The following is a 144,179-nucleotide window of genomic DNA, read 5'->3' as shown; positions in this document are numbered from 1 at the left end:
CACGCTGAACTCTGCATTGTGGGGGCACAGCACAGTGTTTATTGCATTGAAGGGGGCATAGCACAGTGTTCATTGCATTGAAGGGGGCATAGCACAGTGTTCATTGCATTGAAGGGGGCACAGCACCAATGTTCATTGAATTGAAGGGGGCACGCACGCTGAACTCTGTATTGAAGGGGGCATGTACACTGGTCTCTGCATTGAAAGGGGGCATGTACGCTGGTCACTGCATTGAAAGGGGGCATATACCATCTCCTGTACCATGACCTGTGACATGCCTATACCATCACCTGTGCCATGCCTATACCATCACCTGTGCCATGCCTGTACCATCACCTATGCCATGCCTATACCATCACCTGTGCCATGCCTGTACCATGACTTCAAAGTCACGCAATTTTTTACTGCGTTTTTTGACGCGAAGCAATACCTATTACATTTTTCTTTTTGCGCCCCCCCAAAAATTTTGAGCACCAGCCGCCACTGAAATTAATTTGCATTTTATTGAGCGAAATAAGTATTTAGCAATAGTAGCCTTGTGGTGAGGCTACCTATAGCACTTGCTGGTATGTATACAACCTTAGCAAAGATCTTATGCAAAAAATATATATGTAGTATGTATGTGGAAAAATTTATGACCAATGAAAGCCGTAAGTGCAACCTTTAGGGCTTGTGCATTGTAAACAATATAATGACTATTTCACACCATAAAATGCATCTAATTCATTAACTGGAAAGTAAATAATAATATAAATAATATAACATCTATATAAATTCCATACAATAGTGAATTAATAAATATTTACAATAGTGGTATTTAGCCACTTAAGCCCCGGAGGATTTGGCTGCTCAAAGACCAGGGCCTATTTTGCGATTCGGCACTGCGTGACTTTAATGGACAATTGCGCGGTCATGCGACGCTGTACCCAAATGAAATTGAGGTCCTTTTTTTCCCACAAACAGAGCTTTCTTTTGGTGGTATTTGATCACCTGTGCAATTTTTACTTTTTGCGCTATAAACAAAATAAGAGCGACAATTTTGAAAAAATAACAATATTTTTCACATTTTTATATGAAATTCCTCAAAAACAAAATGTAAAAATCGAAATTTTTTAACATTTTAGGCCAATTTGTTTTCTGCTACATATTTTTGGTGAAAAAAATCACAATAAGCGTATTTTGATTGGTTTGCGCAAAACTTATTGCGTTTACTAACTAAGGGAAAGATTTATGTCATTTTTATTGTTTTTTTTTTAACTAGTAATGGCGGTGATCTGCGATATTTCTTTTTTTTTTGCGGGACTGCGACATTGCGGCGGACAGATCAGACCCTTGACTGACATTTTTGACACTTTTGGGGGTACCAGTGACATTACTACAGTAATCAGTGCTATACATATGCACTGTTACTGTAAAAATTACACTGGCAGGGAAGGGGTTAACTTTATTAGACATCCAGGGGTTAAGTGTGTCCCTAGGGGCGTGCTTCTAACTGTAAAGGGGCGTGGCTTTTGATGTAACTACAGAGACATACGATCCTACATAGCAGGATCGTATGATCTCTGCTGTTACACCAGGGAGAATGACAGGCGGCTTTGTTTACATTAGCCGCCTGCCTTTCTCCCTCTCCAACGGGAGATCGCGAGTGACCGGTGGACATCGGAGCCGCCGGTCACTCGAGATGGGAAGGCAGTGAATGAGCGGGGTCATGGTTTTGGAATAGGATGTCTAATAAGCTAGAAAAGGGCCCGTCCCACTACTCTAAGAAAAAGGACATGACCTGACATTTGCCAAAATAGATTTTCTAATATGTTTGGGATTGGTTGAACCACTAGCCATACGGTACATGATTATGAAATTCGAGTATCATCACATGCAATTATCACATAGTGTATTTATAGCCTTATATACTGTGTCCTTATGGCTCAGGTGCAGAAGGTGATACACATCTCAATGACAAAGCAGCAACACAATCACTAATGAGGTGACAGATAGTTTTTTGTGTATCAATCAACATTAGGGTTAATTATACTACTGTCGTTGGGTAAAATGAAAAGTATGAAGTCAAACATGAAAAACTGGCTTTTACTGATGAAACACTAGCACAGTATCTTCACAATGGAATTCCTGAAGTGTCACCTGCCTGCTGGTAAGTCAGCTTTGTGTTATTGGTTTGACAGTACTGTCCTCTTTAAATATGGCCTTATTTATTTCTTATTCTTAAGTGCAGTGGACCATAGCAACTAAACAAAATCAACTTTATTTGGACTGGACCTCTGCAGAGTGAAATCTGGCTGCTATGGGTTATTTCACTTACAAATGAACACTTTAAAGCGGAGTTCCAACCTCAAAAATGACTTTGGGCCATCTGCTTGCTGACATTAACCTGAAAAATAAATGGATAGTCCCGATTTTTTTTTTCGTTTACTTACCTTGTTTTTGAAGAAAGTATACTTACCTTCCTTCTACTTCCTCCCTCTGTTGCCACGGCATCACTTCCTGCTTGCGATGACTCCTGGGAGCTGAAATTTTTTTTCTAACTTGGACGAAGTGGAGATTGTGATGTTACCGTTCTATCTGATCCAATTAGAGAATCTTTGCATTTTTTGAGAAAATTCATAATGTTTCCTGAATGGTGCCCGTGCCGAGTGGGTGACCTCCTGTGTTCATAACGCAGCCACCCAAGACAGGACCCAGGGGCAGGGCCATCTTTACCGAATGGGCATGCTGGGCAGTTGCCCGGGGACCCCACCTACCCAGTGACCCAGCCCCAGCCAAGCATTAGTCCCAATTCCTGTGTGCATCCCGCTGCCAAACTTAGCAGGTGGCAAGCGCCTGTCGGCCCTGTGCTACTGTCAGGCCACTTGGGCCATGGAGGGGGAGCTCAAAACTGCAGGAATGCCTGTCTGCCTGTCTGAACAGGCACACACAGGACAGTCGAGTCTGACTACCGTCCGTGTGTGTGTTCCCCGGACCCAGCCGCCCAACTTGGGAGCTGTCATTAGCCTGGCACTGCTGTACCAATAAATATAGCCTTATCGATAATTTGCATTTTTATTCTCATGTGTGATTGTGTAGGCAGGGCCCCAGTGCACTGCATTGCCCTGGGGCCTATAATGCTCTTAAGATGCCACTGCCCAGGGGTAGTGAAGATCACTGTTGTAGCAGTAACTACTACAGTGATTTCCAGCTTCTAGAGGGATTCCACAGGTATGCTACATACATACTTCCATTGGGCAAAGCTAGTCCAATGTAACTGGTAAAAAACTGCCATACCTGAAATTCAGCTTCAAGTCTAAAGCTGGCCCTAGTTAGATTGAATCTCAGCCAGTCTCATCTAAACTGGCTGAAATTCAATACGTCTATGGGCAGGCTAGTTGATCAACTTGGGGTACAACTAGCCTGTTGGATGTTTTACTTACAATTACTGTGTGTTCTGCCGGCCAGGAAGGCTCCCTGCACAACCCCGCCCCTCCTGCAAACAGAACACAGTAGCGCTGCAGGAGGCATTGACTATGTTGATGAGGGAAGCAAGCGATTTTCTTTCCTTCCACTAGGTGGAAGAAAAGAAAATCCGATAATTAATGGCCTGCCTAATTCTTGCCAAAACATTTTTTAACCGCTTGCTGACTGCCGCACGACTATTTACTGCGGTGGTCAGCCCATCACGTTGCTAGCCTGTGAGGGTCTAGGGAGCGAGCGTGCTGCCGGAGGCGCGCTCCTGCTCCCGCGCAGTCACGGACCCCCCCCGCGCGTGTGACCGGCGGACCCGATGTCTGCCGGTCACTCGCGATCGTCCGTTAGAGCAGGAGAAAGGCAGGCGGCTAATGTAAACAAGCCGCCTGTCATTCTCCCCTGTGTATGAATAGTGATCATACGGTTCTACTATGTAGGACCGTTGATCACTGTTCCTACACCTCAAGCCACAGCCAATCACAGTTAGAATCACGCCCCTAGGGACACACATAACCCCTCCCTCTCAAAAAAAAGTTAACCCCTTCACTGCCAGTGTCATTTTACAGTAACAGTGCATATGTATAGCACTGATTACTGTAGTAATGTCACTGGTAACCCCAAAAGTGTCAAAAATGTCAGTCAAGAGTCCGATCTGTCCGCCATTATGCGTTAAAAAAAACCCAACAAAAATGACAAAAATCTTTCCCTTTGTTAGTAAACGCGATAACTTTTGCGCAAACCAATCAAAATATGCTTTTTGCGATTTTTTTTTTTTACCAAACATATGTAGCAAAAAACAAATTGAACGAAATTGTTAAAAAATTTTGATTTTTAAATTTTTTTGGGGGGAATTTCATATAAAAAAAATTGAAAAATATTGTTATTTTTGCAAAATTGACGTTCTTTTTTTTGTTTATAGCGCATGATAAAAAAATCGCACAGGTGATCAAATACCACCAAAAAAAAGCTCTGTTTGTGGGAAAAAAAGGACGTCAAATTCGTTTAGGTACAGCGTTGCACGACCGCGCAATTTTCTGTTAAATTCACGCAGTGCAGAATCGCAAAATAGGCCCTGGTCAGGAAGGGGGTAAAATCTTCCGGGGCTTAAGTGGTTAAGCTTTAAGATAGTGATCCACCGATATCGTTTTTTCCTTGCCGTTACCGATATTTTGCCGATCGCATATCGGTATCGGCCGATATTGGCTGATACTTTCACACATGTAAAAATTACCCAAAAAAACACAAATTTCGACACAAATCTCTTAACAAACATGTTCATCTTTATTTATTAACATTTTTAACATTAAGTGCTTGTTCTTCACACCTTAACTGCATAAAAACTGATAGGAAAACTTAAAATGCAAGAGTTGGACATTAGCATTTCACATCATCTGATGGTGTATTAATGTATAATAAAGTGCTGCAGTAGTGGACTGCTGCAGTAGTGGACTGTAATTCACTACTGCAGTGCAGTCACTGCAAAACTGCTAGGAAAAAAAATAGGCAACAACAACAGCTACACAATAAAATACACATCACACACTGCACTACTGCTATAAAAAGAGCAAGGCAACAGCTACACATGTCACAGTGGATTGGACTGGAGTCAGTGGAGGACTATCCTGCACTGCAGTATGGCACTAACTGCAACTACTGCAGTCAGTGCAGTACTGCTAGAAGAAAAGTAAGGCAAGTAGGCAACACATACACATGTCACAGTGGATTGGACTGGACTGGACTCTGAGTCAGTGGAGGACTATCTGCACTGCAGTATGGCACTCACTGCAACTATTGCAGTCAGTGCAATACTGCTAGAAGAAAAGCAAGGCAACAGCTACACAGTGGATTGGACTGTGTGTACTACTGCTGCAGTAGGGCACTCACTCATTGGATTCATTTTAAATCACTACTGCAGTAGTGATTTAAAATTATTGCAGCAGTGAGTGGAGTTCTACTGCAGCAGTACTCCACTGGCACTGACTCCAATCCACTGTCTATGTCTATTTTTTTTTCTATCACTCTGGCACTGACTGCAGCGCAGCGCAGTCAGTGCAAAACTGTTAGAAAAAATAGATAGACACAAGCTAGACAGTGGATTGGACAGACACTACTATAGACTAGCTACTCTTTCAAATCAATACTCCCAGTTAAGTAGAACAATATTATAGTGCAGAAAGCATAACATTTTAGCATGTTCACCAGTTAAACGGCTTCTTTTCTTTTCATAAATTGCTGCCACTTCACTAAAAACACGCTCACTTGGTACTGAGGAAGGAGGAGCAGAAAGATATCTTCTAACATGAGAAGCAAGTCTTTTGTAGCGTGCCTCATTTTCTTTCCACCACTGAAGAGGATCACTTATTCCGTCAACTACCGGTTCCTTCAAATAGAGATGAAGTTCATCATCCAGGCTCATTATTGCCGATTCTGATGAATCCTCTTCATGAGGCCCCAATAAAACGCTGAACATTGCATCTATTTGACCACGATTAATTTTCTCTTCTGTCCCTTGTCTTTTGGGACATTTTTCTCCTGCATCCTGCTCTTCCACATCAGAATCCTTCTCTTCTTGTCCTTGACTTTTCTTTTCGTCAGGAGGAACCTCTTGCACCTTCTGTTGAATATCTTCTGTCAGCCATTGCTTTGCCTTGGCCAATACATCATCAGAAGAGAAAGGATGGTTCTTGTATCGAGGATCCAAAAGACATGAAAGCACAACAGTTTTATTCTCCTCATGCTTCTCAAACCTTTTGGTGAGGTTGTCCCTCATGGCCTGCTTACATGCTTTGATGCCACGTGTTTGGGTCCTTCATTCTGTTGAAGAAGCATCTTCAGGACTCTCACACATGGGATCACAAAGGAAAGAGATGAGTCGTAACACTTCCTCAATGGGTACGAGCGTCTCTATAATGTTGCCTACTATGTCCCACTGATCTGCAGTAGGCAAGAATGTCCTCCACGTCCATATTCACCAGAATATATAGTTAAAGCTTTCTTCTGCTCCTGCATCCTCTGTAACATGTGTAGCGTTGAGTTCCATCTTGTTGGAACAGCCTGTATCAGGTTGTTTTTGGGTAGGCCAAGGTCTTCCTGAATGCACCCCAGTCACTGCTTGGCAAGAATAGAATGGTGGAAATGGTCTGCGCACTTTTTCAGCATGCTAATAATGTCCAGCAAAGCTTTCTGGTGTGACAGTAGAAAGTGCAAAAGAAGTTGCCCCGGCGCTACCTCTAAGTGACACCTTTGTCACTTAAAATATATGTGCCATAGTGTGAGTGATTGGGAAAACAGTGAGTAAAAATAAATATAAATAAATAGTGCACATATAAAATTAAATAATCCTTTTGTGAACAAGGATATTTCTTTGTGACCACTGTGAGAAGGTGCTCGTGTGCAGGTTGCAAATAAATAAATAGGTTGAAAAGATGAAATTTTTTTATTCCAATCAATAAATAGATTAAATGAATCCAGAGCAATAAATAAACAAATTAATCAATTCAGTGCAATAAAAAACAAATGAATAGTGCCACTGGATAGTGTGCCAGTGTGAAATTATAATATTGCTTGTAGAAGGTGCCAGTGAGGCAAGTGAAAGGAAGAAATTCCCACTGTGAGAGAAAACAGTGAATGAAGGTTGCATACACTAGCGTGGCCGCTAGATGTCGCAACTACAATACGACCTGTTTGGTAGTATTTGCTGGATTAGGTGAGCACAATCATGAGGGTTCCTTCTCCACGGCGAACAAGTATTGCCAGTTGATGTCATGTAACATAAGAAAAAGGGGACCCCATTTGTGCAGTAAAATAAACGGCAATTGGAAAGAATATAGACACACTCACGGTGTAGGCTGATAGCGATCAGTTGCGGTCTCCCGGGAAGCTTCCGCGTTCCACGGTCAGATGCTGTTGAAACCGGAAGTGACGTATGACGCAATGGACCCGCCTTACGCGTTTCGTCAGAGGACGTCTGCTGAGGCGGCGTCACCATAGCGCACTCCCGGTTCTTAAATAGCCCGCCCATTTTCATAGCGACCAATCGGCTGGGGCCGCCGCCATATTGGTGCTCGCTATATGATGCCTAACGGAGGCCATCTTTTTCCTCCCTGTTTTGTCGGCTAATAACATTTAAGAGCGGTTACTATTTTCATCATTTCACATCAGCCTCACCGATAGCAAAGAACAAAAACAAAAAGCACCAAAAAAACTTTATTTACTTGTCAATAAAGTAGCTAAAAAGAGTTAAAAAGGTAAAGAAAAATTAAAATTTAAAAAATAAAATTTAAAAAACGTCTTGCTCCAAAAGGAAAAAGAAAGGGAAAAAAAGGGGATAAAAAACTTCTTGTTTTGGAAGGTGGGAAAGGCTTCCATTGTAAGTGTATATAGGCATTCTTCCACTATGAGCAGACTTTTTAGTTATTTGCGGTTAATTACAAAAAATGCAGAAAAAATGCCAAAAAATTATAAAAAAAATAATAATATAAAAAATTTACACCGTACTGTCGTGTGGATACACTGAAGATTTTAAAGCCTTTCCATTGTATAAAATAGAGGAAAGGAAGATAAGCCCATAGGCAATAAATATAATGCATAAAAAGATTTTTTTCTTTCTGATGTTGGATGAGAAGGCTTCTATGAAGAAATATGATTTTTGGAAAAAAAGGTGTATTTCTTTTGAAATTTGAGAGGAAAAAAGTATTAATACATAATAGACGTCATATCTGATGTTGGATGAGAACGTTCAAAGGTTTAATTTTTTTATTTTTAACAGGAGATATTAATAAAATGATAAAAAATATTAAAAAATTAAAAATATATATATGTAAAAGAGGAGGTTTTTCTTGGGACACCATAATATATAAATTATATATAGATAGAATATTAATCATGTAAAATTGTGCGAAAAATATGTGTAAAAATTAAAAAATTAATTAATTTATTTTTTGAGTATAAAATGGAGGAGATTTTTGGGAACTGTGATTATCGTGCCATGAATAAATTATATATAAAAGATATATAAAAAGGAGGATATATAAACCATGGAAAAGCCACATAAAAAACTTTGTAAGAGCTTATAGATTTATGTAATTATGTTGGAAGGATGGGTAGGGACCAGTTATAAGTGGTAAAAATTATTTAACACCGTTTAAACATTAGGGAACGCCTAAAAAAAGTTAAAAGTACACTGGAAGAGATACATTAAAAAATTCACTAGAAAAATATATATTAAAATATTAAAAAATATATATAAAATGCACCAAAAAATATATATATATATAAAAATGCACCAAAAAAAAGGAGAGAGAAGAGAGGTGGTACCGTGGGTTAAACGTCTGTAATAAAACAATTCAAATCTATGTCGGCGTTTAAGCCATCGGGTCGCAGTGATTTCATTAAAAATATCCACTTTGTTTCGTTTTTTGAAATCATTCTCTTTTTGTTTCCTCCTCTCCAGTCCCCTTTGATTTTGTCTATTCCGCAAAAAGTTAAGCCGGAGGGGTCTTTTGAGTGCACTTCTTTAAAATGTCGAGAGAGACTGTGCTTGTCAAAGCCCTTTTTTATATTTTTTATATGCTCCCTAATTCTAACGAACAGGGGTCTCGTGGTTCTACCAATATATTGGAGCCGACACGGACACTCGACAACATATGTCACATGTGTACTGGTGCATGTTATAGTCTCTTTTATTTTATATTCCACGCCAGTGACATTGGATCGGAATTCTTTAGTTCTCCTAGGTTGATTTCTGTTATTCCTACAGGGCAAGCATTTTTGGCATCTAAAAAAGCCATTAATACTAGTAGGGAGTGATATAGTTTTGGGTGGATTTATCACATTGTGCACCACCTTATCCTTTAATGTAGGTGCTCTTCTGTAAATAAAGGACGGTTGGTTAGGTAAAATTTTATTTAAGGTTCTATCAGCTTTGAGAATAGGCCAATGCTTTTTTATGATCCCTTCAAGTTGTTTATGTTGCCGACTGAAACCAGTAATAAAAGCAAATTCATGCTTGTTATGTTTTTCTTTTCTTTTGTTTTCTCTTATAAGGTCCTCCCTTTTCTCATTCCTTACCAACTTCTTCAAATGTTCCAAATCTTTCTTTTTATAGCCTTTTTCAATAAATCTTTGAATAAGTATATCGGCTTGTATGTCATAGTCCTGCAAGTTGCTGCAATTTCTCCTGATTCTTAGAAGTTGTCCCTTCGGGATGTTCCCCAACCACTGGGGATGGTGACAGCTCCTGATTGGGATATACCCATTCTTGTCAGTCTTTTTGAAAAAAGTTTTGCTTGCCAGTTTTCCATCATGTTTGAATAATTCCAGATCTAAATATGCCACTCTGGTGTGACAGACCATCATTTACCACCAGTTGGAGGGTGTGTGCCATGCAACTGAGGTCTGACACTTCAGCAAGTCTCATACCTTTAACCATGTTCGCTCCACTGTCTCGCAGCACAAGCATCACTCGGTCTTTGCTGATTCCCCATTCTTCTAGCATGCCTAGAAACATTTCTTTAATGTACTCCCCAGTGTGGGATCCTTGCATCACTTTTGTATTCAACACCAAATGCCTTCTTGTCCATCCGCTGTCAAAGTAGTGGCATGTAAGACTCATTAGTGATTCTGTTTGTCCTGACCAGCAGTCCATCGTGAATGAGAGTTGCCAGCACTCTCTGGTTTCAGCATAGTCTTAACTTTGTCAATGACCTTTTAGTGAATCTTTTGCAGCGTTTCAGTTTGATAAAACTTGTCACTCTTCAGTGTGTATCTTGGCTCAACTATGGACATCAACCGCTTAAATCCAGAGTCAGACACTATTGTAAATGGCTGGTTATCAGTCACCGTCATCTCTGTGATTACTCTGTCCAGCAGTTGTGATCTTCCATCAGATTTTTGCCACCTGGTTTTTTTCTGAAACATATCTGTTATTGATGCCTGGGATAGGGATAATTCACCTTGTGATTCATTTTGTTTTTTCTGTCCTGCATGATACAATTCAAGATAATGAACTCTTAGATGGGCCCAAAGATTAGACGTATTTTTGGTTTTGCACAGTGCTACTGATTTTCCTGGCGATGGAGAAGAGAAATACTCCCAGACCACACTTTTAATTTTTCTATCTTCATTCATCTCCATTGAAACAAGAAAGAGTCACTCAAGAGTCAGACACTAATATTGGCTTACACAAAATGGCTGGCTGGCACCCTGTTGTGGTGGGTGGGTGGCTGTCTGGTTGGCAGGCACCGTGTGGTGGGTGGGTGGCTGGCTGGCACCCTGTTGTGGCTGGCACCCTGTTGTGGTGGGTGGCTGTCTGGCTGGCACCCTGTGGTGGCTGGCACCCTGTTGTGGGTGGCTGTAAGGCTGGCAGGCACCGTGTGCTGGGTGGGTGGATGGCTGGCACCCTCTGGTGGATGGCACCCTGTTGTGGTGGGTGGCTGTCTGGCTGGCAGGCACTGTGTGGTGGGTGGGTGGCTGGATGGCACCCTGTGGTGGCTGGCACCCTGTTGTGGTGGGTGGCTGTCTGGCTGGCAGGCACTGTGTGCTGGGTGGGTGGCTGGCTGGCACCCTGTGGTGGCTGGCACCCTGTTGTGGTGGGTGGCTGTCTGGCTGGCAGGCACTGTGTGGTGGGTGGCTGGCTGGCACCCTGTGGTGGCTGACACCCTGTTGTGGTGGGTGGCTGTCTGGCTGGCAGGCACCGTGTGCTGGGTGGGTGGCTGGCTGGCACCCTTTGGTGGTGGGTGGCTGTCTGGCTGGCACCCTGTTGTGGGTGGCTGTCTGGCTGGCAGACACCGTGTGCTGGGTGGGTGGCTGGCTGGCACCCTGTTGTGGTGGATGGCTGTCTGGCTGGCAGGCACTGTGTGGTGGGTGGCTGTCTGGCTGGCACCCTGTTGTGGGTGGCTGTCTGGCTGGCTGGCACCGTGTGCTGGGTGGGTGGCTGGCTGGCACCCTGTGGTGGCTGGCACCCTGTTGTGGTGGGTGGCTGTCTGGCTGGCAGGCACTGTGCGGTGGGTGGGTCGCTGGCTGGCACCCTGTGGTGGCTGGCACCCTGTTGTGGTGGGTGGCTGTCTGGCTGGCAGGTACCGTGTGCTGGGTGGGTGGCTGGCTGGCACCCTGTGGTGGCTGGCACCCTGTTGTGGTGGGTGGCTGTCTGGCTGGCAGGCACTGTGCGGTGGGTGGGTCGCTGGCTGGCACCCTGTGGTGGCTGGCACCCTGTTGTGGTGGGTGGCTGTCTGGCTGGCAGGTACCGTGTGCTGGGTGGGTGGCTGGCTGGCACCCTGTGGTGGCTGGCACCCTGTTGTGGTGGGTGGCCGGCCCGGCTGGCTGGCACCCTGTGGTGGCTGTCTGGCTGGCACCCTGTGTGGTGGCTGGCCTGGCACATACAGGCCCAGGGTCTGTGGCTGGAGAGCTGGTACAGTCAGGAGTCAGACGGAGGAGGACTCAGGCAGGGCCTGTGGCTGGCTGGTTGGACTGTGTGGGACTGGGTTGCTGGCTGGCACCGGGCAGCTGTGGGTGGGTACATGGCCGCGGCGGCTGTGTTACAGAACAGAGAGATACAGAACATGTGTCAGAGTGTTTGGTCACTGTTATCATTTATCACAGAACAGATAGAATACAGAACGTGTGTCAGACTGTTGGTCACTGGCACTGCACTCACTAGATGTAGCAGAATTCTTCTTGTCTCGACTCTCCCGACTGACCATACAGACTCCAGTGTGGCAGCGGCCGGTAAGCCACTGTAGGAGGCAGAGGGAGGTGCGCGGAGGTGCGTGGCACAACATACGCGATGACGTCACAAAAATATCGGCAATATCGGTAAATCAAAAGTCGATTCGGATTTATCGGGGAAAGTCCATATCGGTCCTCGATATATCGGCTATGCTGATAATTTAAATAGAGTGGAGAGAATGAAAACATTTTCCTGCTTTTAAATCTTGTTTTATTCCCATTGCAGAACTCTTCTATTTGATTGTAAACTTATTTGATTATAAAGGATTTTTTAAATAAACTATTGTTTCTTTTTGATTGTAAACGATTTGAGTATTTAAAAAAAATGTTTTTTTTAAAAATGGATAGAACATTTTCCCTGTACCTTTCAGTTGAGGATTGTTTTTGGAAGTTTTTTGATATTTTTGCTATATGGTTGTACTTCTATTTGGGAAAGATGTATACTGTGCGAAGTCTTTCTTGTTTTCTTCAATAAACTTTATTTCTGATTTAAAAAAAAAAAAATGGATAGAGCAGGAAATTGCTGAATTTTTATTTTTTTCTGATTCTCTATTCAAGAATTTTTCCCTCACTTGCTAGCCCAGTGACAAAAGTTTCACCTGACAGGAAGTATACAGTAATAACATATGAAGGTGACTTTTACATGTAGGGTTATTCAGAATAGGTAATGGATGGTTCTAAAAAAACTCTTACATCCAAAATAGTATCACAGTGTTGTGAAACACTTTCAAATTATGCAAATTTGCATTTTTACTCCAGTTGCCAAGAAGAAATTCAATAGGTTTGGCAGCCTCTGTTTAAAGTAAATCTAAAGCCCAAGCTACTTTTTCATTTTGGGTTGCCATCTGGCTTGTACAGATACAAAGCATGGGTGATGGGAGGTTATTTCCCTTTTCTACGCAAAATTTCGGGCAGTGGAACTGCCATTTTGTTTGTATTAGATAGGGTGGGTAGGGTTAGAACCCATGCCAGGCTTTAATTGGTATCATCTTTTTTTCCCCTTAAAACTACCTTGACAGTTACCTGAAAAATCCAGCTGGCTGATCCATGCAATAGAAAAGCTATTATATCCCCCTCTCCAGAAGCCCTTTTCTCCTACCTTCCTTCTGAGCATGTGCAGCAGCTTCAATCAGACACTTCAGAATTCAGCACTTCCGGGAGTGTCGAATGCCTGTGTCCATTCTATATCCTTAAATCTTAAGCCCATTTTGCAAAAGTATAAGCATAAATGCACCAGTTGGTGTAAGCTGCCTTTATCTGTGACAGGGAGGGCCAATCTTATTAACCACTTTACAACCGGAGGATTTTGCTGTCTTCCGTCCAGGCCACTTTTTGCGATTCGGCGCTGTGCGACTTCAACTGACAATTGCGCGGTCGTGCGACGCCATACCCAAACGAAATTTACGTCCTTTTTTTCCCACAAACAGAGCTTTCTTTTGGTGGTATTTGATCACCTGTGCGATTTTTACTTTTTGCGCTATAAACAAAAAAAGAGCGTTTATTTTGAAAAAATAACAATATTTTTCACATTTTTTTATATGAAATTCCCCCCAAAAAAGATGTAAAAACCAATTTTTTTAAAAGTTTTTGGCCAATTTGTTTTATGCTACATATGTTTGGTAAAAAAAATCGCAATAAGCGTATTTTGATTGGTTTGCGCAAAAGTTATTGCGTTTACTAACAAAGGGAAAGATTTCTGTCATTTTTGGTGTTTTTTTTTAACGCGTAATGGCGGCGATCTGCGATTTTTTTTGCGGGACTGCGACATTGCGGCGGACAGACCGGACCCCTGACTGACATTTTTGACACTTTTGGGGGTACCAGTGACATTACTGCAGTAATCAGTGCTGTATATATGCACTGTTACTGTAAAAATGACACTGGCAGGGAAGGGGTTAATTTTATTGGAGAGGGAGGGGTTAATGTATGCCTGGTGCTTACTGACGTGTAGGGGGGGAGGTGACTATGTGATTAATGGACAGATCGGATGTCCAGCTATGCTGAACAGTCCGATCTGTCACTCCCTGTCACTATGGAGATCCGCCCGCTGTGTTTACACACAGCGGGCGGATCTCCAGACTCGATCCCCGACGATCGGGTAAGAGCAGCGGCGATCGCCGCTGCTCCTCCCCTGGCCCGACTCCCGCTGTGAATGAAAACAGCGGGAGCGAGCCTCCGGCGGCGCGCAAGCGCCGCCCAGAAGGGGAGGAGTCCAGTCACGTTAATACTACGTGACTGGACGGGAACGAGCCACTCTGCCGCAGTAGTATTACTGTGAGCGGTAGTAGAGTGGTTAAAAAGGTTTGGGCTCCTCAATTGCTGTACGTCCTTCATAATACCCCACTATTGGTTTGATCGCAAAGATTCCCAATATCGAGCATTACTATGGAAAAATGGGTTGGCACATATTAAATTATCTACTCTGCAATACCCTAAGGACCAGGGCGCAATGGCTGTTCCACACTCTTTCGCATGCTTTTTGGCCGCCCAGTTACAACACCTAAAAGTGTGGAAATTACCAGTTGTAGCTAATCCCTCCAGGACCGTGCTGATTTATTTCCTAGTGGAGTACTGTGCAATGTACCAAACAGAAATTGGTTTCCCGAAGATCTCATTGGACTGTCCTATGGTGCAGCTGCTTTTAAAACTTTGGGCAGAAGAGGAGAATAGGTGTAGTGAGCTTTCTAGAATGTACTCCTATTTGGTGTAATAGATCTTACTCTGAATTAGGAAAACTTCTAAACTATTCTGTATGGATGGCTGCTGGAGTTGAATATCTTTCACAACTATTTGTTGGCTCAGAACTGAAATCTTTTGACCAATTGCTAACAGAGTTCCCCTTACTGCACAATCAATATATTCCATGAATTTGCAATTGTGTCACGCAGGGCAGACAATCCGTTCTCCGCCTAGGTGAATCAGAATTCCTTAGCTCTGTATTCTTTACTTTGGATAAAAAAAAAGGAATCATTTCCTGCATATATGCTTGCTTACTAACCTATATACAAGCCCCAGATTTTCTACCCTGTAGGGAAAAATAGGAGTCAGATATCAGCCCCATAGATGGGGATAGCTGGGAACAAATATTTTCGGTTGGTCCACTGGTGTCAGTCTCAGCGGTTCAGAAACTGTTGCACTTGTTCATTCTCCATCATACGTACAGAACTCCTATACAGCTGTATAAGTGGGGTAGGATGGACTCCCCTTTATGTCCAAAATGCCAATTGCATCAAGGCAATCTGATTCACATGGAAATGCCCTAAACTGGTACGATACTGGCAGGAAGTGATCAGGACTATTAATCATAAATATTAACTACAACTACATTAGAGCCCGATCACTTGGCGGCTTGGAGGAAGAGTTATATTGTACATATACGGCTTTAATCTGGCTATTTTATTTAGCCAGAAAGCTGATAGCACAATACTGACTTTCTCCCCAAGCCCCCACAAATTATTAATAAACAAATTATTAAAATAAGATACAAGTTAATAAAATACTTATCCAAGAGAAAAACACATAACATAGAAATGCATCCAAAATCTGGCAGGAGTGGCTAGAGTCCCCTGGGGTGGCTCCACCAAAACTTGTTCTTATCAGATTACTCCAAATGTAAAAGAAAAGGCAGATGTGAACTTCTGCCTAATTTTGGCTTCCCAATTTACATTTGTAAGTTAGTTTCCTTATTTCACTAGGTGAAAAAGCAAAATGGTAGCTTTAAAAGCACAATTGCTTTTCTCCTGCCCTGAGCAAATAAACCGGCAGTGCTCCTGTCGTGTTACAAGGCCATCACTGAACCTTAAAAAAAGCAAATATATATATTTTTTTAAATCAGAAACAAATTTTATTGAATAAAACAAGAATTCACAGGCTTCACAAAATATACTCTCTTGAAAAGAGAGAATAGACAATCAAACGTAATAGGTAAAGCATTCCCAGAAGAGCACATCCCCAGCAAAATACATCCATTTACCCGGTCATGGTCCCAGGGCACAACATACAGTTCCCCTCCCACCCCCACACCAAAAAAGTAGGGCATTACTGCAACAATCGGTCCAGGATCAGGTCCGCGGGGGCCAGGCCCGGTTGTGCCAGAAACCCACCCCATATTTTTAAATTTCTCATCGGTACACCTCTATGTTGATATATCATGCGTTCACGCAGAGTAGCTCCCATGGCGTGCACCCACATCTCCAACATGGGAGGGGTACGGGGACGTCCAGTGCTGCAAAATTAGCTTCCGGGCCTGAAACAAAGCCCTAGACAGTGCCAAGAAGGCAGGGCTTCGGGTGTACCGGTACAGACAGTAAGAATGCAGCATTAACAGTCCGGACCACCGCCGTCCAATACCTGTGAAGCTTGGGGCAGCGCCACAGGAGGTGAATGAGGTCCCCACAATCCCTACTGCACCTGGTGCACAAGGAGTCCGTCCTGAGACCCATCCTATGAAGTCGGAGGGGGGTGCGGTGCACCCTGAGGAGTATGTATAGTTGCGAGATCCGTTTACGCTTAGAGAGCAATTGCGCACCGACTCCAGTGCCTCGTCCCACTGATCGTCACTAAGATCCCCAACATCCGTCTCCCAGTGAGTTTTAGCGGGGCTAGGAAATTTTTCCAAATATTCGTTCAGTAGCATGGAGTAGCATTCAGAAATAAACAATTTAGTCGAGTCATAGCATCTCATCATAGCGAAGACCGGAGTCGGGGACAGTTCTGGGCGCAACAAGAAAGGCTGAGCCCATACTGCATGCCTCAACTGTATATAAGAAAATAACATGCCCGGGGGCAAATTATATCTAGCACTGAGCTGATCAAAATCCAGCAAGCGTCCACGGCTAAACACCTGTTTAAGGTGAGTAACTCTCTGCACCTTCCACCGAGCCGCACATTGCAGTTTAGCCAACTCTGGATATGTTAAATTATCCCAGAGCAGGCTATAGTCAGTAAAGCCAGTAACCCCTTGTAGCTGCTTCACCTTAGCCCAGATTTTGTGTATTAATCTATAAGTGGGAAATAACCTGTTGGACTTCAGAAATAGCTGTGACTCCAATGCCCCAGGCACACTATTCGCAGCAACCTCAGGAAGCATAACCCCAATCGTAGAATCCCCAGTGTCCCGGTCCCCTACCCGGAGGGCCCTTAATAAGTGCTGCAACTGCGCCGCCAAATAGTAGATCCAAGGATTAGGAAAGGCAAGTGCTCCCCTGTCCTTGGGCCTATGCAGTTGTTCCAATCTAATTCTGGCGAAGGAGCAGAAGATGGAGTTCACCAGTCGAAATACTTTCAACGGGATAACTACCGGGGTATTATGGAGAAAATACAGGAGTTGGGACATTAAAATCATTTTCACCAAATTAGCCCGTCCAGCCACCCGGAGGGCCACAACTTTGACCAGATGACCACTTTGTCTCTAAATCTTGTCAGAAGTGGGAAGAGATTCAGGCGACAATAATCCGTAATAGTAGCCGAGATAACCACACCGAGGTATTTGAACTGTTGCACCACCTGCACCGGGCAAAAGGCGGACAACTGGGGATCCAGCCCCTGGTCCAGCGGCAACAAAGCCGACTTAGACCAGTTGATGGTAAGCCCCGAGAGGCCTCCAAAATCAGTAATGATACGCATCACCTCTCGAAGAGAGAGTTCCGTGTCTCCCACGAGCAGCAACATTTCATCAGCATACAATAGAATCTTTTCATACAAAGTCCCGTACTGAAAGCATACTACCGAGGCACTGGCCTGGATCCGTGCCGCCAGGGGATCTATGGCTAGGTCGAACAGTAAAGGGGACAAGGGGCAACCCTGCCTAGTCCCCCTCTCCAGGTGAAACGTGCCGAATGCCTGCCCCCCTCCTGTATCACCGCCCGCGGAGCCTGGTAAAGGACACAAACCCACACTATAAACGTGGGACAAAGCCAAATTTCTCCAACACCGCCCAGAGGTACCCCCCCCCCCCCCCACTCCACACTGCCAAAAGCTTTATTAGCGTTGAGGGACAAGAGGGCCCTGGAGCCCACATTGTCCGCCCTAGTCTACATATTAACGTACAATCTGCGAAGATTGACAGCTGTGGATTTATTAGGCATGAACCCCGCTTGGTCGTCGTGAACAATGGTGGTGACCTCCAGGTTCAGGCGACGAACAAGAACCTTGGCTAGGATTTTAACGTCAGATTGTAATAGAGAAATCGGTCTATAAGAGCTTGGGTCCAATGGGGGTTTATCTGGCTTCAGAAGCAAAATGATACTGGCCCCAGACATAGATGAAGGCCGACGACCGCAGCGAAGAGCTTCATTGAAGACCCGCAGCAGTCGTGGCAGTAATGTGTCAGGGAAGGTCTGATATACTTCCATAGGTAGCCCGTCGTCTCTTGGGGCCTTAAAGGTAGGAAAAGAGCTAGCCGCCTCCTGTAGCTCCTCCAGGGTAATGGGAGCATCCAATTTGGCCCTATGCGTGGCTGACAGAGCGGGGAGATCAACCCCCTGCAGGTACTCCAGCTCCGAAGCGCCATAGGTCGCCCTGGAGGAGTATAGCTGGGTATAAAAGCGAACCAACTCCGCCATAATGAGCTCTGGGGAATTAACTAAGCTGCCCGAGGGCAGTCGAAGGGCCCCTATGGCAGGAGCCACAGGGTGTACATTAAAAAGTTTCACCAGGAGACGGCCAGTCTGCTCCCCCTCTTCATAGAAGGTAACTTTGGAAAAGAACCGATTGCGTTCCGCCCTGGACGCAATAAAGCTGGTTAACGCATCCTGAGCCGACAGCCACGCTGCCCTAGACGCCTCAGTGGGCTGGCCAACATACTCCTCCTCAAGGTCTCTCACATGTGCAGTCAGATGAGCCTCCCACTCTCTAGTAGATGATTTAACCTTGTTGATGGTATCAATAAACACCCCTCGTAGATAGCACTTAAACGCATCTCATTGCAGTAGAATATTAGGGTACATCTCATTATCTAGAAAGAAGTGGGACATGGCCCTAGGTAAGTTGCTATCAGGGGGAAAAAGTTTCAACCAGTATGCATTTAGACGCCAAGGTGCCTTGGGCAAAGATGATTTAGGTCTCAACTCAAGCCAACATACCAGAGGGGAGTGGTCAGATACACCCTGAGGGGCATATAGAATTTTAGATACCGTTTTTAGGGATAAGGGAGTACCCACACACAGATCTATGCGGGACAGAGGCCCATGCGTCTTGGAGTAACAAGAAAACTGTGTCTCAGCAGGATGCCGGATCCGCCACACGTTCACCCAGGACATTTCACCCAGAAAACGGGCCAACGGGTTACCTCAAGCACACAACCCTACACTTGGAGGCGGGTGTCTATCCATGGAAGGATCCAGCACCCTATTGAAGTCCCCCAGAACATATAGCAAAGCATGGGGCTTGTTCAACGTGAATCTCACCAGCTCCCTCAGCACATGAAGTGAGAAGGGAGGCGGGATATACACCATAGCTATGATACAGACACGTGAATACAGGGTGCAATGCAAGAATATATATATATACCTTCCGGGTCACACAGTTTCGACAATTCCTGGTAATCCACAGATCTATGGATCAAAACACACCCCCCACTAGAGAAGGAGGTATGTGTGGAATGGTATATCTGTCGGGCCCAAGCATACCGTACACAGCTGATCGTGTCCGCAGTGAGATGCGTCTCCTGAAGGCCGATAACTGCCGGGTGATAGTTACGCAGGACCATGGCCCTTTTTTGTCTCCCAACCCCCGGACATACCAGAAAACTAAAGGTACACTAGACATATTCCATATTGTGCATAATCTCAGACAGGGTAAGGAAAATAAAAAAGCAACCTGCAGGGGCACAGCAGGACCAAGCACTCTGGAGCACTCGCTTATCAGGAATCAGTCCTCCTCTGGGGGATGCACTTAGCAAAACATGTAGCAAAGCCTGCTTGAAAGAAAAGGGCACAATAACAAGTCCCGGAGTCCGGTCATCCGGGCCAAATAGAAGTTAAGTAAGAGAAAAACAAAACAGTGCCAACGCGGCACAAGAGTCATCCACGATTCAGTCACCTTGTGGGTACACTCCGTCAGGCAACATGCTAGGTGCCACATAGCACATGTAGACATCTCCATCGCAGTTTAAGTAGAGCCATCCAGCCTAAATAGGCCAACGGTAAAGGCCTACGGTAAGGCAAATAAGGTCACCCCCCACAGGAGGGTATACAGGAAAGCAGCCAAAAGTCAATGAGATTCTCAGGGGTCAGCCATCTCATGCTGCCTCACCCTCAGGGACGGTTTGTTGACATTCAGCCATTCCGCAGCTTCACCAGAGGTTTTAAAGAAGTGGGTTTGACCCCTTGCAGTAACCCGCAGGCGGGCAGGGTAAAGCATGGCATAGGGCAATTGCACCCTCTGCAGGCGTTGTTTGACCTCCTAGAACTTAGCTTGTTTCTTTTGTACCTCCGCTGAGAAGTCCGGATAAATAGACACTCGAACCCCATTATACTTGAGTACGGCCTTCTCCCTGGCCAGGCGTAGGGCCTTCTCATGGTCACGATAATGCAGTAAGCGTGCCAACACGGGACGGGGAGCATTGCCAGGGATAGCCCGAGTGGGAGTGCGATGAGCCCGTTCCACAGCAAATAGAGGGGAAAAGGCATCTCCGCCAAAGTTCTCCAGGAGCCAGTTCTCTACGAACTCTGTGGGGTCCCTACCCTCCACCTTCTCAGGAAGCCCTACAATTCTGATATTATTGCACTTGAGACGGTTTTCAATGTCATCAGTTTTGTCCCGAATGGCCCTAGCAAGGGACGAGGTCGCACGGGCCTCTGTAACAATGCAGAGCAAACTATCTTCCACTTCACTGATGCGCCCCCCCCCCCCCCCACCGCTGTAGTGAGTTCTCACATTTTTTGAAGATCATGGCGCAGCAGGGAAAATTCCTCCGTGAGTCCCCCCAGCCTCTCCTTAACTGTGTTGACCGAGGCTGTGCACTGCTGTACCGCTGCCAACATCTGGCCCAGGGTGGGCTGGGGGTCCCCTTCCAACAAGTCCCCCTCAACCCCCAGGTCCATGTCAGCAGGGGGTGCATTTATAACAGGATCAGCATCCAAGCCTGCCTCCATTGGTGGCTCAGCAGAGCCCCCCTCCTCCCCTCCATTATGGGCACATGTCACCTGGGCATAGGTAAGTTTCTGAGCGTAGTATAACATGTCTTTAGTACCCTCCTTGCAAGATTTGCCCGGCTTACCGCCCTGTTCCCTGCCTTTGTCAGCAGCGCGCGGCGTCCCCTTCAGCGTGGAGGCCGTGGCGCCATTTTGGGCCTCCAGGCTGGCACTTTCTTTCTGTTTTTTTTCGGGTCATCATGGCGCGGATCGGGTCGTGGATAGTACCGGGAGGTTCCCCAAGGGAAGAGGAGAAGATCCGTGGTGGGCAGCGGTGAATCGGTTACTGGAGGAAGGATCGTGACAAGGTAAGAAATGGGAGATCCGTGATGCGCGTCCACTCACATGCCCTGCTCGGCCACGCCCCCCCGCAAATGTATTTTTAAAATAAAACAATACGGGTTATTTTTCCCTTAAAGATATCTGCATGACACCTGTCTGCATTACACCTGACGTGTACTAGGATCCTGGTGGCTGGATTCCCAGCAAAGTGCAGCTTTTAATATGCTGATATTAACAAGCATGCTGGATTGATGGGACAATTGTTCTCTAGGGTCTACAGACCTGGTGCCCAATCCTAAGCCCTTTGGCAACTTTTGCGCAGCCCTCTGGGTCCCTGTAGACACTGCTCTGCGTTTCTCTATTGTCATTTTATAGCAGGGATTTCTAGCAAGCTCACGTAATGTGTCTCCAGTCTATGACTGATCATCTTTTGTATGATGTTGGCAGTCTCTTGTATTATGTCTGTAGTCTCTAACCATCTCTTGTATCATGCCCACAGTCTTTCGCCATCTCTTATATCATGACCACAGTTTCTTACCATATCTTTTATCATGTCCCAGTGTCCTGTCATGTCCACATCTTTGATCATCTCTTGTATCATGTCCACAGTCTCTAAACATCTCTTGTATCAAGCCCATAGTTTTTGACTATGTCATGCTGTGTGTCTGTCTCTGAAAATGAATATTCACTTAGTTTTATATGTGACCCTTTTGTGATATCAAGTGATATCAAGAAATTGGCCACAACTGGTATAACAGGCACCTTTAGACTCCCCTGTTAATTTGTCACTCTGTTCTGTATAAAGTAGGAAAGATGTCTTTCATACTGACTTGCAACACACAAAAGTCAAGAACCCCCCACCCTTGATAAATACTTTAATCATAGTAAATTAACCATAGAAATTAAATCCATAAGTCTTCTTATCTCCTATTGGCAGAACAGTTATCCTCCTCTTATATCAAGCCAGGGTAGCAACATCATAAGGAATACAAGCTCCCTATATCCTCATTACCCAATGTCCACCCAGTGATTGAGAAATCGGGAACATTTTTAGATGCAGAGGAAATTCCAGAGAAAGGACTCAATGTTACTCTCTGCTAGTATAATTTACTACACTAGCATGCTGTCTCAGAGATTTTACATTATCCATCGAAAGGTAAGATTTTATTAGAAATATTTGTAAAGTAAGAAATATTTGAGTTATGGATAGGGAATGATTGTGATTGTACACACTGTCCAAGGTCAGGAGATGTTTCATCTCACTACTAGCAAGAACTGTCTCAGTGTTTGTTTTTTCTTTCTCTTAGTATCACCAAAACTTTCCCCCATAACAAAGATCAATAGATGTTCACACTGGGCTAACTAGGTGAACAGATTGTTGGATATGGTAGCCAAAACAAAACCCGCCTTGCCCTCAAGGAAGTCTTTATCCACCTAACAGTGTTGACTGCTAACATTTGCATGGACTTCTGTTATACCCTAGTCTGGAGCCATAGGGATCTAAAATAACGGACTATAGGTGTCCGCTTGCCTCTGGGCTATTATATAGATCTTAGGTCTTTTGGAGACGACTGGACAACACAGACTTTCAGCATAGTTTCGAACCATTGCTCTGGAGGGAAATTCCCTCTTTTGGAGCCAAACCTCTCTGTCTTTCTTTCCTAGTTGTGTAGTACAAGTGCTGTGCTAGTATGAAATGATTCAATATGTAAACCATATGTACCAAAATTTGCATATTTCAACTTCAAAACATTAATTACATTCAGTGCATTATTACAGAAAGTGTCACGTGCATATATTTAAAAAAAACAGAGATAATACAAATAAATAGTAAAAAAAAGTCAGATTATTCAATCCCAGTTATACCAATTGTTGTGAATAGCAACCACTATTATCCATGTGCAAATCACCACAATGTAATTATCCACCACCATGGGGGGAGGGGGGGGGGGTAAATGTGCTTACCAGAGATTGTGGACTCCGTTACAAGCGGTATTGAGAAAGAAGCTGACATAAGCGTATATCATCGGGAGGATGATCCAAAGGCAACTTCCAGGGTCTCCCACCTCAACACTAAGGCTGGGTCACCTCTCTCTTAGTTGCCTTCAATGAACCAAACATCTAAAAAAGACAAAATATTTCCGCATAGTGTAAAATCCCGATAATGCAAATGTATTTAAAAGTACAGAACACTTACATTCAGTTTGCAGGTAAAGTGCTTATTAGTACATCCAATAGGTATAGTAGCAAGAGACATGTAGCATGCAATGGCCGGGATAGGACTCAAACCGATGCGTTTTATCTACTTAGATACCCAGATGATGTCTAAGTGTGTGAAATGCGTCAGATGGAGTCCTATCCTGTCCATTGCGTGCTACATGTCTCTTGCTACTATACCTATTGGATGTATTGATAAGCACTTTAACTGCAAACTAAGTGTGTTCTGTACTTTTAATTACATTTGCATAATCACGGTTTTACACAATGTGGAGGTATTTTGTCTTTTTGGATGTTTGGATTGTTGAATGCAACTAAGAGAGAGGTTATTGGGCCTTAGTGTTGAGGTGTTAGATCCTGGAAGGTGCCTTTGAATCATCCGGCTCGATGATTTACGCTTATGTCAGCCTGTTTGACTCAGTACTGCTGGTAACGAAGTCCACGATCTCTGGTAAGCGCATGTACCCCCTCCCATGGTGGTGGATAATTTCCACCACCACGGATATGATTTTCACATGGATATTCGTGGTTTCTATTCACATCTATTGGAATAACACTGGGATTGAACAATCTGCATTTTGTTCACTATTTATTTGGATTACCACTGTTTTATATTTTTATATGCACGTGACACTTTCTGTAATAATGCACTGGATGCCATTAATGTTTTGTAGTTAAAATATGCACATTTTGGTACATATGGTTTACATATTGAATCATTTTATACTAGCACAGCACTTGTGCTACACATTTTTTTTGCACAATGATTTGTATTTAATTCCGGAGAGTACCAGCACAGTATTCTATTTAAAAACACCAAATGTTTCATACCTCACTAAATATTTTATTCTACCTCCGTATTATTGCATTTTTATATTTTGAAGGGCCAGTATAAAGCAAAAGTAAAGCCTAAATTGCATTATGGGCATATTCAATTATTTTTTTGGATAATAATTCTTCCTGACCTGCATGTAGGCAGGTAGTGGTTAAAGCTGCCCTAGATGGGAAGTCGGGCTTTAATTGTATTTCCCAGGTCTTTCTTTGTGGGTTTCTCCTGGGCCCGGCCCCCCGATCCTGTGTGTTGTAAAAGGGACAGAGGTCTGGACTCTAGTTTGACCTAGGGAGTTCTTGTTGCTTTTCTGTTAGTTCAGTTCCGGATGGTTTGCTTTAGTGGGACCAGTTCTCCGCATTGCCATTAGTATGCCGAGGTCTGAATTCCCACTGCCTAGGAACTTTGCTGGGGCTTGCAGTCCTTCCTGAAGACACCAACCATGGACTCTGTGCAGGTACCCTGGGGCAGCCACAACCCTGAGTTTTGGGACTAGGGATGTCAGGGAAATGTACAGTTTTTTTCTGAACTGTTGTCTGTCATCATGTTATTTATTCAAGTAAAGCTTTAGAAAACTTTACCTTTACCTGATCTGAAGTTACTCAAAGGGTGTAATGCAAGTAACTGATATACGTAGTTGCAGCTTGGATCACTAAGCACATGATACAAAAACTCATGCAGTGTGAAGATGCAAGAAGTACCAAAGGTAACGAAGGGCTCTCTAGCAGCCTCTCATAAGTGTGTACATATGGCAGATGAGATAGCCTCTTGTGGCAAGGGAGATGTAGTCGGCACTCCTTCATCTCCTGTAGCAATTGGTGGAGATCTACCCTGCTGGGGTCTCAACCTGTGCACAGGTACAGAAGAGGAAGAGTTAAGTGAAGTGCACGCATGTAGTCCGCGCTAGATTCACGGCAGGACCCCATATCAGTACTGGGAGTGAAATAGCAGTGATACACTGGACAGGTGGAGAGGGCGAGGGCTCTGCATATCCCTCCTAAATGCACACATACAGTAAAATTAAGAGAGTTTATTAGACAGCAGTCAGTTGTTCAAGTAAAGGTACCCCCCTGTGTAAGGCAGTGACCCTAACCAAAGTGCCTAGCATAGCCCAGAAGAACCCAACCCGGGGTAAGCTTCTCATGTGACCCATGCTTGGCACCCAAGGAGGAGGGGAACATGGAGGGCATGACAAACAATCACAACCCAACCACCCACCTACATTTACACGCATAACTGGGGTTGTGGCATGGGAGAGTCCTCTACCTTCATACTTTGTACTAGATAGAAAAGCTTTTTATTTGCACAAATCTCTTTTCCTCATTAAAAAGTGCATTGACGAAAATATACACTGTACATAAAAAAATATATGAATTTTACTATCCTGAATATTTCTATATATGGATCCTAATAATACATAAACTTGTTTAGACATGTGCAATGTCAACGCGTTTGACGGAACTTGTCCGCTTCTTCAGAACAGAGATGTCTTATTAATAGTAAAGGCTTTATCCACACTTGCTACAAATAGGGCGATTGTCTGTAGGCTGGTTTACCAAACAGATCTGTAAATACATTAAGACTGGGTTCACACTGTTGCGAATTGGATGCAGGTTTCCCCGCATTCAATTTGCATGACAGGAGACTGTGCCTCACTCTCAATGAAGCCAGTTCACACACAGCTCCGTGTTGGCTGTGGAACAGCTTGCAGAAAAGTCCTGCGAGTCTTCTGGTCTGTTTCAGGTCCGAATTCAGTCACAAATTCTGACCTAATTCAGACCTGAAACGGTGCACGGGGACGCACCGGATCCCTGCTACGAGCCCCTCCAAGTTCAGTGTGAACCCAGCCTAAAACAAGGTTACAAAGCAAGTACCTGCTCTATGTGCTGGGCTGACACAGGTACATCATTGATATTTTAATTCTGTGATCAGACACATCAATTCCTGGGGGAATTTGTGAAAGTTCTGAATTGTAATACATACAATTTGTTAATCACATTGATTTTCAATGAACATGAGCTATAACTTCTTGTCTTCTGCATTAAAAAGGAACTGTATGTTTGCAAATATTCATTTTTTTTATGGGGAATTGAGATTTGTGCAAATAGAAAAAAAAAACAAAAAAGGTTTTCTATTTTTGTAAAGACGTATGTGTCAAAAATAGATGTTTTTGCCTGTCTTGGTAAAAAAAAAAAAAGTTGCTTTGCGCATTCTGATTACAAAAAAACCTTCCAGTAAATTAATCCTTGGTGTTGAATTTAATATTTTTTTATTAAATTGTATTTTTATTACAAATTTTAACAAGATACAGGAATAAAATGGTAATAAGCCAATATGTAAACAGTACAACTGATAATGTATCAATATAGCAAGGTAAACTGTTCTACATGAATATAGAAATATAGTATTTATGGAATTGGAATTTTTAAAACTGATTGTTCTTGTTCCCCGCAACAAGGTGTCTGCTCACTGTATAGACATGCACACTTGGAAAACATAAGGATGCATTATTAAAAGCACACATTATTCTGGAAAAAAATTATAATAAATAGTTGCTGATCTGTGAATACAATTACAAAATGTAGCATTCAGAAAGAAGTTTTGTATATGAGCCCAGCCAACTCAAAGGTATGTTCTGTGCTCAATGTCTTTTTGTTCTCAATGTCTTTTTGTTCAACTGCTGTAAGAAATGGTTTTTTGCTTTCCATTTGAAATACATGTAGGTTATCACAGCTGAACTGCAATAGAAAATGCAAGTTGCCTGACTATCCTTCTGGTCCCCTGGCTTTGATTTTTTCCTTGCCCCTGGAGTAGATAAAATATGCAGAACAGGAAAGTCAGGAGTCAGAAACTTGCACTTGTTCAGGCCCAGGGTCACTGGCTTGAAATTTTCAAACTATAAGGTTGATATGACTGCCAGGCACCTTGGATTTTAAGAGAGAGGTCAGTAGTGGCAATGCATCTCCCATGACAGGTTTACATTAAAGCCTTATTCCAGGTAACGATTTTTCAGTTTTATATTAAGCAGGAAAGGTGTATAACCTCTATAGCTGTATGTGTCCCAGAGAGGAAGAATGGAATCACATCACATTATTAAAGAGGAGCTCCAGTCTCCTATGTAAAAAGTAAAAGTCAGCAGCTACAAAAACTGTAGCTGCTGACTTTTAATAAACAGCCACTCACCTGTCCCACCATCTAGCTCTGTGCTCGGCCCAGCTGTTTTCACGTGCCTCTCTTCCTGTCGCCGGCATCTTTACTATGGGCACCCGGCTGCCACAGCTTGTGGCTTTACAGCTGGGAGCCCACTGCGCATGCAGGAGTGGCGCTGCGCACTGTGAATGGTCCAGCAGTCTTTTGGGACCTATGACGTGTCCCAAAAGATTGCAGGAGGGAGGGGGGAAGGAGCGGAGGTGGGAGCGGGTACCCATTTTTGACAGGTACCCGTTCCCATTTCCCATCCTCCCCAAAGGCTCCATTTCACAAGCAGGAGCTGGGGAGGGGGCCTTAAAACTGAACTTCCCCTTTTGGGTGGAGCTCCGCTTTAAGTAGAGTAGGCAGGGTGAAGAACCTCTGTCTGGTCTTTATTGCTGTATGTAGGATAGTTAGGGATATTTTCCCTCACTTCCTGCCCGAGAGTCATACAGACAGGAAGTGATTGGATACTACCTGTTTTGTTTTTATTGCTCTGTGGTTTCCTATCCCAACAATTGACACCCAATTCTTCTTTTTTCGTCTTCTGGTTAAGCGTGTGTGTGTATTTCTTCAATAATGAGCAAAAAAAACCCAGAAATTTAGACCCATATGCAATTTTCCCAAAACTAGATTTTTTTTTTTTATGAAGGCCAGTTCATGAACTGGCCTTTATAAACTGCTAACAGTTCTTAGCTACAGTTGCCTAAAGGCAAAATTTATGCTGGTGAGAATTTGTGATTATTTCTGGCAGAGAAACGAGCCCCAAATAGCTGTGGCTAGATTTGTGCCCTGTACATATTAATGGCTGGAGCTACCACTGGTGGCATGTAACTGCTCATAACGGCTGACAGTTTGCATCCAGGGCCAGTGGTTCCTGCCGCATGCAAACTGGATGGGTATAATCATCCAATCTGTATGCAGGCATAGAACAGAGGGCTGCTGTGGTCAGATGCAGAGTTTAGGGGTATTTAAATATAGCGACCCATTTAACAGAGCTTGATGGTCAGTGGAAAGATATTGTCCCATGATAGCCAGATATATGTGATTTTTCACACTAAAGAGGTTCTTAAAATCTAAAGTAGCCTATGGCGTTGATCTACTAAAGGAGAGTTTACACTATATATTTATGGCCTGTTTCACATGGGCTTCAAGTTGTATAAGAGCAGTGTGAACAGCATGCTTTGACAAAGCATTTGCAGAGCTTTCAGCAAGCTTTATTGAAGCTTTTAAAGTAACATTCAGCTCCAGTTTGTAAATGTTAAGCACAGATCATAATGTGAATGCTGATTGGCACTTTAAACAAGCTCCTAGCAGGGTTCCTCCCCCCTAAAGCTTGCTGAAAGCCTGCCAATGGCTTGCTTAGAGTGGCAATGAACAATCCCATCTGGGATCTGTGTTCAACATTTATAAACTGGAGTTAATTGTACTTTCAATGCTTCAAAAAAGCCTTGAAAATGCTTTGTGAAAGCTTGCTGTTCACACTGCTCTTATACGAGCTGAAGCCCCTATGAAACAGGCCTAAGTTGAAGCTGCATCCAATCACATGCAAGCAGGAATCCTGATTATTAGTTTCCTTCCACATGATAGAGTATGCAATGTGAACAGAGCTTCATTTTACTAAGTGATCTTTCACTTTTCTAGGTAAACATTCTTTAATCCTTTAGTAAATCAACCCCAACTAATTACAGAATGAATCCTCATATTAGCGTTTTACAACACAAGTGACTACTGGTGCTACAAATAAAAATATAGTCTGAGTATTCAGGTACAGTTTCGGAAATGAGGTGCCATATTTTTAGAAATCTGTTGCAATTTCAAATGATGGCATTCTGATAATTTAGGTAAAGCGGACCTTCATTCCTCCTACATTTTCCCTAATATGAATCCTGCCTAGAGAATGATTTAGCCCCCAAGCTCCCACATTCTTCACGTCATGTATCGCAAGCAGGCTTTGGGCCCGCAATCAAAAATGCAAATGCACCATTGCATGGGGCCATCTGTCTTTTCCTGGTTCTTGCAGCCTCCCCTGATGATGTCCTGCGGTACATGTGTATTATCAGGGGTCAACTGCAAAAATCAGGGATTGACAGACGACAACTGATGACATCAGAGAGCAAGGGGGGGGCGGGGGGCGTGGGTTTGGGTAAGAACAGCAGATCACTACAGAACACCACCGGATACGCTGGGTGTGAGAGTATGTTTATTGAGCATAACCTAGCAAACCAGGTAAGAGGGGTTTGTAAAAAGATAAAAAAAAATGAAAAAAACAAACAGGGTGGTGAAGTTCCTCTTTACACTGATTTGTCTAAATTGACACGTAGTCATAGCATTCCTTTTCTAAATTCATCTGCCTTTAGATTTTCTCCATCTTTAAGCTGAATACACACTATACAACTTTTGTTGTCAGATTTCCTTTAGATTTACCTTTTCTATGTAGTGCAAGGGCCTGCCTGAGTGCATACAAATTTAAAGTGTTTAGGTCTGACCTCATATTATATGGTTTTGGTAAGTCTGAAGGAAAAAAATCTAAAGAAAATTGTATAGTGTGTATGGCCCATTACATGCAGACCAAGTTGGGCACCAAAAAGTGACGGGATGGGACAAACTCAAACACTCCTAGGTGTGCTTGAGTTGATGTGGCAACAGTTACTTTTAATAATTTATATAAAATGTAAAATAAATTCATCTTTATGGGGGCCATAAACACTTTGATTTTTAATCAATTTATTTTCTGATCAATCTCTCATGATTGGAATGATTGATCTATGGTCAACAACCCATCTGATTGATATGCCACACATGGAAAGTGGATTTAAAATTGTAAATGACTGATCATTTCTCTATTTCCACCCTGTAATCTAATATTCTGATCTACCAAAATATGATCCTAACAATGAACACTGCATTTCAATGCTTCCAATCTATGCAAATTGTTCAATAATTTTCTGCCTTGGCCGATTGTCTCAGATTAATCAAATTAAATTGTAATGGAGTCTCAAACATTTGGAAGGGAAGTTATGGCTATTCGATTTGTTCCAGGTTCAATATTTGTAACTAAACTGCAGGTTGATTGGATAAAAAAGATTGAAGTGTGCAGGCCACTATTAGAGGTGTTAGTCCTTTATGACCGTACTGGAAATGCTCCTCATCTGGCAGCTACGATAATCCAAAGATTTTTGTACCTTCACAAACCAGAAAAGACAGAATCCCAAATCTGCATATTTGTGTCAGTGGCTGGAAAAGCATTAAGCTGGGTTCACACTTGTGCAAAGACAGACATCACATGTGATTAGCACCGCATTGCTGTGCAGATCACATGCGATGTCTGTGCAATGCGAATTCAGCCATGAAAACTGTATGGCTGAAATCACATTCGCACCAAAATGGTGCAGGACCCTTTTTTTTTTGTCTGCACTGGAATCAGATCGCATGGATTCCTAAACCATTTGTCCATTGACACTGCAATCTGCGAACTGATCTGGGGGTGTCATTAACTTTACACTGACACCCCTAGCAGTTCGCAGATCTTAGTGTGTACCAGTGTGCGATTCAGGTGTAATGCAGAAAACTGGCACTGGATCGCAGGGTTTCCCGCATTGCACCAGTGTGAACCAGGACTTAGAGTCAGGACTTGGAATCAGAAGGGGCGATATCAGCAAGGAGAGATCAGCAATGGCAGCTTATTTGACATGTGAATACAAGATGACATGGTTATAGTCTGTGCCACCCTTGACCACCCTTGACTACAGCATGTAATGGTGGGAAAACATAAATCAATCAATGATAAATAAAAAAAGAGATTTTAAAGTAGTATTAAAACCAAAACTGAAATATATTGCAGCTTACCAATCATTAGATGTGCTGGCTGTTTTTGTTTTCACGTGGTGATCTGACCAGTAATACACCTCCTGTATTAGTGTGCCCCCACTATGGATGAAGAAGCACAGGGGTCACCTTTGGACAGCTGCACTGTCAGTCTGGGGGGGGGGGGGGTGTTAGATGGACTAGCAGATTTAGATACACTAATAAATTGAAGCCAGACTCCAGCTAACACTGTATAAGTAGTTACATCAAAAGTTTTGCTGAGGTTGGGAAAAAGATTTTACATAGATAAATAAAAACTGATATTTGTAAGCACCCCTGTCAGTGGTAAATGGTCTGTCTCAACTCTCTAACTACAGCTGTGGGACAGCTTGTACTGAAAAAAAAACAAATTGACTGGATCATCACATGAAAAAAAAAACAGAAAGCCTAAAAAAAAAAGCTAATGTAGACCTAACATCTAATGATTGGTAAGTTGCAATATAATAAATGTTTGCCTTTTGTTTAATACCACTTTTTAAGTATTAGATCCAGTATTTCAGTGTGACAGTTAGGCAGCTAGCAGTTCCAATAGCAGAGACCAGCATTGGCAAGCTCTTTGACATGAGAATACAAGGTGACTGAAGTATGCACCTCCAGCATGGTCATAGTCTGTGCCACCCTTGATCATTGTCACCCCAGGTCACCATTTAATGGTGGGAAAACATAAATCAATCCAAGAGAAATAATAAAAAAAAAGGAATGTACATGTATTAATTGAATAGGGTGATCAGAAGAGAACAATGGTTCTCTGAGAACATGCATTAAGTGAATAGGGTGATCAGAAGAGAATGGTGGTTCTCTGAGAACATGCATTAAGTTAATAGGGTGATCAGAAGAGAATGGTGGTTCCCTAAGAACATATATTAAGTGAATAGGGTGATCAGAATAGAATAGTGGTTCTCTGAGAACATATATTAAGTGAATAGGGTGATCAGACGAGAATGGTGGTTCTCTGAGAACATATATTAATTGAATAGGGTGATCAGAATAGAATGGTGGTTCTCTGAGAACATGCATTAATTGAATAGGGTGATCAGAAGAGAATGGTGGTTCTCTGAGAACATGTATTAATTGAATAGGGTGATCAGAAGAGAATGGTGGTTCTCTGAGAACATATATTAATTGAATAGGGTGATCTGAATAGAATGGTGGTTCTCTGAGAACATGCATTAATTGAATAGGGTGATCAGAAGAGAATGGTGGTTCTCTGAGAACATATATTAATTGAATAGGGTGATCAGAAGAGAATGGTGGTTCTCTGAGAACATGCATTAACTGAATAGGGTGATCTGAATAGAATGGTGGTTCTCTGAGAACATGCATTAATTGAATAGGGTGATCAGACGAGAATGGTGGTTCTCTGAGAACATATATTAAGTGAATAGGGTGATCAGAAGAGAATTGTGGTTCTCTGAGAACATATATTAAGTGAATAGGATGATCAGAAGAGAATGGTGGTTCTCTGAGAACATATATTAAGTGAATAGGGTGATCAGAAGAGAATGGTGGTTCTCTGAGAACATATATTAAGTGAATAGGATGATCAGAAGAGAATGGTGGTTCTCTGAGAACATATATTAAGTGAATAGGGTGATCAGAAGAGAATGGTGGTTCCCTAAGAACATATATTAATTGAATTGGGTGATCAGAAGAGAATGGTGGTTCTCTGAGAACATATATTAAGTGAATAGGGTGATCAGAAGAGAATGGTGGTTCCCTAAGAACATATATTAATTGAATTGGGTGATCAGAATATAATGGTGATTCTCTGAGAACATATATTAATTGAATAGGATGATCAGAAGAGAATGGTGGTTCTCTGAGAACATGCATTAATTGAATAGGATGATCAGAATAGAATGGTGGTTCTCTGAGAACATGTATTAAGTGAATAGGGTGATCAGAATAGAATGGTGGTTCTCTGAGAACATGTATTAAGTGAATAGGGTGATCAGAATAGAATGGTGGTTCTCTGAGAACATGCATTAATTGAATAGGGTGATCAGAATAGAATGGTGGTTCTCTGAGAACATGCATTAAGTGAATAGGGTGATCAGAAGAGAATGGTGGTTCTCTGAGGTCAGTGCCAGTCTTGCTGAAGACACAAGTCCTTGTCCTTAGAGCAGAAGCCTTCCATGGATCTCCTTGTGATGTGATCCAGAGTTAATATAAGAAGAGTGACAGTCATGATGCCAGCAGGCATGCTGCTATTCACTATAGAAATACTCCTGATGCTATGGCATGGTGGCAGAGAAGCCAAGAGAGCCAGCATTCCAAACCAGGTGCCATGTGATGCCAGATAGAGTACTGATCCCCAGCCATGAGGCTGTGCCCCCAGTAGTAGATGATTGGAGTGCCCAGCTGTGCTGTCCTGCATTGTTAGTGAGTCCCATGCCATCCTCGCCATGCCCGCACAGTCCCGATCACTCTCCAACTTTCTGACAGCTTCTACCCCAAGCACAGTCCTCCCTGCAACGTCTCACCCTTCTACCTGTCCGGCCTGCCCAATCACAGCGCGGCGCGGCGTCCCCGCCCACCCGGAGGGAGAAGCGTCCGGCCAATCGCAGGCACCCGAGCACCTAAACCTCCCTCTCAATCACAGCCAAGCTCAAAAAGCGAGAAAAGCCGACTAAACCCGTTTGTGCGCCCGGGCTCCCCATACCCAGGAGACAGATCTGTCCCAACTAGAAAGTCCAGTTCACCGACATGACACAGGACTACGACAAGTAAGTCTGTCCGCCGGCCGGCTGGGGGAGCGGGGGCCCTCATTTATCAACATCGGGGGGCCCCCCACTCATCAACATGGGGGGATCAGTACACATAGTGCCGGCATAGGAGCCCTGAACCGGGGGAGAGATCGGGACATGGGGAGGGAGGGGGGTCCTAGACTTGTATATGGGCGATCTACCTGCACAGGTGTGTGCCTGTGTATGTATGTATGCGTGTGTGTGTGTGTGTGTGTGTGTATGTATGTATATATATATATATATATATATATATATATATATATATATATATATATATATATATATGTGTGTATATATGTATGTATGTATATATATATATATATATATATATATATATATATATATGTATGTGTATATATATATGTGTGTGTGTGTGTGTGTGTATATATATAATATGTGTGTATGTATAATATGGATACCTCTGCACAGGCATGTATAGATACACATATGCGACCTCTCTGCAGGTGCATCTCCCACTCATCCATACAATATATAGGATATCCCAGCACAGGTGTGTGTGTGTTTGTGTGTGTGTATATATATATATTTAATGCAGGTGCACCTGCTGCATCTCCCATCCAGCTTTAAAAAACAAAGAAAAAAAAAACTTTTTTAAATATAGTGGTTTGGATAATATAAAAATTATTATTATTATTATTATTATTATTATTGATGGATCTAGTTTTAGATCTAATGTTCTACAGGTGAATACACTTTGTTTCTAAGCCTCTATCTCCTATTGTCCTTGGCTCAGTGTTGTGTAATAGGTTGGGTCGCAGTAAGTGTCTGGTGGATCTTCATCCATGATGTAAGGTGGATTGTGGTGGATCCAGCACAGTGAGATCTGTGGAGATGTCATCCTGAAGACTCTTCATGTGACACATGGTGGCAGCTGGTGGTGTTCTCTGTACAGACAAGAAGGATTGGTGGATTTAGTTATTTGGGTTGATGTGGCACAATATTGTATCTAGACCTCTTGCTGGTTATTCGTTTTTGTACTTTTTTTTTATTTTTTTGTGCCGGTCATCACATTTTCACAATTATTCTGATTTGGCACACTGCTACCTTGTATTACACCTTGCTCCTGATCTCCATCAACAAGTGTTTGTATAGAGTTGTAGGTTTCTGTTTTGCAACAATTGTTTCTAAACAAAGTTGGCCAAGTTGGTCTTTTTTTGTTAGATGTGGATGTAGATTTGTGTCTATAGAGATATTGAAGCTGATGGAGTTGAGATTGTTCACACACAAAGCGTAAAAAGGTTCTCTTCAATGATCCAATGTTTATTTAATCTGCACATGACTGGTTGATTGAAGGTGAATGTTCACTTTATTTATTTTTATTTTTTGTGTGAACATTCTCAACTCCTTTAGTAAGTCAGGCTAATTGTGTTTATGGGTAAAGATATAATATATATATATATATATATATATATATATATATATATATATATATATATATATATATATATATATATATATATATATATCGCTTCATTATTGTGTGAATTGTTCATGTATGTGGATCGTTTAATTAAAGTGTGCTTTATATATGTAACATTGAAGAGTGACATCAGAAAGAAGTGGTCCATCCAGGCTGCCCCATTTTTTTTTATTTTTATATATTTTGCCTTTTTGTTACAGTATAGATCAATGTTTGTCACAAGCTTGTGTGAATTTGTGTACTGTTGGCTGACTACCCACCTCTGCTGGAAGTCCATTCCAGGCATCAACTACTACTTTTAGAAAAATATTACTTTCCCAGATTCGTTTTAAACTTTCCTCCTGCTAGTTTGAGGTCATGTCCCCATACTCTTGATTGTGGATTCATATTGAAAATCCTGTCCTCCTGAACCTTATTCACCCCCGGAAAGTATTAGGGTTTAAGTTATGTGCCCCATCCCCTCTTTCATCAAGACTGTATGTGTAGAAAATACTGAGGAATGGGGAGGAAAAAAAAAATATATTATTTATATATATATATATATATATATATATATATATATATATATATATATATATATATATATATATATATATATAATATATATAATTTTTTTTTTTTTGTAGAATATCTTCATTAGGGTTTAGAGGACACTGCTTTAATCACTGTTCACCTTTAAATTTTTATTGATGTATAAAGTCCAATTTCTTTTATATCTCATGCTTTTTCATTAGCTTTCACATAATGGATGAAGAACTCCCAATTACTTGTGTTTTTTTTTTTTTTTTTTTTTTTTTTTTTTTTAATCCATAAAAAAAAAAAAGAGTTTAAGGAAAATCAAGTTTCCTTGTGAAGTCAGCTTCTAAGTTGATGAAAAAAAGGCAGAAACACAGTTGAAGGTAGATGAAACCTGAGCCCTGCAAGGCGTTGGTCATGGTGAAAAGAATTGTAGTTGAACAATTAGTGTCTGCCATCAGTCCTCTGTCCCCCAAATCCTTAGAAACTGATACAAACACAAGCTTGGGAGTTGAAGGGTTCTTTTCAGCGAGAAGCCACCCTCCGCTCTCCTAGTGTCCGAATTCTGTGCGGGCAGAAAAGGGAATTTCCCCCATTCCACCTGTCGTGACCCAGCACAGGCAGATAGGTGTGATTAGACCACAGCTACACCTACTTCATTTATAAAGGATCCGGTCCTCCCAGCTCATCTACTGACTCACTCCTTGGATTGATGTCATTTGAAGGAACTTACATCAAAGCATAAAAAAACACTCAGTCCATCAGTTTTAGTGGCTGTAAAAAGTTTACAGATTCTCAATGGTAGATTGTTTAATTGCAATAAACTTCAGACAACAATGGCAAAACCGTACAGGCACCATGCTTGAGGAAAGGTATAAACACGGTCTATGGAGGAGCATATTTCATCTGTAAAACATCACATGGACATGTAGCAAGACATTGTAGCCTTTTCATGTTGATTGAATAAGGCTGGCCATACATTTATACAATTTTCCTTTAGACTTGTTGCCAAAACCATATAACATGAGGTCGAACCTAAAAACAAACATTTTTAATTTGTATGCAGTCAGGCAGGGCCTTGCACTAGCTAGTGGTAAATTAAAGAAGAAATGTGTAGAATATATTGCCTGCCTAAGGCTGGCCATACATGATACAATTTTCTGTCCAATTTTCTTGAAATTTACCTTCACGTATGTAGTACGAAGGCCTGTCTAATTAGATACAAGTGAAAGTGTTGTTTAGCTTTGACCTCACATTTTGTGGTAGATCTAACAGAAAATTGTGCATCAAAAGTTGCACATGTATGGCCAGCCTTACTTTGCATGGCTAACGATAGAATCCAACTCCCTGTATGTTGCTCTCTGCAAAATAAATAAAATGTCAGAGATTTAGGCTACATTTAAATGGCTGTAACATGGGCGGCAAAATGTAATGAAAATTAGGCGAGGAATAAAAGTTCTTGGGTAAATGATCAGTAAATAGATCTATTTTTTAATGCTTAAAAATTGTCCTGTTCTTTTTCTGGTATACTTGTATAAGCATGTCCTCCGATTCAAATTTTAGGTTATGGATCTGAATGCAGTGCATGTTTAGGCACCTGTGTGAATATCTCCATCAAAAACAATGCAGCTACATTCAGATCCAAAAATTAAAAATGGCTGTAACTGCATTTATTTATTTGTTTTTTTACAGCCGTGTAAATGAGTCCTTATAAATGTGATTTAGAGGCTTTTTATTTGTTCCCACCATTGTTAATTGCTCAGCAATGACCGCATCAACTTTAAAAGTAAGCGTTTATCACTGTCTGATGCCCACACTGACGTCCATGGCACAGGTGTGCTTTAATCTAGACTAAATTTAATAAAATTCATGTGCTTTTTTTTTTTTTTTTATATATCTTTCCTCGGTGCAAAATAACATAGACATTAAACTTATTGAAAAAAATACCAAATTTTATTTTCTCTGAAGTTGACTGTTTCAGAAGGCTTGCTATTCTGGCCACAGTAAAATTATTTTCTGTACCTTTTTATGCATGCACATCCGGGGTGTCTTTAAATCGAGTATGTTTTCTTGTAATGTGATTGGACACCAAGTCACCCGGAGGAAACCCACAAATTGGGGGAGATGGTGTCTGAGCAGAGCTGACCGCCTCCTTAGAACAGTCCTTCTTTTTTTTTTTTTTTTAACCCAGCAGTTTTTTTTATTTAAATTTACACAGCAGTCCTTTAAAAAAAAAAAATATATTGTGTATGTATGTGTGTGTGTGTATATATATATATATATATTATAATGTGTTTTATGTAGATAATTTTCTGCCATTGTTAAACAAGAAAATGTAGGTTAATATCATCTGGTTAACCCAAATAACACATTGCTTTATGAAAAACATTCATTGATTTTATATGTAAACCCTTTTCAGGTGCTGATTAGCACAACAAATTTGCTCATTTAGTATTCGGTAGAGCTGGTCCTTTAAATCTCATAACCCCAGCGTTGTTTGTGGGAAGGGAGTTTCTGGCAAGCCGTAGCCCGAGTCCAGATCTTGAAATGATCGTTCTGTCTTCATGCATGCCTTTTAAGACGGCAGATTACCTCCAAGGCATTTATGCATTGCAACTGACTGTTCTAATAGGAGGGTCTATTGCACAAACACCTGTTGTTCGGGAGCACTTGCAAACTCTTGTTCAGAGACGTCTACAGCAGCAGCGAAGTCTGCTTAGAAAGGTGCTCTGTATTGTGTCTCAGCCTGGGCTATGAGCACTGCTCACAGGTATCATACTATGTCCTGTTCAGAGTGACTAAAGCCCCGTACACACGTACGGATCGTCGTCATACAAACGTTCGTCTTTTCTCCCCGGGATGTCGGTGTCTGTTGAAAAGTGCAAAGACAGCACAAGGACAGCACAAGAATTTTGTCCGCAGACTTCAGCTGACTGCAGAAGTGATGTCATGTAATGGTTAACTTTCCCTGTGTTTTTTATTTTCTGAGCATGCCCAGTCTTGCAAATCTGCGGTCTGTCGGCTGATTTCTGTACTGACAGGCGAACAATCGTCCGTTCTGGTGTCCGCAGACAAAAATTTTTATGTTTGCAAGAAAGACTCTTGTCCGCGGATTGTGTGCAGACAGCTGTCGGAGGCACCATACTAACACGCGTACAATCGGCAGATCTTTCGTCCGCCGACGTTTGTATGACGACGATCCGTGCGTGTGTACGGGGCTTTAGTCATTTCAAAGTGTATGTATAGCTAAAAGTTTTTTTCTTTTTTTTTGGTAAAATAATTTTATTGAAAGCAACAAAAGTTTTAGTACAAAGGAACAAGTAAGAGTGCAAGAGGTGCATACGTATAGAGTACAGTGTAACAAGTGCTAAGGCATGGAAAAGACCATGTTGGGTCATAAGAGGGTAAATGGCAAACCTCAAGGGTAGGATAATCCTCCATAATGCTATACAAAGGTAAGCTGACATTCTAGGTATAAACATATGAACATTTAGGGAGAAGGGGGGGAGATGCAAGGGGAGCATGAGCATTACGCAGGGCTCCCAGTTATGTCCAAGTAATGAGCAGAGGTAGCTATTTGGCACCCCAACGGGGGACAAGAGCACTGGGAAACTGCGGGTTGGGAAGGGCAATGAGATGTACTAAGGGGGATGCCTAGCAAGGAGTTCAAGCAAAAGTAGGGGCTGCAGGGGTAAAATAGGAAGGATCGAGGGTAAAATAGGAAGGATCGAGATGAAAAAGTGGGGAGCGCGCAAGGGGAAAGCACGTAGGAGGGGTGGAAAAAGTAAGAGAAGGGGAAGGAGGGGTAGGATAGGAAGAAAAAGGCGGGGAGTGCGAAGGGACCCCCCGGGGAAAAACCTTTTTTTTTTTTTTAAGAGTAGGAAAGGGTTAAATTCCTGGCAAGGGTGTTATTTTTTTTTTCCCCATCTGTACACCATGGGGGAAATTTCCATTCACTTCCTGTAGCAGGACGTCAGATGAAATCTCATCAAAATGAGGGCAGTTGTCTTTGGAACAGGTGTTCCTAATGGAAGATTTCCCCTTACCTCTTATTTTGGGGACAACTCTAAAAGGATTTCCCCCTCGCTGTTTGCCTTACAATGGTCTCTGGCATAGTTAAGCTGGCTACACATTATACAATTTTCTTGTTCAATTTCCTTTAGCTTTAGATTTACCTTCAACTATGTAGTGCAAGGGCCTGCCTGATTGCATACAAATTGAAAGTGTTTAGGTTTGACCTCCTATAAGATTTACCAAAACCATATAAAGGATAATTGTATAATGTGCAGCCAGCTTTAGATGGGTGAATCTTCCCAATGGGGGGCACAGACCGCAATAAAAATTGACAGAAGGTCCAATCTTTCTCCTCTCTATCCAAAACTGAACAAAAAGATTTTGCCTAGAGGTTTACTTTAAATTACAATTGTACAAATAATACTATTTTATGCAAACCCCTCTTTTATTTTTTTATTTTGTCTATTGTTTAAATGTTGGAGAACTTCTTGAATTTAAAGTAGACCTCCAGACCATCTCCATTTTCTTTATTCTTTTAAGTTAATAATTTATAGTTGTCCCTGGGACTGGAGAAGAGGAGAAATCTCCCAATGGGGACACCCATGGATGACAACTGTCACAGGTGGGGGATTTACTAGAACTTTGGGGAGGTTTGCCCTTCTGTTCATGTTGTCTCTGGGCAAAAGCTGTAGAAAAATCTCCCCAGTGTCTCCCATCTCCTCTTCTCTTTCTGCTCCTTTTTTTTTTTTTTTTATAAGTAGAGTACGTAAAGGCTACAACCTCTGTCAACTTTAAGGCCTGTGCGTACAAAAAATGTGTGTGCGACGAACAATCGGCGGACTATTTGTGTAGTGTTTCGACAGCTGATTCTGACTGTTCAGATGACAAAAACTGAAGGTGCAGGCTAGAAATTGTTTTATTGTAAGCCAACACAACATTCGGTGTTTAGTTTAATTAGTACAGTTATCATCGAAAAAAAAAAAAAAATCAGAGCAAGACTACGCATGCTCGGAAAGAAAAGACTTCATTACAATGCAATTCAACACGTTACATCACTTTCGAAGTTGTATTTTGTTGTACAAGAATTTTCGTAAATTGAGTAACCTATAAGACTTAACATGCATTAAAACTGACGATCATTTGCTGATATTCTCAACTTGTGTACAAGGCCTTATGCTGGCCATACTCTATCCAAAAAAATCGGCCGAAATTTGGACAGTTCGTTCATTTTTCGGCCAGTTAATGGGCACAAATCAGTAATTTGTGATGTTTTTGAGCCAAAAAAACGAAGGACAAGTTTGGAAATTTTCTGCGAAGGAACGGCAAATGTGTTTCTCGTCCGAACTGTTTGCACTAGGTATATGTGAAAAATAACAAAAGATGAATTTACCATTGAGCGATTTATCGGTCATTACATGATGGCACAATCGTTTGCTCTCAGGCCAAGTGTTTGTTTTTCAAAAATGAGTTTGAATGATTTTTCGTATAGTGTATGGTCAGCATTGGAGTTCCATCTGTGTCACCGTTGGAGATTTTCCCTCAAATCCTGTCTTGTGGAATGATTATCAGCAGGACAAGAAGTGTGCGGAAATCTCTCCAAAGCAGTCATGAATAGCAATAACCACCCAATGGGGTTCTAACTCCCCCACTCCATTCAAAGCTTTAAAGAGAGGTTTTGGCTGGACAGACACTTTAACGTACTGTGGTATTAAAACCTCCAGGGATTTTTAGTTAAACTATAGGGCACAATAAAATAAACCTTCCCCAGTAAACTATTTGTTGAAATTCTTACCCAATTCACAACGTTCAATGCTGCTTGCACCTGCTCTCTGTACTGCTTCCCTGAATGTTCAGTAATCACAGGAAAGGGTTAACAGTGGACAGTGCAGTCTGGAGTTGGCCTGTTAGCTTGGGAAAGGTAGGGAGCCGGAGGAGGGAAAGCATTGCCTTCATAGGCTATGGGCTGTGGGTTTCTATTGAAGCACACAGCGTTGGAGGACACGACTCCAGTCTCTGCATCCAAGGGGGACTCGGTAGAATGCTACAAGAGAAAGGAGCCATCCTGAAATGGGAAACCTGGGGCGGCGGTCATGGCACCAGCTTAAGCTGGAGTAAAGGCAAGGATTAAAAGATAAAGTTAAATTCTCAGTAAGTGATGAAATCCGCTGCTGAAAGTGTTTATATAAAAACAGAGTTTAATATTTCAAGGGTTAAAAAAAAAATCACTTTTGGAGACTTTCAGGAAACTATTGGGAGGTACTTAACATTAAATCTTATAAAACGTTAAACAAAGACAGAGGTTCTCGTCATGAAAACTATTTTCACAGGAGCTTGTTACAAAACAAAATTTCATGAAATAAGACCATTTTTACCTATTGGGATTTACATTTTTCCAACCCTTGATATTGAAGTTGGTTCTTTTGGCTTTTAGCCAAGGATATACGTGGGTTAATGGAATACATAATGTCAATGGGTCCCTAGTTATTTTAAAGCAGAACACCAGGCATATATAGAAGATGCAACAACCTGCAGCTCTGTAATCCTCAATATACCACTAATGTATTTCTTAAATACAAGTGTAAGTGCCTGAAGTAATACAAGGAGCCAATCAGTTTGTGCCATCAGAGGTAACAGAGGTGGGCTCATCACTGGACTGCTTCTCCTTTTAATGTGCAGTCAGCCTGAGGCCTGTCCAGGACAACCTGGAATCAGGAGGGGGGTTGAACGATGCTGGCTATCAGACTGAGGACCTCTAGTGGCAAGAAAAATGTACTAAAGGGGAAATCTCTACATCAGCCTTTCTCTACCTTTTCAATATGGAGGCACCCTTAAAATAACTTTCCGGTCTCTGGGAATTCCTGCTAAAAATTATATCCAAAACTCCTTATTCATTAGCGTGATGGTCAGTCGGCAGAATGCTCCTTACACTTGTCATCATTGGGAAGAATTACCGCCTTATTGTAGCACCCTCTTAGGTAGGTGCTAGTAAGAGAGTATAGTTTTTGGCTCTGTCTGCCTATCAGAGGAGCAGCAGGCAAATCTATATTGCTCTCTGCTTATTAGAGAGCAGGATTTTGTTAGTGAGGTCTGCTTGTTGTGCTCAGTATGTGATTCATTATGTCTAGAGAGTGTTTCACACTGGTCCAATAGGGGGGCATGTTGGACAGCGGTGAGGAAACCTGACAAATGGATGCATAGGCTTTGGTACAGTCCTGGTGATTTGCAGGGGCAGGTTGCCTCTGTGCATTCTGGGATACTGTATAAAAGCCAGGAGCACATGTGCTGCAGAGTCCTGGAGGGAGGTTGGCGGCTCCTCTGTAGCAGTGGCACGTGGCCTCAGGAGGTTGTCCTGAGAGCCAGAGGAATGGAGCTGGACTCAGAGGTCAAGGAGAGCTGACTGAGGGGGAGACACTGGAGACCCTAGATAAACAGTATCGTGAGTACAGGGGCCCGTGTCAAGGGGCCTGACCTGAGGGGGGCCACCCCAAGAGTAGGATGGTCAGTGGACTGGTGATTGTAGTTGAGAAAGAGGATACTGAGGAGAGTGTCCTGAAGATAACCTTAGTTAATCAAGTCATCTTAGGAAAGAGACTTAAAGCTAAATCCACCTCAGTGGCAAGGAGGATCAACAGCCTGGCTGTGCCGAGAGATAGAAGTCCTCTCAATATTGTGCATAGTTAATTCGGAGTATGCCACTATTCCCTTCTCCTATCCCTAATTTATAAATAAACACAAAAACAACTACATACCCCTGGACTGATTATTGGACGAGCCAAGAAGGAAGAGAGAGAGATTGTGCATGTCAAGGATGTTAATGGTAACTCAGGGGGACCCCTAAGTGTGACATCTGGCAGTCCTCAACGGGGCAGTGCTACATTAGATGGCTAAAACAGATCATTGGTGTTAGTGGCATATTATCTGAGAGGCAGAAATTGCTCATTGCTCAAGGAGCCCCTGGCAACCTGTTGAGAAACCCTGCTCTAGATTGAACGTAAAGATCGCAGGAAAATATGATTTTTTTTTTTTGTCTACTTTATTATCTTGTTAAGCTTCAGTTCTGTTTTATGCAAACTGTCTACTGCTATATGGTGGCCCCCTATGCCTCTCAATGACCGATGCCAGTATAGATAGATATGCTCCCCCCCCCCCCCCCCTTTTTTTTTCTTCCAGGCCTAATCCAGAATGAAAAGCCAGATAATGTACAAATGAAAAACCCCACCTGTACGGAAAAGCCTCTGTTTATATGACCTTCTAAAAAAAATTTGTGCCAAATGCAGATTTTGGGATGAAGATGAAACTGTTAAGCTTTAGGGCCAATTCGCACTGCATCAAAATCCCAACCGGTTCATGTGAACTGATTGCGGTTTGTATAGTAACACCCCAAGATCAGTTTGCTAAATGCAGCGTGATCTGCAGAATCGGATCCCAAGGGTGTGAACACCCGTGGAATCCGATTCCAGTGCGGACAAAAAAAGGTCCTGCGTGAGTTTGGTCCAAATGCAATGTGATTTTAACCATACAGGTCGTATGGCTGAATTTGCATTACACAGACATCGCATGTGATCTGCACGGCAATGCGGTGCGAACATGCAATGTCTGGCATCGCATTCGTGAACCGGCCCTTACTCAGAGTACCTAGAAAAAATTGCAGATCAGGAGTTGGAGAAAGCAGTTTCCATGTGAAACTTGGCAGTTTCACTTCACGAAGGATTATATGGGTAATATGCACGGTTTATTTTCTTGTATAATGCTGATGTAAATTCAGCGGTGTGTATAAAATTCCCTTCTATTGTGCTACTAAAAACTAAGATTTCAGGAGCAAAATTGCATTACGTCAGAAAAGCCTGGGGTCGTTCCCTGAAAACCAGAACAAACCTTTTTTATTTTTATCGTGGGATCACTTTCTCCAACATGTAAGTTATACCATTAGCTTGTTTAGACAGGAGACAATGGCTATTGGATTGGATTGCCATTGTAGGAATCCTCCACATTATATGCTGGGAAAGTTGAAGTATTCCAGTATATATTCTAGGGATTTCACTGTTTAAAGCTTGAAACATTTAAAGGTACCATCTTGTGCCAGTTTAAGGGTTCTGGCTCTGATTTTTATCATCGGCTATCTTGGTTTCCTGCAAAAGGTCGTGTGATTAAATTTTGGCACACTAGGGCCCATTTAATACTTGTACAGCCGTGCCCAAAAGTTTTGAGAATTACCCAAATAATAATTTTCACAAAGTCTGCTGCTTCAGTGTTTTTAGATCCTTTTTGTCAGATGTATAATTCTAATCATTTCAGTGTCAGCCTTTTATTGACAATTACATTATGTTTATGCAAAGTCAATATTTGCAGTGTTGACCCTTCTTTTTCAAGACCTCTTCAATTCGCCCTGGCATGCTGTCAATCAACTTCTGGGCCTCATCCTGACTGATGGCAGCCCATTCTTGCATATCAATGCTTGGAGTTTGTCAGAATTTTTGTGCGTTTTTTTTTTTTTTTTTTTTTTCCCTCTTGAGGATTGACCACAAGTTCTCAATGGGATTAAGGTCTGGGGAGTTTCCTGGCCATGGACCCAAAATCTCCATGTTTTGTTCGCCAAGCCACTTAGTTATTACTTTTGTCTTATGGCAAGGTGCTCCATCATGCTAGAAAAGGTATTGTTCCTCACCAAACTGTTCTTGGATGGTTGGAAGAACTTTCTTTCGGAGGATGTTTTTGTACCATTCTTCATGTATGTGTTCTTAGGCAAAATTGTGAGTGAGCCCACTCCCTTAGCTGAGAAGCAACCCCACACATGAATGGTCTCAGTATGCTTTACTTTTGGCATGACACAGCACTGATGGTAGTGCTGACCTTTTTTTTTTTTTTTTTTTTTTTTCTCTGGACAAGGTTTTTTTAAGATGCCCTAAACCAGTGACTGGGGTAAAGTCATTTTCTCTGATGAATCCCTTTTCCGATTGTTTAGGGCAGTGATGGCGAACCTTGGCACCCCAGATGTTTTGGAACTACATTTCCCATGATGCTCAACTACACTGCAGAGTGCATGATCATCCATGGGAAATGTAGTTCCAAAACATCTGGGGTGCCAAGGTTCGACATCACTGCCCTAAACAATCGGAAAAGGGATTCATCAGAGAAAATTACTTTACCCCAGTCCTCAGCAGTTCAGTCCCTGTACCTTTTGCAGAATGTCTGTCCCTGATGTTTTTCCTAGAGAAGTGGCTTTTTTGCTACCTTTCTTGACACCAGGCCAACCTCCAAAAGTCTTCTCACTGTGTGTGCAGATACACTAACACCTGCCTGCTGCCATTCCTGAGCAAGCTCTGCACTGGTAGTGCCCCGATCCTGCAGGTGAATCAACTGTAGGAGGCAGTCCTGACGCTTGCTGGACTTTTTTGGCGTCCCTGAAGCCTTCTTCACAAATGCAGTGGAAATGTTTTTAATGGGATTATGTTCATTGTCCTGGCAAAGAGGGACTTTGCAATTAGGTGAAAATCCTCTGATCACTCTTCATAACATTCTGGAGTATACGAAAATGGCTACCATAAAAACTGAGGCAGCAGACTTTGTGAAAATGTAACATTTGTGAAATTTTCAAAGCTTTTGGCCACGGCTGTACATAGTCAGGGCTTTTTTTTTTTTCTTCTCTCAGAATAGGTGCAGGAACTCCCCTCTTCTGCCCCTACCCACCTACCAGCACCATCCCTTGGTTCCACCTCCTATTCACCTCCCAGTACCGCCCCTTTTAGAGAATACAGAACCAAGTATAATTTTGTGAGAAGTAATTTTGTATGGAATTTTTGTAAAGAACCACAAGAAAAGCAGTAAAGTAGATCCCCCACAGCCAGCAACAATAGACCCTTCCAAGCAACAATAGACCCCGGCAGCAACAACCGATTTCCCAGCAGCCAACCCAGCATCAATAGACTCTCCAGCAGCCAGCAACAATAGACCCCTTCCTCAACAGATCTTTTCCAGCAACAATTGACCCCTCAGCAACACAATCGCAGACAAGCAACAATAAACTGCCACGCAAAAATATATCTTCACTAACCATAGATCCCCCCAGCAGCTATAGACCCTTCAGCACACTTGAGCACCCCTTGCCATTACATATATTCAGTGCCGAAACCATGTTCTCCCACCTTCCCGCTGAAAAAGCTCCGTACATAGATATATCAGCCCTATAACTATTTAAACTGCTTGGAAGGTTCTGTATGGTTTTAGACGCTGTCTTGTTCATCAATGCCTTTTTTTTTTTTTTTTTCTGACTTGATGCAGATAGCAAGGAGGCCTTCCATATGGATGTGTAAGAAGGTCATCCTCTATGGCAATCTCTAACAGAAATCATTTTAAAACTCCAATTCATGTTTTAAGTGTGTAAATGGACCCTAAACATGTATAAATTAAGTCCACTCAGTGCACTTTTTTTTTTTTTTTTATCACATTGTAACCAAATGTGAAATTTTTAACCTAAAATATTTACAACCATAATGGGTCAGCTGCTTATTGGGTCACTGGCCCTTAAAAATTTAGAGGCAATTGTGAAAAGGTTTCCAGCATTGTGGCAACTGTTTTTTTTAGATTTTATTTCCTTGTTTTTTATTTTTTTTAGGCTGCTGATGTTTGATTTTGGTTCCTTTTCAATTGGATTATCATTTTACATGTTTCTGAACATTACAAATCTAAAGGATAGTCAGGGATGCATTTTTTTTTTTTATTACATTGACTAAATTTATTTTTCCTATGCGTCTTTAATGTCTGGCTTTTAATGGACCCAGCGTGGGTTTCTCACACCTTTTTACTATCCGATTTTGATTCTTTTAGCAGGCTATATTGGTGAGACTAGTGCTATTTGATATGCAAATGACTGTGTTTACCTAACGGTGGCCCCAGACAATAGAGGATGCAGAGCCAAGATGGCACACTTCAACCTCCTCTGGGTATCGGAAAGCATACTCCGAAATCTGAATAGGTGTTTCAGGCAATGCAGGTGTTTAGGCCTGTGTAGTAGGACATGTATGCTTGTTGATCAAGACAAGAATCGTAAGACTTTAGCCAATGTGACTTTTCTATTTCTCCTGAGGTGCCTCAGCTATTGAGGTTTATGGTCAGACTGAGGTGGTCCTCTAATATCTGGATTCAGTTGACAGTGTTTCTGGATCTGAGGGATGACTTGGGTCCGGGGTATGTAGAGAATTGTAGATTTAGTAGTGTTGGTAAAGCAGGATGATCCTAATTGTAGATTTAGTAGTGTTGGTATAGCAGGACGATCCTAAACCAGGGTTTCCTTCAACACACAGATGGACAAGTCTAGTCAGTATAGACTTTAACACTTTTTGTGACAATTTTCTTTTATTTGATGATGCAGTTACAAATTATTTCTTATATTATACTAGATAGTCAATGCATTTCGAAGGTAAGAGTCCCCCTTCCTCAAGACTGTTTCAGCCCCAGAGGAGGAGGATTTGGTTACCCCAGAAATAGATCCAAGGTCCATGGGTACCTTAAGCCTGCCTGTAAAGTATCAGGCAGTTTTCATATAAACAACTGGCGTGCGGGGTCTGCCTCGGTTTTTGGCCAATGATGACTACAGATCTTTGACAGTACATTGATTCTCTCATCTACTTGAAAGTGTAAAGAAAAGTAGAATCTCCACATGCAGGAATTGTACCTCCAGCAGAAGAGGACTGAAAAAAGCATGATTGTTGAGCATTAATTGTGACCTACGCTACTTGTAAAAATCAGGCTGTTTAGGGAGGGCCACTATTATTTTAATAATGCAAAGGTTGTTGTAGTGAAACACAAGGTTTGTGAACTGAAGTAGCCCACAAAACTATTGCAGCAGAGCACTTTTTTTTTTTGTTTTGTTTTTTAATTTTAGCCTTTCACAAAAGCTTTTTCTTCTCAAATGCGTTAGTCAGAGAATGCTATCTAGCCCGCAAAAAGACAAAACTGTTGTGTAAACGGGCTCCAATTGTTGCTTAGAAAATGCAGTATTGCTGTGCAGTTTTTATGTAGTGATGTGAGTTTCTGTTGTCCTTCTACTGTAGGTGTATGGTTTTATTTATTTTTTTGATTAAACCTATGAAACTGGTTTCATGGATTAATAGAAGCTTGGATACAACTGTAGGCTTTAATTTTTGCTTCATGCAGCAAAGATTCTAGACTTGTTTGCAATATTCTCTGAATATATTTCTTACAAATGAGCAGCGGTGTAACTGTAGGATAGGCTTTTGAGGTCCAGTGGCATAGAAGGACCATTTATTGATTTGTACCAAAATAAGGCTTGCAATTTTGTGTTCCAACCACAGTCACACATTTATGGGACCATTAAACTAGAAGCCAATCATCCTACCAGAATCTTTTCGGACATCGTATTGAAAATTGGATCCCTTACAAAAACCACAATACCAAAAATACCTCACCAACGAACAATATAGTTTCCCTAGTGGGATTTGAAAATGGACTTCAGAACCTCACAGTTCTAGCTACTATGTCCCACTGCCTAAAGCAGTATTAAACCCGAAAAACAAAAATCTTCAATATTGAAGCTTACCAAAACGTTAAATTTGGTTGCTACATTTATAGTTTTTCTTTTTGCTTATTCCCCCCCCCCCCCACTTATTTTCATCTGGTAAGTCGCAAGTAATATACTTCCTGTCTTATGGAGTCACCACTCTGGATGGAGGAGCAGCAGAGACATCTTTTGGACAGCAGCATTGTCAGTCAGGTGATCGGGTAGTGTTAGATGCAGTAGCAGATTTAGATGGACTTCACAAATTTTTAAAGCAGAACTCCAGCTAATACTTTTTAATTGGTTACAGCAACAGTTTCTTTTTATTTATTTTTTTCTTCTGGCATAAAGGTTTTACATAAATTAATGTAAATAAACTCACTATGTTGTGGCCTAAGCTGTCACAGTACCTCCTAAAATAAATGGTCCACAAAGAGTACATAAAGAGGCTTGAGACAGAGGCAAAGCAGCCTTGAAACGCATAGCCATACCTCCTCCATGCCCACCAGCATCTGACATCAAATAGGCCTTTCCTCTAGGTGTCTGACTAACATGGCAACTTGAGTATTCCCTGGCTGTCGGAAACACAGAGTCTCTGAACTGGATTACCTCTGCAATGTGCTGTTGTGCTCCTAGATGACAGCCCCCAGTGAATAGAGTTTAAGACAGGAGACTTACTACTTATGAAATGTAAGTCTGCAATTGTTCTCAATGTAGATTTTGTGTTTTTTTTTTTTTTTTTTACTTCATTTAGGTGCTGTTTTTCTTCGCTTTTCTTTTTTAAATAAATGAATAAAAGCTGACCACTGTACGCACCCCTGTCAGTGGTAAATGGTTTGTCTCAACCCTCAAACTACCATTTTGGAGGTTGAAAAATAACACTTGCTGGCAGGATCTCCAGGTGAAAATGAAGGAAAAAAGCTTACTTAAAAAAAAAAAAAAAAAAAAAAAACTAATGCAGCCACCACATCTAATTCAGTTGCAACATAATACATTTTTTTTTGTTTTTGGGTTTACCACCATTGAGGTTGCATAACAAATTTGCTACACAACCCTGTCGTCTGTGATAAGACTTCTGATCAGAAGCATTTTGGGGCAGTGCAATGTCAAAAATCTGCTGGGCTAAGCAAACTGATTGTGGATTTGTATTGGCACAGAAGTCTTTAACTGATAAAAAGGGTACTGACCAAAACATTCACAATTTTGCTTAATTAGGGCTGGTTCTTCTTGTGGGATGCTAACTGTGGGTAAGAACCCATTTTATGTGATGGAAACCATGTTCCTACAAGGACACCTAAACACCAAGTACATACCACACCTCATGTGCTTTAGTGACAAACAAGGAGTTTGGAGAATAGCCTGAAAGAAGGAGTACCTTTTTGTAACATGGAATGTAACAAATAAATGAGTTCAGTAGAACGTGTTTAAATAAATTCAGTGTGGCATGTCTAGTAGCTGAGGATCTTTGATGGGACAATGAAGCCCTCATTGCAAGGAATGTAGAAGCCTTCTGACGCTCACTTAGACAAAAAATAAAGGTATAACAATGGTTTTGCCCATAGGAACATTTTTTTTTTTTTTTTTTCGTATTTTTTAATTTAACAAATTGTAATTTGCTAGTATTGTTTTTAATTTGCTAGATTGCAAACCTAAAACTTTTATTCCCAAAGTATATGTATAGTTCCCTCTAGTTCCTCCTGTTCTGAACTGTATTGTAACTGTTTTGTCTTCCCTCAAATTGTAAAGCGCTGCGCAAACTGTTGGCGCAATATAAATCCTGTATATTAATAATAATAATAATATATACTGCTGATCAATGCATCTTTTTGCAAAGGCAGCCTTTATCAACCCTTTCAACACAGAGGAACCCTTGAAATTGCCTCCCAGTCTCAGGGAACCCCTGGTAAAAATAACTATTTATACAACTCATACCTTAGTGCAGGGATCCTCAAACTACAGCCCTCCAGCTGTTGCAGAATTACACATCCCATGAGGCACTGTAAAACTCTGACATTCACAGACATGACTAGGCTTGATGGGAATTGTAGTTCCCGAACAACTGGAGGGCCATAGTTTGAAGACCCCTGCCTTAGTGTGATGGTCCATAGGAAGAATGCTCCTTATACTTGTGGTCATTGGGAATAATTACCCCCTTACAGATCGCTAAAATGATCAATGGTGTCAGTGGGAACTTGTATGGGAGGCAGAAATGGCTCATTGCTCAAGGAACCCCTAGCAACCTCTGAAGGAACCCTAGGGTTCCATGGAACCCTGGATGAGAAACCCTGGGCTAAAGAATCCTGCTACCAGATTTCGTTATTGAATATAATAACCCATTTACTGCATTCAGAAACAAATGGCAGGAAAGTTGACCTTGCTTGCAAATGGCAGCTTGTGCGCTGTATTTTGGTTAAAACAAACTGGATCTGTGACCCAATATCTAGGAAGGTGGTAAAATTTTATTTTGAGATCTATCAGGGAATGATCTGAAATTTGCTAAAATCTTTATTGTGCAGAGAATAGAACAGTTGCAAATATTTAGCTCACTGCTGGGAATGCTTTGCATTCTTAAAATGAAATTTATTCTGTAAATTTTTCAATGTATTCCTATCTTTAAAAACAAATCGATCTTCAAAACATTTCTGCACTTTTTTTTTTTTTATTTTAATAGGTAAACTTTTTGAAGAATCTATAAATACATGTGGTGTGTATATATATTTTAAGATTCTGACACCAGCCTTTTTTCTTTTAGTAAACGGCCTGTGTTAGTACTTCAGAATGATCCCCTGTATCAGCAACGGCGATCATATACCAGCGAGGACGAGGCGTGGAAAAGTTTCTTGGAAAATCCCCTGACAGCAGCCACAAAGGCCATGATGAGCATTAATGGGGATGAGGACAGTGCAGCAGCGCTTGGTCTCCTCTATGACTACTACAAGGTTCGTATTTATTTTTTCATCCATTTTCCCATATTTATATGGTCTCAACATATAGCTCTGGCTACAACAGTAGATTTTTTTTTTTTTTTTTTTAAAAGAGCTGGATGCATTTCTAAATGCTCAAAACGTAACTGGATACTAACATTTATAGGTAGTAAAACCAGAGATTGTTGATCCACAGAATATCCATTTGTCTTTTATAGAGGGTTTTTTTTTTGGCTTCCTCTGGATCAACTAAGGGTATAGTTACATAGTTACATAGTTAGTGAGGTTGAAAAAAGACATCCGTCCATCCAGTTCAACCTATGATGTGTGTGCGTGTTTGCTGTTAACCGTACATTGTATACCCCTGTATGTTGTGGTCTTTAAGGTGCCCATCTAATAGTTTTTTGAAACTATCGATGCTCCCTGCTGATACCACTGCTTGTGGAAGAGAATTCCACATCCTTACTGCTCTCACAGTGAAGAACCCCCTACGTACTTTCAGGTTAAACTGTTTTTCCTCTAGTTTTAGTCAGTGGCCATGTGTCTTATTGTATTCCCTTACTCTGAATAGTTTGTTCCTTATGCTAGGGTCGCCAGTACAGTATTAGTACATTGATATCATATCCCCCCTCAATTGTCTCTTCTCCAGAGAGAAGTTCAGTGCTTGTAGTCTTTCCTCATAGCTGATGTCCTCCATTGCCCTTCTCTGGACTCTCTCCAGTTCCAGCACATCTTTCCTGAGGACCGGTGCCCAGAACTGGACGGAATACTCCAGATGTGGCCGGACCAGAGTCTTGTAGAGAGGGAGAATCTCTTTATTTCTGGAGTGAATCCCCTTTTTTATACAACCCAGTATTCTGTTGGCTTTGCTTGCAGCGGCTTGGCATTGCATGCCACTGCCAAGCCTGTTGTCTGCTGTTGTATAGGATTCTGTATATAAAGGCTTTCTATTTTCGATTTTTTTTTTTTTTTTCTTTTTTCCTCTTCTTGGCTTAACTCACTATGTAACATTATGCAATGTTTTACCAAATACACTGGACTGTTCCCTGACCTCACATTTCAATGCCCTGGCTATTCTTACATGTAATAGAGAAAATGGATCTTCCGATGTGTGTTTTGGGTTGTAGGAGAATTAAGAGCACCTGGGGTAACCCATGCAAACATGCTGAGAACATGTAATCTCCAAGTAGATAAATCTTACTCTGGATGCTGAGCCCACCCCATTCAAAAGTGCTGTGGCATTTATTAATTTTTTAGTCATGATTATAACCCAATAAAGCCTGCCCACTATACAAAGCTGGGGCAGCTCAGTGTGGCCTAAAATCAGATGGCCTCTCAGGAAATTGTCACTTTGAGGTTTCAGATATGTCATTCCTCAGTGCTATAAAACACTTTAGTGGCAATACGAAGTTCATTGTAAATTATTAGTCTGGGTTAGAGGAACATGGGTAAATGCCAAAGTATCTTTTTCTTCAGGCAAGGAAGAATTCTACTTTGGCATTTGCATGCATAACTGCCCTGTGACCGTTTTTAACAACTTTGCATGAATACATAGGTTTATGTTTTTTTTTAAGGTTCCTAGAGACAGAAGACTGTCGGCAAACAAACAAGACCATGATCACTCCGAGGCAGAACATCATCATCATAAAAGGTTAGTTTTGTGGAGGGGTTTAGTTTACATGTGTGAATAATGTATAGCTAAATCTATTTAACATCCTGTAAGATTCCATGTTTTTTTCCTAGCACCAATTGGAGAAAGCTAAAACCTGACAGGTCTTTGTAGGTGGCAAGCTTATTTGATGGTTGGGTACAACCATAGCAAACAGTGGGGTTGATTTACTGAAGGCAAATATACTGTGTACTTGCTCCAGAGCTTATTAAATTAAGGAAAAGCTTCACTTGGCGAAGAATACTCAATCATATGCAAGGAGAGCTTGCACATGATTGGATGATAGAAATCGGCAGAGCTTCCTCACTTTTCAGATCTTCCGCTCACATCTAGCGCAACTGCACTTTAAGTGCACTTGCAATGCACAGTATATTTGCCTTTAGTAAATCAACCTTCCTGTGTTCATGCATTCTTTCCTACTTTCTAATCTTCTTCTTTTTAGGTTTCTTCAACCAGGTTTGGAGCAAATTGCCATAACCCACAGAAACCAGTTAGAATTATTCTTTCAATGATCTATGCTCTGTAAATGGAAGTTTGGTCTTTGTAGATTAATGCAGGCTACAGACTGGTCTTTTGCGCTACAGACTGGTCTTTTGCGCTACAGACTGGTCTTTTGCGCTACAGACTGGTCTTTTGCGCTACAGACTGGTCTTTTGCGCTACAGACTGGTCTTTTGCGCTACAGACTGGTCTTTTGCGCTACAGACTGGTCTTTTGCGCTACAGACTGGTCTTTTGCGCTACAGACTGGTCTTTTGCGCTACAGACTGGTCTTTTGCGCTACAGACTGGTCTTTTGCGCTACAGACTGGTCTTTTGCGCTACAGACTGGTCTTTTGCGCTACAGACTGGTCTTTTGCGCTACAGACTGGTCTTTTGCGCTACAGACTGGTCTTTTGCGCTACAGACTGGTCTTTTGCGCTACAGACTGGTCTTTTGCGCTACAGACTGGTCTTTTGCGCTACAGACTGGTCTTTTGCGCTACAGACTGGTCTTTTGCGCTACAGACTGGTCTTTTGCGCTACAGACTGGTCTTTTGCGCTACAGACTGGTCTTTTGCGCTACAGACTGGTCTTTTGCGCTACAGACTGGTCTTTTGCGCTACAGACTGGTCTTTTGCGCTACAGACTGGTCTTTTGCGCTACAGACTGGTCTTTTGCGCTACAGACTGGTCTTTTGCGCTACAGACTGGTCTTTTGCGCTACAGACTGGTCTTTTGCGCTACAGACTGGTCTTTTGCGCTACAGACTGGTCTTTTGCGCTACAGACTGGTCTTTTGCGCTACAGACTGGTCTTTTGCGCTACAGACTGGTCTTTTGCGCTACAGACTGGTCTTTTGCGCTACAGACTGGTCTTTTGCGCTACAGACTGGTCTTTTGCGCTACAGACTGGTCTTTTGCGCTACAGACTGGTCTTTTGCGCTACAGACTGGTCTTTTGCGCTACAGACTGGTCTTTTGCGCTACAGACTGGTCTTTTGCGCTACAGACTGGTCTTTGGTATGTCCCATTGATGAAGCCCATACATTATGTTGCTTTAGCACGTTTCACAGTGCTTCTAAATTTCTCAAATACCAAAATGGGCCTACAAAGCATAAAACAGTTATTGAACAGATAATAAAACGGACAGAAGGCCCTGCCTGCTGGAGCTTACTTCCTGTAGCTATTTTAATGACCAGAATGAAACTTTATTGAAAACCTAGGCATGGTACAATAACAGCAAATGACAGGGTGGTACAGATAGTCACAGTAGTGCATGGCAAAGCCAAGAATGGGCAAACCAATATACTTTCAAAAAAAAAGGGGGTATTCTGTAGTATTTGAATTACATGTACATCCTACACTTGAGGTAAAGGGTATTCTCATGTGCCATAAGGGCATTATCATGTAAACCAGCACAGTAGCCAAAATATAATGGCTCTGGGCATTAGGCTATATCACAAACACCTATGGTGCTGAGATGAGCACATGGAAGTGGAGCTGGCCACAGTCGTATTAGAATCTCTACTTTGTGGATTTTGAATCATTTTAATTCAATTTTTTTTTTCTTTTTCAAAGGAATAGCCTGCTACACCTGAATGAGCAGCCATTAATTTGTACTGCAGACAACAGAGTGCAGGTTCTAAAGACCAATGTGCCTTTTAATATTGTCCTCCCAATTGGCAACCATCTGGACAAAAGGGGACATCTGAGCTCTCCAGACACCACGGCCACAGTCTCCATTACATCAATGCCAGCCCATGGTATCAAGACAGAATCCGCAAGCCATGGCTTCACTGTGGATATCCCAACAAATGTCTACCACGCAGAGCCTGTGGAGCGCATTGTGACCTTTGATCGCAATGTTACCCCTGACCACTACAGCTCCAGCAGCCAACCACCCAGCTCTCAGAGGCGGACTCCTGACACCACCTTCTCGGAGACTTTTAAAGAAGATGTTCAAGCGGTAAATTTATTTCTTTATCTGTTTTTTTGTTTTTTTTTTATTGTGGCCAATGGGAAATGGTTTTAGTCTTTGCACTTGCACATGGCTCTTTGTTTAAAAAAAAAAAAAAACACCTTAATTCGGATATCCTGAACTATACATGGTGGTGGTAGACAATATTTGGACATACAGGAATATTTTGTCTGTCTGTCCTTGCCCCCATTTCCAAGACCTGCCAGCCAGGGGTGTAAAATAGTCCTATGGGTTCCCTAGAAGTGATTTGATTTCTGCTCGACCAGGTGACCACCATCTCCTGTCTGTAGACTGGCTTAGAAGTGTCTCTCCCTTCTAAGATTGGTGACATGAAAAACAAACCCCTATATTCCTTATCACTGCTGTTTTTGATCATTCTATATTCTTTTTTGTTCACTTTTAAAATGCAGTTTTTTGGTTTGTTTTTCTCAGGTTTATTTTCCATCTGACCTCAACTTACGGATGAGTAGTGTCAGCTCTGAAGACTATGGTTTTGATCATGTTGCTGGGTAATTTACTTTTCTGGATTTTCATTGTACTGTGGGGTGGGGGGGATTTTAAGTCTTTCCATCGCATTCATTAATCACATTAGTTAAAGGCATTTGCATTCTATGATATATATACAGGGGTGGACAATTCATTTTCACATGATCCACCTAAAAAACTGGGACTGTCGTGGAGGGTTAAACCAAAGTTTAGTGTATAGTAAAAAAAATAATTAAACCAGCAACCTTAGATGAACAACCCTAGACTGGGACAGTCCATAAATATGTAAACCTATAGAAAAAAAACACCGAAGGCCAGGAATATTGGGTACAACGGCGTATAAAATAGTGTTCACTTCACACTCACGATTATTAAAAGCAGTAGTGAAGAAATGTTCTCAGCTGATCGGCTGTCACAATGTTGGTGTAGTGCAGGCTGGTAAAAGTGGTGAGGAAGCTGACAGCCACATGGGTTAATTGACTGATCCGCTGAGGCTTGGGGAGATAACTATCAGGGCTTGTAAGCACTTTGAAAGGAGAGAGCCTGAGTTTAGTACAGCTAAGATTTCTGCAGATCCTGGCCTGGAATTAGGACCAGGTGCACGGCTCCTGGGGTTTGCAGTGTGCAGGCGCTAACCTAGAAAGAATTTGTCCGAGTAGCACGAGAGCATTGGGATTCCAGATTAAAAATGGAATACATTTCAGCTTACCAGTCGCTAGATGTAATGGCTGCATTCGTTTTCATTTTTTAGGCTAACCATATTTTTAATGAGTACAGAAAATAGCTGTTGATCTTGCCAGAAATGCTCACTTCCTATGAGCTTAACTACAAGGATAAACTGGTTCTGTTCTGAAAATGACTCCTCTCCCTATCCCATATGTAATGAACAAAAGCAGACCTGCTTGAAGTCTAGCCTAGGTGGTAACCATAGCATGGCTATAGATAACAGTGGACGCGTAAGCATAGCCACCCACAGGAAGTGTGTTTTAATTTATTTGATTACCAGTTGGAAATAGGAAAAAAGCCTATAAAAGAAAACCAATGATGCAAACACCAATGACTGGTTACTTGCATAGTATGCTTTCTTTTTTTTTATGGGTTTAAAGTGATTGTAAAGGCTCCTGGCTCCTTCGGCCTGCCAAGTGCCCACATAGCAAGTCGCCTGCTATGGGGGCACTTATGCAGGCCCGATCCTGAGCCATACTGTGTGCATCTATTGACACACACACACACCGTGCAGCTTAGCCCTGCCTCTTGCTCCCTTGTCATTGGAGTTGATGGGACAGCAGCAGGAGCCAATGTCTCCGAGTCCAGTGAAGGGGGGGGGGGGGGAGCAGTGCTGCTGCTCTCGGGCACATTGCCAAATCAAGATTCAGCTCTAAGAATTAATGACATGGAGGTGCTACACGTAAAATGTGTGCTTTTTTTTTTTTTTTTTTTCCCCCTTAATGCAGCGAATGCATAAAAAGAAGAAAATCCATGCTGCTTTTAATTTCAGAATCATACTTACCTAGGTGGATGCAGGATCAGTCCAATGCTGTATCTGTCCCCCGGTGGCTCTAACACTGAGAACCAAGCAATCAGACACTGCCTATCGCTCGGTTCTCAGAGCTCCCTCAGCAGACAGATGTTGGCTGTCAGTCAGCAGCTCTTTGCTCTGCCCCACCATGCTCACTGGAGCGCTGGGCTGCGGAGGGGGTGGAAATGGGCGGCTCAGGCTATCATTGGCTTGCTGAGAGGCTGAGCTGGGTGCCGAGCCAGACGTGGTCTGATCCCGACCATATGGTTGTGATACTTCCCGAGCCTGGACCGGCTCTGATGTCAACCAACAGTGGGCTTCGGCCTGCTGTCTGCTGAAAATGGGTCACTGGAGTGGAGAATGAGTGATCCACAGGAGAAATGCAGCCAAATGAGCTTTGGCTGTACTTCTCTTTTTAAGGTGAAAAGCCTTTAGCCTTTACAACCACTTTAGGTACGCTTTTTAATGTGTACATTTTTTGTCATGGGTTTCTTACAGTCTTGTAATCTGATTTTTGTTTTGTAGAAATAACTTTGAATATACACTTGAAGCCTCAAAATCTTTGCGACCAAAGCCTGGAGACAGCACAATGACCTATCTAAATAAGGGCCAATTTTACCCCATCACACTGAAGGAGATGGGCAGCAATAAAGGGATACACCATCCAATTAGCAAAGTCCGGGTAAGTCTTTGTTATTGACAATACAGCAACGCTCCTCACTCTAAAATGTTTTTCTGTTGGCAAAATTGTCTCTTAAAACAGGTGCAAGTCTTTGAAAAGTTCTCAACACTAGGAAGAAAAATCTGTATGGGTTTTCAAAGTGTAAAGATAGGCCTTGGGCAATATTCCCATGTTTTTTTTTTTTTTTTTTTAAATCTAATACATCCCTGTTTGTCCTGATGCCAGATGCCCAGATACAAATGTATGACGGCTGCTAAGACTATCGTTTTTTGGATGTTTAGTTCATTGTACCCTTCGCTGTCTCTTCCAGAGTGTTATCATGGTTGTGTTTGCTGATGACAAAAGTAGAGAGGACCAACTTCGTCATTGGAAATACTGGCATTCCAGACAGCACACTGCCAAACAAAGATGTATCGATATAGGTAAGCTTTTAGTGGCCAACAACCATTGAGAATAGCTGCTTGTGTTCAAGATGATTCATGATTGCTCTAGAAGACACGTTTGTTACATCATGTGAAGCATTTTCGGGTTTATAATAAGGTTTTGTTAAATGCTGGATCATGCTTTGCATTAGATCCTGAGTTTAGCTTGCGCCCTTTGCATTTATGCATTTAGCCACAGTACAGAAGCAAATATGATGACCGGTCTCCTAAATATTTTATTTTTAATGGCTCTGTTTACCCAATATTGACTTCAAAATTGGCTGAATTGTCCGCTTATACATTTCTGATACTGGTGTCAGAATCTTTTCTGTTTCTGCCCATCTATGGGAGCCCTTACTTACTCTTCCTGTTGTAATTCTCATTTTACACCATGGAAAATGCAGCCAAAGAAGTGGGACTCCATGATGTTTGGCGGCAAAAACAAAAATTCTGGAAATAAATGTTGCCAACAAAGAGTGATTATCCTATCCACAGTTTAATTATTTGATCCTTTGAAACTTTGCTGAAAAGCTTTCTCCATGTTCCTTGCCACGTCAAACCTTTTTGGTAAATAAGTGTAGCCTTTTGAAGTTGGATCAGTCTCTATAGAGTTGTCAAAATTTCCACATTTGACCCGACTTCTGATTGTTTTACAGCTGACTACAAAGAGAGTTTCAACACCATTAGCAACATTGAAGAGATTGCCTATAATGCCATTTCCTTTACGTGGGACCTCAATGATGAAGGCAAGGTATGTGCAGACTCTTTGTGTATTTCTTTTCCTCGGTACCCTTATTAAACTGGGTGTGTTGAATTTATTACCATCCTAAGCTGTAATTACAGGTGTGCACTCCTGAATCTATATTTAATTTGATTTACTACTGTACCTACTTAAGGTTTTTTTGTTTTTTCCTTCAGACTATCATTTTCCTCTTATTTTCTTACATGCAGACTATAGAATAAAGCTTTTTAACCAATGGTGGTTTACCCACAGGGTCACCTCCTGAATGGGTCAAAGGATATTTGCTTTTTGTTGTAAATAAACTAAAGCATAAGATAAATATGGCGACCTACCATAGCTGATCTCTGTTTTTGAAGCTGGGGCTTGCTTGGCTAGAATACTGAACCTTAATTTTCAATACTTTATAGCCGCTGACCTGATAAAAAAACAAATGCAATTAATGACTGACTTTCTTGTAATGCCTATGCTATGCTAAATAGCTGGGAACATCACTTGGTTTCCTTGTTCAGCTTCAAAGCTGCCCGAGTCATCTAGATGCTCATTGGACAGGGGTGGTTTTCATATGCGAATTATCAACTGAACAGGCTAGAGGTGGAAAGGTTACCTGTAATGCTGAACAAATGTTACTTGCCAAGTGATGGGGACTAGTATGTGTGAAATCACAAGACTTGCTGAACAGATTTACTGTATGTATGTGTGTGGGTGTGTATATAGATAGATAGATAGATAGATAGATAGATATTCTCTCTCATATACATGTATTTGCCTCTAAATTCTCACCAGAGCAGGTGTTCCCATGGGTAGATTTTCCTTCAACTCGTGCTTTGGTGACAAATGTAAAATTTGGATTTTTCTGTTGCCTTATGCATCGGTGACAAATGGTCATTAGAACAAATAGAGAGGGTAGATTTCCCCATCGGGGACAAAGACCATAACGAAAAACTGATGGGTTCTAACCTGTTCTCCTCTGTATAAAACAAAAGAAGGCATTTAAACTTCCTACTTGGAGTTCTACTTTAAATTGTGGTGTGCTGCAATATTCCACAAAATGTACTAATAGGTGGATTTCTACTTTAAACCCTGTATTTATGGTCGTTGTCATTAATCAACACATAGCTGCCTTGCTTTAAGAGTTGGGCTGTGTTTTTATAGTCTTGCTCCCCCCCAGTCTGCTAATAACTAACTTAATCTGTTCTAGTAAACTGGTGACTTGTCGTGACAAGAGGCCGTACACGCTGCTTGTATGTAAACACATCCATCTAATGGAAAGTTTCACTTAAGGGCTGTTATTTTTCTCCGTATTCTTTGATATGGAAATCATTTGTTTGTGGTATAATAGTAGATATTATCCCAAAGTGGTTATGTACACACAGGGGAAAGGGGAGTTTCGATCTCCTTGGATTGCAATGGGGCAATGCTGGCTGGGAAAGCCCATGACAATGGACCATATAATAGCAGACGAAGGGTTTTCGTCCTAAAAAGAAGCCGCTCCGTCTTTCTACTCCTTCTCTGGCAGTGGATTGTCACTTATTCAGCTCCACTCTGCTATTGTAAAAGGGCCAACCGGCTGCTTGGAAGGAGGCGATGAGGTGAATGTCTGGGAGAGTTCATAAACAAACACTGCGCGGATTGTTGAACTTTCTTTCTCATCAGTTCGCCAAATACAAAGACAAGGGGAAAGGAAAAGAAATGTATGCTGAACTCGGGATGCTTAACCCATGCTTTGACAGAGCGCTGCAGGCTTTTTAAACAAGAGTGGAAGGGCAGGGACTACAGCTGATGACCCTGGGGGGCCAAATTGGGAAACCAAGTAGGGGTGGTGTCCTTGGTGAGGTCCAGTTGGGACATGGAAGAGGCAGTGTCCCTGGGGGGGCCCAGTTGGGACACGGAGTAGATGCGACGCCCCTGGGGGTTCCATTCGATATTGGATGTTTTCATTACATGCGCTTAGAATAAAATCAGGCTTGTGATTGGCTTTTTATTTATTTTATTTTTTTTACTGAACAAAATGCAATGGGCACGATTACCCAATGTAGGCTAGTGTAGGATTCTGATTGGTTATTGTGGTTGCTTGTGCTGGTTTGTATGAGCTGTATAGGAGTTTAAAGAACTGATATTTTAAAGACTAGCGCACATGGGCTTTTCAATTGAGTTGAGTCTGTTTTTAAGATCATGCTATGCGTTAGTCCTTTCTTCATACAAGTTAAAATATTAAACTAAAAAAAAAAAAAACATTTTTTTTTCTCTTTTGCTCATTGACAGACACAGCTTCAGATCTTCATAACCATTGGGGTATACTGTCCCCTACAGGAGTAGGACACTACGCAGAAAGTCTAGCTATGCCCATGGGCAGTCCCAGGGGGGTATACTCCCTCTTTCTGCTAATAGGCACTCAGTTTTTTTTCTCCCTAGTCAGGAGTAAGGATCTAGTTCCTTGCTGGGATCTTTGGTCCTTGCAATTTTTTTTCTTTTTTAGATGGAACATTTTTTTTGTTCCCTGGATTTTTCCTGTGAGATCTGAAATCAACTGTCTGACTAGGCAACGGGCTGGATAATTTAGATCCAATGGTCATCCCAGTCTGGCCAGCGAGCGCGCGCAGATCTCAGCTCCATGCTAGGTCTTCTGCGACACAGCCCAACTGCATGGGGGCTGGAGTTAAAAACCTCGCGAGGTTGCATACGACCGGGCCTTTGATTCGATCAGGGGCCAGGTTCTGTCTGGAGCAGTGCCTGACTGGTTCCTGTTATGGTGAGTACCTGTCCCCCCCCCTCCCTCCCTCTGGGGAGGGTTTTGAGGTGGACGTGGGCCCCTCCTTGGGATGGTCAGACCCCTGGGTTCCCCCCCTCCACATATGTTGGGGCTGTTTGGGTGGTCTGATCCTCCTCCTGGGGTGGGGGCAGGGCGCTATACTGGCGATGGGGGCCTTGCGCCACTGGCGACCAGACAATCAACTGAGCGGGGAGTTGTACCTTTTTGGGGCTCCTGCCAGGGCCCCTTGTCCTGCCCAGGTCTGTCCTTGAGGCCTGGGATCCCTCCTGGGTCCCTGTAAGCCTTGTGGTGCCGCCATTTTGTTGCAGCCTATGTGCTTCTATACACAGGGGCCATGTTTGTGTAGTCTGGCGGCCATTTTGCGGTGGTTTGCTATTGTAAATAACGGCAACCATGACAGTGGAGCCCTGTGGGCAGTGATTTTTGGCGTTCTGAGCCCCTCCTCATCCCCTGGATCCTTTCACTTCCTGATCGCCACACGTGGAGTGCAGATTATGGTGAGGTTCTCTCCCTCTGCTGAGAATCGCGTGGTGTTTGTGCCTGGCGACCAGGTGGTGCTGCCAGCATGGTGGGGGTTGTCCCTTGCAGTGTTTTTACACTATGTGGGGTCCCCCTGGTGGCTCATTTAGTCTTTGGAGCACATCTCCTCACCTGATCCCCTCTTTGAGGCTGTGGGGCCCTCCAGGTCCCAACTATCTATCGATGAACTGACAGCAGTCCTTTGTGTCCCAGGTGGAGGTGGTCTTCGGGCGACAGGCTAGCCAAAAGCACCCCCCGACTTTCCCTGTCTCATTAGATCCTGAATCTGATTCGGCCGCCGTGGACGTAGGTCACCCTCCATGCACCTGGAATCCTCTGATAGTGAGGATGATTCCTCCACGTCTGCAACCGCGCATTAAAAGGTGCAGGTGGAAGCACTGATTTGTATCTGAGCGTGAGACCTTGTAGCTAGAGGATGCAGCTGCGATGGAAGCGCAGGTTCCCTTTGGCACTCACAAGCCATCCAGAGCGGCAAAGGTGTTTCCTTTCCCTGCCTATTTTGACAGATTTGTCGCTAAAAACTGGGGACAACCAAAGCGATTTACTAGGCGTTACCTCTGAGGAGTCCCTAAGGTTTCCAGATTGAACAAGGCAACCATGATTCTGGTTGAAGAGTTCCCGGCCTTTAAGGATCCGACTGACAGGAAGGCGGAGACTGTGGCCCGCAATATGTACACTCTGACTGGTTCGGCACCGAGGCTGGTATTCACCATTGCCCTGATGTCGCAAACTGACCAAGTGGGATAAACTTTATACACTGTGACCTGGAGTGGGAACAGCTCCCCCCTGCTTTTGCTGAGCTGGAGAACCAGCTGGTCCAGGGGGTGTAGTTTATCTGTGATGACTCTTTGGATGCGGCTCCCCTAGTGGCTCGGCTCTCTGTTTTGGCAGTGGTCCTTTGGCGTGTCTTTTGGCTCAAATGCTGGTCTGCGGATCAGACTTCTAAAAAGGCCTTGACTGATCTTCCCTTTTAAGGAGATCGCCTGTTTTTGGAGCTACCCTGGATTACATCATAAAAGATCTCATGGGGGGGGGGGGGGGGGGGAAGAGAGAGTACCTTGCTTCCGCAGGCTACTAAGGGCAAGGAACCTCATTGTAGATGTGGGCCCTTACTTTTTGGGCTCGCAAGGTGTTTTTTCCTCCCTCAGGGTCGACTGACAAAAGCTCGAAGCCTTTCAGGGCCTCCTCTGGAGGATCCACATGGACCTGGTCTGGCAAGCTGAGAGCGGGCTTCTTCAGACATGACTCTGACAAGGCTCCTTCAGCATGAAGGTGCCCCCTCACCCGTATCAAGGGTGGGGAGAATGTCTTCACTGTTTTTCAGACCCGTGGACTTCCCTGGTGCAAGACAAGTGGGTCCACAAAGTCATTCGGTCCGGCTACAAGATCGAGTTTCTCTCTTGTCCCCCGGCAAGGTTCTTTCCTTCCAGCTTGCGCCTGTCCCTGGACGGCTTACAGGGTCTGTTTGGGGCAGTACAAGACCTGTTACATCAAGAGGTGATTGTCCCGGTTCTGACTTCGGAACGTTTTCAGGGTTTTTACTCAAACCTGTTTACAGTTCTCAGGAAGGAAGGCAAAGTGCGTCCAATCCTGGACCTCAAGGTGCTGAACTGCTTTGTGCGGGTGCAGAAGTTCATTTACGTTCCAATATGTGCCAGTCATCAGTGCTTCCTCTGCTTTGCCGTGGGAGAGAAGCATTATCTGTTTGTGGCATTACCCTTTGGTCTCGCCTCTGCTCCTCGGGTCTTCACAAAAGTATTAGCCCGGTGCTAGCTTTGCTATGCCAACTGGGGATTGCAGTACTGGGCTTCTTGTATGATCTCCTTGTGCGAGCGGTGTCTCCTTTTGTCTAGTGGAAAACCTGGAGATCACAATACGAACTCTGCGGGAGTTCGGCTGGATTCTGAATTTTCAGAAGTCTGCCCTGGTTCCCTCCACAAATCTTGACTATCTACTTCCTCTGGACAAACTCAAGAAATTGCAGACTGCAATTTGTCTCCTGCTGTCCAACAGATGGTCATCCCTCAGGACTTGCATGCGGGTGCTGGGTCTGATGGGGTCTACCTTCTGGGCGGTTCCATTTGCACAGTTCCATACAAGGTCCCTGCAAAGGGAGATTCTGACCAAATGGGACAAAACTCTGCAGTCTCTGGACAATTTGAATCTGGCTGAGTCAAGGACTGAAGGCGTAGCTGATATGGTGGCTTAGTTTTCCGGCCCTCGGGCTGGGAAAATTCTTCCTCCACTTGTACTGGACAGTGGTCACCACGGATGCCCGCCTGTCCAGCTGGGGAGGTGTCCCCAGCAAGCAGTCTGCTCAGGGGATCTAGACACTGGAAAAAGTCCAGACTGAGCGATCACTGTGTCTGGACCATTGAACAGATCATCTTCAGGGTTTTCCAGTGCGCATTCAATCGGACAATGCCACTGCTGTGGCTTATTTCAATCACCAAGGGGGCACAAGAAGTGTCCTGGCAGCTCTGGAGGTAGTCAGCATTCTAAGGTGGGCAGAATGGTGTCTTCCAGCGCTCTGTCGTACACATTCCTGGGGTGGAAAACTGGCAGGGGGATTACCTCAGTTGGACCAAGGGGAGTGGTCCCTTTTTTATCCGAAAGGTGTTTCATCAGTTGTGTCTCTGGTGGGACACCCCGAGGTAGATCTGTTGGTGGCTCTGCTCAACAGAAAGGTGCTGGGGTTTGTGGCTCAGTCAAGGGATCCTCTGGTGGACGCCAAAGATGTGCTGGTGGCCCCGTGAGGTCAGTATCGTCTGATTTACGCCTTCTCAATCTTCTGCCAAGACTTCTACGCAGGATCGAGGCAAAAGGGATTCCAGTCATCTTAGTGGCTCTGGACTGGCCTCGCCATGCTTGGTACGCCGATCTGGTGCCGCTGGTCACCAACGTTCCTTGGAAGCTTCCTCTCAGGATCTGCAGTCCCAAGGACCGATCTTCCATCCTGTTTTACAGTAGCTGGCTTTGACGGCTTGGCTGTTGAACGTCAGGTGATGAAGGATAGAGGTTTATCTGAGTAAGTGATTCCTACACTGTTAAAAGCTAAGGAATCTACTTCTAGGAGGTTCTACCATCGTACATGGAAGATGTTCATTGTGTGGTGTGAGTCTCTTGGGGTTCATCCTCACTCATTCTCAGTGGCTTGGATCTTGCCCTTCCTTCAATAGGGGGTTGAAAAGAAATTGGCCTTGAGTACCATCAAGGGCCAGGTGTCGACTTTGGCGGTGTTCTTCCAATGACCTTTGGCCACACACTCCCTGGTGCGTACCTTTCTTTAGGGTGTCCGACATTTGCTTCTTCCAGTGCAGGCTCCGTTGCCACCTTGGGACCTCAATTTGGTGCTTTCGGTCCTCCAAAAGCCTCCTTTTGAGAATCATCTGGAAATTCTCCAGCTTATGCTGTCCCAGAAGGTGGCCTTTTTGGTGGCTATCCCCTCGCACAGGGTGTCGAACTGGCGGCGTTATCCTGTCGCTCACCTTACCTGGTGATTCACAGAGAGATGATTCTTCGCCCCTGTCCATCATTCCTTCCAAAGGTTGTCTCTGATTTTCATTTGAATGAGGACATTGTGTTGCCTTCCCTGTGTCCCAGGCCTGGACATCCGAAGGAAATTGCCTTGGGTATGGTCCAGGCAATTAGGGTGTACCTGGCAGCTACGGAGTCTTTCATTAAGTATAACACTTTGTGCTCACGGATGGGCATCGTAAAGGGTTGTCCGCTTCCTCTGTGACCATTTCCAGATGGATCAGACATCGTTCTAACCCCCCCCCCCCCCCCAGTCATAGAAGCTGTACTAAAGCTTTCATCAATGAAGAGTGCTCTGTAAATGGAGGAGGGGGAAGGAGGGTGGTCAAAGTCGGCAATCCTGATAGTGCAAAGTCCATTTTGAATAGAATGGGCAAGATATAGATGGATATGTGTATTTACTGTATAGATAGTTAAAGGGCATGTGCACAAACTATAAAAAAAAAAAATAGGACCTTGGGTTGCCTCTGATTAACTGGCATCCGGAGTGTTCATGCTAATTACCTCTTAGAATCCCTCCAGTTGCATTTGTTCATATGTCCAGTGCACAGTTGTTCAACAGTACCATGTCCTGATGAGGGGGATCCTTTTGTACTCCCCAAAACACATTTTGTGTTTTTATGATTAAGGATTCTAAATAATGTCAAATCTGGACATTCTGAATTTTGGTGCGTTCCTCCATGCTTCCCCAGTCCCTACTTAATCGTTGTGCTGCTTCTTTCACTGTCCAGTCACAGGCTGGAGAAGAGACCAGAACTGAGTTACTTAACTGCGGCAAAAAAAATCAGGTGTCCTTCCCTGCCAGACAGCACTGTGGTATGTGACAGAGCTGGAGAAACAAATACAAATTTGTGAATTAACATGGCTGACATGTCATTTATCTTTGTATTTAGTCTTTTGCTTGAAGGGTTGTGGGATCTTCCACTGAATTCCAAGATCCTTTCTGAATCCCTATAATTTATACCAAGCAGTACCTTATGGCAAGAAACCTGTAACATCGCTGGTGTTTCATGCATCTGTGAGAGGCTGGCTTCAAGGCTTCTTTTAGATCTTAGGCCCATGTCCTCCATTGCACAATTGGTGACCTGTATAATTAAACTGTCACATCAGCACTACATGGCCCCATTTACATTCCAGTATAAAGACAGGATGAGTAGCAGTGATGATCCCTTGTCATGTAGATGACTCCTCTACATTTATTTTTCAAGGTGGTGACACACGTCATCCAGGAAGTATATTTAGCATGTCATTAATTTTGAAATATTTGGTACTCCCAGTGATCCACCACAGGCTCCTGTAGCTCTGAAAGGGTTAATTGCAGTGTTTATTTACTTATGTATCACTGTGTATTCATTGCTTTAAATCACTAATTGGCTTGGTACCGTGACTGTGAACTTCAAGGGATTAATTTAAAGGGATACCACATGAATGATACACCCTTTCTTATAATTAGGCGTTGCCTGTTGTGTTTTTTTTTTTTTTTCTTCTCCATAGTAGTTATGTAGCTCATATTGTGAAATAGACTAGGATAGGCAGTATGTGTTTGTATGTAGGGGAAGGAAAAAAAAAATAATATATATATATAATATAGGGATTGCATTTATGATCAGCGTTAATTCGCATCTGAGATATTTAAAAATTACAGATCGCCCTTAAAGTGGAAAAAAAGCCCTAGTCTTAACTATTCTTAATGTTCCCTCCTACCCTGCCTAACCTGTATAAAAAGATGTACACAGCTTGCCTATTTTTAATCTGCTCTGGTCCATTTGTGTGATCCTCCAGCTCGAGGAATAATTAGGAGTTAAGAAAAGTTACTTTGGCTTTTCTTCCACATAAAGTAAAATATAAGAGCTTAAACTGACCCCCACACGTTTTTCAGTTAATTAAAACCAGACAGATCCATACTGTCCCCAAAATCGGGTATAGTTGTGATGTCATGTGAGTGTATTTCATGCACTCTTTCCTTTCTCTTAATTTTTGAGTCCAAGGACTTGTGTTGATGGCTTCACTTTGACATCAGTTAGATACACTTCAGAAATTCATTGACGTGAAGCTGACCTTCTTTTAACCTGCCAGATTTTGCATTTTCATATGTATGGGAATGCAAAACGCACTGAAGAGAACAAAATCAGTTGACACAAACTCTAAAGATTTGTGTTGGTTTGGAGAGCACGTACTAATATGTGTCTGTAGGAGGGCACACGTACTAATATCTGTCTGTAGGAGGGCGCACGTACTAATATCTGTCTGTAGGAGAGAGCACGTACTAATATCTGTCTGTAGGAGGGCACGTACTAATATCTGTCTGTAGGAGGGCACGTACTAATATCGGTCTGTAGGAGGGCACGTACTAATATCTGTCTGTAGGAGGGCACGTACTAATATCTGTCTGTAGGAGGGCACGTACTAATATCTGTCTGTAGGAGGGCGCACGTACTAATATCTGTCTGTAGGAGGGCGCACGTACTAATATCTGTCTGTAGGAGGGCACGTACTAATATCTGTCTGTAGGAGGGCGCACGTACTAATATCTGTCTGTAGGAGGGCACGTACTAATATCTGTCTGTAGGAGGGCGCACGTACTAATATCTGTCTGTAGGAGGGCGCACGTACTAATATCTGTCTGTAGGAGGGCACACGTACTAATATCTGTCTGTAGGAGGGCGCACGTACTAATATCTGTCTGTAGGAGGGCACGTACTAATATCTGTCTGTAGGAGGGAGCACGTACTAATATCTGTCTGTAGGAGGGCGCACGTACTAATATCTGTCTGTAGGAGAGGGCACGTACTAATATCTGTCTGTAGGAGAGAGCACGTACTAATATCTGTCTGTAGGAGGGCACGTACTAATATCTGTCTGTAGGAGGGCACGTACTAATATCTGTCTGTAGGAGGGCACGTACTAATATCTGTCTGTAGGAGGGCACGTACTAATATCTGTCTGTAGGAGGGCGCACGTACTAATATCTGTCTGTAGGAGGGCGCACGTACTAATATCTGTCTGTAGGAGGGCACGTACTAATATCTGTCTGTAGGAGGGAGCACGTACTAATATCTGTCTGTAGGAGGGAGCACGTACTAATATCTGTCTGTAGGAGGGAGCACGTACTAATATCTGTCTGTAGGAGGGAGCACGTACTACTAACTGTCTGTAGGAGGGAGCACGTACTAATATCTGTCTGTAGGAGGGGGCACGTACTAATATCTGTCTGTAGGATAAAGGGATATTAGTGCATGTCCAGCCAAAATAAATTTTAAGCGTTTTGGATAGCGGGCACAAGCATTAGAAGCAGTGTTGGGTTTTTACTGCATTTCTTTGCTACGTTAAAGAGATTTCTCCTAACTTCATGTCATGCTTGTTTTTGGATTCTGTGGAAATAAGTTTTAATTGCGATATCCTTGTTAATGAGCTAGCAAGTGTGTGGAAATGGTTCCAGTGGCGATGCAAGGAATAAAAAAGCCCCCCCCCCCCCTTTTTCTTTTTTTTTTTTTTTTTTTTTTTTTTTTAATATAGCAGGGTGACTCTACTGGGAAGAGCCATCACTGTTCATAGGACGAGTAATAGTCAAATATTTGACCATAAGAGTCTAAATTCCCTTTTTGGGGCATCCATTCTGTAAACAATGGTCTACACTGTTACCGTTTTTTTCTTTTCCTTAAAGTGGATGTAAACCCCATTTATGACATTTTACCTGGGCACATATATCTGTAGTGTTTTTCTTTCTTCAAAGCCCTATGTCCCGTGGCTTTCTCCTGTGTCATTCTTCTGTTCTCAGCATGGTAACTTCTTACAAGTTCTCATTCTGAGATAAAACCAGGCTGAATTTTGTGTCAGAGTGGGTTCTATAAATGGATTAGCAGAGAGCTGGTCTATTTCACAGCACAGCTCTTCATGTTTCTGCCTATGTGGAGAGGGGGTGTGTGCCTTTCCTCCAATCAGCTGTCATAGTGTATGGCCAAACTTCCCTCCCGCAGGTGATTCAGGGAGAGAATTCTAACAGGGCGTGCACTTTGTAAACCCTTTAGAAAGCTAAAGACACCACATATACAACTAAAACGTATGTAGGGAGATTTGTCTCATCCTTGTGTATTATCAGAGGCTGTTCACTTCACTGGGTATATGTGAGGGTTTACATCCACTTTAATGTAGTGTCCCCAGGACCGAAAAAGGAAGGGTTTTTCTCTAGTGGGACACAAACCGCAAAGAAAAAAAAAAAAAAAAAACCCTAATGGTTTTTAAAGCTGAACTTTAGGCAAAAAACTGATGAAATAAAGATATGAAAGCTGTTTTACCTGCCAAAAAAAATGTAATTCTTTTAGTGTATTTCTGAGATTTGCATGGCCTTCTATGGCAGGACAGACAGTTTAATTTTTCCTCTGCTGCAGTTCGGTAACCTTTACATCTCTTGTCCTTCACTGTCCAATCACATTCTAGAGGAAGGGAGACGTAGCAAGACTAATGAGCTTATCTGTCACTTTTCTCTCTCCTGCTGTTGGCGAGTTCCTTGTTATCACATGATGACTGCACCACAACTGATTTACTAATTGTGCTGTTCCTCCTGCTGTTGGTCTGCTAAGTACTTACACTGCATTCCATTAAAAATGAATACAGAGCTGCATTAAAAAAAATGTATACATAGCACATGTATATTTAGTAAATCTGTGTGCTTCACTGGATAGATTTTATTTTATCTTTTTAATAGAAGTGAAACTTGCACACACAATTTCCTCATTCAAAGCCGAAGGAACTTTCCTAACATGACAGGGCCAACTCCAAACACACAAGTTTTGTTTATTTCACTATGCGGGAGGAATGAAGCTGAACCGGGTTATTGTGCTTTTGCTTTGCATTTTGCTTTTGTTGCCTTTCCAAGGAAGAATCTTGCTAAACAAGCTGAAGATGCTTTGAGGATTGTTTTTTGGGGTTGGGCCTTGAGTTGGCCAATGGTTTGTTACCTAGTAATGTCACTTACAGATGACTTCACTAACCAGTTTTACCACTTCTTGAAAGCCATCCACAAAGCAGTTTACTTGATCTTCAGAATTATCATTGTTTCTTTTCTGGATAAATCTCTGCTTTTCTCTTCACCATAAGGTTGTTGTGTGCAGTGTGTTTTTTTTTTTTTTTTTTTTTGGACATTTTAAAGTATCGGCCTTCTTAACGCCATATGTTGTGGACAGGCTCGAGCAATCTGATGGCATCAGCTGTAATTGGTTAGGTCAAATTAAAGTGTAACTGTGGTCACTGAAGGAAAAATAAAGACTCCTGCAAAATAGGACATTTTAATACTTGCCTGTCCCAATACCTGTTCCTACAATGTTTGCTCCACTGCTGAGTATGTTTCTCCCAAAGAATCTTTATTTCTCTAGCGCTCATCGACAGACGTAGTCCTCGGTGATACACCACCTTCGGGTTATGTTACCTCCGCAGGAGCAGGACTAGACAGGAAATTAAAAAGCTCTGGCCACACCCTAGGGGCAGTCCCAGAGGGTATATCCTCTCTCTCTCTGCCTCAGCAAATCAGTTATTTTCTGTCTAGTTAGGAGTAAGGACCTAGATACCTTGCTGGGATCTTAGGTCCTGGCAAGAATTTTTTTCTAAAAGGATTTTTAGACAGCTTTTTTTCTCCAGTGTTCCTGTGAGATCTTCAAGCAAGAAAGCTGAACTGGGCGACGGGCTGGATGTCGAGATTCGGTGGTCACCCCAGTTCAGCCTACGAGCGCGTGCAGGCCATAGCTCCGCGCTGGGTCGGCCGCGACAAAGTCCCATTAAAAGGACTGAACCCGCGAGTTAAACGTCTCGCTGAAACGCCAAAGACCATGAGTCACGGCGTCCGTATCGGTCGACAGCCCTCCCGCTCCGGTGGAGAGGGGTACTGTCAGGAGTTGGTGCCCGCCTGGTTCCGGTATGGTGAGTAGTATGTTCCCCCTTTTTCCCTGACGGGTTTTGTGGTGAACGCGGGCCCCTCTCTGTATGGTAAGAAAGAGTTCTTTCTATCCTATAACATGTCACAAATCCTCCTACTTTGAGTGTGATTTTATGTGTGCAAAAAGCCAGGAGGCTTGGTTTGGGAGCTAACAATCTATTGTATACATGTTTTAAAGATGTAATCTGTGGCATTCTGGGAATCTTATGGGTTAAGTATAAGCTACCTACCAGTCAGAAGCCATGGACATGTAGACTGCCTTCCAAATCAGATCTCCAGCTATTAGCAGGCCTCCCGAACGGCCATGCGGTCCGCCAGGGCCGGTACCGCCAACCACGCCATATCCCCATGCAGAGAGAGTGTTGTGTGCCTGCAGCACACCGCTAGTCAGCACAGGCCGCCGCCATTTTTTTTGCTGGATCGCACGAGCCGCCATTTTGGCGTAGCCTCGTGTCTCCAGCATGGGGGCGGCCATGTTTGAGGTGATTCTACACCTCGTGGAGCTTGGGGGAGGCGCCGGAAGGCGTGCAGAGGGGCGGAGCCGCCTCCCTTCTTCCTGGGCAGCCAGCCAAAAGACTTCCTGTTTGTCTAAGACAGCGCTGTAAGCTGTTGCAGTTTAACTCTGAACATCAAGTGGTGAGCCTGGGGGTCTATCTCTCTCTCTCTCGATCGAGAGGGATCCCTAGCAGGTAACACTAAGGGGTTTTTTGTGGCACTGAGGGTCAAAAAAAAAAAAAAAAAAAAAAGTTTTTTCTTTACTTTTGAATTATATCATCCAGGAAGTAACTGGAGTTATTATGGACCCTGCCACACATATTCCCCCACCTGTTTCCCTCGAGGGGGCCTCGGGACCCGCCGGTGCACAGAGTATAGAGTCATTTACAGCAATTTTGGAGTCTATGGTGGCTCGGGTGGAGGCGGCCTGTCAGGGACGGGGGTCAAGGAAGCGACCCCCGCCTACCCCTATACTATCTGACACCTCTGACTCTGATTCAGAGATGGTCACTGCAGTTGCAGGTTCCTCTGCAAGGGCTGTTATCCCAGGTAAAGCCCCCTCAGACAGTGAGGAGGACGCTTCTTCTCCTGCTATAATTCAGGAAGAAGCATTGGTGGACGCACTAGTTGTGGCAGTGCAAGAAACCTTAAAACTTGAGGCTTTACCGGCAGAGGCAACTGAAACAGAAAGGCCTTTTGGGACTAATAAGCCCATCAAGACGGCGAAGGCTTTTCCTGTACCTAAATGTTTTGGTAATCAGATTAAAGGAGAATGGGAGCATTCTAAACGTACCTTTTACTATTTCCAAGCGTATTGCTAGACGCTATCCGTTTGAGGAATCCATCATTAAGAAATGGACGGTACCACCAGTCGTGGATCCGCCTATTTCCAGGCTGAATAAAGCCACGGTTATTCCAGTGGAGGACACTTCGTCCTTTAAGGATCCGGTGGATCGAAAGATAGAAGCGGAGTCCCGCACTATCTTTTCTCTGATAGGGTCAGCATTTAGACCAGTAATTGTTATTGGTCTAGTTTCCCAGACACTTACGGAATGGGCGAAAATGGTACGCCAAGATCTTAGGGGAAAAGATATTCCTCAGGAGACATCTGATTTGATAGAACAGATCATACAAGGGCTACGGTTTATCTGTGACGCAGCCTTGGACACTACTCCCTTGTTAGGGCATGCATCTAAGTTAGCAGTGATCCTCAGACGTGTGCTGTGGTTAAAATGCTGGTCAGCTGACCTAGGTTCCAAAAAGACTTTGACCAATCTCCCTTTTCAGGGGAATGGTCTATTTGGAGCCAACCTAGATGAAATCATTAAGGATGCCACCGGGGGCAAGAGTACTTTTTTGCCACAGGCTGCAAAAGTTAAGGGACCTCGCAACAAGCGAGGACCTTTCTTTACCGCCCATAAAGGGCGCCCGGCTGGTACTCCCGGGAAAGGCAAGACTCCTCCAGGAGGGTTCAAGAAGGGATGGTCGGACAAGCAGAGGACCAACCCAGCCAAACCCGAAGTAAAGGAGTACACAGCCTGAAGGTGCGCCCCCACCCGATTTCAGGGTGGGGGGACGTTTTCACCGGTATTCAGGACATTAGATCGAGCATCTACCACTACTACCGGTGCGATTCTTCCCTTCCAACATTTAAGTACAGGAAGCGGTAGTTACCGTTCCCTGTATAGATCTTTTCCTTTACCTTTTCCTAAGATTAGTCCCGATACCTCACAGGAATCGGATCTGATTGACCAGATAGGCCAAGTAGCCTCTAGTCGGGTGACTTCGGTCCCTGAGGTTCAACCAGAAAAGATCACCTTTCCTGATAACTATCAGGTATCTGATAAATGTGTGGGAACAGAAAACGACCAGACTTTCTCGGATGGTCGGGGCCAGATAGCTCTAGGGACGCCTGGTTCAGATCCTATCAGCGCCAGTGGTCCTAGAAATTCTAGGCTGGCCTCTTCAAGCCGGCCTGGCCGACTTGGACATGTTAGTCGCAGACGTTCCGTGGGAACTTCGTCTCAGGGAGTGTCTGTAGTCTCTAGGACCTATTTACCTTCGTGCTTTACAGTCGCTGGTTTTAATGGCCTGGCCATTGAGACCCAAGTACTGAAGGACAGAGGTTTGTCTACTTCAGTCATTCCTACCCTTATTAAAGCAAGGAAAGCGACTTCCAGCAAAGTCTATTATCACACATGGAAGACTTACATTGCGTGGTGCGAATCTTTAGGATTTCCTCCACGTACCTATTCGGTGTCTCGAATATTGGCCTTTTTGCAACAAGGGGTTGAGCAGAAGCTAGCCTTGAGCACCATCAAGGGTCAAGTTTCAGCATTAGCAATCTTCTTTCAGAAACCTTTAGCTACCAAATCCTTGGTGCGGAATTTCATCCAGGGGGTGCGGCACCTGGCTCCTCCAGTCCACGCGCCCTTACCGCCCTGGGATCTTAATTTGGTTTTGTCGGTTCTACAGAAACCTCCCTTTGAAAACATCAGGGAGATTCCCTTGCTTACTTTATCCCAGAAGGTGGCCTTCTTGGTGGCTATTACTTCTGCTCGCAGGGTGTCAGAACTGGCTGCATTATCATGCCAGTCCCCATACCTAGTGATTCATAGGGATAAGGTAGTACTTCATCCTAAGCCATCTTTTCTTCCTAAGGTGGTTTCAGATTTTCATCTGAATGAAGATATTGTACTACCTTCCTTGTGTCCTCAGCCCAAGCATCATCGGGAACATGCGTTGCATTCCTTAGGATGTGGTTCGGGCAATCGGGGTATACCTGAAAGCTACGGAATCATTCCGTAAGACGGATTCACTTTTTGTGATCACGGATGGCCCCAGAAAGGGTTTGCCTGCATCTGCCGCGACCATTGCCAAATGGATTAGACAAACGGTGGTACAGGCTTATTCTATTAAGGGTCAGAGTCCTCCGTTCCCTGTTAGGGCGCACTCCACTCGAGCGCTCAGTACTTCCTGGGCCTTTCGCCATCAGGCGTCAGTGGTCCAGGTATGTAAGGCGGCCACTTGGTCGTCGGTACATACCTTTACTAAATTCTATAAAATTGATGTGACGGCATCGGCGGATGCCTCATTTGGCCGCAAGGTTTTGCAGGCCGCAATTTGAGGAGACCGGTGGTCTACCTCGAGGGTTTTTTTCTGTTTGAAAATTGTTTTGTTGAGTCTCATCATTAAGGATGAGCATTGTAAACTTCTAGTTGGCACCGGTTGGGCCTTCTAGATTGGGATTTGATTTCCATTTTCCCACCCCTCAGTTGTGATACTGCTCTGGGACGTCCCGAAGGTGGTGTATCACCGAGGACTACGTCTGTCGATGAGCGCTAGAGAAAAATGGATTTTTGTAAAATCTTACCGTAAAATCCTTTTCTCTTAGCTCATCGACAGACGTAGTCCCCGCCCCTCTGTTTTGGAGTTGGGTTGGGTTAAATTCTCTAAGCACTGCTTTTTCACATAACTGATTTGCTGAGGCAGAGAGAGAGAGGATATACCCTCTGGGACTGCCCCTAGGGTGTGGCCAGAGCTTTTTAATTTCCTGTCTAGTCCTGCTCCTGCGGAGGTAACATAACCCGAAGGTGGTGTATCACCGAGGACTACGTCTGTCGATGAGCTAAGAGAAAAGGATTTTACGGTAAGATTTTACAAAAATCCATTTATCTGACACACTTTGGGTTTGTTAGATGCACTGCCTGCTTTCTGTGGTTCCTCCTGCTGGCCATTCTATCTATTTGGGACATAGCAATTCACCTAGTGGCCACTGGGAAAGTTCACAAAACGTGTGATTTCAGTTCATGAGTGACCGTGTAATGCAGCACGTGGATAGAAAGCAAATGTAAGCTTTAATATTAAAAGTGAAGCTGTTATGGGGGGAAAAAAAGAAAAAAAAAAAAAAAAACTTACCTTGGCCCAGCTTTTGACACTTACAGAAGGTATGGGTGACATCACTGTGCCTCCTGTAGGAGCCAGGCACTAGAAATCCTGAGATGTGCTCTTGCATTGGTTTGGCACTCCATAACTGATGTCAACCATGCCTTATGGAAGCAGGAGGGCCATTTACATTGATAACACTAGCAAGATGGCTCCAGTGATTTGAGGCGGTAATTGGCATATGTTAGATGTAAAGAGGGGGGAAAAAAACCCAATAAGGTGCGGCCTCAGCCGCTGAAGCTGCTACTTCTCGTTTATTAACTTGGGCTGGATGGAAGTAGTAGCGATCCTTTCCTCTTTACATTACTAGCCCATGGATTGGCATCAGGACAAGCCTGCATCCAATGCTCTGGGACACAGGGATATGCCTTCACCTCTACTTTGAGTGGCACCAAAATGAATAGAGCAGGTGGCAGATAGGTAAAGCTATTGAAACTAAAAAAAAAAAAAAAAAAAAAGTCTTTGAAAATGTGTTCTCCTTTTTTTTTTTTTTTTTTTTTTTTTTTTTTTTTCTTGCCTACATGGCCCTACTAAGAATGGCATATTAGGAAAAGAATACATGTGATTTGTTTGCCTATAGTCTTGTGGTGATTTAGAAAGTTTACTCTGATCTGTTTTCCTGCAGACTGATGAACTGTAATGGAACCTAATCAGTAATTCTGATATTTTGTAACTCCTGTGATCTTACAATTTGTGACTGCATTATAATAAATAACCACCAGGTGGCAATAAATTCAAACTCTACTAGAGAGCTTTGTGGCAAAACCATTATCTCCAAGTCTTTTCACAGTAGTTGAAATATTGTAACATATAAATGACTATGGGAGAACATGCACAGATCCAAACTGTTGCTTAAGGTGTGTGTCTAATATGTATGTTTTTACATGAGCTTAGTTATGAAATTCAATTATAAGGCTGCAAAAGAATAAAAGTATTTATAAAAACGGAAAAAGCTAATTTGCAATGCATAAAAGACCAAAACATTACAATGTAAATGGTTTTCATACAGAATAGGCATTTAGAGATTTTACTTTTCTTTTTTTAAAAACAAATCCATTGCCTGCAGGTGTTCATATCTGTGAACTGTCTGAGTACAGATTTCTCCTCCCAGAAAGGGGTAAAGGGGCTGCCGCTCAACATCCAGATCGACACATACAGCTATAACAACAGAAGTAACAAGCCCATCCATCGGGCCTACTGCCAAATCAAAGTCTTCTGTGATAAGGTGAGATACCTTTTTGTCGGTACAATTGAAGTGCCTCCAGCACGCATCTCTTTATAGGTTTTTATGATCTTTTATTCATTTAAAGACTAGACCTATAGAGCGGGATATTTTGTCTATTTCAGTGCTATGATTCATCTGCCTAGCATTTCTAGTCAAGCTGCAAACACAAATTTAAAATCTAGTTTTTCTGTTGTAGGGTGCTGAGCGTAAAATCCGAGATGAAGAACGTAAGCAGAGCAAGAGAAAAGGCAAGTGTACTGAGCCCAGCTCCCAGATCAATGCTTGTAAGTAGAAATGATATAATTGTCCCAATACGTCTCACTGACCTGTCTAGGTGCAGTGCGTTCCTCCCAGCATTTTGGTGTATCGGTGAGGGATAGGTGCAGTGTCCAGTCCTGCTGCCTGTCAAAGTCTGTCCGATAGCTGACTGCTGTACCCAGGGCTGCTGTTAGAAATTGCGGGGCCCCGTACAGACTACCTGGCAGGGCCCCACCCCCCAAGAAAATATTAAAGATATATATTTAGCTAGTATTACAACAAAATCACTGTTAGCAGACACAAATCTAAAATAACTCCCATAATTTCTGCTAAATCGAAAAAAAAAAAAAAACGATGTTAAATAAAAATGAAGATGAGATGAAAAAAATATATACAGGCTGGGCAGTTGGAGCTCAGTGATCAGAGACAGAGGGGGAGAAACAAAGTTCTAATTTACTCCTGAGCAGAGATAACATTAGAGCCAGTGCTGGGAGGGGGCCCACACAGGGAGGGGGATTAGTGAGGGATGACTGTCTCTTTCTCAGCAGATAAAAGCTGATAGCTGGGAGAGGGACAGATCAGATTCAGGTGCTGGAGGAAGATTTCTGTATTTGTTGTCCATCACTAACCCCCCTCTCTGTGTGGGCCCCCCTGTGTGCTCGGGCCCCCTACAAGAGGGCTGGTGGTCCCCCCCCCCCCCTATCAGCGGCCCTGGCTGTACCTATCCCTCCTAGAAGCACTAAAATGCCAGAAGAGATGCATTGCACCAAGACGGCACCATTGTGTAAAGGGGCTAGAAAGAGGAAACTCTAGGCAAAATTACTATACAGCCCACACGTGTCCTACACTATGAAGAGTTCCATTCTGAAACCATTGGAATTGTTTAGCAATCAAAGGGGTCACTATTTAAAAGGGATAGAACATTGGTTGCCAGTGGTTCTTCCTTTTTTTTTTTTTTTTTCCCTCCTTTAGTTGGAGGTTCTGCTTTAAAGGAAATATTAGTGGCTGCCATTGCTGACTTCTCATTCTGCAATTGCTAAATTCCATGCTAGGTCATACAGACCCTCGTGCTTCAAAACTTTTACCATGCTCACAAGGGCTCCTGACTTTACGCTGCCTTTCATAATCCACATAATTTTTTCATTTTTTTTTTTTTTTTTTTTTTTTTTTTTTGTTTTTGTTTTGTTCTGAGGAGTTAAGAGACTGGCATTTTTTTTTTATTCTTTTTTTGCCTGTATATATCAACCAGGCAACTATAAATTGTACAAGAAAGTTAAGAATGACCCCTCCCCATATTTCTCTAGGGAAAAGTTTGCTAAGGCTGGTATGTGCAGTGTACATGGGCTACCCGATGCTACTGCTTTCTTTACCTAATTCATTGTCACCCGAGGGTTTCCTTGACGCATACATTATAATCCAAAGGTTTTCAGCTGTGGACCACCTAGTGAAGACCCCCCCCAAGTGCAAGTGGTTTCTTATTGCTGTAGGAGTCCTGTTACTAAAGCTCCCAACTCTCTCTGATTTTGAGGAACTGTCCCTGATTTGGAACAAAAGTCCCTCTTTCGTCCTGATCTATATAGTTCTATATAAAATCGCACTATTTATCAAAAAGTTTTTCCCAGTGCTAAGCATTTTTATCCAATCTCTAAATTACTGTATTTGTAAATTTCAAAAGCCAATATAAAAGAATAGTAGTGGTTAAAAAAAAAAAAAAAAAAAAGGGACTTGTGGGTTTAACTGATTTTTTTTTTTTTTTTTTTTGCATAATTCTCCATTTAAGGGGGCATGGCAGGGGGTTGGTCCTATGCCTACATACTTTTGGTAATGGGGGTCCCTCGTTTCCATCTGAAAATGTTGGGAAGAATAAGTGAAGGGTCCTAAGGGGGTAAAAAAAAAAGTTGTGTCCAAACTCCTCTCCCCCTTCCTCCTAATCATGACCACCTTGGTCCCTTAAGCCAGGTCTGAATGATCAAATTGGAGCACCCTTATTGAAGGGTTTTATGTGATCTTTCCAATATGAAAAAACAGAACTTCAGCCAAAACTTCATATGTGTTTGTCTTGAAACAAGTGAGGAAGGGTTAGAACTCATGTTGGGTTTTTGTCTTTACTTTTATTGGGCATTGCCATATACTCTCCAGCATGGATATGCAACATATAATAAATAATTATAATTGTTAGAAGAGTGGCTTAATATCTAAGATTTTTTAATAAGGTCTGTGTCCTTGTCAAGCTACTTTTTTTGTTTTTTGATTGACTGACTGATCACTTAAGTTTTGGTTTATACAATTGCATGGATTAATCATGTTTGTTTTTTTTTGGTGTAGTTACAGATGTTAAAGGAGGACTGCTTCCCTCTCACAAGAGGACAGACCTCACGGTGTTCAAACCCATGCAAGACTTGGACACCCAGCCTGTCCTGTTCATCCCAGATGTACACTTTGCCAATCTCCAGCGCACCACTCATGTAAGTATTTCTAATCCCCTTTACCTTTTTTATATTAAAAGCAGAGCAAAATACATGTCAAGTTTAAAACTGCCAGGTAACCTATATAATGTGTGTATGTGCACCAGGTCTTTATTGTATTTAGCTGTAGTACCTGTGCTAAAAATGTACAAATCCGTTTTCAGTTAGAGACCGTTTCCAAATCCCCAGGTATTCTCACAGAAAAGGTTCCAGCACTTTCAAAAAGTCTTGAAGCTTGCCCTACCTTTCCTGAATAATTCCTCTTCCTATAGGCTAGCAAGGTTGCCCATCATAGAAATGAGCCTGTAGAAATGTAGGGACAGGGTGGGTTCATGGCTTGGTTGCCAGCTCCAACAGTACTCAGAATTGTTGGAGCTTTGAATGTTGGAACCTATTTGGCACTCAACTATGACAGGAGGGAAGAAGAGGCTGCTGTAGATATGAGTGCATGTAGACAACTGCACTTTAAACCTGGTGTGGGGGTGTGTTTTTTCTTTTGTTTTTTTTTTTCTATTTGAAGAATAGCTTGACAGTGCACCATTTATAGTCCGCTGAAGAAACCAAAGGCAAGATTCCATAGGGAATGATTGTTGAGGCCTTCTCTGTGTTCTCAAATGGAATGGTTACCCAGTAGGGCCCAAGCTTTCTATTTTTATTTATTTTTTGTATGTCTGGGTTACTGCAAATCATAGTAAAGTCCTATAATTTGAATCTTGGAAAGCAAATGATATATTAAGTAAGTTGGTGTTCTGTTTCGATTGTATTCCAGGTGCTCCCCCTTTCACCAGAGGAGATGGATGGGGAAAGGTAAATGTCTTTTTTGAGTTCTTTGTAAAGATTTGAATGAAGTCTGGCAAGTGCTAAGAGCAATTGCTACCTAATTGAAGTATCTTTATAGTGATTAGGTTTTCCCTTCTTTCTAAAAGGATTATAGTAAATAAAAACTGATTGGATGCTTAAAGTCCTATAATTTCACCCCCATCCCCTAACCTCAGCCAGTATGATGAAGACCACATCTCTCGGTTGTTTTGGTCTTCAACTGGTAGTCACTTCTTCACTTCTGGGTCTAAGCTTCACCTGGGTTCTGTTTGTATGTAGAGGCCCTGGTTGGCTGCCTCTTCAGCAATGAACCAATAAGCGCCTCTGTGCACAGATCCTGGAAAGAGCTGAGACCTGGAAGTAGTAATCCACTTCTAGGCAGAATATTGCAACTCCCAAGAAGTATTTGTAATGCTCCCAGCAACCATCATGCTAATTTTAGGGTATGTTATCAAGGAATATTCAGTTTATGATAAAATGCAGGTGTAGGATGTATACCTGATCTTGTACAGTCTATATACGGTAAGTATATACAATGAGAGTTTTAAATCTCTTCTGTTTTATGTTCAGCTCTGGTATGAAGAGAGTGCCTTTCAGTCCTGAGGAAGACTTTGGAACGCCTCCCGCTAAGATATCAAGAGTAGATGAACCAAAGAGAGGTATATGTGGTTTTCTTCTTTCTTTTGTACTTCATCTGCATCTGAGAAAAATCCAAAAGGCATTTCATTTTCTTTTACTGGTTAGGTTTTGGCCTACAGAAAATTCTTCTTCCAGTTACAAATGTCAAGTATTCAGCTGGTGGAAGAATGGAGGCTCCAGAGAAGGCATATAAATGGAATGGCTTATGCTAGTTCACAAAAACTGAAATTTTTTAATTACTCTGAACTTTTCATAATGTAGTTTGAAAGTGGACATAACCTGTGCATTATAAGAGGGTTTCTGCACAGTGATTAATTAAGTGCATTGCTCAGGGTAGAAGACCTGGTCCTAGTTTTCTCCGTAGAGAGCTCAGAAATTCAGAATGAATTTTAGTGTGTATGTAAACCCCAGATTTTAAGCCAAAAACAATCGGGTAACTGGTATTCCAAGGAGAACAGACATTGCAGAAATTTAAAGTAAACCTGTGTTTAAATTATGAAGACCACTCCTTCTCAATCTTTTTACCCTAGAGCAACCATTAAAATAATTTAAGTCTCAGGGGACCCCTGATAGAAAATTACCATAGCTTGACGAGTAAGTTGTAGATTTTATAATACTATTCCGGTAAATTACAATGCTGTCACTAAACGCCTGTTCTGTGCATATAAAACCTCCTATCTGATCATAACATATATAAATTCATCAACTTTTATGATAATATTTAAACATGCTTGTGCATAAAAATGACTAAATCAAAACCATATATATATATATATATATATATATATATATATATATATATATATATATATATATATATATATATATATATATATATATATATATATATATAAAATAAATGGTGTTCTCTACAATTCATAAAGTCCTGTGCACAAAAGATGTTCAACCACTTCTGCCCGCCGCAGTTTTACATTGGTACTTTGATGTTAAATACCGGTGTTATGGCAGCAGATTGCTGCCATAACCTCTGTATTTTCTTACAGGGAGGGTGGTCCTCTTTCACATAAGTGGTCCCAGCAGCGTATTCACAGCGAATCGCTTTTATGGGTGGCTGGAGAGGTCTCCCCCGGATGCTTGCTGGTCGCTTTCCCCGGTTACGGCAGTGGCCCAGGTAGGAAGTCGAGTGAGGGAAAGATTGCCCCCACTCGACTCGGCGAAACGTCTTTTTGACCCCAGATCTCACATTCAAGAGGACCTGTCCTGCTTATTTCTATTACAAGGGATGATTACATTCCTTGTAATAGGAATAAAAGTGATCAAAAAATGTTTTTTAAAAATACAAAATAAAGGAAAAATAAAAAAAATTAAAGCGCCCCGTTCCTCTGAGCCTGCGCGCAGAAGCGAATGCATATGCAAGTTGCGCCACACATGTAAACGGTGTTCAAACCACACATGTAAGGTATTGCCGCTAACCTTAGAGCGAGAGCAATAAATCTAGCCCTAGACCTCCTCTGTAACTCCAAACTGGTAACCTGTAGTCATTTTTAGAGCGCCGGCGCCGCCTATGGAGATTTTTAGTTACCAATGTTTGACCCCATTCCACGAGCGTGCACCATTTTGAAGCATGACATGTTGGGTATCTATTTACTCAGCATAACATTATCTTTCAAAATATAGAAAAAAATTGGGCTAACCTTTTTTTTACTGTTTTTAAAATTAAAAAAAATGATTTTTTCCAAAAAGATTGTGTGTCTGTAAGGCACAAATATAGGGTAATAAAGTAATGCAACAATATCCATTTTATTCTTCTCTAGGGTCTCTGCTAAAGAAAAAAATAAAAATAAAATATATATATATATATATATATATATATATATATATATATATATATATATATATATATATATATATATATATATATATATATATATATATATATATATATTATAATATGCTTACCTGAGATGAAACTTCTGCACTGAACCTACCCTGATGGCTCTGGTGGGTGACATTGATCCCAGCTGATGTAGACCTAGACCTTTCTTTTTTCCTTTTTTCCTGGCTTATGCTTTAGTTTTATCTATTTCTCACCTGGAGCAAGTATAGAGATAAAGAATTCTGACACTTTTCTGAAACTCATTTACAGCCTGCTTGTTCCCGGTCTGTGACTCGCATGTACATGTTAGACACAGCCAGGCAATTCATTTTTCAGATCATCAACGCCACAGTATGGCTCTAGTGACAGGTGTACTTTAAGAGCAAGCCGCTTTTTAAATTCCATTGGTTGTTTCAGGGGACATCAAGGTTGTTTAATGGTGACATTGCCTGTACATGACATTGGATATATTGGAACAATTCTGTGCAATCAGTGCATTTTGCATATTGCCTAATCATGCAACGAGTATGCCTATGTGGAATGGATTTGCTTTTTTTATCATGTTAAGTATATTCAGTGCGTGGTTGCAAATGGCAATGTAATAGTTACTGACAATTTTGTATCTTCTTTGCTGTTGCAGTGCTGCTGTATGTGCGGAGGGAGACAGAAGAAGTTTTTGATGCTCTTATGCTGAAGTCTCCATCATTGAAAGGACTAATGGAAGCTGTAAGTATCTGACCTTCATGTACTTCTCAGCAGAGCATGTTTGTTTTAGGCTCCTTTCACACGGGACGGAGTCCATTCTGCTCAGCGGGGTGATCGATCCGCCCATCTCCGCTGAGCAGGCGGATGACAGCTCCGTCTCCGCTCTGTGTGCGGAGACGGAGCTGTCAGATCCCCGCTCTCCTCTATGGGGAAACGGGAGAGAACGGACCAGCTGTCTGTTCTCATCCGATCCTCCAGAAGGATGGAAAGTAGGGTTTCACGGACAGGATCGGAGAGCAGCTGGTGTCAGCGGAGATGTCACCGCTGACATCCGCTGCCCCATAGGGATGCATGGAGCATCCGATCAGGTCCGTCTGAAAAACTGCTTGCAGTTTAGGAACTGGTACCATTTCAAGTAGGCTGACTTTGATAGATCTTGGTCTTTTAAACTGTTCTTAAGGGGTAGTCCACCAAAAAGTTATAGGTGGGGCCTGATGGGTTGACTCTTGCTGCATCTTGTATGTTTTGTTAGGATGAACTTCTTGCACCCAACATCATTTTAATTTTTGATAAGCTTTCATGTGGGAACAGACGTAAGTTCTGTTAGGGAGAATGGATTAGACAGGTATTAGATTTAGCATCTTATCTGCTGTAACAGAGATCCAGCAGGGCTCAGATTCTAGATTTTGAGGCCTAAACCTGACATTAGGCGAAATGGCCTTCATCAGCTCTGCATTGTAGGAACCAACACTGGCAGGATCATCTGCTGAAGCTGACTTCAGTGCTTAGTTGCCATGGCATCAGACCACATGACCTGGATCCAGAACACCCCACAGAACACACCTCCTAATTCCTTTTTGTTTTGGTTGTACTAAAAGTTTGAATTTAGGTCCCTTAACAGAGAATATAATGGTCTTCTGTTAGCTTGTTGACACAAGGGGAGTTGTACAACATTGGCCATAGAATAGAGCAGAGAGCACTAATTTATTTATTTATTTTTGTCAAAGTAAAACCAGTAAATGTGGAGCAATACCAGGGCTGGAAGTCAATCACTGGGGCCTGTAGACACCCTTTTTTGGTACCAGTTGCAAAACCCTCACCTCTTCTATACAAAGTCCCAACCTGGTTTAAAAACCATGATGGTTTATAATTGAAAACAGGGAAGCAGGGGTTAGCCAATTAAAGCTGCCTCTGTTACCATTAGGCACAGTAGGCTTGTGCCTATAGGCATCAGTTAAGTTTGTAAGTTCCAAAAATATTACCAGACTACTCTACTCTACAAATCAATAGTAACTTTTTTTCTGTTTTTAGATCTCTGACAAATATGAAGTTCCCCTTGATAAAATAGGAAAAATCTTTAAGAAATGTAAAAAAGGGTAAGTAATTTTTTTCAACTTTTTTTTTTTTTTTTTTTTTTTTCTCTGAAAGTTTTTTTTGTTTCATATTACTGACATTGTTGGAAACAGATGGCTAGTTTATGATTTGTTTATTTTTCTGTATATCAGTTTTTAACTGTAGATTACTAATTTTGCATATGTATATAGCAACATCCGTAAAAGGACAACATATTTTTTTAGTGCTTTTCAAAGCCCATGAAAACCTCCTTATTGGTTGCTGCCCCAGCAGAGTCCACAATCTGTTGTCCCTGTCAGTCATATGGAGACCTACAATCTAGAGTAAGGTTTGCCAGAAGCAGGTTCTAATCTAGCTGTGTTTTTGGATTGTAAAAGAAAACGGTTATTAAGCTCAAGTGGAGAATAAAAATATCCTTGGCCAAGATTTTGCATCCCTTCAGTTGTTTGTTTTTTTTTTTTTTGTTTTTTTTTTTTTGAGACAAGTTCTCGAAGTAAAATTTGGATCAACTCTGTGGATCCATGTCCAATCTTTGCTAGATAAAGTGAATACTTATTTCACAGGTTACTTTTAGGGCACATTTACACTTGCTTCGACAACCTGCTATTTTTTTTTTTTAAAGCTTTAATGAAGCCTGGCAAATGCCCTGTGTGTGTTGATTTTATATTTCTTGTAAAGGGGCCCAGTAGATTCCTAGCGGATTAGAATCTCTGTACAGCAGATCCCTAGCTTATTAGTATCCGTGTTCTGCATAACCCCAGTTTATTAGTATCCTCTTTCTGCAGATCCCCAGCTCATTAGTATCCTCTTTCTGCATATCCCCAGCTTATTAGTATCCTCTTTCTGCAGATCCCCAGCTCATTAGTATCCTCTTTCTGCAGATCCCCCTGCACAGTAGTACCCCCAGCTCTGCTGATGCCCCACTCAGTAGTACCCCCAGCTTTGCTGATTCCCCGCTCAGTAGTTACCCCCAGCTCTGCTGATCCTCTGCTGCTCAGTCCTCACTCTCCAGTCCCGTTCACCCTCTGCTATAACATTCCCATGTTGCACACCACGTGTGCAGTCTATTAGTTGTTCTGCTCCAGTCTGGACCCGATTTCCCCTTCCTGCTGCAGAACAGATGTGACGTCTGCACCAGAATACATACACTTGAACCGGAAGTGACTGCTGATGAGGTCTTTCTGATTTGCTTGTTGGTTTCCCAGTGTATCTTGGGATAGCTCATATCTGCAATACCTCCAAAACAAAGGAAAGCTAAAGCTGGATAAAAGTCCTGCAAAAACCCCAGGTGCTGTAAGCGACCGTTGTCCTAGACTTTTATGAAGGCTTTTGAAATGCTTTGAAGCACCAATAAAGCAACCTGGGGTTAAAAATGTTTAGGCGAACGCAACGTGAACAGGACTGTAAGGGAACCATTCTATTTAGTAACAGGGGCTTTGATTGACATTCAGAGGGCTTTAAAAAAGCGTGTCCAAAGCCATATTTTGAAGCAAGTTTAAATAAGCCCATTAAGTAAAGATAAGGCAGAACTGCTGTTTGCTCATCCACTGGCTTCACAATCTAGAAAGTTGCTTATGAGTTAAGATTTCACTGGATCAAAATGTTTGTAGTTACTGAGCAACATCTAAGCACATGGGAAAATTGCTTGTTTCATAACAGGCTTCTTCAGTAACAAATAGAATCTTGTTGCTATACCAGCCCATGTGGGCACTTAACCACTAGAGGAAGGAGGGATACAGTACAATGGTCTCCCCTACACCCTAACACTATTCCTCTTTATCTACTCTGTAGTCCCCTGTGGAAAAGTGCTGAGATTTCAGGACAAATCACCTGTCAGTCTTTATTTATTCTGAGCAGGCTGATTTTCTTACTGAGGAACAGTAAAAGTCAATGTACAGCACTACTTGGCAGGAAGTCTGGGGTTTCTTCACCTAAAACTATTTAAGTTTTTCGGTGGATACTGGAGAGTTCGACCATGTGATAGATTCTCATATACCGGGGACTCTCTTAAATTATATGTACACCTGCTGTGGCCAATATGAGCAAATTATTTTCTAGGTTTGCTTATTTTTATTTATTTTATGTAACGGGATGTTCTGAAACACACAAAGGGGGGGCAGGAACCCTCAAAGCTCCCATGTGGACAGGAAACAAGTTGGCAATTATGGCAGGAAGCTCTCACTGTAGGGCTGGCCTAGATGTATAGAACAAACTGGATCTGACCTGGACCTCAAGAATCTACCAGCAGCTGAAATATCACTTTTGACTTCACTGACCCTTTAAAGAAAATTAACGTGGTCTGTGCTTTAGAGCAGTGTTCCCCAACCCCCGGGCCTCGGATCGGTACCGGTCCGTGGATGAAACGGTACCGGGCCACCCAAGGAACTTTACATTATTTTACTGTGGCGGCCGGGGAGCAGAGCAGTGCGCCCCGAGCCCGCCCATTGTGTGACAATAGCGAATGAAAATTCGCTATTGTCACACGGATCCTCCTCCTGGCCAATCAGGGAGAGGGTCCTCCCGCTTTCTGATTGGCCGAAAGGCAAACCCCATGCCATTGGCCGAGGAGGAGGCGGGAGGACTGAAGAGAAGCTGCCACGAGGTAAGTGCACGGGTCTCACAGGGGGGGGGGGGTCTCGTGGGGGGGGAACGCTGGCATCCCTGCATTGAAAGGGGGAACGCTGGCATCTCTGCATTGATTGGGGGCAATGCTGTGGGCACTCTGCATGGATTGGGGGCAATGCTGTGGGCACTGTGCATTGATTGGGGGCATGCTGTGGCACTGTGCATTGATTGGGGGCATGCTGTGGGCACTGTTCATTGATTGGGGGCATGCTGTGGCACTGTTCATTGATTGGGGGCATGCTGTGGCACTCGGCATTGACGCCCCCCCCCTCCCAGCGGGCCACAGAAAAATGATCAAACGTTGACTGGTCCGCGACGATAAAAAGGTTGGGGAGCACTGCTTTAGAGCAAGCTGTCAGTCTTCTATAGCTCGAAGTGAGCTTGTAACCCTGCCTGCCTGTAGATCGCTGCCTGCCTATTACTGTAATGCTCTTTTTTCCCTGTAGTCTTGGGTCTGTTTTTGGAGACTTGCTTTCCACTAGGTTTATGATTGTAAATATCTTTCTTTATTTCCCTAGGATCCTGGTCAACATGGATGACAACATCATTCGGCACTATTCAAATGAAGACACCTTCCAGCTTCAGATTGAAGAGACCGGGGGAAGCTACAAGCTGACTCTGACAGAAATCTAACCTACTCCACCATGAACAAGGACTGTGCCGTAAATAAAGGCCAGTGTTCACCACTTGCCTTGCAAGGAGATGGGTCAGCTTCCAAGGAGGAAAGTCAGACTGCTGTTACAATCCCTCAGAATATCTGCACAAACTGTTACCTACAATCTGTACGGGTGGCACAACGCTGCAGGGAAACCACTCTGCTCAGCATGACCTGAAGTGCCTTGCAGGTTCCTTTCAACACTACAAAAGCAAATTCACTCGGGTCCTTTTAGCAAGCTGAAGAAATGTTCCTTTTTTTTTCTCTTTTGTCTGCCAGCAGAAGTGAAATTGAAACCCAAAACATCAACATTTTAGCAGAAAACTGCAGCGGGTTGGAGGATAATGATTTTCTGTCCATATGGTGGGACAGACTATAGAACCTGAGAGGGGCCTGCAATAAAACATGGGCAGCAAAGGGCTTTATAGATTTACCACTCGTTAAAACTGCCTTGCATATGAAGAACCATAATGGGTCTTGTTTAGTTCCACACCCATGAAGCTGCAATGTATATAAGAAGTGCAATATATTTTTATAACTTTTTCTTTTGTAAATGTGTATACATGAGCTTATTACGTATATAATATATGGTTACAGTATGCGTGTGTGTATATATGGTGAAGATTTATCACAGGTGCCAAATATGGGATTAGCAAATGAGAATGTGACAAACAAGCAGAGGCTATAAAAAGCATACCATTCCAATTTTTTTTCCTCCTCTCTGGAAGTAGGGAAGACATATGTTTCCATTAAATTCATTAGAAGTTCAACAGGAAGGCCAGTGAAAATATGGGGATGGGTAGAAGTAGAATTGTGAAGGAAATGACCATGCAGGCTTAGTCAGCCAGGCAGCAGGGATAGGCAAACAGACTATGACAACCAATTCTATTTCTAGTCAAACCCTTGAGAAAGGAGTCGTGATGAAGGTTTTAGAGTACTGCTCTTTAGGTAACACTATTTGACAAAAAAAAAAAAAATGTGATTATTTTTATTTTAAAAACGTGTAATGTAATTTTTGTATTTATTTTTTTTAATGTTGTGACTAGTGTTAACTGGGTTATTTTTAAACGGCATAAAATGCTTATTTTTTTTTCTTTTTGAATTTGGGGAAAAAAAAGACCACTTTAACAATACAGCAGGTATGTTGACTGCATAGTAACTAATCAGACTAAACCTGTCATTTTTAAAGGAAGGGGACAACTAGTGCCTGACTGTATGGCAAATACTTTTTTCTCCTTTTCAGCCTTTTTTCTCATAAGGTCTGAAATGAAATAAACCAATTCAGCAGTACTCAAGTAACAGCCATATATGATCACCGGGGCCTCAGGGTAAGGGCACCGTATCTCCATTTTCTTCATCCCATTGTCTGTATATGTTAACTACATTTTTTTTATTTAAATGCTCAATATTGGTTTAAGATCTTCTTCTTCTTTTTTTTTTTTTTTTTTTTTTTTTTAATTTTTCATCAGATCCGCTTTTGTTTTCCACTCTATTTATACATTCTTCAGCATCCTTTTTTTTTTTTTTTTTTTTTTTTTTTTAATTTAAAAAAAAAAAAAAATTGTGTGTGTTTATATAGATATAGATATATATATATAAAATACACACACTATAAGCCCTGTCCAAAACAGAAATAGCGACTTAAGATAGCTCTGGGTTTCATTTTTTTTTTTTTTTTTTTTACACCATTTTGCAACAGCTTTTACTTCAAGTGAAGTTCTCTCTAAAAACAGTTGTAGGTTATTCCTAAACCATAATGTTTATGGTGAAACCATCAAAGTTCCTTTGTTTCCGGTTTTGTGACTGACTGCCACAGTTGCCTCTTGTTGGAGACAGATGGCCATCTGTATGGATGAACAGTTGCGGTAGTCTAGTGATAATTTTCATGGGATGATATGCACCGATTTTCAGACAACTCCTGCAATATGAGTAAAGAGAGCCTGCATTAAAACCTCTAAATACATTTAGGTTGGGGAGCAGGATTTCTCTCCTCTAGTTCATGACCGGGAAACCTCAGTTATTCAGGGTTCGCACAGATTCTGTGCTACAATTGTAAGTGTAGACACTGGAAAATGTGTTTTTTGTATATAAATGTATATATTTGTTCGTTTTTATTGATCTGCTTGAGAGAACAACGGAGAAAAGGGTTATTCAACTTCAGGGATGTAACTTAAAAATCATGTGTAAAGATGTAAATTTTGTTTGATAAAATATAATAAACTCCAGGAAGGATTTGGTTGGAGGTGATATAGTGAATAATTAGTGTTTAAATGTTATGGCAGTTTTTGAGGGTAGGGAGCCTTGTACCTACTGTTACACCTGTATGTATGCTTTTTAAAGAGAGAATATACATTTTATATAACGTTTTCTGAAATCCAGTGTTTTTTTTTTTTTTTCTTGCTTAAATCTTGGATTAATAAGGCCGGCATTAATGGGAGCAGTGTTGCCAACCCACGGTGACTTATTTTTACTGACTGAGCACTTTTTATTTTTTTTTTTTTTTACCACATCCTGAAATACAACAATATTTAAAAGGTAAATTTACCATTAGGGGGGGAAAAAATGCACATAAAATAGTGTATTTTGCCTCACAGGAGCATGCAAAGTATAGTATCTGCAATCAGTGCAGTTCCTGCAGGCTTTCTCTGGTTTTTTTTCAGGTAAAAAGCTGCAGGAAGTGTCGAAGGACGAAGAGTGTGCTGGTCAGGGGGTGAGGGATGGGGTGCTTGGCAACAATGTACACCCTAAATACAGGTGTAACATATATAACCTGTTCCTAAATGCAAACATGGCCTTTACCAGTTCCAGTCCGGGTCAATTCTGACATTCTTCTACATGTAAAAAAAACACAATATAATACTATATTGTTTGGTAGATAATAAAAGATGTTCTACTGAGTAAATAGATACCAAACACATCTCTCTAAAATTGTGTATGCCCATGGAACGCCACCAAAGTTCGGTACCTAAAATTATCCATAGGCAACGCTTTAAAAGCCTTTACAGGTCACCAGTTTAGAATCTCAAGAGGTCTGGTGCTAGAATTATTACTCTTGCTCTGATGTTCGCGACAATACCTCACGTGTGTGATGCAATGGCCGTTAACGTGTGCCTTCACATCTGTGCACAAGCATGATGGAACGGAGGTGCTGTAAAGTGTTTTTTTTTTTTATTTATTTATTTTTTTACATGGTCTCTTTACATTTTACAAGCTGGTAATGGTTTGTAAACAACAACAAGAAGAAGGAATGATGCCACTGGTAGCATCCTTGCTGGGCTCCCCGGATGCTGAGGAGAGCCTGGTAAAGGCGGTGGGAGGGAAGAGAACACCTTCTGCTGCTTGTAAGGTTGGGTTCACACTAGCTGCAACCATGGCTCACAGCAGGGGGTCCGGTGTGTGTCTGTTCCCTGTTTCAGATGTGAATTGGGTCTGAATGTTTGGCTAAATTCGCACCTGAAACAGACCAGAAGACGCAACAGACCCTTCTGCGATTTGGACCGCTGCCGCCCCGGAGGTGTGTGGACTGGCTCCATTTTGAGTCACACTCTCCTGTCATGCAAATTTAATGTGGGGAAACTCGCCTATCCAGTGGATTACTTTTACCAGCTTCAGAATTGCTGGCATTAAAAAATAATTCTATCTAGAGATGTATGGGTATGTCCTAAGGATGGGAAGTGGTTAAACAATGTAAACAATACTCCTAAGAAGTAATCTGCCTGACTTTACAAATAAAAAGTGGGAAACCCTGGGAAAGAACTGAAAAATAAGTTCTGTGAACAATGGGCATGGTCAGTGGGAGGGTCTTAAAGGGGACTAAACACAATCTGTGCCTGCTATGTACACTGCACATACATACCACAGTCCTTGTATCCTCCAAAAGGATATTTTGATTGTTGAGCCAGCGATTAGGTTAGTCTTCTGCAGTGCAATCCGTGCGTTAACTATCTTGTGCCGATAATGTATAGTGCCCAGCAGTAAGTTGCTGTGCTCCCCTCCTCATGTGCCCTCACTCACCAACACCATATGGGTAGAATGCCTATTATATATACAGTGCATCTGGAAAGTATTCACAGCACTTCACCGTTTCCACATTTTGTTATAATACAGCCTTATTTCTAAACGGAATAAATTCATTATTTTCCTCAAAATTCTACAAACAATACCCCATAATGACAACATGAAAGAAATTTATTTGAAATCTTCGCAAATTTATTTTAAAATATCCCATGTACATAAGTATTCGCAGCCTTTGCTCAATACTTTGTTGAAACACCTTTGGCACCAATTACAGCCTTAAGTCTTTCTGAGTATGATGCTTCATGCCTGGCACACCTATTTTTGGGCAGTTTCTCCCATTCTTCTTTGCAGGACCTCAAGCTCTATCAGGTTCGATGGGGAGCGTTGGTGTACAGCCATTTTCAGATCTCTCCAGAGATGTTTAATCTTGTTCAAGTTTGGGCTCTGGCTGGCCCACTCAAGGACATTCACAGAGTTGTCCCATAGTCACTCCTTTGTTATCTTGACTGTGTGCTAAGGGTTGTTCTGTTGGAAGATGAACCTTCGCCACACTCTGAGTTCCAGAGCTCTGTGGAGCAGTTTTTCATCGAGGATGTCTCTGTACATTGCTGCATTCATCTTTCCCTCGATCCTGACTAGTCTCCCAGTTGCTGCCGCTGAAAATCATCCCAACAGCATGATGCTGCCACCACCATGCTTCACTGTAGGGATTGTATTGGCTAGGTGATAAGTGGTGCCTGGTTTCCTCCAGACATGATGCTTGCCATTCAGGCCAAAGAGTTCAATCTTTGTTTCTCATGATCTGAGAGTCCTTTAGTTGGCAAACTTCAGGTGGGCTGTCATGTGCCTTTTACTGAGAATTGGCTTCCATCTGGCCACTCTACCAGACAGGCCTGATTAGTCAAGTGCTGCAGAGATGGTTGTTCTTCTGGAAGGGTCTCATCCCTCCACAGAGAAAAGCTGCTCTTTTAGAGTAACTACCAGGTTCTTGGTCATCTCCCTGACTAAGACCCTTATCCCCCCACTCGCTCAGTTTGGCCAGGCAGCCCGCTCTAGGAAGACTCCTGCTGGTTCCAAACTTCTTCCATTTACGGATAACGGAGGCTACTGTGCTCATTGGGACCTTCAATGCGGCAGAAAGTTTTTTTGTACTCTTCCTCAGATCTGTTCCTCAATACAATCCTGTCTTGAAGATCTACAGACAATTCCTTGGACTTCATGGCTTGGTTTGTGCTCTGACAGGCACTGTTAACTTATATAGACAGGTGTGTACCTTTCCAAATCGTGTCCAATCAACTGAATTTACCACAGGTGCACTCCAAGTTGTAGAAACCTCTTAAGGATGATCAGTGGAAACAGGATGCACCTGAGCTCAATTTTGAGTGTCACGACAAAGACTGAATACTTATGCACATGTAATTTTTTTTTTTTTTTAATACGTTTGCAAAGATTTCAAACTAACTTCTTTTACTTTGTTATCATGGGGTATTGTTTTTATAATTTTGAGGAAAATAATGAATTTAACACATTTTGGAAAAAAGGCTGTAACATAACAAAATTTGAAAAAAAGTGAAGCGCTGTGAATACTTTCCAGATACACCGTATAACAATCCTCAGATGTCTATGATGAGCAGTTCACTATTCCTTCACGCGTTCCAGCAGGGTGGCAGGTTTCTGATGTAAGTTTTTATGCAAAGAGAAAAAGAGATGTCCATAGTATAATTTCATGTTTATTAAAAAGGTATAAGTTAAAAAATGGTATTACACTCACAGGTAGTATTCTTGTATCATTAGCAAACAATGTCGATTTGTAACACAACTTCCCGCGGTTTGTGTTCCAAACAGTGGGTGTGATGTTTCCGGAAGTTCCGCCTAATGCATTTTGCTCCTCCCAAGATGCACCATCGGAGGCACAACGTGCAATTGGCTGGCACGAAAACCTTACAAAAAAAAAAAAAAAACTATTAGTTGGCAACTCTGAACTGTTTATGCACAGTTCCCGAGCCAGCCAATATATGCCAACCTCCAAGCTCAGCCTCAACTCCTGCAGTGGAGCATGTGAATATAAGCCACTCCCTGCTGCCCGTTCCGCATTCACTAATCTGTTGGCTCCAGAACTGCGCATGCGCTGTTCAGAGTTATCAACAACATTTTTTATACAGACACTTTGCTCCTGTCTATGGACAATTACGTACGGGAGAAAAGATTGTCTTCTTTGGTCGGCTGTGGTTATACAAGTTGTAGAATTGATTTCTTCCCCCTAGTTGTGTTGAGAAACAGAGGTTGCGATGGGAAAATACAAATCCTCAGCTTGAATATTTACTACCCTCTGACCAAGCCGTGGGAGGTGTGCCCAGTAGGTGGTCCGAGATAGGGATAAATAGGCAGGAGCCTGGGCAGACAGAGTTAGTTGGTGCCTGGACCTACCTGCCTGAGGATGGACTGCTGACACTTCAGGGGGCTGTTTGTCTCTGGAGCCATCCAGGACTATCTGCTGGACTACTCAGTATTATAAATAGAACTTTCAGATTCTGAATCTCTCTTGCAGATCTGTGGGTAGAGCTTGATTACTGAGCGGCAGTCTCCATGGTCCCCAGCTGTGGATAGTGACTGTTCCAGTTAGCGGTGAACTTGTTTTTGGTTCTTGGCTCCAGGGGTTTTAGGCTGCTCCATTCTACTTTAAACTCTACTAAAACCCTTTTGTTAATGGTCTTCAGCTGCAAAGATAGTCACTGTGCTGCTGCTGCTGTAGAAAGAAGTGTCCTCAGCTTAAATTGGCACCCAAGCGCTTTGGAGTATCCCATTCTCCATTGTTCTTCTGTTCAGGTTCTACAGCAATAAACCCTCAAAAAGACATCCTCTAGACTGTTTGCTGTGTTACTCAGTGCAGAGGCATTTAGAAAGAAAAAACTTCAGCGGCTTCTTCGGGGTTAGCGTTACACAAGTATGTAAGTAAAGTCTTCTTTAACCCTCCCCTCTAGAACACCTCCTGAATGATCCCTCTCACTCTAAACGTATTCCTACGTGTTATTCCTCCCTGCTTCACTCTAAAATGAATAGACTTAGGCTGCGTTCACGCCTAGGTGTTGTGGATTGTGGGCTGAATCTCCACAAAACGCAGGTCGCGCTTGCGATCCCTGTTACTTTCAATATCACCCCAATTGCAGTAATTTTTGCCTGGCCAATCATTGTGGGACACAATCATTGTGGGAATTCTTCTCTTGGGCGACAGGCGTTCCACGATTTTGTTTGCAAGCTTTTGCCACGATTTGTCGGACGACGCTTCGGGGTCGCGGGCAAAATCGCAGCGATTCCACCCTCGATCGGGAAAGCCTAGGTGTGAACGGAGCCTTAATAATCCTGAATCAAGATGGCACTCAGATATACTGCAACTTACGAAGGAGGTCTAGCAGAAAGTCCTTCCTTTACAGGTCCCCACGGTCATCTACTTTAGGTACAAAGTTATCCAGACCAAGTTTCAATATAGGTCCAATTATACTCCCAGTCTCCTTTTCTGTTTGAATAGTGTCCTCTGCTATCTGTTCCAAATGCTCTTTAGTGGATTCTGCCACATGGTATGGTAGTGCCCACCTATTAGGGCGTTCTGCTCTGAAGTCACCACTTTCATCAATTAGATTACTCAAATACCTAATATATGTAACCCCTTAAGGTGGTTGAAAATATATAGATGATGAATCTCTACCTAGGAATTCCCAAACTTTTCTAGGTTTAGCTGTTTTATGCCAAAAAAAATCTGTCATAATGCACTGTAAATTTCTGAACCCCTAATATTGCGCAGCTGGCTAATTCTGGGAGACCATCATATGATGTTCTCCCGTGATCACGTCCGCTGCGGTGCGCAGGCAGTGCAATCTGTGATCACTGTGCCCCTCTGGACACAGCTGATCACAGATCGGAGTAAAGAGCCAATCAGCGGCTCTTTACCACTTGATCAGCTATGTCCAATCACAGCTGATTACGATGTAAATACAAGCCAGTTATCGGCATTCCTTTCCTCATGCTGAAATCGTGAGCTGTGGAGAGGGGAGCCGATAACAAGCTTATGTGAAAGGGACATCTACACTCATAATCAGGGCAATCCCAACAGTGCCTACCAGTGCTACCAAATCAGTGCCAGGGCAGGATTACTGCAGTATAGTTAAGTGCGCATTTAACAAAGTATATTTCTGCGTGTTACTGCACGTTTAACGCAGTATATTCAGTGTGTTGCATGCATTATAAGGAAGTACATTTCAGTGCGTTAGAGCATGTTTAACGCAATAAATTTCAGTGCGTTGGTGCACGTTTATCGCAGTATATTTCTGTGCGTTCGAGCACATTAAACGCAGTATATATCTCTGCGTTAGTGCACGTTTAATGCAGTACATTTCAGTGCATTACTGGAAATTTAGTGCCGGTTCAAATATGTGCGGCTGCGGCGATCGCATGTAATGTCGGAGCGCACTGCTCCTTCATTACATGCAATCGGCTGTGCAGTGCGAGTTCAGCCATACACTTTGTATGGCTGAAATTCGCACTGCACCCACAGCAAAGACGCACAGGACCCTTTTTTGCAGCCGCATCAGGATTGAATCGCACAGTGGTTCACACTTGTGCGATCCGATCCTGTGCGAACTGCAAGATCGCACTACGATATGCGATCAAACTGGGGGTGTCGTTAACATTTCATTAACATCCCCAGCTTATCGCATATGGCAGTGTGAACTGCCAGGGGTGCGTTTGCGATGCGGGAACAGGCTGCGAATCCGCAGCCTTCCCGCATCGCATAAGTGTGAACCGGCACTTAACGCAGTATTTTTCTGTGCATTAGTTCACGTTTAACACAAAATATTGCTGTGCATTAGTGCACGTTTAACGCTGTATATTTCAGTGAGTTACGTGCTGTTTAATGCAGTATATTTCAGTGCAATAGTGCACATTTAACACAGTATATTTCTTTGCGTTACTGCAGGTTTAATGCAGTATATTTCTGTGCGTTATTGCATGTTTAATGCAGTATATTTCTGTGCGTTACTGCACGTTTAACTCAGTATATTTCAGTGCATTACATGCTGTTTAACGTAGTACATTTTAGTGCATTAATGCACGTTTAACACAGTATATTTCAGTGCGCTAGTACACGTTTAACCACTTGCCGACCGCTCACTGAGCTGGTACTGCGGCAAAGTGGCTCATTTTCGTCCAGCGACGTAGACCTACTGGACTCCTTCCCGACACAGCGGGTGTCGGGCTAGGGGAGGAGAGGCGGTGATCACCGCCGCTCTTCCCCGATCGTCGGGGATAGAGTGAGGAAATCCGCCCGCTTGTGTAAACAAAGCGGGCGGATCTCCTATATGACAGGTAGGGACAGATTACAGGATTCAGCATAGCTGAACCTACGATCTGTGCCTGTGTCACACAATCCCCTCCCCCCCACACACGTCAGTAAGCACCAGGCATACATTTAACCCCTTGATCACCAATAAAGTTAACCCCTTCCCTGTCAGTGTCATCACAGAAACAGTGCATATTTATAGCACTGATTACTGTAGTAATGTCACTGGTACCCCCAAAAGTGTAAAAAATGTCAGTTAGGGGTCCGATCTGTCCGGCGCAATGTCGCAGTCCCGCAAAAAAAAAAAAAATGCAGATTGCCGCCATTACTAGTTAAAAAAAAAAACAATAATAATGACATAAATCTTTCCCGTAGTTAGTAGCTGCGATAACTTTTGCGCAAACCAATCAAAATACGCTTATTGCGATTTTTTTTTTTTTTTTTACCAAAAATATGTAGCAGAAAACAAATTGGCCTAAAATGTTAAAAAATTTAGATTTTTACATTTTGGGGGGGGGGGGGGGATTTCATATAAAAAAAAATGTGAAAAATATTATTTTTTCAAAATTGTTGCTCTTTTGTTGTTTAGAGCGCAAAAAGTAAAAATCGCACAGGTGATCAAATACCACCAAAAGAAATCTCTATGTGTGGGGAAAAAAGGACATCCAGTAAATTAAATTTGGGTACAGTGTCGCACAACCGCGCAATTGTCCGTTAAAGTAACGCAGTGCCGAATCGCAAAATATGGCCTGGTCAGGAATGAGGTAAAATCTTCCGGTCTTAAAGCGGTTAAAAATACGCTCATTGAGATTTTTTTTTGTCAAAGACATGTAGCTAAATACATTTTGGCCTAAATATATGACAAAAATTGAATATATTGGATATTTTTTAACTGTCAAAGTAGAAAATGTAAATTTTTTCGCAAAATCTTCGCTCTTATTTTATTAACCACTCTACAACCGCTCACAGTAATACTACTGCGGCAGAGTGGTTCGTTATCGTCCAGCCACGTAGTATTAACGTGACTGGACACTCCCCCTTCTGGGCGGCGCTTGCGCGCCGCCGGAGGCTCGCTCCCGCTGTTTTCATTCACAGCGGGAGTCGGGCCAGGGGAGGAGCAGCGGCGATCGCTGCTGCTCTTACCCGATCGTCGGGGATCGAGTCTGGAGATCCGCCCGCTGTGTGTAAACACAGCGGGCGGATCTCCATAGTGACAGGGAGTGACAGATCGGACTGTTCAGCATAGCTGGACATCCGATCTGTCCTTCTGTCACACAGTCACCTCCCCCCCTACACGTCAGTAAGCACCAGGCATACATTAACCCCTCCCTCTCCAATAAAATTAACCCCTTCCCTGCCAGTGTCATTTTTACAGTAACAGTGCATATATATAGCACTGATTACTGCAGTAATGTCACTGGTACCCCCAAAAGTGTCAAAAATGTCAGTCAAGGGTCCGATCTGTCCGCCGCAATGTCGCAGTCCCGCAAAAAAAATCGCAGATCGCCGCCATTACGCGTTAAAAAAAAAACACCAAAAATGACAGAAATCTTTCCCTTTGTTAGTAAACGCAATAACTTTTGCGCAAACCAATCAAAATACGCTTATTGCGATTTTTTTTACCAAACATATGTAGCATAAAACAAATTGGCCAAAAATTTTTAAAAAAATTGGTTTTTACATCTTTTTTGGGGGGAATTTCATATAAAAAAATGTTAAAAATATTGTTATTTTTTCAAAATAAACGCTCTTTTTTTGTTTATAGCGCAAAAAGTAAAAATCGCACAGGTGATCAAATACCACCAAAAGAAAGCTCTGTTTGTGGGAAAAAAAGGACGTAAATTTCGTTTGGGTACGGCGTCGCACGACCGCGCAATTGTCAGTTGAAGTCGCACAGTGCCGAATCGCAAAAAGTGGCCTGGACGGAAGACAGCAAAATCCTCCGGTGGTAAAGTGGTTAATATCGCAAAAAATGAAAAGTGCAGAGGTAATCAAATACCACCAAAAGAAAGTTCTGTTTGTGTGAAAAAAGGATGTAAATTTAGTTTGGGTACGGCGTTGCATGACCGCGTAATTGTCAGTTAAAGTCGCACAGTGCCAAGTTGCAAAAAGTGGCCTGGACGTAAAGCAGGAAAATCCTCCGGTGGTAAAGTGGTTAATGCAGTATATTTCAGTGCCCTACTGCACATTTAATGCAGTATACTGCAGTGCATCAGTGCAGTTTTTCTGCAGTATATTTTAGTGTGTCAGTGGAGTGTGTCTGTGTAGTGAGTACAAATGCACCAAACACCACTTTCTATTTATTAAACATACATATTTCCACATCTTTATTACATTTTGTTAAAAAGCCCCCCCCCCCCCCCCCAATCATGAATCATGTCTGGGAGGCCAACAAGGAGAGGCAGAGGTTCCCATGGCAAAAGTACATGTGTCCACAGGCAAAGGTGAACGTGGTCAGTCCTCAGGCAGGACTTCATTTCCCCTGTTTAGTGATGTTGCCCATGCAATCCAGCCACAGCATGCAGAGGAGGTGGTGGACTGACTCATTAAACCATCCTCATCCTCCTGATCCTCCATAACCCAAGCAGAGACTAGTGTGCAGTCCACTGCAGCTGCCAGAGTAAATCTGCCTCCTTGTCCACAGCTATTCCTGCCAAAGCCCCAACATCACTGAATGGAGGAGTCAGCTGAGTCTCTGGAACACAGCGTCAGCCACTTGCTCCTTGATGATGCACAACTATTATTCAATATACTTGATTCAGATGTTGGTACTGAGGATGAGGAAGGTAAGAACATGAGCCTACAGAGAGGGGAGAACACTGGTACACAAATCTGCGGTTATGTTCCCCCAGCCACAGCGTATTGCCAAGTTGTCTCTAGTGGTAATGAGAATGGAGGAGATGATGATGATGAGGTCACTGACACGACTTGGGTGATGAATAGAGCAGAGGAAGAAAGTGAGAGTGAGGCACAACCCCAATGAGTCAGCCGTCATGGAAAAGTAAAGCGCAGCCACCCCATTCCATCATATTGTGTAGCGGTTATCTCCCAGCCCACTTCCCACAGCTCAGCTGTCTGGGCTATTTTTGCACATGTGCAGCCAATCGCACCGTTGCAATTTCCAAACTTTGTCTCAGGCACATCAAGCGTGGCAAAAACAACAGCCATTTGGGTACCACATGCTCGACAAAGCATTTAACCTCCCACCACTCAGCCCGTTGGCAAGAGCACCTGAAAGCCACACATAAGGGATGCAATTCTGTTCCTCCTTACTCACCTCAATCTACCCCTGCTATACCTCATGACTTACATCAGCCTCCACTGACAGGGATGATGGTATAGCACAGGGAGTCCCAGGTCCTTGCAGGAAATCTGCCAGTAGCACACCACCAGCTGTAGACTATAGCTGGCAAATTTCTCTGCCCCCTCTGCTACAGCGGAAAAAAAAATACAGCCACTGCCACCCACATGCCCAGCATTTAATTGCAAGCTTGTAACAGTTGCTGGCTTTACAACTTCTGCCTTTCCTTCTGGTGGATTCTGCTCCTTTCCGTGAATTTGCAGAATGTGCTGTACTGCAATGACAGGTTCCCGGTCACTATTTCTTTTCACGTAAGGCTATTCCAGCTCTGTACCATCACGTGGAAAGCAATGTTGTAGCATCATTGGGCAAGGCAGTCAGCCGCAAAGTCCATGTTACTGCTGACAGGTGGTCCAGCAGGCATGGTCAGGAACACTATTTTTAGTTCACAGCACACTGGGTAACTCTGCTTGCAATTTGGAAGGATGAAGATCAGGGCTCAGTGCTGCAGCATGTCGTGCTGCCACGTCTCCATACAGCTAGTGGTGATGATGGGAGATTTGTCAGCTCTACCTCCTCCTCCATGCCCTCCTTTGCTGATTTGTCCTACGAACCACAAGTACCCCCTTAGCGTTCAAGGGGCTGTTCAATGAGTCAGGCTAAAAGGTGCAATGCAGTGCTTTAGTTGGTGTGTCTAGGGGACAGGAACCACACCAGAGCAGAGATTCTTGCAGCTCCGCAGGGCCAGACTCAGAGGTGGTTCGCGCCATGCCAGCTGGAGCCAGGAATGGTGGTGTGCAATAATGAAACAAACCTCCTATCCGCCCCTAGACAGGGAAAGTTGGCACATGTTCCATGTCTGGCAAATGTCCTCAATTTGGTGGTGCAGCGCTTCTTAACCACTTTGCCACTGAGTACAGTAGTACTACTGCGGCAAAGTGGCTCGTTATCGTCTGAGGACGTAGACCTATGTCGTCAGACACTCCCCCTTGTGGGCGGTGCTCGCGCGCCGCCGGAGGCTCGCTCCCGCTGTATTCAGTCACAGCGGGAGTCGGGCCAGGGGAGGAGCAGCGGCGATCGCCGCTGCTCTGCCCCGATCGTTGGGGATCTAGTGTGGAGATCCGCCCGCCTGTGTAAACACAAGCGGGCGGATCTCCCAAGTGACAGGGAGTGACAGATCGGAGTGTTCAGCATAGCTGAACACTCCGATCTGTCCCTGGCTCACACAGTCACCTCCCCCCCACACGTCAGTAAGCACCAGGCATACATTAACCCCTCCCTCTCCAATAAAATTAACCCCTTCCCTGCCAGTGTCATTTTTACAGTAACAGTGCATATATATAGCACTGATTACTGCAGTAATGTCACTGGTACCCCCAAAAGTGTAAAAAATGTCAGTCAAGGGTCCGATCTGTCCGCCGCAATGTCGCAGTCCCGCAAAAAAAATCGCAGATCGCCGCCATTACGCGTTAAAAAAAAACACCAAAAATGACAGAAATCTTTCCCTTTGTTAGTAAACGCAATCATTTTTGCGCAAACCAATCAAAATACGCTTATTGTGAATTTTTTTACCAAACATATGTAGCAGAAAACAAATTGGCCAAAAATTTAAAAAAATTTTGATTTTTACATTTTTTTGGGGGGAATTTCATATAAAAAAATGTGAAAAATATTGTTGTTTTTTCAAAATTTACGCTCTTTTTTTGTTTATAGCGCAAAAAGTAAAAATCGCACAGGTGATCAAATACCACCAAAAGAAAGCTCTGTTTGTGGGAAAAAAAGGACGTAAATTTTGCTTGGGTATGGCGTCGCACGACCGCGCAATTGTCAGTTAAAGTCGCACAGCGCCGAATCGCAAAAAGTGGCTCAGACGTAAGACAGCAAAATGCTCTGGTGGTAAAGTGGTTAAATATGTACCCAGAGTTGAAAGATCTGCTAAAGCAGGCCAGAAGAGTCTGTAGCCATTTCCGGCGGACATGCACAGCCAGTGCTCGGTTGGCTGAAATTCAGCGGGAATTTCACCTGTCCGTAAACCACCTGATTTGTGACATGCCCACAAGGTGGAACTCAACTTTGACAATGCTGCAGCAGCTGCACATGCAGTAGAGGGCTGTCAACGAGTACCTGTGCGAGTATGGCATAAAGTCAGGCTCAGGCTAGCTCTGCTTTTTTTCCCCAAACCAATGGCTGCTTATAAAGGATGCATTCACCTACTGTCACCATTTGAGGAGGCCACAAGGATGGTGAGCCGTGACAATGCATGCATCAGTGACACAATCTCTGTGTTCCTGCTGGAGCATACTCTGTGTGGTATTATGGACAGGGCACCCGAGGCAGAGCAGCAGGAGGAAGAAGAGGACTTCCTGTCCTCTCAAGGCCCGCATCATGCAGACACCATTCTTCCTACGCCACAGAACACACAAGAGGAGAGGGAGGATTCTGGCAGTGTTGGAGGCATTAAAGCAGAGGAAGACATATGTCAAACTTTAAGAGATGGTTTTCCATCCCCAGAACCCTTGGGAGTAGTACGTGGCTGGTAGATATTGTAATCCTCAGTGACCCACAGGAGTCTGCTTCTAATTCCTCAGCAAACTTGTGGTGCATGCTTCAAAGCCTGCAACAGGACCCAACGTGGCATCAAGGAGAAGGATCACTATTGGTTTGCAACCCTCCTTAACCACCGTTACAAGAGGAAGATCTCAGAACTCATCCTGTCCCCACAGAGGGTGCAGGAGATGTTATCTCTTGAGGACTTTTTATCTAACACTTTTCCAGACTCTGGTAGGTTACAGTGTCGTGGAAAACCTAGTTTTGAAGCTTCTGTTGGTCAAGAGAGGAGCGGTGGCGAAGGGGGCCGCCTAAGTGATGCATTTTTTTTAGTTCTTGCTGCCCAGGGCGCTCAGCTTCAACATCCCATCAGCAGCGTCTGCATCATGTGGTGGATAATTGTATAAGGGTGAAAACAGAGATGGAGAGCTTCCTATTTGATGATCCACTGGGTGACTGGGTCATGAGAATAGACCACTGGCCAGAACTTGCCCAGTATGCAATTGAGCTTCTGGGCTGCCCTGCATCCAGTGTGCTTTTGGAAGGGGCATTCAGTGCTGTTGAAGGTTTTGTTACTGATAATTGAACGCATCTGTCCACAGACTTTGTGGACCATCTGACATTTATCAAAATTATCTTGGATTACCAGCAGCTATAAAGTCCCTGATGACGATGTCACTGATTAAGTGTTTTGGGGATGTGGAATCTCTGCAAGACTTCTAGGCTGCCTAGCATTGTGGGTGTTGATTTCATCTGGAAATTTTTTTTGGGTGTAGGTTTCATGGGCACAATTAAAACCCAAAGGCCAATTTTTGACAGAAAGGCCAATTCTTGCTTTCATCAAGAGTATCTCTATAGGGTACATACTCTACGGTGTGAAGGCATCTACAACACCCAAAGACCACTTTTTCTGCACCTGTTTGACAGATATATACTGTATCATTTCAATTTTTGACAGCAAGGCAATTCTTGCTTTTCATCAAGAGTACCTCTATAGGGTTATGGTGTGAAGGCACCACCGACACCCAAAGACCTATTTTTCTGCACCTGTTACTTCTAATCAAAGTCTGCGAAAGAGACACCAGAATTTATCCGAAAAATCTCTAATCTTGTTCCCAGTGCACTACATTGTGGCCTCATCAAACAGACTGGCTCCCTAAGCCGTTGTTTACAAAATAAAGAAAGCTTGCAGGGACCGTGTCATTTTTTGGGCTTTTTAAATGCAATTATTGCTGCAGCAGCTTCTCTGCACAGTACAGATGTGCCACTTTACAGGAAGACTAAGGGTACCCCCCTGGCACTATATTGATAGGACTTTTTCATTTTTATTATTATTTCTCATTTTTATGCATCACTTTAAGCATCAGTAAATCACTGCTCATTTAAAAATGACGTTTTTTACAAATGTTCTTTTTGTTGATACATCTCTAGGGCAGTAACCTGGACCCCCATGCCCATTGTATGCCCAGTTACTTGCATTAAGGCCTTCAAAATGGGCACTTTTGATTTTTACCATTGGGGTGCCATAGACTTCAATGGGGTCTGTTATTCGGTTCCGAACTTTTGCAAAGTTCGAAAGTTCTGGTGCGAACCGAACAGGGGGTCTTTGGGCCCATCCCTACCTGCTGACTATGTTCCTGCAAACGACACCAGTCACAGCCATCCCCTGTGCACAACTGTACTTCCAGAACCACTGGAACTCTTTTGTTCTTCCTTTCTTCAGCTTCCTGTACTTCCTGGACCAGTAAACATGGCATTGCTGATAGGCAGACACATGTGGTATCTCTATACTCAACTGTGTGTGAGAGATATCTTACTAAATTGACAACTTTGTGTAAAAAAAATCATTTTCATTCTGCATTTACTAAAATGTGTGGTAAAAAAATTAGGTCTTCAAAAAACTCACTATGACTCTTAGAAAATACCTTGTGGTGTTTGATTTCCAAAATGGGGTCATTTTATGGGTGTTTCCACTGTCCTAGTTTCAGGCAATTACAAAGATCAGACAGCAGGATTTGTATTGTAATAGGTGGTAAATGTATCATTAGTGGAGAACATTTTAATTCCAGAGCAGTTTGATTTATTTCATGTCATAATCAATATAGGCCACTAGAGGGAACCCTGTACATTTAGTTCTTTTAATAGTCATGGGAACTCTGCCTGGTGATTTTACCCTGGAGTTTCATTCAGTTTCATTCAGCTTGCATCAGTGAGTTGTGGCTGTGCTGCCAATTTACTATGCCAATTAAATATTGTATTTCCAGGGCCTGACTTACATTTCTGCTGGAACTAGTTACATGCAGTTTACTCAGCCAGAGCATCAGTATCCTCTGGGTGTTAAAAAAAGAAGTCTATTCCCAACTGGCAGCAGGGCAGCACCTATAGTGACAGCGGGAACAAGAAGAATATTGCTGGAGGCCCAAGCAGCTGATTTATTACATAGTGTCATGAGAATTGCATTAGTTGGCATTTGAAAGAAAAACATTTTTTGTTTTTTAATAGCAAACCCATCTATGATTGATAGATCACTGCCAACTACAAAAGGGCTTGGAGTGACCATTACACCCCAGTACACCTTTCCCAATGTACCTGTGTTTCAGCACACTACAACGCACAGTAACACACTACATGCTTAGCTGTGTTAATGCACTGTAAAGATGTAAATGGGTTAACAGTGCAATACTCTGCTGTAAGCCTCACCCCCAACATAATAAGGGAGCCGTCCTTCACAGGTCATGCCCACTGCTATATTGCCAGAAGTAATGCATCATTGTGTGGTCTGTGGCTGACTTGCCTAACGATTTTTTAAATCCCTGCTTTAAAATCATCCCTGTACCTGGGATTACTCATGCATCTTGGTCTATATACCTCCAGGACACTGCGTCTTGGTCTATATACCTCCAGGACTAGCATCACACAAATGTCTATTTCAGGCTTCAGTGAACTCTATAAACATATAATAACACCCAGGGCACACTGGAATATTGAAAAGCAGTAAACCATTTAATAAAAGTTATATAAAACTACTCCCATCATGTGTTCAATATATAAGCATTAAAATACACTTTTAGGGAAAAGGGTTATTGCTGTACTCTGTACCAAATAATACAGGTAAGTCCCAAGAAGTGCACTGGGTTCACACCACAACCACAATTTCACAGACCACTAACACCTCGTGGGTCCATGAGTGTGCAACCTCAACAAATGAGTTTCAAGGGCCACACCATCTTCCTCAGTGTACAGCAACAAGAACCTTTCCTGAGACCTATTACATATTGAACATACAGAGCCATACCATTTTTTTGCAATCCCCTTTCCCATTAAAGCAATAAAGACCCCTGTGTAGCAGGCACTGCCTGCATCCTAGCAACAAAGGATGCTGTGTGGCAGGGATCACCTGCACCCTAGCAATCCAGGACACCTGATTGCCAGTTCGCTGGTGGACAGGTCATTCGGCATCATTGAATGCTAGGACCCAGGTGGCTGGGCCACCAAGTATTGTGAACAATGTCTCTGTGCTGCTCAATGGCTGCACATACACTGGGCTAAACTTGAATTTTACAGTATGGAAACTCCGGCCTCAGTACTACCTCAGTTTGCCTCATTGGTGGCACAGTCCTGTGAACACATATTAGGAGGAATGAACACAAAGTTCTGCAAGCATAAGTTTGCACCTCTCTTCTAAACATTAAAAGTAGAGCAGATGTTGCTCCTAATTAACAAAAGGGGTGCAAGCACCTTTGTTAATTAGGAGCAGTCAGGGCCGATGCAAGGATTTTTGTCTACTCAGGCGAAGATGCATTCCCCCCCAACACCCCCTCCACAACAGCAGTAATGAAGGGGTCCACTTAAGTCCTGGAGACATTTTTTTTTAAAAACTTAAGATTCTTAAGATTACTTAAAACCCCCAAAATATTATTTTTATTTTTTTGAAAGCAGACCCCTTAGAGCAGTGTTTGCAAACCTTGGCACCTCAGATGTTTTGGAATTACATTTTCCATGATGCTCATCTACACTGCAGAGTGCATGAGCATCATGGGAAATGTAGTTCCAAAACATCTGGGGTGCCAAGGTTCACCATCACTGCCCTAGAGAATAAAATGTTGGTAATTCAATTTTTTTCTATCTTTAAAAGCCCCTACAGATCATTAGTTTAGAGTTACACAGAAGCACTGGTGCTAAAATTATTTCTCTCACTCTGGCGTGCGCGCTGATAAATAACTGTGTAGGACAATCGCTGGTTTCATATATATGTGCCCCAACACATGCATTTATGTGGGTGTGGGGGGCTCTAAAAAATTTGTAATTTTTTATTTTTATTTATTTTTTTTATATGTCTCCTTATATGCTTAAAACATTTTTAGTTAAATTTTTTTTATTTATTTATTTTTACATAACTTTTATTACTATCCTTTAGGTGACCAATAGCCCCCTATGTGATAGCATATAGGTGACACGTTCTCTTTATGGAGACACTCGGGGTCTGTCATACCCTGGATACCTCCTCTCTACCCCACTGCAGCTGATGAAACACTGACCGTGTTCCATCAGCTGCTTCCTCCAGCATTGATCCTGGAGAATGGCAGCTCCAGTCCAGGAAGTGACATCATACACGTTACTTCCTGGTGTGTGTACAGGAGGTTGGCTGAGCAGATGGAGGTCTGATGAGCTCTGGCCTACCTTCCCAGTGACACTCGCCATGAGCACTGGGCATGCAGGTGGGACAGCAGAGCCCAGTAAACATGGGGGGTAGTCGTGCCTGGAGGGGGGGGGATGTCACATCGCAGCAGTGATCATGGAAGTGATAGGCCAGTTGTATCGGCCAACAGGCGGCTTTACTAAAGTACACACAAATTTTTTTTGTTTAAAAATAACAAATATGTTTTACTAACCTGCTTTGTGCAGTGGTTTTGCAACCCGGTCCTCTTCTTCTAGGGTCCCTCGTCTGGCACCTCCCTTCTGCCGGATGTCCCCACAGCAAGAAGCTTGCTATGGGGGGCACCCAAGCTGAGCCGCTGCTCTGTGTGTCCATTCAGACACGGCCCGCCTACTCTCTCTTACTTCATTGGCTTACTGACTTTGTTTGACAACAGCGGGAGCCAATGGCACTTGCTGTTGTCTCAGCCAATGAGGGAGAGTAACCGGACAGCCGAGGCTCTCGTGCAACATCACTAGATCGAGAGGGGGTTCAGGTAGGTATTAGGGGGGCTGAGGGGGGCTACTGTGCACAGAAGGTTTTTTATCTTAATGCATTAGGATAAACAATCCTTCTGCCTTTAGAACCACTTTAACCACTTCAGCTCCGGAGGGTTTTTCGCAATACTGCGTTACTTTACCTGACAATTGCACGGTTGTGCGACTCTGTACCCAAATAAAATGTATTTCCTTTTTCCCCATAAATATAGCTTTCTTTTGGTGGTATTTGATCACCTCTGCGGTTTTTATTTTTGAGCTATAAACAAAATAAGACAGACAAAAAAAACAAAACAATATTTTTTACTTTCTGCTATAAAACACACCCAATAAAAAAATTTAAAAAATCTGATTTCTTCATCAATTTAACTCAATATGTATTCTGATACATATTTTTGGCAAAAAAAATCCCAATAAGCGTATATTATTGGTTTACGCAAACATTATTGCGTCTACAAATCATGGGATATAATTATGTAATTTTTATTTATTTAATTTTTTTTACTAGTGATGGCGGCGATCAGTGACTTACAGTGGTACTGCGATATTGCGGCGGATAAATTGGACACTAACTAAGACTCATGACACCTTTTTTGGAACCAGTGACAGTAATACAGTGATCAGTGCTAAAAAAAATACACTGTCACTGTACTAATGACACTGGCAGGGAAGAGGTTAACATCAGGGGCGATCAAAGGCTTAAATGTGTTCCTAGGGAGTGCTTGCTAACCGTGTGTGGGAGGTGCTTGTACTGTGGGAAGGCAGAGATCTGTGGTTCTGCTTAGCAGAAACACAAGATCATTGCCTTCCCTTGTCACAGAATGCCAATCTGCCTTGTTTACATAGGCAGATCGCCATTCTGCTTGTGCCTTGGATGATCGACGGGTCCCAAACCTGCTGATCGGCTCCCCGCTGTGTCCGATCACAGCGGGAGCGGGTCTCCGACAGCGCACTTCCGGGTCCACGCCCCAGACCCGGAAGTGCAGAATCACGTACCTGTACCATAGAATGCATTAAGATAAAAATAAAAACCCTCTGCCTTTACAACCACTTTAATATCACTTTAATTTGGTGCATGACACTTCTGGTGTTTTATACACTATAATGGCGCAGCAAGTTTAGGTAATTCCCCAGATTGTGAATAGCTTTTCTATTACTTTTGACAGATGTTATTGCAGTTTTAGCTATTCCAGAATGCCCTGAGTCTTCTCCTATGTTTACTAGGGGACTGGCCTGATCATGTCCAGCAGCTGCATGGATGGAAGGTTTCATAGTTGTATAAAGTGCAGGTACAGTGCCTTGCAAAAGTATTCGGCCCCCTTGAACTTTTCGACTTTTTGCCACATTTCAGGCTTCAAACATAAAGATATAAAACTGTAATTTTTTGTGAAGAATCAACAACAAGTGGGACACAATCATGAAGTGGAACGAAATGTATTGGATATTTCAAACTTTTTTAACAAATAAAAAACTGAAAAATTGGGCGTGCAAAATTATTCAGCCCCCTTAAGTTAATACTTTGTAGCGCCACCTTTTGCTGCGATTACAGCTGTAAGTCGCTTGAGGTATGTCTCTATCAGTTTTGCACATCGAGAGACTGAAATTTGTGCCCATTCCTCCTTGCAAAACAGCTCAAGCTCAGTGAGGTTGGATGGAGAGCGTTTGTGAACAGCAGTTTTCAGTTCTTTCCACAGATTCTCGATTGGATTCAGGTCTGGACTTTGACTTGGCCATTCTAATACCTGGATATGTTTATTTGTGAACAATTCCATTGTAGATTTTGCTTTATGTTTTGGATCATTGTCTTGTTGGAAGACAAATCTCCGTCCCAGTCTCAGGTCTTTTGCAGACTCCATCAGGTTTTCTTCCAGAATGGTCCTGTATTTGGCTCCATCCATCTTCCCATCAATTTTAACCTTCTTCCCTGTCCCTGCTGAAGAAAAGCAGGCCCACACCATGATGCTGCCACCACCATGTTTGACAGTGGGAATGGTGTGTTCAGGGTGATGAGCTGTGTTACGCCAAACATAACGTTTTGCATTGTTGCCAAAAAGTTTGATTTTGGTTTCATCTGACCAGAGCACCTTCTTCCACATGTTTGGTGTGTCTCCCAGGTGGCTTGTGGCAAACTTTAAACGACACTTTTTATGGATATCTTTAAGAAATGGCTTTCTTCTTGCCACTCTTCCATAAAAGCCAGATTTGTGCAGTATACGACTGATTGTTGTCCTATGGACAGAGTCTCCCACCTCAGCTGTAGATCTCTGCATTTCATCCAGAGTGATCATGGGCCTCTTGGCTGCATCTCTGATGAGTCTTCTCCTTGTATGAGCTGAAAGTTTAGAGGGACGGCCAGGTCTTCGTAGATTTGCAGTGGTCTGATACTCCTTCCATTTCAATATTATCACTTGCACAGTGCTCCTTGGGATGTTTAAAGCTTGGGAAATCTTTTTGTATCCAAATCCGGCTTTAAACTTCTCCACAACAGTATCTTGGACCTGCCTGGTGTGTTCCTTGTTCTTCATGATGCTCTCTGTGCTTTAAACGGACCTCTGAGACTATCACAGTGCAGGTGCATTTATATGGAGACTTGATTACACACAGGTGGATTCTATTTATCATCATTAGTCATTTAGGTCAACATTGGATCATTCAGAGATCCTCACTGAACTTCTGGAGAGAGTTTACTGCACTGAAAGTAAAGGGGCTGAATAATTTTGCACGCCCAATTTTTCAGTTTTTTATTTGATAACGAAGTTTGAAATATCCAATAAATTTTGTTCCACTTCATGTTTGTGTCCCACTTGTTGTTGATTCTTCACAAAAAATTACAGTTTTATATCTTTATGTTTGAAGCCTGAAATGTGGCAAAAGGTCGAAAAGTTCAAGGGGACCGAATAATTTCGCAAGGCACTGTATCTACAAACTGCTTTCAACAAGTCTCTCATCTGACACCCTGCACAATACCCCATGGATCACTCAAACTCTGACTGTTTTGGTTGGTTTTCTGAACACTCTGCCCTGTGCAGATACTGGAATTTTAAATTTTTAGGAAGTCTCCTAATCTCTGGGAAATGCCGCTTGCCCTGACCTTGCACTTGTCTGCCGATTCAGATTTGTTTGCTGTTTTTTACTGACTTTGTAATCTCGGTTTTCCAAATAGCTTGAATCATGATAGTAAACAAGTGTATTTCTCCATTTATCTTGGGAGGGGGCAGCCTGCAGGAACATCAATGATTACATTCTATAGATGGTAGGGGGACTTGTACAGGCGATGCCATGCTACTAGTTAAATGGGGAAACCATTCACAATCACAGCAATCTACTGGTTAAAGTAAAGTTAAAACTGTCACTCTAACAAAAAGAACAAGCTACTTTTATCAGTAACATAATGTGGCACATTAAAGGATAACAGGCCTCTTTAACAAAGTCCTTATATCCTTTGTCCCCCCCCCCACCCCCACAGGGCCGGATTTACATCTCAGGAACCTATAGACAGAGAATTATGAAGTGCCCCCCCCCCCCAAAAAAAAAGGACAGTAAGACCGACATTTTTTTCTTGATAAACTAAATATTTTTATATGTGTAAAGGTTAACTCTGATGTAAAGGGGTCTCTGGTCACCAGAGCCCCCCCTTACACAAAAGTACCCAGAGTTCCCCTTACATCAGAGTCCTCAAAGTTGTCCTGTAGAATGATGTAGATAGCTACCAGGTAATTGGTTACCATAATCCCGTCATAAATTGAAAAAGAAACCCCCTTAGGTTTATGGGACTTTAAAGGTAACAGTAAAGGCTCTCTCAGGAGAAATTTTTACGTGTAATAAAGATAAAATTTATTTAGAAAAGGTGTAGATATAACAAATAATCATCATAAACTGTACATATTTATAATCATAGACTCGAAAAAAGCATGAATGATACAATACAGTTATAGGTACATAGCAGAGTCCAACGCGTTTCAAACCGTTTGTTTAGTACATAAATCTTCCTCAGGGAATCTGCATATGTTCCTGAAATACATAATTGAATATAAATTCCAAGAAACAAAATATACATAGGCATTTTACAATGAAAGTTTTTTTACATGAAAAGAAGTATTATTTGCATCTGCGACCACATGTTGCCCTGAAAGTACCCTGGAAAACCTATTGCTTATCCAGGATACCCCTAGAGAAGAAACCTACTCCCAGAGATTGGGGGGGGAAAAAGAGGGGGGGGGGGAAAAGATAAAGAGACCCCTTGTGTTAGAGAACATACCTGCAAAACAGTAGAGCCCAATAGGGTTCCCCTTCGGGGGGTAAAACTCCCATGCCTTGAGAGCTAGAGTCAGGTATAAAGATTTATTCTTTATCTGAAACAGTGAGTATATTTGTAAGAAACTGTCAGAGATCCTGGATTAATGTAAATATGTTTACAAACATTGTTACAGAAAATATTCATGTAAATTCACCTGTTATGATGATTTTCGTGTAGACATATAAAAGAAAAAGAAAAAGGGAACGAAACCAGGAAAAATGGGGAAAAAAGAAAAAAGAGAAAACGGATTTTTCCCAAAGAAATATTATTATCTTCCGATGTATATATCTCCCAAATTTTTTATAATAGGATCCTATTAGGGGAGAAGAACATGTGTCTTTTCAGCCTTTATAAATCAAGATAACATATATAGCATATTCAGTGATTCAAATGTGGTAACTCTTACCTCATTAATTTATTGGAGGGTGTGGGGTATCCCATCGGCCTCCAAGAGTAGGTTGAGGTAATGGTTTTGAGGAAACCTGTATCTTCCTAATGGGAATATAGATCCTTGCCTAAAAGGTATAGGACAGAGAGAATATGCATATGTACGTATACATTTTTACATATCTTAATGTTAGTTGTAAATAGGTATTCCACCTATAGAGATTATACCGTTCAGACTGAAGCCTGTCGTCACCGTATCCAGTGGAGACAGCGGCGTATCATCCCATAAGATATAGGATGTAATCTACCGTTACTCGTCCTATGGGTCCTGATAATAACATAAGGGGAAAATAAAACCCTCTTTCAATAAATTGCCATAACGGTTAAGAAAAAGAAGTAGAAAAAGAAGTTTTGCAGGTCTCCTCCAGAGTACTCACTGTTCTGTGAAGATATCAAAGCGATAGTGGACAAACGTCCTGTGTTGCATCGGAGAGATAGCTCTCCGTTCTGGCTCTCCAGCGGAATCATCTCCGGGCATTTCAGGCGGAAATGACACACATCGGAGCCCCTGATCTGGGCGGATGTGATGTCACCGCCAGTCCGAGGAACTTTCCGGTGGCAAAAGACGGATATGACGTAATCACCTACAGAGTTCCCGCGGGAATCACTACGAGACTCTCGGACACTTTCTAGGTATTTAAGGGGACGCCGAGAGCCAGAACGGAGAGCTATCTCTCCGATGCAACACAGGACGTTTGTCCACTATCGCTTTGATATCTTCACAGAACAGTGAGTACTCTGGAGGAGACCTGCAAAACTTCTTTTTCTACTTCTTTTTCTTAACCGTTATGGCAATTTATTGAAAGAGGGTTTTATTTTCCCCTTATGTTATTATCAGGACCCATAGGACGAGTAACGGTAGATTACATCCTATATCTTATGGGATGATACGCCGCTGTCTCCACTGGATACGGTGACGACAGGCTTCAGTCTGAACGGTATAATCTCTATAGGTGGAATACCTATTTACAACTAACATTAAGATATGTAAAAATGTATACGTACATATGCATATTCTCTCTGTCCTATACCTTTTAGGCAAGGATCTATATTCCCATTAGGAAGATACAGGTTTCCTCAAAACCATTACCTCAACCTACTCTTGGAGGCCGATGGGATACCCCACACCCTCCAATAAATTAATGAGGTAAGAGTTACCACATTTGAATCACTGAATATGCTATATACGTTATCTTGATTTATAAAGGCTGAAAAGACACATGTTCTTCTCCCCTAATAGGATCCTATTATAAAAAATTTGGGAGATATATACATCGGAAGATAATAATATTTCTTTGGGAAAAATCCGTTTTCTCTTTTTTCTTTTTTCCCCATTTTTCCTGGTTTCGTTCCCTTTTTCTTTTTCTTTTATATGTCTACACGAAAATCATCATAACAGGTGAATTTACATGAATATTTTCTGTAACAATGTTTGTAAACATATTTACATTAATCCAGGATCTCTGACAGTTTCTTACAAATATACTCACTGTTTCAGATAAAGAATAAATCTTTATACCTGACTCTAGCTCTCAACGCATGGGAGTTTTACCCCCCGAAGGGGAACCCTATTGGGCTCTACTGTTTTGCAGGTATGTTCTCTAACACAAGGGGTCTCTTTATCTTTCCCCCCCCCCTCTTTTCCCCCCCCCCCAATCTCTGGGAGTAGGTTTCTTCTCTAGGGGTATCCTGGATAAGCAATAGGTTTTCCAAGGTACTTTCAGGGCAACATGTGGTCGCAGATGCAAATAATACTTCTTTTCATGTAAAAAAACTTTCATTGTAAAATGCCTATGTATATTTTGTTTCTTGGAATTTATATTCAATTATGTATTTCAGGAACATATGCAGATTCCCTGAGGAAGATTTATGTACTAAACAAACGGTTTGAAACGCGTTGGACTCTGCTATGTACCTATAACTGTATTGTATCATTCATGCTTTTTTCGAGTCTATGATTATAAATATGTACAGTTTATGATGATTATTTGTTATATCTACACCTTTTCTAAATAAATTTTATCTTTATTACACGTAAAAATTTCTCCTGAGAGAGCCTTTACTGTTACCTTTAAAGTCCCATAAACCTAAGGGGGTTTCTTTTTCAACTCAAAGTTGTCCTGTTCATCAGACTCTGAATAGTTCCCTCTTACAGTGCAAGGGGGACTTCTGCGGACCATGATGTAAAGGGGAACACTGATGTAAGGGGTACATTGCGGACCGTGATGTTAGGGGAACTCTGCAGACCCTGATGTAAAGGGGAACTCTGATGTAAGTTGATCTGTAGTCACCAAAGACCCCCCCCCCCTTACATCACAGTCAGCAGCTTTCCCCTTTACATCAGGGTCCAGAGAGTTTCCTCTTACATCATAGTTTTTCTTTACATCAGGGTCCACAGAGGTTCCCTCTTACATCAGAGTTTCCCTTTACATCAGGGTCCACAGAGGTTCCCTTGCACTGTGGGGGACCCGTTTATATGGAGGAAGGGGAAAGATGTCATCCATAGAGTGCAATGAGTATGTATTGAATAGGGATGTCCATGGTGGCCAATAACCTTTAATAATTGGATTTAAAACAATGACAATTGCATTTACACACTGATGCTTGACTAAGGCATCCTACTGCAGACACTGGAGCCAGCAGCTGTCAGTGTTCCTGAACCATTGCTTCCTTCCTGGGAGTTTATACGGGATTGGCTCATGTTACATCTTTGTGACAGTCGGAGGGATCTCATTGCTCAGTGATTTCAGAGAGGCTCTTGTGGATGACATGCCTTAGTGAAGCATTGATGTGTGAGTACAATTGTCTTTATTTTAAATCCAATTATTAAAGGTCACTGCAGCAGAACCTGTGCGCTCTTTCCTTTTGTGTTTTTGTTGAGGGAATTGTCAGCAGGGCCAGATTTCTCAATTAGCACTCAGCCCCACCAGCTGAGCTCCAGGAAAGAGAGGAGCAATTTTTCAACTAAAACCGGCACCCATTTAGGATAGGTGCCTGTAGGCACATACCTACAGTGCCTTTTGGGAAATCCAGCCCTGCCTTCCAGTGTCACCCTCACCCTTCCCCAGATACATACTAACATTGCAATCATACCCGTGGGCTCCAGGTTTACATCCCATGGGAAGATGGGTTTTCAGTGTGCCAGCTGATCATGAGCAGCAGGGTTGAGGTTGGGGTTTGCTGCTATCCTGGGTTTGCAACGTTTTGCCTAAACGTTTTCCAGGTTCAACACCAGAAACAACCTCTAATGTAGTAAATAAACGTTTCCCTGGCCTGCTAAGTTACAAGAGCCCATGATTTGAAGGAATAGATAACAAAGCCTTATTTATGCAAAAGGGTGGGCTCACAGCAGCCATATTGTCAATGTCTATTAGAACTTTTAGGAAGAGCTGACAATTCTGTTTGGGGAGAATACAGTTTTTTTTAATTGTTGGCATTAGTATATGTGTTCAATGGCAGTGCCTGGCTTCCTTTTCTTTAGAAACATTCTCCTAAGTATGCCCCCACAGATGTCAGTGTGGTTTGCTGCTGAGTAAATATATGTGGGTCTGATAAATGTGTTCTCTATATACCATATACAGTATACTGTTACTTCTGCTTTTTCACTAACATTTAATTGTAAGAGCTAATGTACATATTTCTGTTAACTGTAGGAAACAAAAGTCTGAATCTATGATGACATTCACCACCTGAGGAAAACCAACCACCTACCTTCCTGTTTGATCAAAGAATAGACACTCTAACCCTCACCCTGCACAAAGATTCTCCAGCTCACAGGACCGCAGCCTAAGTGGCAACTGGGTTAAGTTAACTAGGCAACTAACCCTTTAAACTGCCACTACAGAACGAGTCAGAAAATTTCACAAAATTAGCAATACAATTATGAATTTATGATTTTGCGTTAGCACATTAGAGATAGTTTTATCATTTTCAAAATATAGTTTTAAAATGAAAAAGTAAAAAATGGTGCAAATACAATATTTACAGAAAAAGGGTGTTACAAAGGAACAATAATGCAACAGAGAAATAAAAAGTAGTTCAGGGTGAGAATACTTAACAATGTCCTGGTTCAGCAGAGTCCAAATCAATCAAGCAAGATAGCACATTGGCTCTCACACGACTTGACCGGTGTTTCTTGGTTTGATGTTACCCAAGAGCTCTCAAAATGTGGTTGCATTTAATTTTTCTTCACATCGAGGGTGATGTTGACAGAGACCATCTAACCAATCATCTGGTCTAAGGGGTGGTTGCTGGGATGTCACCATGTTTATGACCAAGTCGATGATACAGTTTTCTATAGGTGTTAATATGTCTAAATACCTACAGTTTACAGTTTGCTAATGTGCATATTATTGTCCAGCGTGAATCTCACCTTGGAATTAATATAAATATGACCAGTTTCACATGTCTACTTTACCTAGGAGGCTAAGGGGTTCCATTGGTTCCACATATGGTTTAACATAGGGGTGTTTTGACTTGAAATATGCCCTTATTATGGCTGTGCTGGTATATTTAACAAGTTATGACATATACCGAGGGTTTAGAGTCTTTGCTAATAACCAGTTAATCAGGAATGTGAATTGGCCTCCCCCCCACCCCCTCCAGCTGCTGAGCTATTTACAACAGGGGATCTGTTACAACTGGAGGTACTCAGGTGCTCTCCTCTCCAGTGCTCACTGGAGCGCTGGGTTGTGAGGGAGGGAGTGACTAGCTCAAGCTCTTAGTGCCTTGCTGAGAGGCTAAGTTGGGTGTCAGTCCAGGCATCTTTGTAGATCCTGACCATATGGTTGGGATCTTTTCAGAGTCTGGACCGGCTCTGACATTTTCATTAGAGTTTCCAGAAGGAAATGTGGATTTCGTAGTATGCACGATAGGGTCTGCATTTTTTTTCTTTCAAGGATTTGATAAGAAAGTTCTGGCATGGCTAACAGTTTGTGTATTGCATGAACTGGGAGGGTCAAGGTCACTGTGGCCATGACACTTCTGATGAAAAAATCTGAACAAAATAGACATCAGATACAGCTTTTTGTGGGCCCAATGTGTACAACCATTACAGGAAAACCTCTCTGGGTGATAAGATTTCCAAACATTTCCTGTCTTGTCTCTGAGACCGAAATAAAAAAAGAATCTCTACGGTAGAGACACAGAAAGCTATAAACACCTGACAGAGGTTTTATCCCTCCCCATTCTAACCAAAACTGAAAACAACATTTTTGCTATAGTTCTACTTTAAGGACTGTTGAGATAAAAAATAATAATCTGTGTTCACTCACTTCCTGTCCAAGTAACAGGTGTCAGGGTGACCAAGAAAGGAGGGGAAATCTACCGGGAGTCACAGACAACATTTCTCATCTGACAGAGCTTCTATTCCTTCCTTATTCTCTCCAAAATTTACAACATTGAAAAAAAAAAAAGTGAGTCAACCTTTGAATAACAGTGCTAGCTATTAAGTAATGTCCTTGTCATCACGGTCATGTGTCATGCTGTCCTGTGTCCTGACCCCATTGTAACTTGTATAATGTCTCTGGTCAGTCAATCAATGATCAGTCAACACTGGCAAAGTTAGTTCTCTTGGATTGTGTATAGTTAATTATGGAAACCAAAAGTACAATTTGTACGGTAAGGAAGTTCTGCCACCATCAGATACCTGCACATGCCACTGGTCATTTTCAGATTCCTCATTCTCCCCACCTGGTTCCCCCAGGTGCCTTTGCACTATGCGATTTCATGCATCCCAAAGCTCGCTGTGTATTCAGATGTGTGTTGATAATATTAAGAATTAATGACAATCCCACGCATCTGCTAAAAAGCATTTTGACTGTGGGTGCAGGAATGTATCCTACACCCACAAAACTGTGAACCTAGCCTTGGAGAGATGCTCTGTTTTTCATGTAATATGTTGTTATTACTTTTGATTTCTTATTCGTGCTTCAGATTTATTATTATCTATTGTATTTTGTGCTGTAATTGATTTTTGTTTAAAGCAACATGCTTTAAAATATAATTTCTTATATATATATATATATATATATATATATATATATATATATATATATATATATATATATTATTCTTATATTTCTGTAGAGCAAGGGTTTCCAAGCTTTCTAAACAAAGGGCCAGTTTACTGTCCTTCAGACTTGGGGGGCCGGACTGTGGCCACGGGGAGTTGAAATATTCCTGGCATCAGTTGGAGTAAACATTGCATTTTTAGCATTGGGGGTCAGTGGGAGAAATAGTACCTCATTGTTGGTGTTCATGCAAAGATAATGCCTCATCATTGGTGTCAGTGCAAGAATAATGCCCCATCTTAGGTGTCCGTGGAAGAAATAGTGCCCCATTGTTAGTGTCAGTGGAAGGAATAGTGCCCCACTATTGGTGTCAGTGGAAGGAATAGTGCCCCATCGTTGGTGTCAGTGGAAGGAACAGTGCCCCACTGTTGGTGTCAGTGGGAGGAATAGTGCCCCATCGTTGGTGTCAGTGGAAGGAATAGTGGCCCACTGTTTGTGTCAGTGGGAGGAATAATGCCCCATCATTGGTGTCAGTGAGGGGAATAGTGCCCCACTGTTGGTGTCAGTAGGAGGAAAAGTGCCTCATCATTAATGTCAGTAACAATAGTTATGTCCCATTGTTGGTGTCAGTGGTAAGAATAGTGTCTTGCGTCAGTGGGAGGAAAAGTGCCCCTAGGGCCAGATAAAGGCAAGCAAAGGGCCCTCGAGCTGCAGTTTGGAGACCACTGGTGTAGAGCTTATGCAGTTGGATTAATGAAAAACACACTGTAAGGGCTGGTTTACACCAGATACAGTCAGATACATTTTTAACTGCAGCAAAAAAGCAGTACCAATGCATATGCAAAAAAAGTTAATGCATTCCAATAAGTCTAGTAACACAATTGCAGTGCTTTCATGGGTACAGCATGCTGCATTTTTCTGCTCTGGAACGCACGTCAAAGTGCACAAACGCATGCAAATGTACTGCAAACATACATGAATGCGCACAAATTAGTGTAAATGAAACAAAAAAATTAATTGAAATAAATGAAAATATTATTCCAAAAAACCCACCACAAATTCACTGAAAATGCACGCAAATGCATCTTCCCTATTGCAAAATGAAAGCCTGGTCGGTAAGGGGACTTGGCCTTTCTTGGTCTAGCTACTCCCACACCCAATTCTGCTGCTTACCAAGCGGAATCTTGAGCCTGACACCTGTTGTATGATCACTGAATTTCTACCTTCCCTAGCTTCCTTTTCTTGGTAATTTACAGCGGTTGAATACTCATAAAAAACAAAAACAAACCCTGCAGGACAAAGGCATAATGAGCTAGTATGCATCGCATACTAGCTCATTATGAAGTACTTACCTTAGAACAAAGCCCCGGCACGGTCGTCTGGACAACGCTGAGGGAGCTGACATACTTCATCGGCGTCTCTTCCTGGTTTGGCAGCTCCGGCGCTGTGAGTGGCCGGAGCCGCGATGACGTCACTACCTGTAGGTAAAAGTCATATAGCGGAGTATACTACCACTTTAAACTGCACTACTGTACTGCTATTCCTTCATATTTTGATACAGACATGAAAGATGCATTATTTATGTGCCACAAATGTAATAAAAAAAATGTCTTTAAAAAAGAAAATACACACAAATGTGCATCTAGAAACACACAGTGAATGCAGAGAATGTGGTGTAAATGAGCCTTAAACCTGGCCATACACAAATACTACACAGAGCCGATGGACGAATCTCCTGCTGTGTCTATAGTATTATGACAGCTAGCTCCATCGGCTATTGATGAGGAAAAGGGAAGCAGACATTTTATTTATGAAATATTTACTTATGATTATCAAACATGGATTTATGATTAAGCAGATATATTGGATTTATATTTTGTGAGAAGTCCTATTGTATAACAGTTGTTGTATTAAAAAGCCATTTACAGCTCCAGCTGTTAAGATTGCTATCTAGGCTTTTGAAGACCTGTCCAGTTGGTTACTGGAAGTAACAAGTCTTTGAAGATCTGTTCAATCAACGAACTTGGAAGTGACACGTCTATGTTAAAATGTCCATCCGCATATCAATGGACGTTACTAAAGACTCATGTGACTTTATAGAAAACTAGATAGCTAGGTTCCACCCACTCTAGAAATTATAAAACTGTATTAGAAACCCTAGCCAGATAGAGCAATGATTATTAAGCCAACAGAATGTAATGTGATTGACTTGCTCTACAAACATGTCCTCCTATCTACATGTTTGTCTAAATAAATATAATTTTCAATCTGGCTTCAACAGTCAAAATGTTACTGAAACCCGTGAGTGTTGGGATTACCCTTACACTATCAAAATACCCAAACAGTACCTGCATCTGATCAGATGAAAGCTCTGGTCAGCTGACAATATTCTGCCGGACTCCTTTAATTATTCAATTGATGGATCTTGGGTGGAAGTGTCAGACAGGGACACCCACAAAGAGAATTTCAGCAGGTTCATTAGAAACTGGCCAATACTAGTTCCATGTATGGCCCGCTTAAGGGTTTTACCTGTATTCCATGGAAGAGACATGGAAAACAGGAATGGTTTCTGACACAATTTTCATAAAGGTACATATGGGCTTCCATATTTCTGTTATGAAGTGTATCATACATATAACTTTGGTGGTATAACTGATAGGATCTAATCAATGCAGAGGGAACAGTGATTAAGAGCATATTCCTACCATCAAGATTGTTTTCCCAGAAAGGGGATGTCCATTAGGATGATCAAGTTCCAATAAAAACAAGATCACCAGATCTGAGCAATAAAGGCTGATGGCAACTCCCTTGTGTATGGCTACCCTTCTACATTATAGTTGGTGGAGTGTGTTTAAGCTGGGTATAGAGGTTTTTTTTTTCGTTCAACTCAGCGGGCTGAGTGAAAAAACTGAGAGATCACCATACTTAAGTGGGGTACACAATAGTAGAAAATCTGCTGAAAATTCCCGTCCAAGGTAAAATCGTCCGATTTTCGCCTAGTGTGTACACAACTTTTAGCAGCCGATGCCGAAATTTTCAACGAAAAAAAAACGGAGGGACAAACACCAAAATTGTTATCGTCCGTCCGCAGACGACCAATTTTCATTTAATGTGTATGCAGTACGTCCATGAAAAATCGTATACGAAAGACCACGCATGATCTGAAGTTGCTGACAACCCGCAAGTCTAGGAACAAATGTGCCAAAAAAAGAAAAATCGGAGAAATTTCGTGAACATTTATGCACTGTCAACTAAAAATGGTAATGAACGCTGAGCAAAAGAGAGAAAAATCAGAGGATATTTCGTCCAATTTTCAGCAAGTGTGTACGGCCCTTAAAACAGGTGATGTTAGTGCGGCAATATCAGCCGCTGTGTGCTCTGACAGGAGAACTGCTCCCTGCCCCCCCCCCCCTCCTTCCAGAACACACTGATCAGGGCTGGCAGCAATTGACTGCCAGCCCTGATCTAATGTGAGTCGGAAGCCTGTTTTCCAGCATGCCTGTTCGACAGCAGCCGGTCGTGAGACCAGCTTCTGTAGAACAGACAGTGTTCATAGATGTGCGCAGTCTATTGTATTTGGGTGTGCACCCCAAAGCACAAACATGCGTGAATGTTTACATGTAATATATATATATATATATATATATATATATATATATATATATATATATATATATATATATATACACACAGTATCTCACAAAAGTGAGTACATCCCTCACTTTTTTGAAAATATTTTATTATATCTTTTCATGTGACAACACTGAAGAAATTACACTTTGCTGCAATGTAAAGTAGTGAGTGTACAGCTTGTATAACAGTGTGAATTTGCTGTCCCCTCAAAATAACTCAACACACAGCCATCAGTGTCCAAACCGCTGGCAACAAAAGTGAGTACACCACTAAGTGAAAATATCCAAATAAGGGCCTTATTAGTCATTTTCCCTCCCCGGTGTCATGTGACTTGTTAGTGTTACAAGGTCCCAAGTGTAAATGGGAAACAGGTGTGTTAAAGTTGGTGTTATCGCTCTCACTCTCTCATACTGGTCACTGGAAGTTCAACATGGCACCTCATGGCAAAGAACTCTCTGAGGATCTGAAAAAAAGAATTGTTGCTCTACATAAAGATGGCCTAGGCTATAGGAAGATTGCCAAGACCCTGAAACTGAGTTGCTGCACGGTGGCCAAGACCATACAGCGGTTTAACAGGACAGGTTCCACTCAGAACAGGCCTCGCCATGGTCGATCAAAGAAGTTGAGTAAACATGCTCAGCGTCATATGCAGAGGTTGTCTTTGGGAAATTGACGTATGAGTGCTGCCAGCATTGCCGCAGAGGTTGAAGGGGTGGGGGGTCAGCCTGTCAGTGCTCAGACCATTTGCCGCACACTGCATCAAATTGGTCTGCATGGCCGTCGTCCCAGAAGGAAGCTTTTTCTAAAGATGATGCACAAGAAAGCTCGCAAACAGTTTGCTGAAGACAAGAAGACTAAGGACATGGATTACTGAAACCATGTCCTGTGGTCTGATGAGACCAAGATAAACTTATTTGGTTCAGATGGTGTCAAGCTTGTGTAGCCAAGCTTGTGTAGCACCCTCCTAGGTAGCTGCTAGGAAAACCATAGGGGAGTCCCTGTCTGCTTATCGGGGGGGGGGGGGGGGCTGATTGTTCAGCTAGGCTGTCATGTGTTCTCCCGGTGTGCATGTTGAGTTTGGGGAGTCTCCCCACTATGTCCAATGATGGCTCTTATTGGACAGTGGAGGAAACCTGACCAATATCACACCGGGGCTTGTATCTTTCCCAGAGTGCAGATTCTGCCGCAATGCATCCTGGGACAGGATATAAGTCTGAGGGGAGCACATGACAGGGTGTCTTTGGCAGAAAGCAGAGTCCCAGGAGGAGGGTGACGGCTGTCTCTCCTCCTGTCAGCGTGAGGAAAGTGTCCTGGGCAGTCGGCCTAGAGGACGGAAGGTTGAGCTGAGCTGCAGAGAGGGATCCAGTGCGCTGTGGACCGAGTGGAGCTGCTGGGCAGAGGTTTCCAGGAAAGCAGTGTTGTGAGTACTGTAAACTGCCTAGGGGTCTGCCTAGGACAGGGGACCACTCCAGAACGTCAGAGCGATCTGGGAGCCAGCTAGTGACCGGCTGTGATTGGACACAGCCAGTCACGTGGTAAAGAGCCAATTTCATTGGCTCTTTACCCTTATCAGGGATGGACTGTGCCAGAGTGAGACTCGCGACTGGCATGCACGAGGGAAATGCATGTGGCCGGCTGTGATTGGACACAGCCGGTCACATGGAAAAGAGCCATTTTTTTAATGGCTCTTTACACCGATTGGGGATGGGCTGTGTCCCGACGGACACGCAACATCCCCGATCGCCGCACTGCACGCCCCCGGGGGGGCGGGAGAGCAGCGGATCCGGGCGGATGTCATATGACGTTCACCCGGATCGACAAAGTGTTCCTGCCGGCGTCATTTCACAATGGCCTGGTAAGGAACTGGCTAAAGCAATCTAGTGAGCTAGCCAGAGCCACCTCTGGAAGAAGTCTATTCCACATTTTCACAGCTCTTACGGCACCTTCACACCTCAGATCAGCCCCAATTCCTGCACCTTCACACCTCAGATCACCCCAATTCCTGCACCTTCACACCTCAGATCACCCCAATTCCTGCACCTTCACACCTCAGATCACCCCAATTCCTGCACCTTCACACCTCAGATCACCTCAGTTCCTGCACCTTCACACTTCAGATCACCCCAATTCCTGCACCTTCACACCTCAGATCAGCCCCAATTCCTGCACCTTCACACCTCAGAACACCTCAGTTCCTGCACCTTCACACCTCAGATCACCTCAGTTCCTGCACCTTCACACCTCAGATCACCCTAATTCCTGCACCTTCACACCTCAGATCACCCCCATTCCTCCACCTTCACACCTCAGATCAGCTCTAAATTGTTGCACTTACACACCTCAGATAAGCCCCAATTCCTGCACCTTCACTCACCTGATCACCCAAGTTCCTGCCTCTTTACCTCAGATTACCCAAATCCCTGCATCTTTATACCTATAATCACCCCAATTCCTTCACCTTCACATCTCAAATCATCCTAATTCCTGTACCTTCACACCTCAGATCAGTCCAATTCTTGCACTTCCGAATTAGTAGTTCCCAATAGCTGGTTAATTACCAGTCCAGAATGAAAGCAGGCAGCTTGAATTGTCTGACTCAACATCAGGACTGGACCAAGCGTTTCTGTTGTGGGGGTGCAGTAAAAATGTATAGAATAGAAGATCAGCAAAGCAAAAGACAAGGGTAAGAGGACAGGGGGTCAGCAGTGCAGTGGACAGGAATTAGTAGGACAGTGTACAGGGGTCAGCAGGGTGGAAAACAGTGGTCAGCAGGGCAGAGAAGGGGGTCATTAGGCCATAGGACTCAATCAGCAAACAAGAGGACTGGGGTCAGCAAGAGGAGGACTGGGGTCAGCAGCACAAAGGTAGGGGGCAGGCAGGGAAGTGGATGCGCATTAGCAGGGCAGAGGACAGGCGTTAGCACGGCAGAGGTCGGGCATCAGCAGGGAAGAGGGGGGAGGAAATGTCAGCAGGGCAGAGGGGGAGGAAACTTCAGCAGGGCGGGGGGGGGGAGGGTGTCAGCAGGGCACTGCACAGCTAAGGTCTGATTATTTTGCAGACACAACCAGGATTTGCACAGTGTGTATCTGGCTGTTGCAGGCTGAGGATTTCACAGTTCAAAACAGCAACTGCCTGCCACAAGCTGTGCCGATCGAGGTTCTGTCTGGAAAAGAAACAGATTAGCTGTGTGCAGGGGAAGAGCTGCTAAGCTGCATGTCCCGTGGCAAGCCTGAGTGTAGTCTGAGGATGTGAGTAAGAGCTTACCAGCATTCATGCAGGGGTACGGTGTGGCACATCACCCCCTAGATCTGGCTATCCGCTGCTTCAATGTTGGCTTATGCAAGCCAAGTGAAGTGGGTGGGAACAGAGGCAGGAGGCCAATGAGGTGATCCCAGCTGTGCTCCCTCTTGTGCCGGTCGGCTTTGTTGCAGCGTCGTAGGGTGTCCCAGGCATCCCTTGCGTGCCAGCAAAAATATATGTTGGGTGCCGTTTCTGACACGCATGCTGGGGTTTGCCAACCTCTGATCTAGAAGTTTTTCTATAGCAGGAATGTCTGGGTGTGTATCAGATTTCCATGACCATATATCCAGCCATCATGTCAAGGAGCACCTACCTCTCAGTGTCCCCTAGCAGACAAGAGGTTTGTTCTGATGGACCATTGGAAGCCCACCCTACTCTTAATTCAGTGACTGGTCGCTAGTCCTCCTCCTATTCCTTCTTCAAGGGAACTAGGGATTGGGCATGAATGCATTGTTTGCCCTTATTCTACAGTCCTGACATGACACGCAAACCTGATGTTATAGTTCTGCAGACTGCTTGTTGTTTGCTAGATTCCAGTAAAGCAGTCTGCAGAACTGTAGAAATAGGAGTATACAAAAAGGGTACCCCCAATGGTTTGGGACTTTAAATGCCACTAAAACACTGAAAGATTAGACAATGAGGTATTAAAATTACATTTTTATTACATAAAGAAAACAACAATCGCTACATATACATAGTTACATAGTTACATAGTTACATAGTTAGTGAGGTTGAAAAAAGACATCAGTCCATCCAGTTCAACCTATGATGTGTGTGTGTGTTTGCTTTTAGCCGTACATTGTATACCCCTGTATGTTGTGGTCTTTAAGGTGTCCATCTAACAGTTTTTTGAAACTATCAATGCTCCCTGCTGATACGACTGCTTGTGGAAGAGAATTCCACATCCTTACCGCTCTTACAGTGAAGAACCCCTTACGCACTTTAAGGTTAAACCGCCTTTCCTCTAGTTTTAGTGAGTGGCCACGTGTCTTATTGTATCTCCTTTCTCTGAATAGTTTGTTCCTTATGCTCGGGTCGCCAGTACAGTATTTGTACATTGATATCATATCCCCCCTCAATCGTCTCTTCTCCAGAGAGAATAAGTTCAGGGCTTGTAGTCTTTCTTCATAGCTGATGTCCTCCATCCCCCTAATTATTTTTGTTGCCCTTCTCTGGACTTTCTCCAGTTCCAGCACATCCTTTCTGAGGACCGGTGCCCAGAACTGGACAGCATACTCCAGATGTGGCCGGACCAGAGTCTTGTAGAGCGGGAGAATAATCTCTTTATTTCTGGAGTGAATCCCCTTTTTTATACATCCCAGTATTCTGTTGGCTTTGCTTGCTGCGGCCTGGCATTGTATGCCACTGCCAAGCCTGTTGTCTACCAGTACCCCTAAGTCCTTTTCCATCCTAGACTCACCCAGAGGTTCCCCCCCTAGCGAGTAGCTTGCTTTCTGGTTTCTGGCCCCCAAGTGCATTACTTTACATTTTTCAACATTAAATCTCATCTGCCATGTAGTTGCCCACTCCATTATTTTGTTCAGGTCCGCTTGCAAGGTTTCCACATCCTGCATAGAAGATATTGGCATGCCTAATTTAGTATCATCCGCAAATACTGAGATTGTACTAGATATCCCCTCCTCTAGATCATTTATGAATAAATTAAACAGGATTGGTCCCAGGACAGAACCCTGGGGGACCCCACTTTCCACACCCGCCCAATCCGAGTACTTCCCATTAATCACCACCCTCTGTACTCTCCCCTGGAGCCAGTTCTCTATCCAGGTACTCACCTTATGGTCCATACCTATCTTCCTTAGTTTGTACAGTAAGCGTTTGTGGGGAACGGTGTCGAAGGCCTTTGCAAAGTCCAGATACACCACATCCACAGGCTTTCCTTTATCTAGGTGGCAGCTCACTTCATCATAGAAGGTTAATAGATTGGTTTGGCACGAACGATTTTTCATGAATCCGTGCTGATTAATACTTATAATACCGTTTTCATTACTAAAGTCTTGTATGTGGTCCCTTAACATCCCCTCCAATATTTTGCAGACTACAGATGTTAGGCTGATCGGCCTATAGTTACCCGTTATATAATTATATATACCCAACAAACAGCTGGATATGCATAGAATTAAAATTGCATGCAAGGACAGACCAGTTTCCGTACAGAAGACTCCTAGGTACTATTGGTGGAAAGAACATGACCGGACCCTACGCGTTTCGGGGTATTAAACCCTTCTTCAGGGGTCAACCAAAGTTCAATACACTAATTATACCTATATAAACAAATTTACATTTAGTATAATGCAGGTAAAGACATGCTGAAAAAGGAGTTCCATTTCTATAAAAAGTGTCATCATCTTTTAATAAGGGTACCTACCAAAGGAAGTCCTCCTATAGAGATAACTGGGCTGTCAATTAAAACGGTATACACCGAAAGAGGAGTGCCAAGTCTCCCATAAACAAAGTTCACTGGGAAAGAGAACAGTGTGGAAAATGGCTGGTAATCGGCAAGACCGGGGGCGCCACAGTGATCCACAGTTAGTCCAGGAAGGTCCTTAATGGGCATATAGGCCGGTATAGAATACCTAAAATCAATCAATTAGACCAAAGGATATATGTATAATTGTATTCAGTAGCCTGGTATCTAGAGAGCCGTCAAAAAGAGGGGGGAATGGAAGTATATTTATCATACCTGCCATAAAAAAGTATTTCTCATGGCTAGAGGTCAGCAAAGTATCATAGGAGTATCAGCCCTTAACGTGGAGTATTATATATTAGATTTCCGGTATATAAAGAAAAAAGGGAAGAAAGGGGGAGGGAAATGGGAATGGACCAGGTTTATATTACCGTTCGTCATGGAGTGTATATCACTTGTATATAGGGTATACCATGATGAACCAAAGGATGTGCATACCATGTGCATGGAGGAATCAAGGAAAATAGTGCATCGTGAGTTAGTGTAAGTTCGAAAAGAAGGTGTATATAGATTTCGCTCAACACCTGTTGGCTGATGTTTCTAGATTAACACATATGAATAGTAGAAACAATGGCCCCAAAGTGTTAGTGTCCCAAAACGGGACTCAATCAAAATTGTATACTATAAACCCTCTAAGGGGTACTGAAACATTGTATATGATATAATTTGTCTAATATAGACCCTCTAAAGGGTACTAAGAAAAATGCATAATGCTCTGGCCTTTTAGTGTTATCCCTCAGAATCAGAGCCATAGCAGAGTGTAGGCTGCATTGCAGCTGGTTAGGGATTGAAATTTATTTAGAAATAGGAGTAGGACCAGCGATCAGACACTGAAGTAGGAGTATGATAAGAAATATTCCCCCCTAGGATTCAATGTCAGGACAGCCAGAATGGCCCAGGTGACGCTAGCTCAGTTTATGGAGAGTGGCGGTTGCTGGGAGCACAAAGTGGCACACTCTGGAGTCAGGACAGTAGGAGTCGGGACTTTTCTGCGCCCCTCTAGATATTGTGCCCAGGGCCACCGTCCTGACAGCCCCCCCGCTACGCCAGTGATCCAGTCCCATATGGTTAAGACCTTTTCAGAGCCTGGACCGGCTCTGTGATGTCAGCCATCAGTGGACGAACTGCACTGCTGTGATTCATAGAAGTACAGCCAAAATAGCTTTGGCCATACTTCTTTAAAATGAAACATTTAGAATGAAATTCTTCTTGTATATTGCCAGCTTTGCGTGGACATTCACAGGCCTGTTTACCCCATATCAATGAGTCACATAGACCTGATACAATGTAATTACACAAGCTAATCAGTCCTGCTTGGAAATTCAAGATCTTCATTAATCCTCATTACCAGACTTGTCTTTATGAAAGACATCAGTGCTGTATGTCATTAGGACACAGCAGATCCACACAATTCACCTTTATTCCAGAGTAGACTGGCTTCACAGAAAGTCTATTTCCAGATTCCCCTCTGTGTGTTTAGCGGCATATTACACAATTAGTTACACTGAAAATTCGGAATATAAACAAAGCCATGGCAGAAAATGACCATGGCCGTTGTAAAAATTATCCAGGGTTGCTCTTACATCATATTCAGTGTTTACTAGCCTTGACTGGTGAATTCATACAATTTATTTTTGGCATAATTCGGTAGGCATTCTTTAGATTCTTGGGCAGGGGTGGCGAACACGGCCGAACTGAATGCGGCTCTTTGGCTCTTTGCCTCTTATGGTATACTGTGGCTCGTGAAGAATAGATGAGATTTAAAAAAAAAAAAAAAAATGTAAAATTTTCGCCCATTGGCGGGCGCCGTACTGTGTCCTGGGTATGGGGGGGTGGAGTCAAAAACCAGCAGGGGCGCCGATTGGCGCTCTTCAGCGGGACACTCCCACTTTTATGATGTCCGGGCTGTGATTGGTCCAGACTCCAGCCTGGACCAATAACAGTAGGACATCATCTTCCGCCTTCCGCCTTCCTTCCCGCCCGAGCACAGTGTGCGCAGCAGCGGAGAGAAGAAGACGTCGCGAGTCACCAGGAGGACCGGAGCGGACGGAGACCAGGACTCGGCGGGAGTCGGCACTGCAGAGAGACCGGATCCAGACCAGGCAGCAGGCGCAGCGTGAGGAGGTCATCTGGAACCAGTCAGTCAGCAGCCCGGTAAGTGAGTCCTCCTCCTCCTCATGCCTATTCCATCACCTGTGCCATTATTATACCATCTGTGCCATGCCATCTGTGCCATACCATCTGTGCCATGCCTGTACCATCTGTGCCATGCCTGTACCATCTGTGCCATGCCATACCATCTGTGCCATGCCATACCATCTGTGCTATGCCTGTACCACCTGTGCCATGCCATACCATCTGTGCCATACCATCTGTGCCATGCCATACCATCTGTGCCATGCCTGTACCATCTGTGCCATGCCATACCATCTGTGCCATGCCATACCACCTGTGCCATGCCATACCATCTGTGCCATGCCATACCATCTGTGCCATGCCTGTACCATCTGTGCCATGCCATACCACCTGTGCCATGCCATACCACCTGTGCCATGCCTGTACCATCTGTGCTATGCCTGTACCATCTGTGCTATGCCTGTACCATCTGTGCCATGCCTGTACCATCACTTGTGCCATGCCTATTCCCTCACTTGTGCCATGCCTATTCCATCACCTGTGCCATGCCTATTCCATCACCTGTGCCATGCCTATTCCATCACTTGTGCCATGCCTGTTCCATCACCTGTGCCATGCCTGTACCATCACCTGTGCCATGCCTGTACCATCACCTGTGCCATGCCTATTCCATCACTTGTGCCATGCCTATTCCATCACCTGTGCCATGCCTATTCCATCACCTGTGCCATGCCTATTCCATAAGGACATTATTGTGCAGGGGTCTCTGATGGGGGACATTTATGTGTGTGGGGGTCTCTGATGGGGGACATTTATGTGTGTGGGGGTCTCTGATAAGGACATTATTGTGCAGGGGTCTCTGATGGGGGACATTTATGTGTGTGGGGGTCTCTAAAGGGGGACATTTATGGGTGTGGGGGTCTCTGATAAGGACATTATTGTGCAGGGGTCTCTGATGGGTGGTGTGGCTCTCTGACTCTCACAGTTTAAAATTTTGGCTCCTTTTGTCGAACTTGTTCGCCACCCCTGTTCTTGGGGCTTTGGCTATCGTATGTAAACTGCACTAAACTGGAGTCTTGGATGGAAAATCTTTGTAGAGGGAGGAGGAAGTACATTGTACCTTCCTTGTGTACGAGGCTACAAATGTGCTCTTTCAATATGTCAATTATGGTTCTGATTATTGCAATCAAACCAGCGATGTTATCTATTTCGGCAAGTCAAATGTTTTTGTTTATTTTTTGGCTTGCTGTGTCAAGGAAATTTATTATTTTAGGCAAGGGCACTATGATAAAAGCATCATTGTATTTAAAGTGAACTTGATTTTATGTCAGGCATGAAAAGCAGACACTTGGGTCAAGTGTCAAATACCAAGTAGAGTGGTCACAGCGGCCAAAACCCAAGGGGTGCTCTATTATGCAAACTTTGACCAAGTCTTGTGGTCAACGGCTAAGACTCATCCTTCTCACCACTCACGCATGATCTAGAGCGTGTTCAGATACTAGTCTGAACCCACGTGAGCCCTCCAGGAAGCAATCACTCAACTGGTCCAATCATAAGCAACCGTGGCATTCCCTGCCCCCCCCCCAGTCGCACATATAAAAGGGGCGTGTATATGTGCGGCTGCTGGGCAGTGAATGCCTCGGAGGCAGATGATTGGAGCAGTACGTTCAGGTTCTGACTAGGATCTGAACACGGCATAGCTCATCCCTACTCAATACTGGTTCATACGAATGATGGGCTCAATGTTTAGCTCTCTGGTTTGACCCTTGGGGCTCTCTTTTACACCATCTTACTTTTTTCTGATCTTTCAATCTCTTTTCTCTTTTTATGTTTAGAAAAAAAAATCTTAATTTTTTTTTTATATAAAGGATCTTGCTGAAAGAAAGAAATTTGCACAAATGTGAAAGCACTGACTTGTAAAGGGCAGCACGGAGGCTTAGTGATTAGCACTTCTGCCTTCCAGAAGTACTAACCAGGGGCACCCCTGAATTTTGGCTACTTTTTGGATTGTACCCCTGACTTTTATTGGAATAAATTTGTATCTGGACTTCTTAGCAGTGGTGTGGCATCTCAATTTCCAGGTTTTTACATCACTTTACAAGCCAAGGACACAGTGGAGATCCTCTGAGGTGTAGAGGCTACCTGCCGGGAAGCAGAATATTTACAATAATGTTAATACTTTAAGATAGGAATACTAATAGAATAACCTTCTAGGTCCAGTGCTAGTTTTTACACTTTTCTTTTTCCTTCTCAAGTGGCTGTCCATTGCTTGGTCACATTTTTCATTTCTGTGGCCTTGATTCAAACTAGAATGCGGTGCGGGGAACACGCGTTCTGTGCGCTTTTCCCCCGCACTGCATTCAAATTGCACTGCCCTTGCAATCCGCAGTGGGTGTCAATGCAATCTTAATTACATTTCAAACATAGGTTTCAAACACAGTGTATTTTCCTGCACCAGATCACATTGTACAAAATGTCCATGAGATCCGATTGCAGCGCTGTTCTAAAATTTGCGCATGCATAACTTGGTGGGATGTGGTGCGATTTTAGTTCATTTAAAATGAATGGGCTCAAATCCCACCACAATGAATGTGGTGCAGTTCCTGTGCAGTTCATAGTGTGAACCAAGGCTTAATGGAAAGTTGCCTATACGTAGCATGATATTTGCTGAACTGTACAGTGCCTTGCGAAAGTATTCGCCACTCTTGAACTTTGCGACCTTTTGCCACATTTCAGGCTTAAAACATAAAGATATAAGAAGAAATGGCTTTCTTCTTACCACTCTTCCATAAAGGCCAGATTTGTGCAGTATACGACTGATTGTTGTCCTATGGACAGAGTCTCCCACCTCAGCTGTAGATCTCTGCAGTTCATCCAGAGTGATCATGGGCCTCTTGGCTGCATCTCTGATCAGTCTTCTCCTTGTATGATCTGAAAGTTTAGAGGGACGGCCAGGTCTTCGTAGATTTGCAGTGGTCTGATACTCCTTCCATTTCAATATTATCGCTTGCACAGTGCTACTTTGGGTGTTTAAAGCTTGGAAAATCTTTTTGTACCCAAATCCGGCTGTAAACTTCTCCACAATAGTATCTCAGACCTGCCTGGTGTGTTCCTTGTTCTTCATGATGCTCTCTGCGCTTTAAACGGACCTCTGAGACTATCACAGTGCAGGTGCATTTATACGCAGACTTGATTACACACAGGTGGATTCTATTTATCATCATTATTCATTTAGGTCAACATTGGATCATTCAGAGATCCTCACTGAACTTCTGTAGAGAGTTTGCTGCACTGAAAGTAAAGGGGCTGAATAATTTTGCACGCCCAATTTTTCAGTTTTTTATTTGTTAACAAAGTTTGAAATATCCAATAAATTTCGTTCCACTTCATGATTGTGTCCCACTTGTTGATTCTTCACAAAAAATGACAGTTTTATATCTTTATGTTTGAAGCCTGAAATGTGGCAAAAGGTCGCAAAGTTCAAGGGGGCCGAATACTTTCGCAAGGCACTGTAGCTTTACTACATATTTGACTTCAGTTATAAGAAGTTTCTGTTAGTATGTTTGTAAGGGATGGTCATATTTTTGTATTTTGGGACACAGAGGTTTGGAGAGGAGAGCCGACAGCCAATGAAATCAGAGGTGTGACCTGTTGATGGAACATTTTCCGGAGACGTGCGGCCACTATCACTAGTAGCACAGTTTCAATTAGAGAAGCCATCTGGCATGAGCTCAGTCCACTTCAATAGCGGGGCTGGGAATGGATTCAAGTGACTAAGCTTTCTGCTTGGCTGACAGTCAAAGTCCACCAGAAAAACAATCTGCAATATACTGCAACACTACGATCAAAACAAACTAGAGATGAAGAAACTGGGTTTCCGTCCTCACCCTGCCATTACTTTTCCTAAGTAAAAGATTCAAATAAGCTGCAATATCTCCATGATTGAGACAATAAGAGCCGTGTTTGTTACTGATAACTTTATATAGTCTCTCTATGAGAAAATAATCTTTTTTTTTTTTTTGTATGACATCCATAGGACATCCACAAATTATATATTCTTCTGTGCAAAACATTTTTTGGGCCAACAGCTAAAATTCAAGTTAGAGTAGAACTATAGGCAAAACTTTTTTTTCTTCATCTTGGAAAGAGCAAGATAAAGTTAAAACCCGTCAGATTTATTTCGGCATTGGTGCACCATTGGGGAGATTTCCCTTCACTTTCTGTCCCATAGCCAAACAGGAAATTAGGGAAATCCCTGCAAATTTAGGGAATTCTTTGAGGACCCCCAGCTCACAAGAACTAATGTCCCCATTGGAAGATTTCCACTCTATCTTTTCTGGGGACAATCCGAAATTTGGGATTTTCTTTCACTTTCATTTTAAATGATAATGGTAAACAGGAAAAATAGAGAGAGTGAAACTCCTTAATAGGGGCGCAGACAGCAATAAAAACTTACAGGGGTTCTAATCTCTCTCCACTCTATTCAAAACTAAAAAAAAAAAAAGTTTTGCCTTTAGTTATACTTTAAGACAATGTTTTGCTTGTTTCTTTCTGGGCATAACAGAAATCTGAATTCCAGCCTTATCTTCAGTCTTGCACAGTTGCACATACCCCTTTTCTGTACTGAAAATGCTTACTCTAATTTTCCTGCACACTGTGAACTTCTCGCATTGTGCATTGGAAGCTGAAAGAAGTTAGATAGAGCCTGTCTCATTTCCTAGCTAGGATGTCAGTATCATCTAGCTCTTCCCTCCCAAGCCTGTCCCTGGCCTGCTCCTGTCTTTCTGTGGATTTCTGTTCTGTCAATAACAGAGGCTCCTCTTCATGCAAATGCAGCCTGGCTACTACCGCTTCTACCCTGACATCCACCCTGCAACTCATTCTGATTTGTTAAAAGCTCCTCCCACTGCTTGCATAGGGCCCACAGGCTCTTGAGAGGAGTACCAAAGCACGTTACTGTGATGTTTTCAGGAAGCTATGTAGAGCACCCTGCTGATCTTGTAAAGATCGAACGTTCAGGGACTTTCTGAGAGAGCAGGAGCAGCACTGAGCAGTGGCGGCCTGTGCATAGGGGGCGCCAGGGCGCCGCCCCCCCCCTAAAAAAAGAAAAGAAAAAAAAATTAAAAAAAAAAAAAAAATTACAAAAAATCGATAAAGTTTTCAAAAAAAAAAAAATTGTGTTCGCCGGCCTATGTGGAGGCTGTGGGGGGGTGGGGTTTACGACCCAGAAGAGGCGCCGATTGGCTGCCTTCTGGGGCGTAACCTGGGCGCAGGGTACAGCGCTAGGAAACCCCCACTTTCGGAATGTCCTGGCTGTGATTGGTCCAGTCTCCAGCCTGGACCAATCATCATCCAGGACATCCGATGCTGACCCGTGACCCCGCTGACGTCGCGTACGTCAGTCACGAGTCAGTGCGGTGGACGGATGGGCACAGCAGAGCGGAGCGGACTCAGAGTCAGCGGAGACTCGGAGAGCAGACCGGACACCGGAATCGGCTTCAGAGAGACGGACGACCCGACCAGGCAGTCACCTCACCAGGCCGCAGCCGCGCAGCGTCTCCAGAGGAGTGGAGGTCATCTGGACTGGAAGAGAAGACTCGATCACCACCGGTAAGTGAGCTGTGGCGCTCTGCAATCATTGGGGGACAATGCTGTGGCACTCTGCAATCATTGGGGGACAATGCTGGCACTCTGCAATCATTGGGGGACAAAGCTGTGGCGCTCTGCAATCATTGGGGTACAATGCTGGCACTCTGCAATCATTGGGGGACAATGCTGTGGCGCTCTGCAATCATTGGGGTACAATGCTGTGGCACTCTGCAATCATTGGGGGACAATGCTGTGGCACTCTGCAATCATTGGGGGACAATGCTGTGGCGCTCTGCAATCATTGGGGGACAATGCTGTGGCACTCTGCAATCATTGGGGGACAATGCTGGCACTCTGCAATCATTGGGGGACAATGCTGTGGCACTCTGCAATCATTGGGGGACAATGCTGGCACTCTGCAATCATTGGGGGACAATGCTGTGGCACTCTGCAATCATTGGGGGACAATGCTGTGGCGCTCTGCAATCATTGGGGGACAAAGCTGTGGCACTCTGCAATCATTGGGGGACAAAGCTGTGGCACTCTGCAATCATTGGGGTACAATGCTGTGGCACTCTGCAATCATTGGGGGACAATGCTGTGGCACTCTGCAATCATTGGGGGACAATGCTGGCACTCTGCAATCATTGGGGGACAATGCTGTGGCACTCTGCAATCATTGGGGGACAATGCTGTGGCACTCTGCAATCATTGGGGGACAATGCTGGCACTCTGCAATCATTGGGGGACAATGCTGTGGCACTCTGCAATCATTGGGGGACAATGCTGTGGCACTCTGCAATCATTGGGGGACAATGCTGTGGCACTCTGCAATCATTGGGGGACAATGCTGGCACTCTGCAATCATTGGGGGACAATGCTGTGGCACTCTGCAATCATTGGGGGACAAAGCTGTGGCACTCTGCAATCATTGGGGGACAATGCTGGCACTCTGCAATCATTGGGGGACAATGCTGTGGCACTCTGCAATCATTGGGGGACAATGCTGTGGCACTCTGCAATCATTGGGGGACAATGCTGGCACTCTGCAATCATTGGGGGACAATGCTGTGGCACTCTGCAATCATTGGGGGACAATGCTGTGGCACTCTGCAATCATTGGGGGACAATGCTGTGGCACTCTGCAATCATTGGGGGACAATGCTGGCACTCTGCAATCATTGGGGGACAATGCTGTGGCACTCTGCAATCATTGGGGTACAATGCTGTGGCACTCTGCAATCATTGGGGGACAATGCTGTGGCACTCTGCAATCATTGGGGGACAATGCTGGCACTCTGCAATCATTGGGGGACAATGCTGGCACTCTGCAATCATTGGGGGACAATGCTGTGGCACTCTGCAATCATTGGGGGACAATGCTGTGGCACTCTGCAATCATTGGGGGACAATGCTGGCACTCTGCAATCATTGGGGGACAATGCTGTGGCACTCTGCAATCATTGGGGGACAATGCTGTGGCACTCTGCAATCATTGGGGGACAAAGCTGTGGCACTCTGCAATCATTGGGGGACAAAGCTGTGGCACTCTGCAATAATTGGGGGACAATGCTGTGGCACTCTGCAATAATTGGGGGACAATGCTGTGGCACTCTGCAATCATTGGGGGACAATGCTGGCACTCTGCAATCATTGGGGGACAATGCTGTGGCACTCTGCAATCATTGGGGTACAATGCTGTGGCGCTCTGCAATAATTGGGGGACAATGCTGGCACTCTGCAATCATTGGGGGACAATGTTGTGGCGCTCTGCAATCATTGGGGGACAATGCTGTGGCGCTCTGCAATCATTGGGGGACAATGCTGTGGCGCTCTGCAATCATTGGCGGACAATGCTGGCACTCTGCAATCATTGGGGTACAATGCTGTGGCGCTCTGCAATCATTGGGGGACAATGCTGTGGCGCTTTGCAATAACTGGGGGACAATGCTGTGGGCACTTTGCAATCATTGGGGGACAATGCTGTGGGCGCTCTGCAATAATTGGGGGACAATGTTGTGGCACTCTGCAATCATTGGGGGACAATGCTGTGGCACTCTGCAATCATTGGGGGACAATGCTGTGGCGCTCTGCAATCATTGGGGTACAATGCTGTGGCGCTCTGCAATAATTGGGGGACAATGCTGTGGCGCTCTGCAATAATTGGGGGACAATGCTGTGGCGCTCTGCAATAATTGGGGGACAATGCTGTGGCACTCTGCAATAAATGGGGGACAATGCTGTGGCGCTCTGCAATCATTGGGGTACAATGCTGTGGCGCTCTGCAATCATTGGGGGACAATGCTGTGGCGCTCTGCAATCATTGGGGGACAATGCTGTGGCGCTCTGCAATCATTGGGGGACAATGCTGTGGCGCTCTGCAATCATTGGGGGACAATGCTGTGGCACTCTGCAATCATTGGGGGACAATGCTGTGGCACTCTGCAATCATTGGGGGACAATGCTGTGGCGCTCTGCAACCATTGGGGGACAATGCTGTGGCGCTCTGCAATCATTGGGGGACAATGCTGTGGCACTCTGCAGTGATTGGGGTACAATACTGTGGCGCTCTGCAGTGATTGGGGTACAATACTGTGGCGCTCTGCAGTGATTGGGGACAATGCTGTGGCGCTCTGCAGTGATTGGGAACAATGCTGTGGCGCTCTGCATTGAAAGGGGCTCGCACGCTTAACTCTGCATTGATGGGGGCACGGAACAGTTGCATTGAAGGGGGCACGCACGCTGAACTCTGCATTGTGGGGGCACAGAACAGTGTTTATTGCATTGAAGGGGGCACAGCACAGTGTTTATTGCATTGAAGGGGGCACAGCACATTGTTCATTGCATTGAAGGGGGCACAGCACAGTTGCATTGAAGTGGGCATGCACGCTGAACTCTGCATTGTGGGGGCACAGCACAGTGTTTATTGCATTGAAGGGGGCACAGCACAGTGTTTATTGCATTGAAGGGGGCATAGCACAGTGTTTATTGCATTGTGGGGGCACAGCACAGTGTTCATTGCATTGAAGGGGGCACAGCACAGTGTTAATTGCATTGAAGGGGGCACAGAACAGTGTTTATTGCATTGAAGGGGGCACAGCACAGTGTTTATTGCATTGAAGGGGGCATGCACGCTGAACTCTGCATTGTTGGGGCACAGCACAGTGTTCATTGCATTGAAGGGGGGCACAGCACAGTGTTCATTGCATTGAAGGGGGCACAGAACAGTGTTTATTGCATTGAAGGGGGCACAGAACAGTGTTTATTGCATTGAAGGGGGCACAGCACAGTGTTTATTGCATTGAAGGGGGCATAGCACAGTGTTTATTGCATTGTGGGGGCACAGCACAGTGTTCATTGCATTGAAGGGGGCACAGCACAGTGTTTATTGCATTGAAGGGGGCACAGCACAGTGTTTATTGCATTGAAGGGGGCACAGAACAGTGTTTATTGCATTGAAGGGGGGCACAGCACAGTGTTTATTGCATTGAAGGGGGCACAGCACAGTGTTTATTGCATTGAAGGGGGCACAGCACATTGTTCATTGCATTGAAGGGGGCACAGCACAGTTGCATTGAAGGGGGCATGCACGCTAACTCTGCATTGTGGGGGCACAGCACAGTGTTCATTGCATTGAAGGGGGCACAGCACAGTGTTTATTGCATTGAAGGGGGCACAGCACAGTGTTTATTGCATTGAAGGGGGCACAGCACATTGTTCATTGCATTGAAGGGGGCACAGCACAGTTGCATTGAAGTGGGCATGCACGCTGAACTCTGCATTGTGGGGGCACAGCACAGTGTTTATTGCATTGAAGGGGGCACAGCACAGTGTTTATTGCATTGAAGGGGGCATAGCACAGTGTTTATTGCATTGTGGGGGCACAGCACAGTGTTCATTGCATTGAAGGGGGCACAGCACAGTGTTAATTGCATTGAAGGGGGCACAGAACAGTGTTTATTGCATTGAAGGGGGCACAGCACAGTGTTTATTGCATTGAAGGGGGCATGCACGCTGAACTCTGCATTGTTGGGGCACAGCACAGTGTTCATTGCATTGAAGGGGGGCACAGCACAGTGTTCATTGCATTGAAGGGGGCACAGAACAGTGTTTATTGCATTGAAGGGGGCACAGAACAGTGTTTATTGCATTGAAGGGGGCACAGCACAGTGTTTATTGCATTGAAGGGGGCATAGCACAGTGTTTATTGCATTGTGGGGGCACAGCACAGTGTTCATTGCATTGAAGGGGGCACAGCACAGTGTTTATTGCATTGAAGGGGGCACAGCACAGTGTTTATTGCATTGAAGGGGGCACAGAACAGTGTTTATTGCATTGAAGGGGGGCACAGCACAGTGTTTATTGCATTGAAGGGGGCACAGCACAGTGTTTATTGCATTGAAGGGGGCACAGCACATTGTTCATTGCATTGAAGGGGGCACAGCACAGTTGCATTGAAGGGGGCATGCACGCTAACTCTGCATTGTGGGGGCACAGCACAGTGTTCATTGCATTGAAGGGGGCACAGCACAGTGTTTATTGCATTGAAGGGGGCACAGCACAGTGTTTATTGCACTGAAGGGGGCACAGCACAGTGTTTATTGCATTGAAGGGGGCACAGCACATTGTTCATTACATTGAAGGGGGCACAGCACATTGTTCATTGCATTGAAGGGGGCACAGCACAGTTGTATTGAAGGGGGCATGCACGCTGAACTCTGCATTGGGGGGGCACAGCACAGTGTTTATTGCATTGAAGGGGGCACAGCACAGTGTTTATTGCACTGAAGGGGGCACAGCACAGTGTTTATTGCACTGAGGGGGGCACAGCACAGTGTTTATTGCATTGAAGGGGGCACAGCACATTGTTCATTACATTGAAGGGGGCACAGCACATTGTTCATTGCATTGAAGGGGGCACAGCACAGTTGTATTGAAGGGGGCATGCACGCTGAACTCTGCATTGGGGGGGGCACAGCACAGTGTTTATTGCATTGAAGGGGGCATAGCACAGTGTTCATTGCATTGAAGGGGGCACAGCACAATGTTCATTGCATTGAAGGGGGCACAGCACAATGTTCATTGCATTGAAGGGGGCACGCACGCTGAACTCTGCATTGAAGGGGGCATGTACACTGGTCTCTGCATTGAAAGGGGGCATGTACGCTGGTCACTGCATTGAAAGGGGGCATATACCATCTCCTGTACCATGACCCGTGACATGCCTATACCATATCTGTGCCATGCCTATACCATCTCCTGTA

The 144,179-nt window shown here is 43.1% G+C and overlaps 1 protein-coding gene across 2 annotated transcripts; it reads left to right on the top strand.

Annotated features, from left to right (window-relative positions):
- The first annotated feature begins 34,292 nt into the window (after positions 1–34,292).
- GRHL1 (grainyhead like transcription factor 1) lies at positions 34,293–91,616 on the top strand. Of its 2 annotated transcripts, none has more exons than XM_082251373.1 (16): positions 34,293–34,424; positions 52,683–52,869; positions 54,429–54,505; positions 56,583–56,964; positions 57,409–57,485; positions 59,507–59,663; positions 59,974–60,085; positions 60,742–60,836; positions 79,110–79,268; positions 79,465–79,552; positions 81,852–81,991; positions 82,761–82,798; positions 83,381–83,469; positions 85,927–86,012; positions 87,303–87,367; positions 90,488–91,616. In XM_082251373.1, the coding sequence occupies exons 1-16, from the start codon at positions 34,405–34,407 to the stop codon at positions 90,600–90,602; spliced, it is 1,887 nt and encodes a 628-aa protein (XP_082107499.1). In that variant the 5' UTR covers positions 34,293–34,404; the 3' UTR covers positions 90,603–91,616. The 2 variants fall into 2 exon arrangements, with proteins under 2 accessions (XP_082107499.1, XP_082107500.1); XM_082251374.1 differs by having other exon boundaries at positions 79,465–79,516; positions 90,488–91,615.
- The last annotated feature ends 52,563 nt before the right edge of the window (positions 91,617–144,179 follow it).

The sequence above is a fragment of the Pelophylax lessonae genome (genome assembly GCF_965119305.1).
Source record: "Pelophylax lessonae genome assembly, chromosome: 3".
Taxonomy (NCBI): Eukaryota; Metazoa; Chordata; class Amphibia; order Anura; family Ranidae; genus Pelophylax; species Pelophylax lessonae.
This window is presented reverse-complemented; position numbering and strand designations above follow the sequence as displayed.

What these genes read in the sequence shown, in the direction of transcription:
- GRHL1 (XM_082251373.1), top strand. Translation starts at nt 34,405, where the DNA reads ATGACACAGGACTACGACAA. An exon ending in CAGCTCCCAGATCAATGCTT is followed by an intron (nt 79,553 to 81,851) that starts GTAAGTAGAAAT and finishes TTTTTGGTGTAG; the next exon opens with TTACAGATGTTAAAGGAGGA. An exon ending in ATCTCCAGCGCACCACTCAT is followed by an intron (nt 81,992 to 82,760) that starts GTAAGTATTTCT and finishes ATTGTATTCCAG; the next exon opens with GTGCTCCCCCTTTCACCAGA.